The sequence below is a fragment of the Lethenteron reissneri genome, chromosome 42 (genome assembly GCF_015708825.2).
Source record: "Lethenteron reissneri isolate LAM-NWPU_2019-01 chromosome 42, ASM1570882v1, whole genome shotgun sequence".
In the NCBI taxonomy this organism is placed as follows: Eukaryota; Metazoa; Chordata; class Hyperoartia; order Petromyzontiformes; family Petromyzontidae; genus Lethenteron; species Lethenteron reissneri.
Window position 1 is genome coordinate 2,034,006 of NC_083820.1, and position 144,179 is coordinate 2,178,184.

The window sequence follows — 144,179 nt, forward strand, 5'->3', positions numbered from 1 at the left end:
TCACATCATTTTTATGGTATCGGCATACCCCATTTTCATTGATTTTACCCGAAATTAACTCCGTCACTTATGATTGCAAGTTGTTGCGAGTCAGTGACTGCTTTCGTGTTAAAATATGGTGCTGTATTTTTAGGATAGTGTGTTTATAATATCATTGTATGTAGATATCCACATTTATTTAATATTTTTCTTCTGCAGTTTTTATTGAAAATGCAATATTTGATATCTCAAAAACCTGATGTGATAGACAAAAACTGATGCCATATTTGGAATCAGCACCCCAAAATTACCTTAAAACCGTTGGAATACCTTATGCCAGAAAAAGTGTGTTGACCAGTGTTATCATTTCTCGAGTCACGCTCTTCTCAAACGCACTTGTCCGAGTGGCCTCTTCCTCGTCGTTCCAGCAGCTCAGATGTCTATAGGTAGGTCTCCAAAGCCATAAACGTGTCGCCGCTTTCGCAACATCCTTTCTTGAGTCCTGCCTTCTTCATCAGAGGTCGAAACAAATGGATGTCCGAAGGGGATAGGTCTAGGCTGTATGCTAGATGTTTCAGAATATTCCATCAAAGCTCTCCCCAATTCTGTCATTGCATGTGCATGTTTTGGCTGTGTTATTGTGCCGAAACACCACTTTTCCTTTCTTAAGTCGGGATCCCTCCAGAATCACACGTGTGAAATTGACTGTAGCTGATCGATCACCTGGTCTACCGCTTTGCTATCATAAACATGTTCACATCCTGATGTTCTTGTTTGTGAATGTTTCCGCAATCTATTGTTTCCACCATATTACAACTTTCGTCTTCAATGGATTCCACTTGGCTCTACACCATCGGAGTAAATAACACAACTGCTTGCCACTCGTCGAATGTGCAGTTGTGTAAGGGTGCTGCCATCTTTGATCATGTGATGCGTCTGTCATCGAGTGGCAAAATATGCAAAAAAATTGTAACAATACCATGCCCCATTCACATCCCAAATTTGACCAAAATTGCAGATAGATTATAGTTATTCAAATCCCATAATTGACACAGCCGTGTAGAAGGTAAACATGGAAATGCATTTTACGTAATCTGAAACTTGTTAGGGTAAAGGGCATATATTAATATTATATCCTATTTGTTTTTATATATTTTTTAGCACAATTTTATTTTCTCACAATCTGTCACCTGCATCACGTGGTGCTTTCAGATGCGCTTCTGCGGCCGTCTGGAACGCTCTTCCTTTCGATATTAGGAAGCCATTGGAGTTACGCACTTTTAAATCATCTAGACTGAAACTCATTTCAATATAAGTTTTTGCGTTTAGTTTGTTGTCCTTCCCCCACGCCTCCAATAAGCACGGATGGCTACGTATGGTGCGAAAGAAGTTCAACATACATACGTACATGCATGAGATGGCCTAATTGTGCTCTTTATGGAAAGAATGGAGTTTTGTAAAGAGCAACCCACATCTCAGGGGGTACACCCCAATCCTGAATGACCCCAGAACCGCGAGGAGTGGCCCGGCTCACCTCGTACGAATGTGGGAGGCCGATAGCAGTTCGGTACCAGGCCTCCCTCCTTTGTCGTGTGCGTTTTTTTTTTAACAAAACAACAGAGTGAAATGTGTGGGCACATTTTAAGGATTTCAATTGTTTATTTATTTTTCAATGTAAAAACCAAGGAAAACACAAAAAGCACCTTGTGCTGTCAACAGTTAACGTGTTACATACCGCGTAAGAATGAAAAACATCCACATAACTAAATGGCCATTATGGTATTATAAACTGCAATTAAAATAACTAAACCTAACATTACATAAAAAAACTAAGGGAGAAAAAAAAGGAAAATCAAAATACAAAATGGAATGTTCGCGAAGTGTTTTACGTTCCCAAAATGTAACCCCATTCCTTACAGTCAAGCCGAGCTGAATGGCAACCCCCAACGACCACGGTCTTAACTGTGACCAGATATCGCCGTGCACGTTAGGAAACGTGTTCAACTCAGCCATGTGCATAGGTTTAAGGCAATGGTATATTACGCCGATGGTTGTAATCGTTGCGACACTTTCGCCACGGCCCTGCTATGTTTTCCAAATGCGTGGCGCTGCGAAAGACGGACACACGTGAGTTTTTTAGTTTTTTTTTACCCTAGGCATTATTACGCGCGTCACAAATCTCACGACTTGGGCCTGCGGAGTTCCACTGAGATCACACCACGCGTGTCCCCGCGCCCCATCGGCGCGCCACGGAGACCGTGCGATGCGGCGTTCCGCACTTGGGCACCGAGAGAAAAATGTGTGTCGATTTAACAAAATTGTGGACCGACCTGCTGGTGGTGTTAGGCACAACTTTTAAAAAGGAAAAGAGCTTCTCCCGACACAATTCACCCGCCCCCCCCCCCCCCCCCCCCCGAGGCCAAGTCCTGAACGTTTCACAGCGTCTCGTCTAGGTGCGTAAACCATCACGCGCGAACTCCGATCGTCGCCTTCGCAGCAGCAGATTTTGCCGAGCCATCGCAACAGAGACGGGCACACGGCATCGTGCCACCGGAGGTATGCACTTTTAAAATCATCCAGATTGAAAAATAATTTCTTTAGAACTGCTTTTTGGTGTTTAGTTTGTTGTCCTTCCCCTGCACCTCCGATTAGCGCGGTAGGCTACGTTCGGTGCGAAAGAAGTTCAACACACATACACGCACACACATTTGTTGTGTTGCTTCCCTGTAGACTACTCGAATTATATTTACAAAAATGGTGACGCGCATCTGCGGATGTCTACGGGAACGGCCGAGACAACGCCGTGATGCAATCCCAAACATTGGCAGTCACACGTTCACTTCTGATGTTCCGTTTGGGGGGAAGATGACTGCATGGACTCCGTACCATTACGTCAACGTAAAGGATCCCAGGCTCAATGAAGAGGAACTAAAAAAAATGTGACAATGAAGCTTAATGTTAACAATTAAAAACAACGCATTACTCATCACAAACATATTTGCCCAAGGCTTCAAAAAGGCAATACAAAATGCTTCATTTTAATGTACAACTCTCAGCACTAATGTGTACTCTCCCGTCTCTCCTAAGGTTAAGCATAAAAAGACTGATAAATAAATGTATCTCAACAATAAAGAACTTTACATTATACATTAACATGAAAAAAATGCATCGATAAACATGCCAATTGACAGACGTAACAAAAGTACAGCATTCCAACAGTCGCTTCAGTGCAGCAGTAACACGTGGACATTTAGATTCTGAAAATGAGGCTACAGTGGCCATTGTGACTCTGCTATCTAAAGTCTTACACTGACGCCATATGTATGCATAACACGTATACATACATATCCACACGCTTATTTACACACACACACATTCAACTTTTGAAAAGGGGGTCGCGCGAACAGAATTTAACCGGATTGTGTCAGTACTGAAAGTTTTTTTTTCCCCGATGTTTTTTTTATAATTATCATCATTCCGAGTGCACACTTTTGTTTTGTTTGTGTGTTCCTTTTACAAACAAGCCCAGCGCGTCGCGATGAAGCCGATTGTAAACAAGCGAGAGGGGTCTGAAACACACGCGCGCGCGAAGCATCCCATTCATCCCACCCCTCCCGGTCGCAACACTGCGTTTGTGAAGGCGGAAATTAATAAATAAACCCGGGGCCCCGGTTCGCTCCTGCCCATTCCCGTCTCATTCCAGCACAATGATCGCACGCGACACTGCTTAGTTTACCAAAGCTTTTTAGAACGCCCCGCCACCCGTACCCCCCCCCCCACCCCCCATTATATATTTTTTAATAATCAGTGTTATATACTACCAATTTTTTTTATTGTTTGTTGTTGTTCAGCCATATCAGTTCACAATTTGAAATAAAATCCTCTTGGGCCACACACAAGTTCCTCAGGCATGGTCGGTAACCATTATGGCAGCTAGAGAGATGAGGTAAGAGCATGTTATGAAACACAGAAAGGCTATAAAACCAAATTAAATTACAGTGCAAACTGCAAAAAACACCTCGGCTTATGCAGCTGGTTCTTGTCAGCAGAGTCGTTTGTCGTGAGCGTTTTAAACGGTTCTAAAAGCGGCATCGTTCAGCTTGCAGATCGCCCCTCGTCAATACGCACGCCACTGCACTCTCGTTCTCGATCAACTCCGAAGCGGTTTGCGATCTACTTGCCAACTCCGCCTTCTGTTCTCTCTGAAGCTATTGCGGATTATTACAGAGGTGTGGGCACCAACCCCCACCCCGCCGCCCCCCCCCCCTCTCAAATGTTCCCAGCCAGTTGGATTCCTTACAGCAAAATGTATCGGATAACATTTTACAAGTAACAAAAAAAAGTTTGCTTTTGATGGTGTGAGTTTGAGTTTGGTCACGCTGTGCGATGTCACCGTCTCACCGAGTGCCCTCAAGCCAGAAACGAGGTGTGCGCGCGCTGCGCTGGAGCGATGCGTACACGGCTCCGTTCAGGAGTGTAATGTGGCGGCCCTCACTCCTCCAGGTTTCTGCGGACGACTTTCACGCAAGTCGGCGTTCCTGATTCAACTCCAATGTTCTGTTTAAGCGGCTCAATCGGGCTGGGGTTGGGGGTTTGACGGCCACGTTGGCTTCTCTCTCAATGCATCGCACGCGCTGGAGCAGACACACGTGGATGAGTGGCCGACCGAGCGAGTTCAGTTCGGAACGGTCGAAACGCGATCGAGGAGAGGGCGGCCCTACTGCACAAATAACACGTCCCAGTTGCGGAGTACACTCGCACGTGTGAGAGAGCTACACTTCCCGTGGCGGGCACCTCCCGCTATGACGGTAGCTGTGCAGACACCCGCTGGGATTTCCCTGCAAGCTGGAATCGATCTACGCCGGTTTGCAGGGGCTGTGTTTTTGCACTTTAAGAGAGCTTCAAACTGGAAAAGTTTTGCTTAACACTGCCTGTGTAATAATATCTTCCCTCCTTGAATTGTGTTTTTTTATATTGTTTATTAACAGGTTACAGGTGGAAATATTGCAAATGATAAGAGTGCGGCCAGTTAGACATTACTTTATATTATGCCAATGAAAACGAAAATGGGGACAAAAATGCAATAGACTAATAATAATATAGAAATAATTTCCAACGAAAATATCTGCGGCAGTGTGGGCTTGCGTGAGCGCACGTCCATCGGTTTTTCGTGCGTGTGCCATTAAACAGCTGTGAGCACAGAACCCCCACCGACTCTTCCACTCACAAAACAGCGTCTCAAGACTTCGGATAATTGTATAAGGAGAGAATGAGGAGTCTGCGAGATTCAGTGTCAACTCTGCATCGGAGGGGGGTTAGGGGGGGGAAATAATCGATGTTAACGTGAGGCCCCGCGACATGGCATAGGCATCGCCGTTGACTTCTGTCGAGTGGGCACAGGCGCGTGTGTGTGTGTGTGAAGCAAGAACAACTTCTATGGCCTCCCGAACGTCGACAATCGGATATAAAAACTTGACACAACCCTGTAATATACCTGAGAATGCATACTGTTCGCATTTTATATATGTACACACATCATACGCCCAAAAGTTTCCCCAGTCCCCACCCCCCCTCCCCCGGCTTCACTCCACGACAGGCCAATTTTGCAGAAAGGAAACGCATCACAAATTGTTAAAAGTAAATCAAACTTAGCTGGACAGGGAACTGACGGGGACTTGGCAAAGCCTTGAGTTTTGTTGTTATATAAATGCGATTAACTTGCTATTTCCATCGTTAATCAAACAGCAAGCATACAGGGAAAACCTCTAACAGTCTTGCAAGCTGAGTTTTGCTTGAGGTACTGTTTGCTTCGACAGTTTGAATTCAAGTCTTCACTTTTCTTGAAAAGGTGTTACCCCCCCGCCCGCTCCCCCCCCCCCTATAATTACATCACGCAACGCGCGCACGCACGCCCGTGCGTGAACGTGCACTTGCATTGCGCGCATGTGTGTAGAATAGCACGAGCTCGTACGCAAACACACGCGCACACAGAGCAAATGCATGCCATCCCTTTTTTCTTATTTCCATAGGTAAACAACAATTGGCCACGAACTCCCCAACGAGCCCACCCGTCACTCCATTAACGACACAATATACTTATTGAACATAGCAAAAATATCTCGACGGATTGTTTTAACGTGTTTCCGTGAATGCGCAAACTCATCGTTTTGGCCTTGTGCATGTATAAGACTTGGCTGCTGTTCCGCCACCAGCGTTCATCGCTCTAAAATCTAAACCTGGAACTTTGACCACCTCGGAGACTTGACCCGCTCGCATTCAACTGCAGCCTTGACCAGTCGTTCGGCCACACGCCACCCCCACCGATTCCCGTGAGTGCACGGCGAGTACTTTGGTTTACCGCATACCCCATCTCCACGGCGGGCACGGTAAATGGTTAAAAACGACGCGTGCCATTCTGTGCTGGTTTGTGAAAGCGTGCAAAGGCCGCGCCTCCTTCCTCGACCCGATGGATGTTTCACGATGATGGCTCCCGCCCATGCGCAAGTTTGTGAACGCGCCCTTGCACCCATTTCAACCACCGCAAGTCTCGAGATTTTCGCAAGTGACGGTGGGAGGGGGGGGGGGCAACACGAGAACGTGAAGCGCAGGAGGAACGTGCGCCGCATGGTGTGGGAAGAAATAAAAAAAAGAAATAAAAACCCAATCAGAAGAAAAAATATTCTCGGCAAACACCGCCGAGTTACCCCTGCTTGGTTGCACGAAGGATGTCGGTCCGGGTCAATCGATAAAAAAAAGGACACGCGACACCTCGCAGCCATCAGTGAGCACACCTTGGCATTTATCGGCCAACCAACAGGATGGGGAACTCTGATCATCCTCCGAGCCCTCATTGTTTTCATGTTCACTCGGCCTTTCGCAGGCTACCCAAGGGAGAAAACCGAATTTTAAAAGGCCGTCGAGGCGTTTTCCCCTTGCGACTGCCCCCGTGACCTGCTCGCCGTGGGCTGCGAGGGCCCCGACTGCGCACGCGCAAACTTAACTTTAGGAGTTTTGTTTTTTAACAATGGTAGAAAAGCAAAAGCCCAGCGTGCGTGCATGCCCTTCAAAGCTCTAAGCGCGCCTGTGTCAACCCCGCTGACGGTGCTTCTAGGACCCTAGAGAGAGAGAGAGGGCTCGCGCGGTCCCTCTACACCCCCGTGCTCGGACCGCGCGCGAGCGTCGGCAAGCGTCGCTCGCTCGCGCGAGAACGGCGGGCCCCATTCGCTGGTGTCGAGTGTGTGGGCACAGCAGTGCAGCCGGTGCACGAGTTAAAGGCCTGGGGCTGGTGAAGTCAGAAAAAGGGGGTAATGAACTTCAGGGGTTTCAAGAAAGGGATTTAGGAATTGTTGTAAAATGCTATTACTTTTTTAAAATCTCCATAGAAATTTCACCGGAGCAGCTGTCAGCCTAGCCTCGGCGGCTGTTGGGTTAGACTATGGCAGCGACATGAAACGAAGCTGGGATCGATAGATTGCGTGGAGGCCATTGTGTTCTTAAAACGGCCAGGGGGTTTTGGATGCGATTCTGACGAGTGACATTGAGAGGGTGACCAGACTTCATTTCGAGATTTCCAAGTGGCCTCTCCGTTTCCAACACTCTACGTTCCGTGTCCACGTGCCCCCGTGCCCCTTGGTCGAACTAATGCCTCGACGTTGCGTGAAGAAAAACAGGTTTTGAAGACTTTCACTTCTCCGTGTCGTCAATAACTGCACACGGGCAGGGGCGGTCTGCTAACGCTGGTGAATCCTGCAATTGGAAGCGCATTCTATTCAGTATTGACGAATTAATTTTTTCCCTTCATCTTCATCAGTCACAATCTATTGGGGCCCTCGAGAAGGCCACTTGTTTTTTTTAATCGGGGTGCAGGCCGCTCTGTCTTGATAGAGAGTTGAGGATGGGGGGGGGGGGCGCATCACTGGCCAGCTGGTTGTCCCTCCTCACGTTCTTTTTGAAAGTTTGGCATCATGGTCCTCACGTTAAGGGTTCATACAAATCCCTCTGAGATTCAATCATTTTCACAAGTCCACCGTATACAGTCCTCACTTTCATCGGTCTGCCCCGCTCGGCAATCCACAGCCACACACCGTGGTGGTGGTGGTGGTGTCGTAAGGGCCGGTGGCGACGTTGGCGTCGGTGGCGGAGTGAAAGCAGGTGGGCGTGCTCAATACGTGGCTCCGTGCTCCTGCTGGGGAGCTCTCGTGATGCAAATAAAGGCCTTGGCTTACGTGACGCACAGCCAGCCATCTCGGCACCACCACATCGACGTGCGAACAAAACCGACGGTACTAAGGTCCGCGCAATCTTGGCACCGCTCCCGAGAAACCTCCGGCCGCCGCTGGAGGTCGAAGCGCCGCTATTGCGGGGAGGAGGAGGACGTGGGCCCCAGCTCGGGGCCCTCTCCGTCCTCGGGCGAGTCGTCCGCGGTATCGGCGGAGGCGGCGTCCGCCTTGGCGCTGCCGGCCTCCAGCTCGTTCTGCAGGCCGCGCCAGCTGGCCTTGTTTAGTCCCAGGTGGCCCAGCATGGTGCGGGAGAGGTGCGTGAAGCCCATGAAGCGCGCCCACTCCATGAACAGCGGCTCCACCACGAACGTCATGAAGCCTGCGCGCACACGCCAACCGCACACGTCAGATCCCCGACGCTCCAGTGGCTTACGCGTCGCACACACGCCTCGGGGTTTGAGGAGTTTTCCCCATCCGCGATCGTGCACAGGGCCCAAGGATCCTCCAAGTTGCTTCAGGTTTTGCGGGACAGACTTTGTGCATTTCACAATTTCGGTGGCATTTGTAGACGTATCAACAACTGCACGAAGCTACCCAGTGTATACACAACAAGGAATAAAATTAATTCACTTGGATGGCTATCAGCATGAACCCTGGTGGATGCTGTACTATTAAGCTATACATGACTGAATATATATCCTAACCCTCACACCTGTATATTTGGAGTTTGCATTTTCTCTCTCTCCATGTGATTGCGTGGTCCTCCAGTTTTTCCCCTCCAAATTTAGAATCAACATCACGCATTCAGAGTATTTGGCTGCTATAAATGTCCACGTGATATGCCACTCCATTGAGCTTTCCTTTGTGATACGCCATGTCGCTTCTACAAAATAGCTACATAGCTCGGTGGGCCTTACATGGTAATGTAAAAAAATTGTTTAAGGTTTCTTTTCTTTATATATGTTATTATAGTCACAAAAAACCCCCATGATTGTTGCATTTCTTCACAGCTCTGATTATTATTAACACGATCTCCGACCCTTCTTTGCGTCATTATCCTTGTCTTATCGGAGCGAGGTCTATTTACACCCTGGCATGTTCAGGCGACAAGCAGGGCATGTTTTGTGCCCACAGTTACCATGGGAAGATTCTCCCCCCCATCACATCACCGCTAGAAGTGGCCCTAAAGCAGCGACTAGCACGCGCACTAAAACAAAAATCTACTCACCGATCTGAATGTTGGGCACAGTCTGTGTGTAGCGGTCACACAAAGGGCTGATTTCCAGCCTCCACTTGCGCTCCATGTCGCCTGCGCACACACCACACGTGGCCGGGCAAGAAGCGACAACGCAACCCGGGGGGGGGGGGCTCGAGTTAGTGCACGGTTGGTTGCACGCGGAATGGTTCAACCGCCGCGGGTCAGTCCCGTAAGCCCCGCGTTCAACGCTCGTAGAGTTCGCGATTGTTCACAGTCACACCCAGAATCTGGCAGATTTAGTTTGTAGTCACAATGCAGATCTGTTTTTGTCACGTTTTGACCGTTCTGTTTGTATTCTCCTGTTACCGGCTTGTTTGTAAAGGTTTGTTCGTTAGAGTAAGTACAAAATCTGCATGAAATCCTTTTAACTGAATCTTGTGCACAATTGTGGCATTTTACGCACACTCTCGCACCTCCGATTAGCACGGTTGGTTACGTACGGTGCGAACGAAGTTCAACATACATACATGCGAACTTAATGATCGATACTAATCAATATTTTCGCCATTAATGCTAGGTCATCGCGATGGTGGAGACTTTCAGTTGAACGATACCTGAGAGTCCCTTGCTGTTGTAAAAATGTGCCACTCTGTAAACAAAATGTTTGTGGTCCCCCAACTCTTTATCGTGTTCATTCACATTCACAGCCATCCACGCGGATGACCGAGGCGACGGCATCAACTTTGCCACAGGCTCAAGTTAAAAATACTGCAGGCCGCGGTGGCGATATGTTAACTTCCCCGCCTGGTATGCACGAGGTAGTGGGTTCGATCCTGACTCTGACATCTGTAGATTTGGAGTTTGTATGTCTCTTTTCCCTGTGGTCGTGGATTATTCTTCGGGTCCCCCGGTTTTTTCCCTCCACATTTAGAATCAACATGCTTTTCGAGTATTTGGCTGCTATAAATGTCCACGCGACAAGCCGCTTCTATGAGCTATCGTTTGTGGCCAAGTTGCTTCTGAAAAAGAGCTCTATAGCTCAGTGGGCCTTAACTGGTAAAGGAAACAATCTTTTTTAAGTTTAAGAAGCCCGGGGCACCCACTTCGTGCTTGGACACACCATGCAGCAGCCCACAAGGGCTAGGATCACATGTGATCATGCTAACGCCCCGTGCTCGTGATGAAGCCTTCGTACACGTCCCGTGTGCCCACACCCCATCCATGCGGGACGGAGGCTTTGTGCTGCGTGTGCTGCTGCATGTGCTAGTGTGAAACGTGTACCGCCTGTGCGAGTGTGCTGCGTGTGCCGCTTGTGCTGCCCCGTGTGGTGCCCCGTGGTGCCACGTGTGCCGTTGCGTGGTGTGCGCGCCACCCCACCTTGCTTGAAGAACTCCTCGCACACCTTCTCACTCCACCGCTTGCTGGTGTCCCACACGCGGCACGGGTTGCAGATGTCGGCGCACTTCAGAGCGATCTGTTTGAGGGCCGAACGCAAAGCCGAGCGAACGTTTACAAAGTCGTCAAGTTTATCGCGCGGTTTATAAGTTCCGCTGCACCAATTGAATGCCATATTTTACATTGCAATTTAATGTATACAGCTGGCAACTGATCATCCTGAGAGACTAACAGCCACTTGCTTTGGGTGAATGACTTTAAAAGTGATGACTGATTAGCACGGTTGGCTACGTAAAGTGCGAAAGTAGTTCAACGTACATACGTACCAGTCGACCAAGTTTTTTGGCCACTTTTGTGGTTATACATGCCTCTACATTCATGTGCACCACCTCTATGTTGTTCACGTGGTTTAGCCCATGATGTTTAAATGGGGTGCACAACGAGGTTGCAATTATTCCATACGTTTCAGCTACTTGCATGGAGTTAAAACCACTCTTGCAAGTAATTGATAAACCACCGGCTACACATTTCTTACATAACCAGCCAGAATGGGTTTGGAGCAAGGCCACGATGATTAGTAAAACGGTTAATGGAAAATTACCTCACATTTTTATACTGCTTTCGAATGCCGATGTTAGCCAGAACTTTCCATGTAATTAAAACGAACCGTCCTGTTTGTCAATCCATAAGCCGGGTGATGATTATCGGAACATACATGTCATTTCACAAATTCCGTTGGTGGAGCAATAACAATAATGGCTGTTTCCAGCTCGTTATGTTCTGTTCGCCGGATCTGTGCGAGCGGCCTACTCAGGCGATGTAGGTAGGGACACTATTTAAACTATTTTAAAACACTCTGCTGTGTCAGCAATACACGGTCCTCCCAGACTGCCAGTCACACTATTCTATCGTAGAATATTTCTCCTTTTGTTGTGCTTTCCCCACACCTTCAATTAGCACGGTTGACTCTGTAAAACTAAACTGTTTTTATTTTTTTTATTTTACCAGGGAAGACCCACTGAGCTATGTAGCTCTTTTTCAGAAGCGACCTGGCTATCACAAATTATATCTCAATGAAGTGGCTTATTGTGTGGAAATTTATAGCAGCCATATACTCTAACTGCATGTTTCGAAATGTGGAGGGAAAAACTGGAGAACTCAGGGAAAAATCAACACAAACCACTGAGACACAGACATGCAAACTACAAATATACAGGTGGCAGGGTTGGGATCGAACCCACGACTTCCTGCATACCCGGCGAGGTAGTTAACATCTTGAAGATGTTCAACATACATTCATAAAGCTAACTGGAATACACACGCGGTTTATCCGTTAATTACCGTCAGGGGGCTCTGATCTTCCACGCACGTACAACGCACGCTGCTATGCATCCTTAACGATTTTCTTTGCTGTAGTGTGGTCTATCCTGTTGCATCAGGTATCTTTACAGGATCACTTTCTTTTGGCTACTTGAAGTTTTAAGCTCATTTAATGTTTGCACTCGGGCTCAAAATAAGTATTGAGATGTATATAGTTCTGTCACAAAGTTGATATTCCTTCATATATGTTATCATCATACAGTTATTTTTATTGTCTTGATCGGTTTAACGCAAATAACCCTCTTAAAATGATCCACTTTTCATGCCAAGATTCCTGGGGCTTTAGGGGGGTGCGCGAGAGGAGGCCATGGCCTCACGACACTGGAGCTCTGGGGTTTATCACGAATGGGCACCTGGGTTAAACCAGGACCTCAGAAATTCAAGCCCGGCACTCTGACTTTTTTTTTTATTATGAAGCAGCAATTGGCTGAAAAATAAAAGGCTAATGTTAATTTTGTCATCTTTGGGTCTCTGGAAGTACGTGACCGTATACACATCGAGCTGATGCGGCAGGCCGCCTCTGCCTTTGCTAGCAGAGGATTGTGCGATTCCTGAACCCATACCTGCAATATGAAGTGGCGATGAGGAGCTTCCTCAAGACATAAGTCCCCCTTGTCCAGGTGAGATTTGAACTGGGACAGGAACTCATTCTGTCGGCTGATGTCCGTGGCGAGAATCAGAGAACCAAGATCCCTCTCCATCTGCAGTCTGCACACAATAATTACAACACCACCACCAATCTAGGGTAAGACAGCTTCACAACAAACAACCCTTGCATGCATAGCGTATCACACGTGACATTAATGACACTGCACACGGACAACTCATGTGTCACAAGTCACGCGGAGACTCTGGGATGGTGATGAATACATGGCGGCAGAGTGACACTCGCCTCTCGTCCATCGGTAGGTGAGCGAAGAGTCCGGATTCCCGCAGCATCCCCACCGTGGAGCGCCAGTGGTGGTTCTCCAGCACCGAGGAGTTCTGCGGAGGCACGGCGCGCGCTGCTGTTACGCTCATCTCAGTGCGCTACATCGTGAGACCACTTCAAGCGAGACCTTCAAAGTAATTTAATGAACGTATGTTCATTAAATAACTTTTTTTTGTTTGCATTCTGATCACAAGCATTGTGGTTAATGCAGACATGATTCCTTGTGAAAGGTTTCAGTTTGGTGTTTAAACATTTTAACACCTGTTTTGTTGCCAGAAAAAAGGGGGAAAACCTATTATCGTATGTACGCGTGTGTACGTTGAACTTCTTTCGCACTGTACATAGCCAACCGAGCTCATTGGAGGTGCGATGAGACAGCGCGATGAGATGTCAATGTCCTTGAGAGAGACGCTTTAGCGTGATTATGCGTTTTCTTAAATGCCTATTTACATTACGCTAACATTACAATGATTTATAGTGATTGGAAGACTTCCTCCTATCGTGCCAGTGGCAGGTCTTTGGCTCAAACTCCCTCCGTTCTATCTGATCTGGAGCCCTCTTCCTCATGCCACTTATGCACCCCCTTCTTCCTTCCTTCCTTGAAGGCGTCAAGCAGCATTTTTCTTTCTCTGCCTCTTGGCCTCTTTCCCAAGGTCCCTGACCCTTCCACAACGGATTAGCACAGTTGGCTGTGTACGGTGGGGACATTAAAAAAAAACGATAATCTGCAAACATAAATACAACCTTCTCCATCCAACACACACCTGTGAGAATGTACCCAAACTACATCTCTTTCGCTCGATCGTCCTGATTATACTTCTGCAAGTAAGGCAAAGGGTGCCCACCAGTTTAAACAGGAGGCAAATTCCTAACGAGCGCCACTGTGGGAAGCCTCCAGTTGTTTCGCTTAATGAATCGACTCGCCCATGTGAAGGGAATGGGAAATTTTGCCTCTTAATCTAAAACTAAACTAGTTATTATTTTACCAGGCAAGGTGCACTGAACTATTTCTCACTTTTTCAGAAGCGACATAGCCACAAATGACAGCTCAACGAAGTAGCTTATCACGTGGAAATTTACAGCAGCCAAATACTCTGAACGATTCAAGGATTCTAAAGGTGGATGCAAAAACGGGAAGAGCCGGAGAAAAATCCATGCGACCACAGGGAGGGAGAGAACATGCCAACTCCAAATATACAGCAGGCGTCAGGATCGGGATCGAACCCACGACCTCCTGTGTACCAGGCAAGGGAGTTAACATCTCGCTATCGTGGCGCCCACCAGGCTGCCATAGGCAGTTGCAGGGCTGCGCTACGCTGTCGGTAGAAAGGGGCAGTGCAGAACAATCCGTTGTTGTGCTTCTAAGCTCATACGTCTTTGCTCCCTGCCTTCCACCCAGGCTGACCAGTGTGGTGAAGTATGGCCAAATAACTCCCACAACCCGCACGGCATTGTGGAAGGGCTGTCGTCCGGCAGTTGATTGATGTAAGGGATGTAAATTTACAATCGTACTTCTATGTGACTGCTGCTTAAATCGAGGAAATGCCGAATGGAGAGAGAGAGAGAAACTCAAGGTCTGTAGAAACGAGCGGTAGTCCATTTCAGTAGAAATGTACATACACTTATTGCTATATGAACGTAATAATGCGGACCCCGATACAAACGGTGTTTAATTCTTCAGAGTGTCTACGGACTGAGCTTTTAAACCAACGCGAAATGTCCTATCGTTATCAGTCCGATTTATACGATTTCAGAAAAGGCCTTTCAGAAAAAATTAAACTGAACGACGGCGTTCACCCAGGGTGACCCACCCCCCGGCCGCGTGCTTGAACAGCCGGGCAGCCCGGCGGGTCTCCAAACAAACCTGACGCCCCATTTACGACTGTCATGCCACTCGAACGCTGCACGCGCATCTCAAGTTCACGCCACTGAGCAAGGATCCTGGTGCACTCGACAGCTGGCTACGACAAGGACCTCCCATCGAGCCCTCCTGTAATGGATGGTGGCTGTCATCCATGGAGGAGTTTCTTACCACACACTCCCGCGTAAGCACACGGTTGTGTATTTATTTGCCGAGTGTATTTATAGAGGGCAGATTAATTTTGCCGCAGTTAAGTTTTTGTTTTAAACACCCTTCCTGTAAGTGTACGCGAGTTTTGAAGGGCAACTGGTTGTCATTGTAATGTAATATTGTTTATAACCAGCTGAGAGCACACTGGGACTAGAAGTCTCTTTTCTTAAGGTAGGCCCCGTGTTTAAACACATTCAGATGTAAAGGTGACACATTAGTCAGTATTAATGTGCACAATGTACACGTAAACAAATGGTAACACAGAAAAGTACAACGTGAAACTTTGAAATGAATAATAAAATTATGATTAAATACAAATTAAACGATGAATTAGTTAAAGAATCCAAAATTAAAGTGCAACTTCAGTGTCTAATCACACAGTGACTGAGATGAATGGATTGATGACAGCAAGCGTGTGCAGAGAGGCAGTGACGCATTAGCATGTGTGAAACACGGATCCCTATGGGTGAACGTCCAATAAGTGCAATTCCCAAATGCCTACACTCGTAACGTGTGAATAATGAATCTGATAATAATGATAATAATAATCAACATCTCGTGTCCGATGAGGGATGGGCGATTTGTCGTCAGGATGACGCTGCCACAGAGAAGATGCACTGCCTGAACACATGCCAACACGTCATCAATTTGCTCGGGCACGCGCCACTTAGGTCGCCGTTAATGTCGCACGCGACCGTGCGACACAGGCCAGAACCGCACGAGCAAAAAGTGTGTGCACGCGTGCGTGGGCCTTGCAAGGAGTACGTACGCAACCGCGCAAAAGTACCTTTGTTTGCACTTGTTTGTACTTACACACGGTTTATGTTTGCATGCCGAGTTGTTCGCAGTGTGTGTGCGCGTGTGAATGACCTTTAGTCGGCACTGTGCCAAATACGGTGTTTAAAAATCTGTACAAGGTGGGGAAAACCGATCGCAACAGCAAGAGAAGAGATGACCACGATGCAGTTCTTTGGGCACTCGTGTTTTTTTTCTCATAACGCTTATTTCCGGGAGCTTTTTTTTTTTTAAACGCAGTGCACATTTTTACGTGTTGTCCCAGTACAATGTGTAGATGGTGGCAGTGTGTGCTTGAGTGTTGCATGGGGTACGATGCGTGCGCATGTACGCATTTATGCGTATGCAAGTTTCCACTTCTGTGAACCTATTCTTAAAGTTATCATCATCACGACCTCACCTTCCTCTATCCTGAGCTGGCAATTCTTGCATTTCTTTCAGCTATCCGGGTTCAACTTAGGGTCAAGCTGCTCTTACACACCGATGCTTCAAAAAAGGCTGTAGATTTAAACCCCGAGTGGATCCACATTCATATAAACAAGGTTTTATTTACATTCATCCAGCTCTTTTCAGCTGTCAACACACTTATCACCACCGAGCCCTCCAGCAAAGACTGGGACAACCTCAAAGAGCAACATTATTTTCCCACTGTTGCAAATCCACCCGGCGAAATCTCGCGTACCGAAGGGCATAATCTCGTTTTGAAGTGGTGCACCGTTTTACAGTCGTCGACCGCCACAATTCGGGATCACGATTTGACAAAAAAAATATGTGGATGTATGTTTCACCTCGTTTTTAACGGTACTTGTTTGTATTACCGGCCTAAATGCTTTTCAAGTGTCAATGCAATACTGCAGGCTACATACAAGAAAGGAAAAGTATAAGAGTCCTTAAAACGCAGGTTTTTGAAACCAACACAATGATCACTCACTGTATTTGTAAAAGTTTAAAATGCTGTTGGGTGGCAGAGGGCAAATGACAGACAACACAGGGACTTACAAACAAGTTAGGTTCCAGAGGTCTGTCCGTAAGGCGATTTGTTCATACGTCCAACTTTACTCCTATGGATTCCAAACGTGTTGTACGGCGTGTACACTAAACACGGAGCATCGCTTTACAAGTTGTATAATCTCCTGTTGATCTAGATGCCACTGGGTCGTCATTCTGCAGATGTAGATGCCACCGGCGGTTGAATTTACGGCCCCCATGTGGCAGAACCCAAATACAAATATTAATCATTTTAGGCTCGGTGACGTCAATTGCAAAAAAAGCTGCCACCGTTAAAAACAATTTCCCAAATTAGAAACTTCTCCCCAATCAAACGACTAAAGCTACAACATATACACTCTCGTATACTCGCCCGTAGGAATCTTTAATCGTTATTCAGACTATGAACGCTCATTGTGCCACAGTGACATGCTCACAACTGCACCCAAGCCGTGTTGTCGGTATATACAAGAAACCTCTTCCCACTGTGAACCTCAATATTTCCTGCAGGACATTTGCCGAAACACTTAAAAGCTTCTTTCCTCTCGGTGGCAGTAAAAACCCGTGATTATTTTTAATTAGCCTCTTAATATGCGGAAGATGCTGCACTCGGAGCAAGGGAATTACCCGACCTCCCTGGGTCACCCGAGGGTCTGTCTCGCTCTTCTCGTGCCTCGCTTCGTGTTTCTTTGTTTCCCCCTCGTGTCTCTCTATCCTCTCTCCCTCTCCCATCTCCTCGCGTCGCTCACACCGCCGACGCGGGCCCGCGGCGTGCGCAAGAGGTGCCCCTTACGTGGTACAGGCTGGCCAGGTGGTGGTGAGTCTTGATGAGGAAGGGCTGGTTGACCCCGGGGTGATCCACGTCGTGGGCCGATGCGGCCAGCAGGCCCAGCATGATGTCTCTGCGCGTCAGGTGCACGGCCAGCTGCAGGAAACCACACGCCAGGCACGCGTCGGTGAGCCACGGAGAAAGAGAGAGAGTGAGCCCGCACGTGATGACGCACACGACACAGAGCCAGCCGTTACAGCCTCCATCAGACTGTCGAGGAAAGTGCCGTCACAGCCAGCACCCTGGTGGCACGCGAGAGGGTCGGTGGCCAGCACCAATCCTGGCTGCCTTTGTCTTCCCAATTGGTGATGTTTACACACTGCACCAAGTGCAAATTTTACGACCTCTACCTGCTCGGGTATCCATGACTGATGCCAGCAGCGAGCGGGAATTGAACTCGGGTCGCCGCACTAGTCGCGCACTGCGCCAATCGCCACACGACCGTTCTCCAAACATCAACGGACACGTACACGCACCCACGTAACAATATGCTGCACACACTTGGTTATACACAAATACATTAAAAACTTCCAGATCATATATACAGACCAACGTATAGCCTTACAGGAACCAAGTGCTCTCAGTGAGCACCTACTAAAGCCAGCAATACGCAAGATTTGGGGGAGGGGGGTGGGGGAGAAGAGGTAGTTATTCAGAATGCCTGGTCATCTTTGTCTCCCCAGTGCAGATGTTCTCACAGTCGGCATTTATTGATGGCTTGGTCAACTCAGGCCCGAGCGCAGGTTCATGGAGCCCTCGCCACTGATGTGCGTGGGCAGAATTCCAACCCCCGAGTGCCAGGAGGGCACCATCGAAGCGCGCCAACCACCGCACCTCACTGCTGCCGCAGCTGCAGACGTATCTCAGCACGTCTCGTAGTCGTGTACCATCTTGTGGTTAAGTCAACTCGCCCGTAAACGCACAGACGCTAACGCAAGCATCAATGAACACGACAATTCAGGTGGCCACATATGGACGTGCGTTGCGCAAAATATTCAAACCAGCAAACACATTTTGCTTCATTGCTGAACTCCGTTTCGCTTTTGTAATTTTGGGTGGCCCAGGTCACTCTTGGTCCCATGGGTTTCCTATCTGGATAAATAAAATAAAAACCTGAAACTAAATATACGTTGTGTTGTATTGCATTGTATTTCTAAGTTTACTATGTTTGTTTTCTCATTCATTCTTACCTGATGATGGTTGCTTGTGTTGCAATCGAAACGTCGTATTCTATTATCATTTTATTTATTTTCTTTCTACGTGACTTTACCGAAAGAACCAGAGAGTAATTCCTGCAGTCACGAAAGCTTCGAATCTAGTTTAAATCACAATATGTTGACTGTAGCTATACAGACATCCGCGTGACCACGCACGTGTTTACACATGCCTTAGCACACCACAACAGTCATGGGCACTAGCAGCCTCCATTCTTGCACCGTGTGACAATCGTGCCAGATCAGTACTGGCATCAGGATAGTTAAATGATCAGTCACGCTGCATACACAAAGCCAAAGGTCTCCCAGTATAGCCTGAACAGACTGTTGGGGAAAGTGCTTTTAGCGAGCACCTATGTAGGCCAGAATGGCACATGAAGGGAGTGGGTGGCCAGCACTACGCTCGGCCGCCTTTGTCTCCGTCGTGGGCAAGGCTTACACACCGCACCAGGTAATAATTTTAGGCCGAGTCAACCTAGGGGAGGCCCAGGACCAGTTGAGATAATCGTCAATGGTGTCAGCCATGAGCAGGAATCAAACCCAGGTCACCGGGTTCGTAGTGCAGCGCGAAAACCACTACCACTACCGCTCCCCACATACACACATTTGCTGGACTAACTGGTAGCTGATGAGCAAATACGAGCCCCTGTCCTTGATGCCAGAACCGGCTCTGCAGCCGCTTTTCCATGGTTACTGGCTGGTCATCTGCAAGACGTGGCTGTTGTTATTCCACTGCGGGATTAGCCGACTGTCCCAAGTTCCATTCAAGCCTGCATCAGCCTGTCGCCACCATTCACTTGCTGAAGGTTCCAAGCAATACTGTGATCACGAATTGCGAAATCAGGCCCAGTCCCTGCCACCCCCTTGTCAACACGGAGGGCATGGGTGGCATCGTTGAAGAACCGGGGTCCATGCAGCCGCGACGGTGGTATCGAGATGAACACAAAAACACCGTCGTATTTTAGTAACGTCCTGCGCAGAGAATTGCCAGGTGGCGGGGTAACATGAACTGTTGACTTGGCCCCAACTGGCGCAGTGGTAAGCGTTGACGAGCGTCACGCTTTCCCAGCTGCGTGACACTTTGTGGACGAGACAGATGACAGAGAAGGTGGGGGGGTTCAAATGGAACTGTCCGTGTCGATTTGGAAGAACGTGACCGTCATTTTTTTGTGGCACGTGCTGCGTAACCACTAAACTAAGCAACCTCGCGCGCTCGGTATGACACTGACATCACGCTGAAAACAATAGCCTGTGCACGGCCGCACAAAGACAGCGTGCCTATTTTGCAGAAGCATGCACGGACATTCTTTCTAATGCCCTACACGTAATGCGACACCGTATATGCAAACACGAAAATATTCAAACTAACGGTATAACGTATACCGTTCTTTAAATAATAACGATTTAACCAATGGATAAAAAATTACTATTTTTATTTTACCAGGTAAAGCTCCACTAAGCTATATAGCTCTTTTTCAGAAGTAAGAGCACAATGAAGTGGCTTATCATGCGGACATTAAAGCAGCCAAATACTAACCTAAACGCATGTTTCTAAATGTGTAGAGTACAAGCCGTATACAGGATGTGGACAAGATGATATAAAAACAGAGGCTATAATGAACACAGGTACATGCGAAGACAATTAACAATCACCACACCCCCAAGGGGTATCTGAAACGAAATCAAAAAGGAAACTGGAACAGCCAGCGCAATGCTGAGCTGAACACCAACGATTATTTGGACGCGTTAAAGTGGCAAATGAATCTTCGTAGTACTGCGGGAGTGGCAGGTTGAATGGGACACTGTTTGAGCACGCTCTGACAAGTTGACCAACTGCTAGGGGAAAGGCTGTTTCCGTGTTAACGTTCCACGCATGCAAATAGTGGACGTGACGGCTGCTTTCTGCAGGTGTGCGAAAGTGATCAATAGCCACTGCGTGGGCTCACGTAGTACGTGCCGTGCGGCGTGTTGTTCGGCACGACGTCCGACGTTTCAAAACTCTGTAGAACCCCCACCACGCGAGTTAAAACATTTCGTTTATCACGGCCTCACTCTTGCTGGGGAAGCGGGCCCTTCCCCTCCAACCCACTTCCTCCTCCCCCCCCCGCTCTGGTTTATCCAGCTCAGTTGCATCAGGACGGCTTCTAGTGACGGGTGACCCTCAAACTGGATCGCACGAATAGCTGCAATGGGCTCGTGTGTTGTTAAATAAAAGCTTAATGTATATATAAAATAAAACCTCTCTGTAGAATCAGAATATGTATTTATACTGGAGGAACCAGATGAGCTATCAAGCTCTTTTTCACAGATGTCCAGTTGGGGCTGGTAAAAAAACAACGAAACAGTACAAATACACGATAGTAGCGCAAAGTACAAACAAGGTCAACAAATCACCCAAACACATACAAATACAATTAAACCATCCACATCCTACCAGACAAAGCCCAGTATTCACTTATTATTGAGAAGCGACCTTGCCACGAGTAATAGTTCAAAGTGGTCCATCATTTGGACATTTATAGCAGCAAAATAATCTGAATACTCTCAATGCATGTAGGGGCTCTCTCTCTGTTCAGTGGAGGTTCCTTCTGCCAGCAGTGACATGATCAAGCAAAATGCAGGGCTGCCCCTTTAACAATTTACTTAACATGCCGAACTCGCAAAAGGCACGTTGGCTGAAATTTTCGCAATTGGAAACGATAACATTGTTCAAGTAATATATCATCACGACTCGCAGCACTCAGGGAAGTTTGTTCTGCTACGTTCTGCTGGACAGATTAATTTGTAAGAGAAGTGGGAGACCGCAGAGTGAACCCTGCCAAATTCCCTTTGCCGCAACGCAGGCAGGCAGAGGGGACGCGTAATGACATTATCCACATTTTGATTTGGATTCGAACTTGGCTCCCCTGGACTGCCGTGACGAGCATGCCATTTTCCCTGTACCATCGTGGCTTCCAATAACAGCAATAGCTATGCACTGACTGGAAAGATGTAGGGTTAAGAAAAGACCGGGGAGCAGCTACAATTACGACGACTACTGCCGCACGCAGTAATTTCTGTAACTCAAAACCACTGCGCTCCCCTGGATAAGACATCAGAGCAAAAAGAAATGTGTGTGGTGGCTGAAAAAATATATATTGTAAATCTTTACATTTTTTACCGAATAAGAACCAAACGCGCCGTCATCGAGCCCGATGGCTCTGAGACAACGCAATCACTGACCGCAGTCATGTCATTACCAGGGATGCCTTACGAGCAAGGCCAAGATTGCTGGGCTTCAATGCGCCGCGCTCTCCACAATGCACATTCCTGAGAGTAGGATTACGGGGGGCGGGGTGGAGGGCACGAGGTGACCGGGGGCTCTCTGTACAGCATACCCTAGCATTTTTTGTTTCACTATTTGGCCACAGGGATTTAGAGACACTGACGCTATTCGTGGCTCGCTTCAGAACCGACCTTTGGCGATAGTTGGAACGGCGGTGGCTCGACGTACCGCCCCCCCTCCCGCCCCCCCCCGAAGGATGCTCCCGAAAGCGATACGTGTGCATGCGGTTAAGCCTCTTTCCACGCTGTGCGCACAACTCGGCACCGACCGCAGCGGCATCGTGGTGGCAGCCCAGGGTATCACAAGCACGGCGCACGCACGCACACTCTCTAACGAACGTCGCTGCCACCACAGACAGAACCAGCTTCTGCGCGCCACACAAGGCGGTGTGTCTATGTCAGAAGCGGTACAGAAAGTAGGCTTCCTCGCCTATCTGTGCAAAGTCCGAACGGTATCTTCTCAAACACACATGCCCGAGCTTTCTACAGGCATTGCGATTTCCACACTCGCGAGCATAATACTCTATCGGTCGGCCAAATGTCTAAACCCAGTCATAATACTTCGACCAGGATTTTAAGGGTTGTCATGTTATATGAGGCCTATGACCATATTACCAGGATGTGGTTATAGGCCTTGTATAACAGGCCTGTTAAGCTAAGCAGTGGGTTGAGCAGTGTTCTTCACTAATTTTCAGATAAGACATCATCAATGCGAGGGCCACCACACATGATGATGATGGGGGGGGTGTTTTCACATTTGTGTATTGTCGGGGGCCGCACGTCAGCGGCCGTACTAAAGGCCACCAGAGGCCGCCAGTAGCCTGCGGGGCTTTGCAGTGAAGAGCACTGATATTGAGGGTCGATTGTGCTCAGATCGGTGACCGCCATGTACAAAGGAGGCTGTCACAGGGCTGTGGTGGGGGATACATTTTGGGCAGTCACGGGCAGCACAATCCATGACGAAATTATAAAAAAATAAAAAGAATTCACGTCATAGGCAGAATAAATCCAGCACATCGCATACGGTCCATCTGAATTTTCATCCATTAATGGGCATCCACTCGTTCAATTTGACCACAGTGGGGAGGTCAAACACTGTCCAAGTGGCTCCTTGCTCAATCGAGGGTGCAACAACTGCTCATCTACGTCGGGCCAAGCTCGTGGTGGAAATTAAACATTCCCATGGCTGGATTGAGGCTTACCAGCGAAGAACCACTGCTAATAAACCACAACGAAAGATGGGATTGGTGGCCCGAATTGACACTTCAACCGGGAATTTGAACTGGCAGAGTCGTTTGCTTCTCAGGCCAAGTACTCTTCACAGAGTGCCACTCATCGGTGAATCTGAGCATACACCGAATGACACTTGGCTTGAAGTGGGAACGCAGCAGGTCCCATTTAAACAGTTCAGAAATCCACTCGTGTATTATAACGCGAGAGGCCACGAACTAATCATTGCTCTTCATCTACAACTGGCGTAAACTGTGTTACCAACCAAGCTGGACGAACAACATCCTTTGAATTAAATAGCACTTTTCATTGTAATGAAAACGTACAGAATTTGTGCCAAATCAGACATGCCCAATGACGAGATCACAATAGAGTGAGGTGTAAAACTGCGTGTGTAAACGAGCATACTGGATACCCAGCGTGGCAGTCAGTTGAAACAAAAGGGAAAGTTTATTAAATCGTCCCCCCAGTAGAACTTGGCCGCTTGCTACGGGGGGTAATGCGTGGGTAGCTCCCAGCGTGTAAAAGTAGGCCCCAAAACCCTCTCCTCCGTGGAGCTGTCAAGTTCCCGACAGGCCGGGGGCCCTTCTCTGGGCAGCAGAAGCGTGAGATTTTTTTTTTGAAATGTCTTTAAAAAAAAAAACGAAAGAGAAAAAAAAGCGTCCGCCAACGCGCGTCGACGTTTCTCACCTTGGGCTCGCGCAGGTAGCAGTGCATGGCCTGCGTTACGTCCGCCGCGTGCACCGCGTTGTGGTACGGGTTCTGGTTATGGTAGTCTTCCTGCACCATCACTGCACAGAGACAACACCACCACCACACACCCACCGTACAGCCTTAACAGACTGTTGGGAGCAAGTGCTGTTCGCAAGCGGCACCTACAAAAGGACATCACGGTACGCGAGGGGGGTGGGGTGGCCGGCACCATGCCCGGCCGCCTTTGTCTCCCCAGTGGCGATGTTTACACACCGAACTAGGTACTCATTTGAGGCAGAGTCTTCCTACGGGAGGCCAATGACCAGTTCAGGTAATCGTCACTGGTGTTGGCCGTGAACGGGAATCAAACTCGGGTCGCCAGGTTCGTAGCGCAGCGCGCTAACCGCTACACTACCGCTCCGCACCCATCGTGGAGAACACACCCACACACCAGGCACATGCAAACACACACACGTGTATGAAGCCACGGCTCCGTCAACAACGAGCCTCAGAACATGTGCTTTCAGTAGACTTGCCAATTGCCTAAAACGTCCATCGGTTGTGTTGCTCGTCAAAATGGTGCACTGCATAAACACAGGGCTTGGTTCCACAACGTACGCAAACGTTCACTCAATTCCGAGCACCCGCAAAACCAAATTTAGTCAAAATTTTGATGTAAAAGTTTCGTGACTGCAGGGATTCATATTCTTGGTTCTTTCGGTAAAGAAATCCACAGCAAAAAAAAATTCTTGCCGTGGATTTCACACCTGATGACGATTGCTTGTGTTGCAGTCGAAACGTCGTGAACATTTTTATTGTTTTATATTTATATTATTTTACTATTTCCCTTCTACGTGATTTTACCGAAAGAACCAAGAATATCAACTTTAGTCTGTTCTCTTATAACGCTGCATGTTTTCATAAGTCGATGAATGTATTTAGGGAACGCACTTTTTATAACGTGAAAGCAAATTGGATATCACGCGATCGAGCAAACGGAACTACGTTGCACGAGTAGGAATAAGCGGTCGTACGGCTGCCTCGGCGTAGCATCGCACAAGGCAGTGGGACGCTGCTGGATGCTTCTAGATGCTATCTTTGTTCAGCCTGCGTACTCATCTCACGTGTTATTACTGACTGTGCTTTACTCTACATTATATATTATTTATAATAACGCAATTTTTCCAAAACGTGGTTGTCTTCAGGAAGACAGCTACCACGTTACAGGATAACAGGCTGTATTCAATATATGTATTTACTCGCTGTCATTTATTTAGTTTCAAAAATGATCTTGTGTTCTCAGGACTCCTGGTAACATAGAAGTTGCTAATTGACCTGGGTGATGATTAATTTGGGCTTGACAGTCAGCCGGGAAGAACATATTCTCGATACTTCAAGAACAACTGTCGCTCTCCTCTTCAGACGTCACAAACTGCTTTTAACCACCAGATTATCATTCCAGTTCACAAACGGGTTGTGATCCGTGTCAAGAAATGGTGCCGAGAAACTCGATTTGCTGTGGTGTGTGTGGTGCAAAGCAAAGGTGCCAAACATTTCACCTTAAATCAAACCTTCTTAAATATTTGGCAGGTTCAAATTAAGTTCAGAAAAAAAAATGATATTGTACTTAGGTTCATAGATTCTGAATCTGCATACAGAAATGCAGGAACGTGCAAAAACAGTGCGCAACATTCTACATCTACAACAGATTCCTAGAAATGGCTGCAAAGAAACACCTGTCAAGAGGGACTTCACCAACCTCCCTTCTAAATATTAAGTGATAATGTGGTGAACGTTTTTGAAAGCACCTCATAATACCCCTCACACTGCTTCCGAGGTTCCAGGTAAAAAATCAAAGCCATGTCACTTCCATCGTAGCGCCTGTATCTGATTATTTGACACGGAACAACCCAAACGGAACGGGCAGTGGGGAACCAACTCGGTGCAAAATAATAAATGCAAAGCCACGTCAACAGGCTTGCTGGTGCAGACCCACAGCGTTTGATGGCAGTACACCCCTGCCTGTGGTGTGTAGGCGACAGCGGCAGCAGCTTTAGAATCTCACCGAGAAATCCACGGAGCTTGACCATGTCGAGTTGGAAGTGCTGGATTAGTCCGTGGAAATTAAACAAGTGGCATGTGAGGGACACCAGGCTGTTCCCTGTTGAAAAACAAACAATGTACAACATTTTTAAGACCGAAACAGGAGGATTTACTCCGTAAGTTTAATGAGGCTGGTTGTAATTACTGGCGAAACGTCACGGTATTCAAATTGTAAATGTTGTGGATTTAATTCTCCAACACGCCGGTGTGCTGAACTAGTAACTAATTGGAACTTCTTGATTACGTGACAAACCTTACGAATTGGCTGTGTCAGGGGGTGGTGGGTTTAATGACACATTCATATTTACGTGATCCAACCCAAAAAAAAATCTCTATTATGGATATTGCTCGCTTAAGCCTACGTGTTAAACTACAAAACTTGTAACGTAGCAGCGATGCAACTTTCCGATTATGTTTTCGCGTTGCGCTGTTTGACATTCGGCTCCTGAAGAAGCTTCCCAGCATGCGGGGGCGAAACCTTGGACGTCGTGCGCAAAACAACACGCGGCGGTGCAATCGGGAAAACATCGGAGGAGCTGTGCGACACAATGACGATAACCTGATGAAGTTGACGTAGCAATACACTTGGAGAGAGAGGAGGTGCGCTAAATGAACCAAGCGAACCGAGTAAAACTCTAGGCCATGACTAACATCAGCGGAAATTGGCCAGAACTACATTTTTTTAAATATAAAATTAAGAAAAACTTTTTTTTACCAAGTTTAAGATCATCGAAGTATAATATAAATACGCATTCGTGCTCAGCTGGTATTCTCATTTTCAAGGGAATGCTCATAATTGAATTCTGACTTAGGTCGGGGAAACTTATGCCTTTGAGAGGACGCATGAATAATTTAACAACGGCGAAATTAAAAGTCTTACCGTTGGTTAATCGGTCGAACAAAAACATGTCAAAGCTCCAGCTTGCAGCCTTCATCAACATGCACTGCAACGGAAGGCACACAAGTCTCACTTAGCACATACCACGTGTACATCAATACACATGCAATGCTACATCCCTCGTCTACTCAAAGATGGTCCGAGCAATGAGCAGAGAATGATACAAATAAAAAAATTGGGAGAATTAAAAATTCTACAAAGCTACACTTTACAACAAACCAATGGTAAATTATCTACTATATATTCTATGCACAGGTATATACATATGAATTACCATACTATCATATGGCATTATAAATTCCAATGCACCTGAAGACGACGTACAAAAACAGCGTGGCACTAATTTATATAACTGATTGCAGAGAAGAGAGAGTCACAGTCACAACAGATGAGGAAGTTCTTGAGACTGCCACCTGACCAGCGGGGGTTTGGAAGCGAAATTGATAAAAGGGTTTTGCCCAAAACCCGGCAAGAATAAACAAGTGATGATTAATAAACATGATCGGCCAAGGTGATAAGGTCATACACATGCCACCCCTGATGCCATCATCATCGCCGCCATCATCATCGCCGCCATCATCATCGTATGAGAAAGACTGGGAACGAGTGGGGTAGTGATACGGCCCGGCGGAAGAGTGGTCGCCGTTTGTTGGAGAGATGCGTAGGTCGAATCTGAAAGGCGCCCCTGGTTAACACTGTGAATGTATGTATGTTGAACTTCTTTCGTGCCGGGCCAACTGTACTAATCGGAGGTGCGGGGGAAGTATTAACCGCACGTGCCGTCCGCTTCACAGTGGACGTTAAAGATCCCGTGTCGTCATTCATAACGAGTAGGCCACCGTGTGCCGCCGGCGTCATGATCCAAATTTTCCAGATAAAAAAAAAAAAATGTATCGCCAAATGAACTTAAATCGAGATTACACGCAGCAATCATCGTCCCCCCATACTGGCGGACAATGTCCCTCTTGCAAGGCTGGCGCCCAGCTACCTTGTGCGGTGCAGGGACAGCTACCACTGGGGGTGCTCTTCAAATATTTGCGATGAGATGTGGTGTCATGAGCTTTGAGTTTCTGAGGCATTTAAAGAACTGGGTGCCATATGAATGTCATTATGAATTTGAAGAGGATCGTTGTCATGAATGTGAAGATGATCGTTGTTATGAATGTGAAGATGATCGTTATTATGAATGTGAAGACGATCGTTGTTACGAATGTGAAGATCATCGTTCTAGATTTGAAGCTTTCGTGACTGCAAGGATTCATATTCTTAGGTTTTTTCGGTAAAGTCACGTAGGTAAAAAATTAAAATTACTAAAAAGTATTAAAAAAAAATACGGTTTTCTTGGAATTTCTCTCACTTGATACAGCTATCGTGCTGTAACTGTTCCGCCTGAAGACGGAAGCTTGTGTTGCCTCCGAAACGTCGTGATTTTTATTTTATTTTTATTTTACTTTTTATTAATTTAAATGTTTTACCTATGTGACTTTACCGAAAAAACCTAAGCATAAGATGATCGTTGTTATGAATGTGAAGATGATCGTTATTATGAATGTGAAGACGATTGTCGTTACGAATGTGAAGCCGTGCAGGAGCCCACCTTGGCCTGCCCGTCGTAATCGTCGTCCAGCATGTGAAGGGAGAGACGCGAGCAGCCGCCCCGCTGCACCGGCGTGGCCCGCAGGTAGCGCTGGCAGCTCAGCAGGCGCTTCACCTTGCGCCGCGACGCGCTCTCTCCAGAGCCTGCCGCCGCAGCTGCATACGCGACACAGGATCGAGACGGCATGGCTGATGAGCACAGGATCGACAAAGCTCTGGCAACTACGAGGAGCACAGGATCAACACGGCGCCGGCACCACCGATGAGTCCAGGATGGACGATGCGTCGGCACTGCTGGTGGGAGACTCTTTTACTTTTCACCATCGCAAGGCACAAAGACTTCTGCTAAACCAAAAGACCGCTTGGGGTCGGGCTGCTCGGATTTGCTATTCTGCGCCTCTTCGAGGTCACGTCCACTGTCCTCGTTCCGCTGCATCCTCCCATCTCTCACCCTCGGTCTCCCTCCCCTCCTCCCCTGCACCGCTGGTGTCTCTACAGCCCTTCTATCGCTTCTTTACGCGTGCCCAAACACCAAAGTCTCACCGCACCTTAACTTCTCGAGAACATCAGTGACTCCCGCTAAGGCTCAAACTTATTCATTTGCATCTCAGCATTCTCATCTCTGCCCTTGCAAACGGTATTTATTTCTTGTTATTCTGAGCCAGAAATATTTATTTCCCGAATTAAATGCGGTTCCACATGGCTGAGACACTCCACTCCGGCTACCAAGAACCGAGCTCCGTGAAGCGAAGACGCTCCCCGTCGAAGGGAAACCCAAACGCGCATGAGCAAAGATGGCATTTCAATCGCTGGAGGGGGGTAACATGCTGGGTGATCGGGGTACTTTAAAGTTTCGTTGAAAATTCTGTCGCCCCTAAAGGACATGAATTGCATAGATTTGATTTGCTTGTTTACCCAGGAAAGCCTCAACACTTTTTTTCAGGGGTATCCTGCCAAGTTTTTTTATTCTTGCAGAAGGGGGTTACATTATATATATATTTTAGCTATTGGGGGAGACTATCAGGGAACTCGGAGGAATCCCACGTAGCGGTGGGTGAACATACAGAATAAGATTATTTATTTATACTGGAGGAATCCGATGAGCGATATAGCTCTTTTTCACAGATGTCCAGGATTCAAACTTCACGTAGAAAGGCAACCCAGTTGGGAATCGAACCCATGAAAAAAATCGTCGTGATCGGAAAAACCATATTGTTGCTTTAAAACTGTACGAGGTTACCTGTCGCACTGCCATACACGTAGGGCTATTCAATGAAACCCATCGCTTCTCTGAAGACTTAGTGAGGCTTTCCTGGATGAGCAAACAACATCATCATCTTTATATTCTTGGTTCTTTTGGTAAAGTCACGTAGAAGGGAAATAATAAAAATAAAACAATAACATTTTCACGACGTGTCGATTGCAACACAAGCAATCATCATCAGGTGTGAAAACCACAGCAAAAAATTTTTATTGTTTTATTTGTACATTTTTTTCTTATTTAATTATTTCCCTTCTAAGTGACTTTACCGAAAGAACCAAGAATATGAATCCCTGCAGTCACAAAAGCTTTAAATCGAAACATCATCATCATCATCAAGCCACAAACACTCCGGCAAAAAAAAAATCACAATAAAGCTGAGAACGGCGCACGATTCAACAGTATTTTCAGCACATTTACTGTGCGGTGGATGTGGGGGCCCCTAAAAAAAGGCAACATTCTATAGTAATTCTAATGGCATTACACAAATATGAGAGTAGATCAACTGGTGCTTTTTGTAAGTAAGTTGTCAGGAACTCTGGTTTGCCTCCAAAAATGACGTATTATTTGTACGCTTGCCTTTTTAAGCATTACATTGAGCAGCTCAATAGGTGTATCTTTCGTCAGCGAGACGTGTGTTCTATACGATTCTGATCATTTAATGTGACCAGTTGGCGGCTTCGGGAGAATTTCAAATCCGGCGATGTCAACCGTGACGACGCGCTGGGACATTCGTGGGTGCCTTGGTCGTTCACTTCGCCAGCTTTGAGAACTAACACGATTGGCTCAAGTGACGACATCACATTCATCCCTATATTTAAGACCGAAACAGGAGGATTTCTCCGCAACTCTGGCTGTCCGTCTGATGATGCTGGTTGTTGTAATTACTGGTGAAACGTCACGGTACTCGAATTGTAAACGTTGTAGTGGGTTTACTCTCCAGCACACGACCGGCGTGCTGAACTAGTAGCGAATTGGCACGTTTTGTTGCCGTGACAACCCTTACTAATTGGCTGTGTCGGGTGATGGCGGGTTTAACGGCACCTTTATATTTATGCGATCTAACCCAAAAACCTCTACTATGGACAATATTGGTCGTGAAAGCCTGCGTGTTAAATTGAGAACTAACAACACAAATTACCCGGTAAGATTTTGTGCGAGCTCGGTCACCCTAACCCCGACACAACGTGCATCGTCCATCCACTTGAGCGAGGAGGCGTGCGTCTGAGGTGGTGCGAGGGTGCGTGAGGCGTGGGATCGCCATGAGCCCGGGGACTGACTTACAGTGCAAAAGTCTAAAGTCGAGTTGAGGGTAGGAGCCCCTGCGCTGGGTCTGGGCTGAGAATCCTGCCTGGCTTCTTACTCGCACATCGCCTGCAACACACCAAACAAAATCGGCCACTCACAGAGCCTCCTGCAGTAGTAGGCGGAATAATAATTATCGTAAATAAGTACTGTAACGGCAAATAAGCAAATGTTAAGAATTGCTGAAGCTCTTGGCATTAACAAGCTTAAGTCGTATCGCTTAGTTTGCAATGGAACTTAGATTTAAAGAGCGTCTTCATGTTTTCACCTCGACAGTATCACACAAGGTATTGACCGATATACTCTATTGCGTTGGCAAAACCAAATTACCATTTTTGGTTGTAAATTGCCGGGATTGGTGCGGGAAAGCCTTTTCAGAATGAATGAGAGGCCCTGCCATAGGGGTTTTCGCGTGCAATTTACCCCTGGGTATGCTGGATTGCCGAGTGGTCACAACGTGGCTCAACACAGAGCGAGTAAGAGTTAGAAAGTGAGGCTCCCAAGCCACCTTAGAGCCGCGTTGGGGGGGGGGGGGCACTACCAAAGTGAGCCGTTTCAATTGAAAGTTACACGATTTAGAAAGGGAGTAAAAAAAGTGATCGTTCTGTGCCTATGCCATCGCTGAGATAGCAAAATGAGAAAATTACACAAAACTAAATGACTTTAAAAAAACAACTCTGTGCAATTATGGTTATCTTGGCCTCCCTTGCGAAAACTGTAATGACGATTAACAAACAGGCTGTCACAGCCCGCTGAGTAATTCGCGTATATTGTTCACACTGCACAGTAATTGGACAATTGCGCTTTTACGTTAATTGGCCATAGAAAACGTTGTGGATGATTTTCACGTGCCCCCTTGCGGGCGAGCGACCGCGAGCGGACGCTCACCTCCCTTGATCCTCACTCCAGTGGCCAATGTCCCCCCCACCGTCTCCTCCATCTCTGCACCGTTTACCTCCTTGACTATTTCTATTTAACAATTTTTTCGTTTTACCAGGTAAGGTGCACCACTGAGCTGCTATATAGTGCTTTTTAAGAAGCAACCTGACTTTCACAAATGATAGGTCAACATCGTGGCTTATTGTGTAGAGATTTATAGCAGCCAAATACTCTGAACGCCTGTCGAGTCTAAATGTGGAGGGGACAACCACAGCAAAATCCACGTGACCACGGGGGGAACATGGAGAACTACAAACATACAGGAGTCAGGGCCGGGATCGAACCCACGACCTCTTGTATGCCAGGTGAGGTAGTTAACATTTCACCACCATGGCACTCTTATAATATATGTACACAATGGTCTCGAAGAAAGAAGGGCACGTAACCTTAATTTTCAAACAACTGAAATGCATTTTAATGCCCGTAAAATGCACCTTTCCCTGCAGTGATATGTTAGCGATGGATGCCTCGCTACCCACTGGCTACAACATTACGGGCACTCACAACAAAGAGGTTTGGGGAGGGGTCAAGAGGTTGAGGGTCATGCCACGCAGCAACCAAGGGACAGGTCGTACACCAAGTACAGCAAGTACAGAGAGGCAGGCGTCAAGTCAAAGTAAGAGGAGACAGACGACAGTTGTGTAGCTTGGTGTACTGCACTATGACAATACGGACGGCCAGACACACTGGTCCCATATGCTGGCCACGTACTGTATCACCGTGGCTAATTGGTTTATGAACAGAGTGAAGCAGCCCCTTAGGGCCAATGGGGTTCCCAACCTGTCTGGGCCCCTGGAGCACTATGGGCCTGCAAGATTTCCACGGACCACCATGCAGGAAAAGAAATCTGGCATTTCGTGAAAAGAAACTCATCTGCAACAGTTCCAGGAACACTTCCCATGGCCTCGCCAAGAACCAGTCGTCCGCGGACCAAACGCTAAATTATATATATACATCTTTTTTTACCAGGTAAGGCCCACTGAGCCATAGCTCAATGAAGTGGCTTATAATGTGGAAATTTATAGCAGCCAAATAATATAAACGCATGTTTCTAAATGTGGAGGGAAACACTGGAGGACCCGGAGAAAAATCCACGCGACCACGGAGAGACAAGACACGCAAACTCCGAATATACAGCAGGTGTCAGGTGTCAAGGGCCGGGATCGAACCCACGACCTCCTGCATATCAGGCGAGGTAGTTAATACCTTGCCACCGCGGTGCCCCGGTGGGAACAAAAGGCTGGGAACTAATGCCCTAAATAAAATAGTTGTCACAACACGTGGCAAGACAAAGGTGGTTATGTGTGGCTCTAGCTACATCAACTCCTGCCGAGTGTTGTCCACCCAATAAGAGCGTGCCCCAACAGTCCCTCTCGTCAGCGCGTGTGTAAAGTGCAGCAACCTTGCAACAATTTAACCAAAAACACTTAAGCCGGATCTGTGTAAGAAAAAGTTTAATTGTAAATGTATGCCAACAAGCTAAGTAAAATGGACTTGCTCTGAAAGTATGTAGTATTGCTGCTACGACTAGTGTAAAAATGATACGTTCATTCTCTATGTGTGAGCCACGAGACAAAAAAGTAAAATTGACTTGCTCTGAAAGTATGTAGTATTGCTGCTACGACTAGTGTAAAAATGATACGTTCATTCTCTATGTGTGAGCCACGAGACAAAAAAGTAAAATTGACTTGCTCTGAAAGTATGTAGTATTGCTGCTACGACTAGTGTAAAAATGATACGTTCATTCTCTATGTGTGAGCCACGAGACAAAAAAGTAAAATTGACTTGCTCTGAAAGTATGTAGTATTGCTGCTACGACTAGTGTAAAAATGATACGTTCATTCTCTATGTGTGAGCCACGAGACAAAAAAGTAAAATTGACTTGCTCTGAAAGTATGTAGTATTGCTGCTACGACTAGTGTAAAAATGATACGTCCATTCTCTATGTGTGAGCCACGAGACAAAAAAGTAAAATTGACTTGCTCTGAAAGTATGTAGTATTGCTGCTACGACTAGTGTAAAAATGATACGTTCATTCTCTATGTGTGAGCCACGAGACAAAAAAGTAAAATTGACTTGCTCTGAAAGTATGTAGTATTGCTGCTACGACTAGTGTAAAAATGATACGTTCATTCTCTATGTGTGAGCCACGAGACAAAAAAGTAAAATTGACTTGCTCTGAAAGTATGTAGTATTGCTGCTACGACTAGTGTAAAAATGATACGTTCATTCTCTATGTGTGAGCCACGAGACAAAAAAGTAAAATTGACTTGCTCTGAAAGTATGTAGTATTGCTGCTACGACTAGTGTAAAAATGATACGTTCATTCTCTATGTGTGAGCCACGAGACAAAGGGAAGCTAGAATAGATCCAAAAGTGGAAAACATTTGGCATTAAAAAGGAATGCCACCTTTGAGAATTTTGGCCAAAATAATAACAGCAAGGAAGCGATGCTTAACCAACTTTAAAACACCTTGCATACCCGTTCCAGCCTGCCCTGAAGCTGTAAATATTATGGAACTGCACTCATGGTCCATGTGCAAACACAAACGGCACTTACAGCCACGGCTGAAGTGTTTGAGCAATGCGAATGGATGGGAACACACAATACAATACAAGTGCACATGTCTGGCCACAGCTGATGTTGAAATGAAAGTTCATGGAAATGAGTGTACGGAAATTAGAAGAAGTTGTGGGAACGGTTCATTAAAAACAACACGGAGCTAATAATGGGCTGAGGTGACCTCGAACCATCGGCACAATTCTCGTGACGTTAATGGACACCGCTTCACCATGTTTCGGGAGAATGACGGCCGATATTTTGCCGAAATTCTGTCCAGGCAGAGGAGAAAATGTCTTGAGTCAAGATTTAAAGGAGCAAGGATTTCAAGGAGGAGGAGATAGCAGCTCACTTGTCGATGTTGATGGAAATCCAGAATTTATGGGCAGCCCAGGAGAGTAAAGAACTTCTAGATTGGAGGCTGACTGAGTTTTCCCAATAAGCCTCAACTGCTACCGTGGCAGTAGCGTGGGGGGCAGTGGTAACACTCGTGTCTCACTGCAAGAACTGCTTGTAGTTTTAATACAGTTGTGGGATTTGGTAGAAAGATTAAAAGGGGCGGTGGTGGTGGCAGAGGGTGTTGGTGCAAAGGGGATTGGCTGCGATGACCTTTTGACCACGACATACGATCCTAACCCTGACGCTTGTTGTATATTTGTCGTTTGCATATCTCTCTCCCCCCGTGGTCGCATGGTTTTTTTTTCCGGGTCCTTAGTTTTTTCCCTCCATATTTAGAATCAACATGCATTTAGAGTATTTGGCTGCTATAAATGTCCACGTGATAAGCCACTTCGTGGACCTATCAATTGTGGCCAGGTAACTTCTGAAAAATAACTATATAGCTCAGTGGGCCTTACCTGGTAGAAAAAAAATGGTTTCGTTTGTAATTTAGTTTATAGTCAAATAACAATGAGATTAGCCATGTAATTCCAGATATCGCCGCAAGACATATTTGAATCCACTCAATCTTTCAAAGGGTTAATCGCGTGACCCTTGATGAGAATATTGATCAATGAGTCTGTCTACACTTCAGGGTTATTCAAACAGCACACAATTCTCAGTGCCTATGGTCATGGAAAGCAAAGGCCATTGCATGTTAAACATCAAAAAATATGCACTACGGCAAAATAACTCCTCATTACACATTGTTATTGTGTTTTTGAGCATGAAAAAAAATGCTTGCGCATGATAACGAATGTGATAATTACCTTCAAAACAGAAACTTAAATAGACATTAAGTTTTTACTACAAGCATGCGAGTCAGTGGAGAAGAAAGCTGCAGCCTACGAAAGTCTGAAAAAATGTCCGAACGGCACTGAATACAACACTGCACACGACGGCACGGCCACAGTGCGTGCATCAGAGAGCGGCGCGTACCTCTGCAGAAGACGTGCATAAAGCCTCCGGTGCTCCCTGCCTGCCTGCCTGACGACGATTGAGACGCTCCCGCGCGTTTGCGAAATTGCACAGGGCTCTCCGCGAGCAGGCCACAGCGTGGACCGGGTGTCACATGGTCAAATTAGCCACCTGCTTTCAGTTACGTGTCACCCATTACTAAAGGGCACTCCTAAAAAACGAGTGGCACGCGACGCGGCCGAGTATTTATACGCGCACGCACACGGCAAGGCAGGGGGGGGGGGGCAAAATAAATTAATAAATAATACGTCCGTACGCCCCACAGGCCAGGGTGCCCTTGCTTCACAAGGCCAAGCCTTACGATGGGCTATACGGGGCGGGGGGGGGGGACGTGATATGGGCCAGCGGTGGCGCGTTCACAGGCTCGTTCTAGTGGGTCGCGGTTCGACTCTGGTGGCCGCCCTGGTTACTGTGGGGGGGGAGGAGGTAGCATTGACCGGACAACTTCATGGCGAGCATTGCAGATACCGTGATGTCAAGAGTAGGATATTGTGTGCCGGTGTGACAGTCCAAATTTGAAACATTACCCGCATAATGCACAGTTGGAATGTGGAATTTCGCCTCAAACTAAACAATTTGTACGTTACCAGTTAAGGTCCCACTGAGCAATATAGCTTGTTTTCAGAAGCGACCTGGCCATAAATGATGGCTCAACGAAGTGTCTTATGGTGTGTAAATGTATAGAAGCCAATTAATCTGATCGATTAAATGATTCTAAAATGTACAGGGAATAGCCAGAGGACTCGGAGAAAAATCCACGCGACCACGGAGAGACATGCAAACTCCAAATATAAAAGCATCGTCGGGATGCCACCCACAACCTCTTGCATACTAGGCGAGGTAGTTAACATCTCGCCACCGTGGCGCCCATAGCAGTCAAACTCCCCTACTGGATAAATACTTTGCAGGATCCTCCTTAAACAGAGCCATGAGACTCAGCGAGGCTTTCCTGGGTAAACACGTGTACCAAGTGTAACACGTATACATACGTTCATACAAGTACACACACGCATCTTCAGCATGTGCTCACACAAACACAATTGTGTAATTTTCCATAGGGTACGCCAATTTATAAAGATCTTGGAACACCGACTTGCTATTTAAATTCCCATGACTTCAAATACACTCGAAGGAAAAGGTTCAGTGTTATGGACAGATGTGGATGAGAGTGCATTTATTTTTATTGACGTCACAACGAGACGTCTGAAGTTTTGCCAGTGGAATTCCAGGATGAGAATACAGGGCTGGTCAAAAGCAAGATTCATAGAATGCTAAAAATTACTTATTCGGCAAGTTAGAGCAGTGGTGAGTTAGAGGGGTGGTGGGTTTTAGCGGTGGTGAGTTAAGAGTGGTGGTTAGTGCATCACTGCACCCTTTATTCCTCCATCGCTGAAGAAATGACTACCACTCTGCGGGAAATTAACGTGTTCGTACTATGAATGCACTCATCCCGGTCACTGGAATGTGGAATTTCCATGGCTGGGTCACGGCAAAAAACAAGATGATGGAATTTACCTGTGATAGTTTGAGTGCAATGCTTTCATCCAATTGTATCATCCAATTTCCATTAAATATTTGAGAGCAGTGCTTCTGCATGACCTCGTACTTTATTCAGTAGCATTGTGTACACAAATATCTCGGCTGTGGAATATGTACGTGTTCAGATATACTCATATTAATACTGTATATCAATCGTGTATGTGTGTAGAACTTATTTCGCACCGTACGTAGCCAACCGTGCTAATCGGAGGTACGAAAGCATGGACGGCCAACCGCAGGATGAAAAACAGGAAAATAAAAAGTGTGTTGTTGTTGGGAAAAATGGAAGGAACCAGAAAGAGAGGAAGACCTCACAGAGAATGGCTTGATGACGGCATAAGAGATTGGTGTGAAAAAAAGATGTGGCACTTCTTGAACAAATTGGGAACAAGACAGAGGAAAGTGGAAACAAATGACGAAATGATCAGTGGACACCTACAGGCTGTCCTGCCAATGGATCGGGGCTCGCCATCGAACAAAGATGGTCACTGCATCACTTGCTTTTGGATGCTTCTGCGGCTGCCTGGAACGCTCTTCCTTCGAATATTAGGAAGCCACTGGAGCTATCGACTTTCAAATCAAATAGATTGATAACTAATTTCTTTAAAACTGCTTTTTGTGTTTTTATTTTGTTGTCCTTCCCCCCCCACACCTCCGATGGGCACGGTCGGCTACGTACGGAACGGACAGAAGTTCAACGTACGTACATACGTCACTGTGGACGAATGAGACGGTTAGAGCGTTTCGCCCCAGAAACTTGTGCACACGCGAGCGTTGTTAGAAATCCCGTTCTGGCTAGCGATGTGAACAGCCTTGACGAGGGTCACCCTGGCCACCAGCTCCACCCGTCTTGTGCTCACTTGGCAGAAAACTGGAAGACTAATCACGGGATGGTTTTTGTTTCTCTTCATCCCTGGCCTAGAGCCACTTTAAAAAAAAATAATTCCTGCCCCAATGAGCATTGGAGGCAGTGCTCATCTCCTGTTTACAGCCCCTGAGCAAGTCGTTGGAAATTCCACATACCTATGGCGGGGGTGAGTCTATTCACTGTTGATGTCACCACAAAGCGGGACTCAGTTAATCGACCCCCACAGGGACGATGGGTAGAGTCAACCCACAACCGGAAATTTGAAATCGTAACCTTCGGATTTGCAAGCTGCCCGCTCTACCAATGGGCCAACTGGGCGGCTGACCTTAGCCCGACTCAATCGCTCGATGTGGTCTCAGCCAAGCAGAGATCATTAGCCATCGCCAGGTAGCACCCATTTGGTCGCAACGGAACTAAAATAAATGCAGTTTTCACCAACAACAGACCCGAGTGAAGCCTGAGTTCCACTGTGTAACATGTACGGTAAATAGGCACACAGTGATTCACTTCGTTAGCCATCAAAATGGATTATTACGCTCACGATGCAATGCAGTGATTTGTGCGTATAGGAATCAATAGCTTGCTAACGTTACATTTAGGCTACTGCAGAAGGAAGCTATACTTGAGAGGGAGAAGAGACAACAAACAATACAAACGAGGCAATAAATGAGATGAAAAAAGAAAGGATTCTTGAATCGTACACACATTTTAAATGTGATAATATATCAAATTACAGAGGCTGTCAATTGCTATATACCTACGGGCCCAAACACAGAAATAAAACTCTCATTTTACATCGAGTGTAGGGTATTCATTTTACAAAGTATCCAGGGCCCAAATTGATAAAAATGTAAATTACCCATTTAGTTGGTGATGTCACAGCAGGCATTTTATTTCCCCAAGAGTATTTTTTATCGAACAAACGATTTGGAATCGACACCAGTATATACAACAATTCGAAGTGCAATGATTAAACCCAAAGTTGTATAATTAGGAGGTGGATGCTGTGAAGGGGTTACCAAGTGTGGTGCTGTGCTTCCTCCCTGCCCCGAAATCTTTCATTCGGATGTTGTCACGGCAGGTATTTAAATCGGTCAGCTGATGCAGCCCGTACGATTTCCAGAAGCACAGGGCTGAGCAAGTTCAATGCAGTTGGGAATAAAGTGCCGTCGTACGTCTGGTGCCACATTCAATCGTGAAAAGTCTTACAAAGCCACCTTGAATGTGATCTATGCTTTTGGCACGTGTAATTAATCTCTGTAAATGTGACAATAGTGTTGGCTGGTGGAGAGGGGTTAACTACGAGAATTTTGGCATGAAAGAAATATCACTGCACGCGGCATAAACCCAAATCAAATTAGGCATTAAGCGTGGAGAGGGCTTTGGCGGTCAGAGTTGATGATCGCGTTGGCAATGGTGGCGGCGAGGAAGGGGAGACATCGCAGGCGCACTTACCTAGCATGCGAACGTAAATGGCATTCTGGTCCGAGCTTTCAAATGAGATTGCACCACGCCGCTGCAAGGAGGAGAGAGGGAGAGAGAACACAAAGACAGGCTTGAGGTCACGTCGACAGTCGGTCTCAAGTAGTAAGTGTTTTCCATCAGCAGCAGCAGCGGCCGCTTCTGATATAATAAGCATTCTGGCTCAGGGGCGAACAAATCATGTCGCGTGCCCCATAACCAAATCGCGTGGAATGCGCCTAATCTTGTCAGAGCTTGGAAGCTAAGCGGGCTGGGCCTGGAATAGATGCTAAAGGCTGCTGCCGGGCTCCGTTGTCAGCAGAGGGCATTGCAGAAAAAAAAGAAAGCTGTCGCTGTATTGTACCCTGCTCCAAAAGTCTATGCTCCCCCGCCTTCACCGACCGGCATGGCGGGAGTGTGGTCAAAACAAAACTCCATCCAGCAGTGGATTGACTAAAGAGCTGTACGTGTATAATAGTGTGTGGGTGTGCGCACACGGATGGCCACAGCGTACATGTTTGGCAAGAACAGAATGCACGTTTATCCACATTACACACAAAGCCTATTCTAGCCAGAGCATTACATAACAGGCCGTTTTAACATATATTCACTGGATTGTTGATGAGCAACAACAGTGAACAGGTGTGCTTATTTTATATGGCATGAACAAGGAGCTGAGGTAAGTTTAGTTTTTTTAAAAAATCTCATTAAGTGGGGGCAAGATGCACCGCCTGTGCTGTGTGTGTGCGCATGCATTTGCCGGCCTGGGTTCGATTCCCGGTCATGGTTAACAGCAGTGATGATTATCTAAACCGGTTCTGGGCCACCCCTTGGTCGACTCAGCCTCTAATGAATACCTGGTGCAGTGTTTAATCATCGCCACTTGGGAGACAACGGCGGCTGGACGTGGCGCTGGCCACCCACCCCCTCGTGTGCCGTGTCCACCTTTATAGGTGCTGCTCGCTAACAGCACTTGCCCCAACAGTCTGTTAAGGCTATGCAGATTATCCTTTTTTCTTTGTACCGACAGAGCAAGTTTGGCAGTGGGGGGCACAGCCATCACAGTCAGTGAACAACAGTGACGTGCGGCGAGGTCAATGGCTGGGGAGGCACTGGCTCGTGTCAGAGCCAGATTCACACACTGAGGGGCCTGGCCTCACTGAGGGGGCGTGTCCTCACGGAGGGGGGTGTGTCCTCACGGAGAGAGCGTGGCCCCCCTCAGTGAGGCAGATGTGATAGCTGCCTCCCCTGGTGCTTTTTCGTTGCAGTTTCATGACGAGACCAGCGAGCCTAAATATCTTTATACACATACGTGAGTATGGAAGGCGAGGACATGAAATGAAGGGGTCTACAAACATTACATTGGTGACATACTGAGATAGTAACAGGCACGCGCTTATTGCCCGCGCTCCATCCAGTTACTGAGAGGTTGTGCAATCAGAGGGGAGGCTGAGCTCGTCGCTGCCTCACCTCTCGTCTCTTCCTGTATTTGCAGCGGAGCTCCGCAAATTTGGCGATTTTGACTATAAAAATGATTGGAATCGTACAGAAATGACATTTATAACACAGATCAGTGGAAAAATCTTAATATTAATTTTATTTAATTTTTCTTTCTTTTTTACTTTTCGTAACAGCTATTTTCATTGGAGTGTGACAGGTGAGGCTCTGCCTCCCCTGCCTTCCCTGACCACACGCCCCTGGTGAACAAGTAACACCTGGGGGTCTCTGTCCCATGACCTGCCCACGAGCCTTCTACACTTCACACGGCCTCTAAGCGTGCATAACCCTGCGGTGACGTCACCGCCACTTACTGGCGAATGACGGCTGATGCTGCTGTTGTTGTTTATGCTGTTGCTTGAGAAAGTAATGTTCATTATTGGTGGCTGAAGTAGTAGCTACAGCCGTTTATTTACTTGCCTCCCTAGTTACAAAACATTTGAAGCTGGATCAATAATGGACGGAGAAAAGGTGTCCGGTATAAAACATTTACAAAAACATTGAAAATTGATGTATTCAAGTGTGTATGTAAAATGTACATGATTTGCATGAATGACTACTTTTGGTCAAACAAATATGGTCAAACAACCTTCATGGCCAATACATCTTGGGGAGGCCATCATCCAGCAGTGGATTGACAAAAGGGATGAGAATGAGTATGAATAATGATAATCAATAGAAGATGTCCAACAGAGTTTGGTTATATAACACAACTGCTAATATAACGGTGTGAAATATTCTTTCGGTATTTAAACAAAACAATATTCAAATTGAGTAAAAAAAATCCGATGTACTTGTAGCCAAGAGGCAAGGCAATCATGCCCGACTTTGACCGCTTTCCGGAATAATAAGCCTCAGATAATTGCGTGGGCAACCACAATTGGGAGTCATTACAGTCGGCTACTTTGCGGAACGTTACTTCAAAGGATTGGCGTACATAATTATTATGACCTCAATTTTTTTTTTATTACCGCACGGGAAAAAAAAAATCTGTTTTATATCTCGTTGTTCATGAAAATTGTATCCCACAATCGCTGACGCAAGGCAGTGATCCGGTGTCGACAATTTCCCAAGCTCTGCAGTCCTCTACACGTGTCTATTTTTCGTTCTTGCCTTAAAACGCACTTATTTTTCTGTGCTTAACCAAACTTCCCCCTTCCCCCTCCCGTCCCCATCACTAACTCAATCCCTCTTCCCAAATTCTCAACCCCATCCATCATTCACCACTGATTGTCACACTTTCATCGTCCTTTACTTCACGCATTGTCAGACTCATGTCATCACACTTTTACAGTACAAATCGTTAATTATTTCGTTCAGATAATATAAAAAAAGATGTTTAAAAACAATTAGTAAAACCACCAATCTTGAAGCAAGCGATGTAACATTCTGAATGCACATCCCAATCCACCCTTCAATAATCCCAACCTGAGATACTGTCAAAGTTACACCACCACACAGCACAATTTCCAGGGAACAGATACCAGCTGGGCGAAAGGCAGATCTGCATTGCTTGCTGCCATAAGAATAATACGTCATATTTGCATTTATATCGCCATGTGCTTTTGGCTCACATAGTGTGCGTTCGTTGCTCATGCCTTGGCACACTTTATTTGCAAAATCTGCGATATTTTTATTAAACTTGTTTACCCAGGAAAACCACAAACAAAGCCTTACGACTTATTTTCAGGACGGCCTTGCCAAGTTTTTCGCAAGAGGCACAGGGTGATGGCGATGCCTGGAATGTATATCCTCCGCGAGCAATTTCCGGGGCAATCGATTTATTTTTGGCAATGTGGACCGTGATGCCGTCAATGCATTGGGCCGCCTACCTCTTGCGCATGACTTCATGGGAGCTTTCACGCCGCCACTGGGAAGCGGATGGCGCGCATGGCATCACCATGGGAAAGACGCAGACCGCTTCATTAAAATCGGAGGCGGCCGCTGGATTCGAACGGCGAGGCTCTGCACCATTGCCACTGGGGCCGCCGCGTCACCGCAACGCATGCGGGGAATTGGAGAGGAAACATCGCTAGAAGGGACGATGGGCGACTGGACAAGACCTATGTACGTAGCCAACCGTGCTAACCGGAGGTGCAAGGGGGAAAGGACAAACTAAACACCAAAAGTTGTTCTGAAGAAATTAGTTTTCAGTCTAAATGCTTTAAAGTGCATAGCTCTAGCAGCTTCCTAATATCGGAAAGAAGAGCATTCCAGACGGCCACAGAAGCGCATCTGAGAGCGCACGATGCGGTGACCGTCTTTGTCCGATGGGCTAGCAAAGAGCCGCTGCGAGGACGACCAAAGTTTGCACGATGATTTATGCTCCTTGACGAGATCAGCAAGGTATTGTGGTTCACTTGTGGCAAGCACTTTATGTGAAATGAGTGCGACCTTATGAAGAGTAGTGACAGAATGACAGCCAAAATACAGAACATGCCCAAGCGGACAACCACCAGCGTGGAGATGGAGTGATGAGATTGGCTCGTGTGGTGCAAGAGTGAGATGGTTTATGGCAATGACTGTGAGGGGTGGTGACGGTGTAGTAAAGATTATAAAATACATTTCTCGTGTCTATATCTTTGTTAGTGCGTAGGCCAACACACGTCTGTTACGGTAGTGCATTGATAGTGCATCTACTCGTAATTTGCATTGTTTGATGTACTCAACTCTAATTTGTTAAGGGATTCCTATACACAGCGACGTTGATTTTTTATGTTTCAGTTTGATTTACGGAAATGTTTTTTTGAAGTAGCAATCAAACTTCATCTTGTTTTCACATCGAAGTAAATATTTAAGCTACTTCGAGAACTTTGCAATATTAAGAGCTCGGTGACATGGAGTGCTGGCAACATCTATTAGCAGGTTTACATGGAAAAACAAGTGTCGGATAGGCTTCACAAGCACATACACAAGTGGGGAAGCTTATCAAGAGATGTTGAAGCAATGCTTTTGTACAATGGACTCTTAAGACATTTTCTGAATGAATATTTAGATTTTTTTCTTCATTAAATATTACTTCAAATACTAACTCATTTAGCTCAATAAGTCAACTTTAACAGCTTTTAATCCACCGAGCCACATACAATATTAGTAAAGTGTGATGCATATCCTTCATTGATCATTGCCTTTATGAAAAATAAACTAAACATATTTTACTTACTAGGTAAAGCCCAGAGCTATTAGCTCTTTTTCAGAATCGACCTGGCCACAAATAATAGCTCAAAGTGGCTTATCGTGTGGAAATTTAGAGTAGCCTTCTAAACGTATTGTTTCTTAATGTGGAGGGAAAAACCCGAGGACCCGGATAAAAATCCACGCGACCACGGGGAGGACATGCATACTCCAAATAAACAGGCGTCAGAGTCAAGATCGAACCCACGACCTCCTGCATACCAGGAGAGGGAGCTAACATAATCTTGCCACCATAGCACCGCAAACCCAGAGCAATGGAGAAAGGAAATATGTAGCACATGGCACCTTGCATTATAATTCACCGGCTGATTTCTGGACTGTTTAAATGAACTAACCTCAAGCCAAGTGTGTTCAGTGTCTGCTCAGATTCACAAACATTATCTTTGCCCCACATTCCCCGCCATCCACACGAGTGGCGCTCTGTGAAGAGCACTTGGCTTGAGAAGCAAAAGACTGCCAGTTCAAATTCCGGTGAAGGGTCAAATCAGGCCACCATCCCATCTTTCGTTCTGGATCATGAGCAGTGGTTGTCCTGTGGTCACCCTAAACCATGCCACAAGAATGTGGAATTTCCACCACGAGCTTAGCCCGATGGAGATGAGCAGTGGTGCACCCTTGGTTGAGCAAGGAGCCACTTGGCCAGCGTTTCACCTCCCCGCCGCTGTCAAATTGAACGCGTGGACGCCATTAATAGATGAAAATACAGATCGGCCGCATACGATGTGGCGGCCTTATTCTGCAATTGACGTAAGTTATTTGTTTACAGTGAAGTGACCATCTGTGTCATGAGATGAAGCGTCCACTTGGAACACCCACAAAGTAGCCTCTTGTTAGAGAACAGCCCGGGGAAGCAGATTTCACAGAACTAATTCTGAGAACCCTTCAAGTTATTTATTAAAAAAATGCATTGAGGGATACCACAGTCTCCCATACACCTGCTACAAACAAATGTTCATTTCAAGGATGAAAAATCGATATTCTTATTTTCAGAGGTGGAATTTCGCAAGGTTAAGTGAAGCAACTAAAATTAATGCAATGGGTTTTTGTGTGTTCGTTTGATGGCCAGGTTAAAATCACGGCTCATGACTGCCAATGGTGGAGAGCACTGTCCCATCCTCGTCTAACCAGAAATTCTGTAAGATCATTGACTTAAGAAGAACACATACACTCGATACTGCAGAGCGTTACAAACGACATTACACAACCCACTCGAGATTGTATCCTGTGTTTTCACGTAAGAAAACATCTGCCTGCCAAGAATATTGTGGCACACACAAACCTCCATCACAATGTGGTGAGAAACTGAACCTGCAGAGCTAAGCAGAATGCTATATTTTATCCTTAAAGACATTGAGATTACTTAGATTATTTCACTGCTATAAATGTCCTCATGATAAGCCACTTCGTTGAGCTATCATTTGTGGCCAGGTCGCTTCTGAAAAATAAGTTAACACCTCAGTGGGGTTTGCCTGGTCGGATGAGGATGGTTACATTGCATTTACATATGTTTGGGCGATTTGTTTACCTTTCTTGTACTTTAAACTACTATGATGTTTATTTTTATTGTTTGTTGTTGTATCTAATGTGCTTAACCGCCCCCTCCTGGTCATCTCTGAACAAGAGCTTTATAGCTCATCAGATTCCTCCAGTAAAAATAAATATTCTGATTCTTAGTGCGACTCCCTCAGGGGTGAAGGTTCTCTGGGAACTTTGGTTTCCTCCCTGTGGTTTTGGCCTCGTGGTGCATGTCGTGAACAGGTCCGTGTGTTTGCGTTGTCGAGTTTCCACCGTTTTTCCTTGCTATCAGGCCTCAAGCCCCAACACCTCCTCCTCTGTGCTGCGTCCATCTGATAGCAGCTGAACCCACAGTGTTGGTTTTTTTCTTTCCATTGTCAGCCCATGCGCTGCAGCGTGTTACTGCACGTTAAGCGTACCGCACACAGGCAGGCACGCGTAAGAAAAGCCAAGGGGGGGGGTGTCACGTCCCCCCCCCCATGTGCGTGCCATGCCGCGATTGCGCATCGCAAGACCTTCCCCCGTCCGACTCGTCCTCTGAGTGCCTTGGCGTCAGAAAGAAATGCTGCAGTTTCCCCCCACCACCCCCATCGGGCATTAAAGAAATTCTGCGTTTTTACGTGGCGACTCCCGAAGCATTCATCACGAGCCGCCTCAGGTGGTTGTGGCCGACCGAGGATAAAGTGAACGTATACAAGGAACGTCTTGTGTTTTAAACCTGGGTTTTAGCAGATCGTGCAAAAAAAATATTAAGCTTTTGATTCCCCCTATAAAGCAGAGGATAAGTGGCCACAGAGTTGTATAGATGTAGTGACATCGCAGATATCACTGTGTAATGCCAGCCCTAGAGAGGCACGGCGTGCGATGTATTAACATCGCCGACACCACGTGTATGTGGGTGCAGCACCGGCCCGAGAGGGGCTCTGTGAACGCTGACTGACAGTGCTGAGTGGCACCGCGCTCTGCGTGCAGTGCCGACCCCTACAGGATAGGGTGTGAGAGTGCCGGCCATGGAAATGGGTTACTAAGGGCCATGACACACTGGCTGACCCCGAAGGACACGTAACGGGTAAAGTCTACACAGGGCCCCCAAATGGGGGCTAGGGGTGGTCACGTGTCAGGGTCGAGATCCTGCTCGAGGATTCTAGAAGGTGGTCGTGGCTAAGGGCGGAGCCAGCCACGCCACAGAGGATAGAAGCCGGGTCCCCCAGAAGGACCGGCGGCTGTTGTTCATCCTGAAGAATCTTCGTTCCACATCCTATAGAGTCACCAACACGTGGACCTGGACCCAAGCTGTGGTCCGGTCCGTTGTAGCCAGTTGCGTCGTAACTAGTGCAGTTATCCTGGCGGTCCACCACCACAGGTTGTTATCTTGTTAAGGGATAGTTACCCGGTGTGTTGGTATTAATAAATGTGTTGCCTACGAAAAGTGCGTCTGCGACTCAGTTGAACTCACTACATATATATATAAAGAGAAAACTCTTTGAACGTAAGATAAAAGGATTGCAGTGGTATTGAGCAGATACTGCCGAGTATCCAGGAATTTCTAGAAAAGCAACGTTCAAAATCCTGCTTTATGGTCAAGGCCACCTGGGGCAGTGTGACAATGTGAAAAATACACGACTACATTATTGTTATTGTTTTGCATTCCACAACCAAAGCCATTCCTGGTGTTCACTGCCTGCCACACCTTGACCCTGTCCTTGACGCACCGCTCCCCCAGCTGTCTGACTCCCGTTCTCTGCGTTGTTCCCCTCTTGCCTGTGAACGACTGAGATGAGGTTGCCACAGTGGCGAGATGTTGACTATCTCGCCTGGTATACAGGAGGTTGTGGGTTTGATCCCGATCCTGATGTCTGCTGTATATTTGGAGTTTGCACGTTCTCCCCGTGGTCATTTGGATTTTTCTCCACGAGCTCCGTTTTTTCCCCTCCACATTTTGAAATATGCATTTAGTTTGTTTGGCTGGCATAAATTTCCACATAAGCCACTTCATTGGGCGATCATTTGTGGCCAGGTCGCTTCTGAAAAAGAGCTATAAAGTAGCTTAGTGGTGCTTTAACTGTCAAAATAAAATAAAAAGTTTATTCTTAGACTGCCTCTTTCTCTCGATGAAATAAACACGCACTCCCAGTCCAGCATCTTGAGATGCGATCACATTCAGATGCTGCACTTTGTATAAATCCAAATTGTATTGTGTTACAAACGGTGCAAGTCAGAGGTTTCTACAATGCATGAAGGCACAATCTTGACAATTGGTTTCACATCCGGTCATCTGCAAGTGAAATTTTCCTCCATTTCCCCATATTTTGATGGATTTGCAAATACATAGTACAATCATAAAATTATATATCAGACAAAAAAACCACTTTGGCCAAACTTGTCCGTGGCAAGTAGCATCGGGATAATGTTGACCTTTCGTTCACCCAAAGCCGAGACACACGCAAGGACAAATTATAACTCTTTGGCTTTTTCGGTAAAGTCACGTAGGTTAAAAGAAAACAAATAAATTCTTTTTTTTTGTTTTCTTTTAACCTACGTGACTTTACCGAAATAACCAAAGAGTATGAATCCTTGCAGTCACGAAAGCTTCAAATCTAGGACGAATTATAACCCAGCTTCGGTGTGGCATAGATAGATCTCTAAATCGGATGGGTTTTAAAACTCAGGCATGTTGAGACTCGATGTAAAAACAGCTGAAAATTGTGCCCTGTAATAACGTCTATATTCCCTGGTAGAAGCACCCTTCAGCTTCCACCAAGGCCTTTCAGCCGCCACTCAATTTTCTCTTCCGTGCGAGTGACGACGACGTGTCGTGGTCAGATTATTTGTTGGCAAATTTTTCGAGAAAACGCAAATACGCGTGTAACTCCAAACACACAACACCAAGATAGCCGTTCCAGTGACGTGTATGCACACACACCTTGAATCAAATGTTATTTACACAACATCTTTCATAATAACACGCCCGTGACCTTGAACGCCACGTAATGCATTTCGATGTGGGTGCACATACCCACTGGACCATTCCAGTCTGTCCAAGTCAGGTCTGGTCACGCTCGTTGTCTGCTATTATATTTATTGTTGCCATGGCATGAAACGTGGGTTGCCCCTGAGAGCAATCGTGTGATCCAGGATTGCTCTTGAGCAAGGTTGAAAAAAAAACTGGATTGAGCATAACATGTGCGGTAACAGTTGATTTAATTTAAAATGCGGACAGTCTTGACTGGTCCGAGCGTGACTGGGGTGGACGACTCATTAATGTGACAGCGTTGTCAGAACCCCACAACAAAGCGACGGTGAAATGTTCGGTTGGGCCTCGACACACGGCTCGGCCAATGCTGCAACGTCTTCGCTGCGTTCGAGCAAAGGAAGCTCTCGAATTGTAAAATCTAGAAATTCTGCCGGTCCCTAATTAGTGCATGTTTGTTTGTCTTCAACTTAGCACTGCCGCTAAGAACACAAACTGGACCGCAGCCAGTTCAAAAGATGGCAACGCCAGACATCACAAAGCACTGCAAGGAATTTTTCAAAGGAAAGACAAAACTCAATTCCAAAACGTTTACACAACGCCCATCTCAAAGTAAACCAACGGGGTAATTTTTCTGCGATTTCGTTTCCTTTTTTGGTCTCGCAAATGGAAAGCAATTCTTCTTGTCTGGTCAGCAGACCCGCGCACGTGCGCACACTTGGAATCAATGAAGCGCAACAATATCTATGATGTCACGGGCCATCGGGGGGGCCATTGGGTCACCACCCGCACCTCCGATTACCACGGTTAGCCTACGTACAGCGTAAAAGAAGTTCAACATACGTGCATACATTACATACATCGGGCCGCACAAGCGAGAAGGGAGGGGGTGTTCCCCCTCCAAAGCGGGACCGCCACAAGGGAGCAGAGGTCGCCGTGGTTGATTTCACAGAAGCACGTTCGCCTGCAGCGTGACGCTAAGCATTCAGCAGCAAAAATAAAACCCCGCACGTGTTTATCAGGTGTGTCCGAGAGCTAAACTACCATTGGCGACGGTGTATAATGTATTGTTTTATTTAAAAATTCTGCAGACGGGTTGTCTGCATAAAGACAGACACTGTTTATTTGCAAGAAAAAAAGTTCTGCTTTGTTTCAGCGACCAAAACGTATCGACGTATCATCGGGTGGTTAGTTGAGGCATGAGGTATTCAAGTGAAACATACATTGCAGAGATTTATGGGCTCTTTGATGCCTCTAATGAGCACGTGATATGCTTTCCTATGGCGTGCCGATCACAACGATGTCACGGGTTAGCCAAGGGGCATGAATTGTCAAAAAAATGTTGGACTGCCAGACTCGTCACTCGCCGCGTTAAACGAGACCACGTCTCCCTCCGCTGGCTCCCAAGCCAACCCCCGGGACAAGAAATGGATGGCACTCACCACCTTCAATATCCTCTCCATGGACACTCCCCGGCCTACATCTCCCCTCTCATCTCCCTCTACCCCCCTCTACGCACTCTCCTACCTCTCCCCTCTCGCCTCACTCTACTACTCCCCTATGCCCGCTGTCTGCTCCATCAACGCAAAGCTCTTTGTCTAAACTCCCAGTCACCCAATGCTCAGTGTGAGATCACGCACTGCCTCCGTTTGCTGGAACGCCATTCCCATCGCTAGCCAATCAGTAAATTTAGTAAATCCTTTTAAAAACATTTATAGTTAATTACCTTATGGTTCTCCTCGGTGTGCTGTTGTTTCTAATAAGGTAACTAAACGATCTCAGTCTTTGTCTTTATTTGGGCTCGTTAGCCTCCTCTCGCTATAGTCCGTCACGGTTGGGCCTGATCATTTTCCTCCACTCAGTCATCGTTGACTTAAATAAAAAAAAATAACACTTCTTTGCTTGTGTATATTTACGTAATGTTTTCATCAACAATTTCATTAACGGCATGCAAGCAAATCTGCTTCCTGCCTCGCAGTTATCCCACGTGTCTCCCGACAGCCGACGTCGTCACAAAACTGGAAAGTATTTGTGTGGCAGATGATAAGAACATCACATCAGTAATAATGCGTGCGCTCCGAGGGCCGGCCAGACGAATTATTATGTTGAACCGAACTCTCAAGCGGAGTGGCACACTAGGCACGGTGATCATCTCCGGCCGTATTTTGCGAGAGAGAGGAAGCAAAAACAGGCATCGTTTGCCATGAACCGCTTGTGCGGTTATACCAAATGGACTAATACACATTATCAGTACCCACTTCCACATCACATTCGTTTTTTTAATGAAATAAAATTGGAAAACCTACAGTATATTGCATCGGCGGTCGTCTTAGTAAAACGTAAGTGGGTTGTAAATTGGCATTCAGACAAGCCGGCCGAAGAGAATGCAAAGCTCAAACAATTTACGTCAATTGTGCTGCACGTACCGCGGGCAAATGCACATGCTTTTTTGCAAGCTCACTTTCCTGTATGAATTTCCTGTGAGATACGAACGGGCACAGAGCGGTGGCTCGCCACAAATTGTGAGAGAGAGAAAATCACGGTGAATGACGTTCGGCATATGTGGTCCCAACAAACTTTGCTGGCAAGGGATGACTTGTTACAATAAAAGTGTAATGGCCAGCCTAAACATGTGCCCAGGAAAAAAAAAGCAACGGCATAACTAGCCAATGCCAAGAACACATGTTCAAAGGTTTTTGGGAACAATGTCATTCTTTCAAGATCAGATGGTTTGAAACTTGGTTCCAAGAGACCTTGCAAAATGGATTTTGAGCCACTTTTTGGATCAAAATGAGCTTGAATTCCAGCTGTTGCCCATGGGAACTGCGTGGATTTGCCAAATGGCATTCCATTATTAAAATGAGATTCATGAAACACAATTTACAAGATGTGTGGTCGGACCATGGTGGACAAGCATCCTCGTAAGAACTTCACCAACGACAGGGATGACGTAACCCAAGTGCCAGGTGAGGAATGTTTATTTATTTATTTTATATTTCACGACAATGCTGGAAGACAGACGAGTAATACATTTGCAAAAAGCACTTCAAACACGCTTCACTTCGCTCCGAGCTGTCCACGCGAGCCTCGACAATTCTTATGGCCGGATCAAACGTACATTTGCTGGTCTTTAACACAACACAATTCAAAAAAATGTGTGTCACTGAGCCAGGCGATGAACAGATTACGCTCCTGTACCGGTGACGTAAATGGGAAAGCAGGCTTAGCGAGGACAATCAATGATCACAGCTAGAAGGGCTACCGGCAAAGTTCCTATGTTCGTCGTAATAACACAGACATTACTGGATGACAGGTTGTTCTGTAGATGGAAAGCCATGTTACTTTACATTCGGGAAAACGTTTGGGGGCACTGGTTCACCCACGATGCATTGCTATAACGGAATACATGGCAGTGTAAGCGACGGTGGCGATCGATTTAACACGTCGTGTTCGCTGCAGCCAATGCAGCCGGGGTCGGACGTGAATGAAGAAACGTTGCTCTAAAGCAGTGGTTCATGTTAGCCTGGGGTGCGAGATGTCCTTTCTGGGAGTGCGAGACATGGGCAGATTTTTTTTTAAGGTAAATAATCGAAATACAAATTAAGCACGGGCACATAAGTACAACCACTGTGTTTAATCAAACCTACGTATTTATTAACATTATAAAACATTTTTACGATAGAGAACCAAACGGGTGCAAGGCTGCAGTAAAGGTTAAGACCACGGCTCTGAAACAAGCGGGACCTCTTTGACGAACCACACTGTAATTTTATTTCCACTACCTTTTAACCGATTTGGCTAAGGTGGCAAAGACGAAGCCGCACCTGCTCCCGGTGCAGAGGTGCACGTATGTGTGTAAACTACTTATGTACGTTGAACTTCTTTTCACACTTTACGTAGCCGACCGTGCTAATCGGACGTGCGGGAGAAGGACAACAAACTAAACACAAAAATCAGTTCTAAAGAAATGAGTTGTCAATCAAGATCAAAAAGTGCATAGCTCCAGTGGCTTCCTAATTTCGAAAAGGAAGAGGGTTCCAGACAGCCGCAGAAGCGCATCTGAAAGCGCGAGATGCGGTGACAGTCTTTGGTCGATGGTTAGGCGAGGAATTGTGGGAAGAGCGGGTGGGGTGAGTCATGTGGCCGGACCAGGCACTTGGTAGCTGATTTGTGGATGGTGGCATTGGCATATAAAAATCGTACTTGATTGCTATAAAGTCGGTACGAAATAATTAACAAAGATATTACAAATCTGATTGACACATAAAATTAATAAATAAATAGCTGTTAGCATGCTGTGCTGTCATTTCCAGGAACAGAGTTCACTTCCTGGCCAAGGCTAACGTAAGTTGCGGGCGATATATGAACTGGTACTGGGCACCAAATTGCACTCACCAGGGTGGAAGTATGGTCAAACAACCCCCAAGATGGACACCGCATGGGGAGACCATCTAGCAGGGGGGTGACAGATATCTGCAAACTATTGCATCGTTAGGTGAGCGGCAAACACGGTGCGTTAGCAATTACACAACCTCCAGCCTCCACAGGTGGCCTCCGACACACTCCGACTCCGTGCTCATGAACACCATTCTGTGCCGCAAAACTTGATCAATCATTATTCACTTAATGATTTGGGTAGGCGCTGACCCCCACCACCACCCCCCACAGGTCCCCGTAACCCCTCCGCCACCATTCCAGTGGGTGTCTAAGTTTTCGAGGTCCGTCTGGGTGCGAGATTTTTTTGTACTGCGCCGTTATAGACGTCCCGGGTTTAGATCGCCAATGTCCGCAAGATTAAATTATATTTTGTCAAAAAAGTAAAAAGAGGACTTGTATAGGCGGCCTGTTCGCGCCAAACATGCGTCTCTCGCCCAGGGATCGGCTGATGCCCGCTGCTGATGCCCGCTGCTGATGCTGTTACTGCTGCTGCTGCTACGCCGAACGTGGTGGCAGGGGGGGGGGCGGTGAAGCTGCGCGTGAGAGCGCACGCTATCGGGCAGCCTGCCAGCCGCGCTGTCATAGCCAAGCCTGAGCCATCGGAGCCAGCCAGAGCGGCTCCAGCCATCCCTCGTGTTCACCACACAAGGCCCCCCCCCCCGCCCCCTTTCTCTTTACTCACGGCTTCGGTCAGAGCGGGTCTCGCACGTTCGCGCCGAGCGTTTTGAACGCATACCTCGAATAACCAACGGGGGGAGACGTGCCCAGTCGGGCGTTCTATTTGGCATGCCAAGGGGACTATTTCACGATGATTAAAGCACAACGGAGACGTTTCAATGTGTGCCTTTGTAATGAATTGTAAACGTTGAACAACGGTGCGGTTTTAATGGAATCCGTATGGATTTGCCACACAGGCATGTAAGTCAGACAACAATTTTGGAATGTATTACATTTCAGCAAGTGCAGCGCCATCTCTTGTGTCACGATTAAGGCGAGCACATTTTTCTGGGAAGCTCAACCAGGAAACATGGCGAGTTGGCAGCACCACCCACTGTCACAAAGCCACACCCACTCTGACATAGCCCCACCCACTCAACAGATAGTCCGCCAGGCACAGCGAATTGCCTCTTCTCATCAGCCCCGCCGAGGGCTTTGCCGATCCTGCCCACTACTCCTGGTAGCGCCAGTGGACAGCGGATAAAGGATTAAGAGGGATTAATATCATGTCGATGCATTTTATTACGAAAGTTATTTCACTCTACTATTTTTTAATTGCAGAAAGAAACTCAAGTTATAGCCAGATGTTTAACAGCTACCAACTTTCAATCGCATATGGGTCAGAATCCGCACACGTGTGTATGTTTGCAAACACGTCCTTCAGAAAAAGGTGTTTGTTTTTGTATGCGGTGAGACCATCAACTCACTATACTTGAGAATCAACATGAATCATGGGCACCACTAACAGGATCTGAATATAGGATCTCAGAAGTACTATAAACTAGAAAAGTATTTTGTATTTTACCAGGTGAGGCCCACTGAGATATATAGCTTTTTCAAAAGCGACCTGGCTATCACACACGATGATAGCTCAACGAAGTGGCTTGTCATCGCGTGGAAATGTAGAGCGGCCAAATACTCGAAACGCACGTGGATTCTAAATGTGGAGGAAACAACTGGAGGACCCGAAGAAAAATCCACACGACCACGGGGAGAACATGCAAACTCCAAATAGACTGGTGTCAGGGTTGGGATGGAACACACAACCTCCTGTATACGAGGCGAGGTAGTTAACATCTCGCCATCATGGCAACCTAATTCAATATCATATTCTTAGGTTTTTTTCGGTAAAGTCACGTAGGTAAAACATCAAAATTAATAAAAAATAAAATAAAATAAAGATCACGACGTTTCGGAGGCTACACAAGTCTCCGGAGACTTATTTTATTTTTATTAATTTTGATGTTTTACCTACGTGACTTTACCGAAAAAACCTAAGAATATGAATCCTTGCAGTCACGAAAGCTTCAAATCTAGAATTAATTCAATATCAGCCATCTGGACCACGCAGCCACCTGCAGACTCCATGCATTTTCAAACGCCGTTGTGTACAAAAAAAGACAAAGATCCCTGTATAGCATTAACAGACTATAGGGGCAAGTGCTGTTTGCAAGCAGCACCTATGAAGGCCCATTGCGCACACACACAAAGCCAGTCTTTTTTTCAACGACCAAACGTGAAGCGATAATTCCTGCACAGACCCAATGTCCACCCACGACTTTCCCCACCCAAACACTTTGCTTGAGTTGAGAAACCAAAAAAGCCGTGATCTTTATATCGAGGCAAAATCCGCTCTGGAAATAATTCATGACATACCACAGCGGTGAGTTCGCCTCACCACGTAGGCTGTGGGTAACGCCGTGCCATCAGGCTGGGCCGCCGCTGATGTAAAAACCACCGCGTGTCACGTGACGTTGTGTTGTGGTAAACGCATGCAAACTTCCACGATACGTACTTGCAACATTTTCCGAGGGATTGTTATGTAATCGTTTTCTGAAGAAAAGGAGTAAAAAAAAAGACGCACGCACACAACGTAGGAGAAACATTTGGATCTTCGTGCCCTTTTTAAACACATGCCCAGGAGAGAACCCCAAGGCTAGGAATCCCATCATCAAAGCCAAGGCTGAAGAGATGCGCAATGATGCCAGGCCCAAGGTTGACGACAGACTACAAAGGTCAGACATGGTTATGATTCTGCAACTTTTCTCTTGTTGTTGTTGTTGTAGAACCATAGGTTGCAGCATACACAATCAATTGTATCTCAACAGGCGGCTCCCAGCCAGTTCATACATGACAGTTAAAGGCACGGTATGTAACTGCTCGCAGATAGTATCTGGGGAGGTAACAGACAACAACAACACCAAAGTCCCAAACAATTCAGCAAGCAAGTCTGGAAGTAATGCAGAACTTGCCCCTAGAAACCAAACCGTGTCAAACTGCAGACTTCTAAGTCTGAGCAGCGGTATCGTAAAAACAATGGTTATTATCGAGGCCAGTGCTGCAGTAAACCGAATTAGCGAGGCACTTTAACTGCGCCTCGTTAGACATTTGCTGAAGGAATATATTAGAAGGGATGGAGGATGAATCGGTTAAGCATTATTTAGCAAGTATATGCACGAAGCACGAATAAACTTGAAATGAATGGTGGATGTGTGTATAGCTCAGCATATGCACTTTTAAATCTAGATTTAAAACCAACTTTTTTATAGGACAGTTTTGCGTTACTTGTGTTGTCCTTCTCCCACACCTGCGATTAGCATGGTTGGCTACGTACCATGCGAAAGAAGTTGAACGACATACATACAGAGCTTAGCCAACCATGTCAACTTGGACCAAACTGCTGCTAGGCAAGGCCGGTGTGCTCTTGACACTTTAATTAAATTTCAGTCACATACACCTTGTAACCAGAGAGCATGTTGTCATGTATTTGAAACTCCGGCTGTATTCCTGCAGGTGCCTCGAGGCTCCGACGCACGAGGTGGTGTCACGGAGACATGACGACGAAATGCTCCAAGCAGCAGCGGCCTCAAAAGCCGATTGTTTCCATCAATAAACGGCATCGAGCACTCTCGTGTCGTTCAAAACTGCGGCGCCACGCTGACGTCTCAACCCGTGTACGACAATGCACGCTTCAACGATCAAATGTCTACTTTTTTTTATTATTGTACAAACCCGCACTTTTCTGGGCAGCGGCGACAACGCATTGAGCGTCACACAGAAGCTTTATCCGCAAGCAAGGCTCGCCTAAGCCGAGGGATTGTGTCCTCGGCGCCTTTATTCGTTACGTGGCAGCACAATCGTCGTGCGTTCCACGCGCGCACAAACGATCAACCAGCCAGTCACTTAACAGCCCACGGGGGTCAGGCGATAATTTCATAACCTCCCCTGTGACGTAACAAAAAAATCCCTACAGCAAGGTCACCCGTCAGCACTAAATCCACCTCTTCCACAACATGTGCAGCGGAAAGGCGAGCGCTGTGATGTCGTAGCTTGCTTGCACGCGCTGACCGAACCTTGCATTTGGTGGTTCAAATATATTGTGCTGCAGTATTCAAGCCGCTGTTTTTAATCCTGACATGTACAAAAAATGCACGCGAGTTCATGAATTGGGCCATCCTAATGGCAAATTTGGCTACATACGGTGCGAAAAAATTTCAACATACGTGCATACATAATAGATTTATACCGAAGGAGACCTGAAAGGCATAGAAAATGATAACATCCAAAGGCTCAGGAGCAGCACTGTGAGAGTAATCCAAGAGGATACCTACCCCCTTTCAAAGTACACAACGATTAAGTGGGCCAGAATTTGTCCACAGTTTTCTTCCCAAAATCAGTTGAGGATAACTTTCAAGGTCTTTGATCCCTCGTGAACACAATGGCTTATTCTGGCAAATGACGTCATTGGATTTTTCACCTCTACTTTGCAGCTGACAGCTCAATCTGGTATTTACTCCCCTGCAGAAATTACCAAGTATTTTCAGACGACGAAATTTGTTGAGCACCCATTGCAGTCGCCCTTGGCTCGGTGGCGTTGCGGTGTTTCCCCACTGACTCACAATTGGAGGATCAGAACGTCCAATCGTTATCAAGGGGTCGACAAGGCCATCATCCTTCCACGGTTGATAAAACTAAATTATCCCAAAACAAAACTTTTTTTTTTACAAGGTAAGACAAGCTGAGCTATATCGCTCTTCTTCAGAAGCAACCTGGCAATCACAAATGATAGCTCAACGAAGTGGCTTATCATGTGGAAATGTACAGCAGCCAAATACTCTGAACGCACGTTGATTCTAAACATGGAGGAAAATACTGGAGGACCTGGAAAGAAAGATCCACGCGACCACGGGCAGAGAGACATGCAAACTCCCAAATATACAGGCGCCAGGGTCGGGATCAAACCCACGACCTCTTGGAAACAAGGCAAGGTAGTTAACATTTCACCACCGTAACACCCCAAAAAAATGTGACTACTCGCACAGCTTTTCGCGGTTGTGCTCCCATGCGTTTCAGGTCGTACCGTGTGATGTTTGCCACGATGAACGTTTCGTTCCCATGTACCAGGAGAGTGAATCCAGTTTTAAAAGACGCTCCCACCAGCACGTACAGCAAATTCATCACCGGTTGTCCGGAGGAAGGAGACTGGCCTCAACCAGGGGAATGTGGAATTTCCATGAGTTCAGGGCTTGCTGCAGAGACGAGTGCCCATCCCATTTATCATCATTAGAGCAAGTGAACACGTTGTTCTGATCTTCTGACAAGAGTATTCACCCACTTCCTAATTCATGCATTATTAAGTTCGAAGAGCAAGACGTGTCAAACTTTAATATGCTGACCTCTCTACACGCACCGGCGGAATGTCACAAATCAATGCATGAATTTAGTACTTTTGTCTCGTCCGTACCTCTCTCGTTTTTACCAAGTTAAGTTTCACATTCTTCTCCCTCGTTTTGTGTAAATTGTACCGCCTCGTCCATTGTGGTCATCAACTAAATACCGCGTATATTTTGCAGATATAAAAAAAAGTCAACAAGTATTTAGCTTAACATCTGCTAAATGGATAATGAACCTGAGATTATTCATAATGGAATCAATGCAGCCACACGAGGATCATAAACCATCACGTGAACTCTGGTCATCCTCGCAGCGGCTTTTGAACTGACCATTGAACAAAGACGGTCACCGTATGACGCGCTTTCAAATGCGCTTCTGCGGCCGTCTGGAACCCTCTTTGGAAGTCACTGGAGCTATGCACTTTTACATCTAGATTGAAAACTCATTTATTTTGAACTGCATTTTGTGTTTAGTTTGTCATCCTTCCCTCGCAACCTCCAATTATCACGGTTTGCTACGTACGGTATGAAAGAAGGTCAACATACATACATGTGCTCCTACTTGTAGAAGCAGTTCTTTCAATATCTCTCCACTTTTAAAACCAGGTCACATCTCCGAGTTATGAATTTCATCAATAATGCACTTCTGTGAATATGCCGAGGGGATTTAAATGGCGCTCCTCTGCCAGCTTCAAAACGTAGCGCTTGATTGAGGGCTTTGTGAATAAGCAAATTACATTAATATTGTAGGCATGAGAAAATGCCATTGATGAATACCAGTTTTCTTTTGACAATTTAAGAGCCTCCGAATAGACTGTTGGCTACGTACGGTGCGAATGAAGTTCACATTTAAGCCTTAGAGCTGTGAACCTATTATGAAGTCAACTAATTTGTGCTCAAAAGCATCTGTAACGTGCCAACTTTGATCTCCACCCAATTATCACCACGAGCGTATTCAGCCTCAACATTAACCATTACTTCATTTCGCAAACAAGTGCACCTATTCCGTGCACATGTTGTTTAAAACGATGAAGATCATTGCAATTCGCACAGCCTGCAGCTTGTGTTTATTGCACGGCAGCCGATTTGGTTGCAGCTATGCAATGCGCCACAGCATGCTAACCCTTGCCACTAATTGCCCGCAGTGATGCAGAATAGCTACAAGCGAATCAATTGGGCAGCATCGTAAACCGTTAAAGCCTTTGCCAGGTACGTGTCAAAGCTGAATAAGCACCTGGGGTTGATTGCATGACAAAGCTTGAGTGAAAATTGCCCTCAGTTCCCATGAGTCAACATAAACAAATCGAAACGTTCACTTAAAGAGTCATTTGATGTAGCCAGCCACTGGTGCTCAACACACTGCGCATCTGTGAAAAAGAGTTTTACAGCTCATCGGATTTCTTCAGTATAAATAAATAAACATTCTGGGTGGGGCGGTAGTGGCATGCTGGGTGGCACCACGCTGTGAGTGCAGCGAGCCGAGGGGATTCCCAGCCATGGCCAACGTCAAGTGACTGCTACTGTGGCACCCACCACCGTCACCGACTCACACTTGATCAGTGTGGTGAAGTATGGTCAAACAAACCCACATGATCAAGGAGCAGGAGGGCCTTCAAGTTTATGGGTGCCGCAATGCCAAGATGTCATCTCTCTCGCCTGGTATGCAAGGAGGTCGTGGGTTCGATGCTGACCCTGACGCCTGCTGTATGTTTGGAGTTTGCGTGTCTCTCTCCCCATGCTTGCGTGGACTTTTCTCTGGGTCCTCCAGTTTTTGCCTCCACATTTAGAATTAACAAGTGTTTAGAGTATCTGGCTTCTATACATTTCCTCAGGATAAGCGATTTTGGTGAGCTATCACTTGCGATAGCCAGCTCGTTTCTTAAACAGCAACATAGCTCAGTGGGGCCTTACCTAGAAAACTTAAATAGTTTGTGTTTTGTTTAACACAGGTGAGATATCAGAGAGAGAGACCAGGGGCGAGACTCATTTAGAGGAGTGACCTGGGTCACAAAAATAACAAAAGCTAAATAAATAAAATAAAGTACAGCAGTGAGGTGTGAAGTGAACCAAAATCATGGCAAAAACAACTTCATCCAACAGCGGCCTGATCATGGCTGATGATGATGATGATGATTGAGAGCAGGCGGTACATCTGACCCAAAAAGGTCTCGAAGATTATAGACAAGACTACACAGTAATGCCCGAGCGCTCCAGGGCATTACGCCTTGCAATTGTCCAACAAATAACAGCCTCGAGATCCGGTCAGAGGATTTCCACTAAGTAACAAGTGCAAGTTGTGTGAAGTGACGGACAATAATCTGGGACAGTGTCGAGCCAAGGCCACAGAGTCACTAGGCGGGCTGACTACGTGTGCATGGTCTACACAAGGGGTCAGCAACCTGTGGCTCTTGAAGGACTGATACTCTTTGGATTTTTCGGTAAAATCACATAGGTAAAAAACCATAAAGTATGAATCCTTGCAGTCACGAAAGCTTCCAATCTAGAATCTTTAAGGACTGCTTTGTGACGTTATTTTTGAGGATCACCGTCTTGTATTCACATTGCATTGTGGCTCTCGAAATATTTAGATTTTTTTTACAGAATTCGAAAAAAATAGCTCGTTTTTATTTTGGTTGCCGACAAATTCGAAAATGATAAGGAAATGCTGCACGTTAATATGCTCGTCCGGAGAGAGCCAATAGGCCAATGGAATAAAGCACGTGTTGTATTGACTGTATATGTGGCCACAACGGAGGTGTGCTTACGTATGCTGTTACTGTAAAACAATTATTGCGTGACCAGGGATCCAAAAGTTACGCAGTGCATTATCACTCGCACGGACTTGTTCGAGCGCTGTGATGCGCACACAGCTTGTTGAACCAGTGATATTGACATTATCCTTCTCTTTCACCCGGGCCCCCTTGACTGCACAGAAGCAGAGAGACGCAGCCAAAGATATTTCCCGAACACTCGTTCGCAGCTCCATTTCACCCTGCTGCAAAAGCAGACTTCTGTGATCAAATTATCAAATAGTATAGGTGAACATCCCCCAATCAACCTTTGCTCAGTGGGAGGTTTCTTATTCTCCTCTGCTACTCCCAGTCTTGAACTCCGTTTCCCCAGCCATCTGTGCTGTCGACTCCGTGCCCCTGTTCCAACTCCAGGCTCACGGCCATCGTCTTTCTCCTCTGCCCAAGACAGACCGCCTCTTTTTCTCCATCAAATAAATATGAAAAATGTTCACGCACAGCGCCTTGAAACGCTGCTGTCTTTACACGCTATCAAAACAAAACAAAGATTCCGACGTATCGACTGTAACCGACTGTTGGGGCAAGTGCTGTTAGCGAGCACTTATTAAGGCCGGCACGGCCCACAAGGCGGTGGGTGGCCAGCACCACGCCCGGCCGCCTTGGTCTCCCAAGTGGCGATGCTATACACTATATAGACATACACACACGTATTGTATTGCGATTGGACTGGACTGCATGGCCCACGCAGGTGAACCCAATGAAACAATATTTGCACACATCAACGGACAGGTACAATGTTATCGAATGTCCTTGGTTACCACGCCACCTAAAACCAACAGGCAGTTTAGTCACCAACAAACCATCTCTCCACGGTTGCGCTTTACCAGAAAGAAAGGTCCCCCCCATTGAAATGCAGACGCTATAAAAGTCCCGTGTTGTGTTGTACAAACAGCAGGGCTGTGAAGCTGGCGGGGGGGGGGGGCAGGGGGGGTCACCGACAAGTGACATTAACCGGCTGGTGCTGCTAGGGTTACTGGTCGGAAAATACCTCCTCTGAATCGTTATGGGGGTGGGGGGGGGCAGCGCACTTGGTGGAGCATACAGGCGGCAGTGTCCGCGTTGGCAAGTGATCGCAAGAGATTTGTATGTCGGTGCGTGTTTGCACGTGTCCACGGCGCACGAGCACCCGGCGATCCTCTACCCGTTACGAACGGCATCCCTCACATCGCTGGCGCCCAGTGTGGTTTGCCAAGTGCAACGCAAGCCTTGGTAACCTGAGTTTGATTTCCGGTCACAGCCAACATTGGTGGCATGAGATATCCCAAAACCGGTCCAGAGCCTCCCTTCGTCGAACCGTACTGACCTGCGTATGGCAAAACAACCCGAACAGTCGATAAGGCAGGGGGAGATTTTAACCCAGCAGCGGATTGGCAAGGGCTACACACAATACTAGGTGTTTCACTCTTTCCACCATTTTCGTCTGTAGATATTTTGCAGACTCTTTCGGATGTAATCGTCTCGAAGGCGTGGAGGATGCACCGTGATGTGTTATGGACACAGTGCACGTTACGAGAGACGAGCTGCGTGCTTATTGAATTGGTAACAGTTTCGGGGCACGGTGTATGGAAATTATTTTGGCATACATAACTCGTACATGTTTACGAGACGTGCCGTGGCTGTTGCTCCGATTTTGCACCGCTCCCGAGCTCCACAGTGGGACTCCGCTAATGCCACAGGGGGCCCTGTCTTTATTCACAAAGCCTGCTGCTGAATCTGCTATTTCGCCTGCCAACAGCACAAGCAATATATATATAAGCATGAGGTTGAATATGTGAAAATTGTACTACCGTATGTGTTTTACTTTTCAAAACCAAGGTAGCAAATGCACCATTTTAACAATTTCTCTTTTGTGTACTTTCTCAGACAGTGACATCAAAGGCAAAAATGAGAGAACGTTGCCTTCCAAGGTGGTGTGGCCCCAGCTTCAAGCCATTCTTTCAAGACTCCCTGCCTGACATTTCCAGAAATGTTAACGCCTTACCAGCATGCCAAGCAAATAAAAAAAGGCTCTTTCGAGATCATCTGTTGCTGGACAATACCGCCGCAGATTCAAACTCTAGGTTGTACACCTTTTGGCATCCTCTGGTCTAACACCGTTTGAGACGAAGCTCAAAAGAAAGCTGTCTCTGGTGTGGACCAATCAGTTTCAAGGACAAGTATTGTGGTTAATTCAGACATGGTTCCTTGTAAAAAGGTTTCAGTTTTGTTGCCAAAAGGGAAAAAAATCTATTCATATATTTTGGTACTGGCAAAAAGGAGGTCCATGATGAAATATTTCACTCAAGTTCGCTAACTCTGTGAACGTGAACGATATACCGTAAACACACTCGCAGTTAATGTTTACGTCTTTGCAATTGGCAGGAACGGCAAGACGACCCCGACGTGTGCGCCACGCATGGAGAATGCAGCGGAGATAACGCAGCGTGCCGAATGCAGTGTCCACCACTTTCAGCGTCGTGTATTACGGTATAGCAAGGGAAAATGTGGGTCAAAAAGTGTTAAACATACGAGGACGAACCAATTCACTCAAGTTGCTCAAATGTGCTTCAAGACAATTCTTTTATGGAATGACATTTCAAGCTCCCTTTGATATGAATGTACAATATTCCCTCGTTATTCACAAACTTGCTGTCCGCGAATCGCACCTCGAACGCTACACGACTGCAGCAAGAGAGAAAAAAATTGACGAGATAAAGCGATGGAGATAATATATAATATAAGGTTAGTTCATTTATAAACTATAATTTAATACTTTAACATTGATTTGTATTTACTTTATGTTCATTATAACCAATTAAAAATTATTGTGTTGTGATACTTTTCATGTATTTAATATCTTATTTACGTATTTATTTCAGATAATTTATTTTTGTAGGACAATATCATTATTTGATTTTCACGAGGCATCTCCGGAACGTATCCCTCGCAAATGGGAATACTGAAATATGTTCCAGGTTTCGAAAAATAATGAAAATTATTACACGGACAATTAAAACAATATTGCAGACAACCGAAACTATAATTAACTTCCCACAAGAGTAACCTTGATTGTATTTTGTTTCATCATTAAGATCCAGGTTTCCAATGTCAAGACTTCTAAAATGTACATGGCTGCTTCATTGACCAGGGCGAGAAGTTACTGCAGCTGGCATTGAAGCCACAAAACCTTCCCAAATCTTTAGGCACATTGCTATAAAGTGTTGCTTGTAAGTTACGCATTCCTCGTTAACGTTTATTGTACAGCTAGCCGTGGGTTTATGTGCATGCATGCAAGAGATTCTACGGATTCGAGGTTGTTCCAAACATGTGGATTTGGCAAACGCGCAATTACACCAATTACGCTGTAACGGTCGCGGTTAAATATACTCGCCACATTCGACTTCCACATTCAGATATCAGGCCGAGGCTCTCTGCGCAACACTAACTTTCCACTTCTTACACAGAGCTCACTCAATAATACACGTATTTTGTCGAAATAGCAAGCATAACAGATATAATGTATCAAAGAAACTAGGCCAATATCACACGCCGATAAATTATCTGAGAATTTACTTTTTAAATGCGGCTCATGCTGCATTACAGGTGCACGTCTTCTATCCGCACAGAGTTTCAAGTGTCTGTCAAACACTTTTCGAATTATTTCTTATACGTAATAACACATGTATATATGCCCCACAGCGATTCCACGTTACGGTGTCGAGATGTTAACTACCTCGCCTGAAAAACAGGAGATCGTGGGTTTGATCCAGACCCTAACGTCTGTATATATAAAGTTTGTATGTTCTCCCTATGGTCGCAGTTGATTTTTTCTCCGGGGCCTCCGGCTTTCCCTTGCATATTGAGAATCAACATCACGCGTTCAGAGTATTTGGCTGCTGCCTGTTCATTTCTACATGATGATAAGCCACTTCGTTGAGCTATCATTTGTAATCACCAGGTCGCATCTTGCAAAAGAACTACACAGCTCAGTGGGCCTTACCTGATTAAAATAAAATAAAAATGACAACAATTTGGTTACTGGTAATTATGCCCTGCAGATCATTGATCCCAAGGGTGGCGAGTTTTATCCCTTGCATCCTTAAGCCGTCGTTTACCTTTGTCGCGTGTTGATGCGACGCTACTTCCTCTCGGCGTGTGCACGAGCTGGGCGCTGAAACTCGGCCCCTCCGCTGCGCCGCAGCTTGGCTCGGCGCATCGCGGCTGGCGCATCGTGGCGACGGTGGCACCCAGGGGAAAACCGTACATATGCTGCGCGGTGGAAGCGCCGCTTCACTGGCAACACGAGCGCATCGATCCATAAACACACGGCGTGTTCTCTCCCACGGTGAGGCACACGAGCAACGTCGTGTGACGCTCCAGGATGAACGTGCGCAGTGAAGTGTGATCGTATGTCGGCAGGTCACTAGTGAAGAATTGAGATTTATGCTGTGCGACTTTACAGCCGTTACGTTTCACCTTTATTTGGTGTGGCGGCTGATGTAGATGCAGAGCAACAACACAAATTTCACATTTAGGTGGTCAAGCCAGATAACTGCGTAAGGAGCAGCGGAGTGTATATCGCTGTGATGTCTCCTTCGTATTTGTGGATTGGGCATTGTGTCATTATGTTGTATGGTCTGTTCTGGATGACTGGTCGCACACTGGAGAGTTTTTAATTTTTTATTTATGCATCAGGTATCCGCATCTACTGCCATGGAGTGTGCAGTGGATAAGATTTAGCGTGCACCATGAGGTTTTGTGGAAGATCAAACCCAGAGATCTTGTGTGTTGGGTCTTTCACGAGGTGGATGTTTGAGAGTTATTTTCTTTGTGAACTGTTACGTTATATGCTCGAGTAATGGTTCTTCAATTTTAGGCCAACGTAGTTTACAGGACACTGTCTCATGGTACCGTAATTTGCTTGTGAAAAATCATCCTCTATCTCCTGCGGTTCCATCGCTCATATCAAGCTGCTATGAACAAAATAAAAATTCTGGCATTTGACTCTTCCAAACCTCACCATTGCTGCCCCGTGTCCCTGCCTGTTCTGTGGATCCCTTCGCTTGCAGCTACGGGGGCCTGTGACCTACTGAGCAATGGAAAACCCCAACGAAATCTGGATGGAAAATATAAAAAAATCACGTTGAAGTGTAAATCTCTTTTATATATTCCCGCTCCTATTTTAATTATCACAAGCTTTAGGGATAGTGAACGGTAAAGCAATGTCTACATTGTGTCTGCGTTGGTGTTTACATCACTTGAGTCATCAACTGGTTTGTACCGTATTCGCATTAACGTTAAAGTTTCACACAACATACACTTGCCACTTATTTTTATGCTGTCCGCGTTACCTCTGAAAGGGGTGCCCCATACATAAATAACTGTGAGAATAGCCGGGAGTATGTCCACTACGCTTGGGAAGCAAACTCACCATGAACCGGTCATAACCAGCTGAGTTGTGCACTGCTCTGCGTAAGAGGCACACTCATGAGGTGAAAACGTATTTAAACTGGAGGAGGAATCCGATAAGATGTAAAGCTCTTTTTCACAGATGTCTAGTAGAGGCGGGTCACAACGTTACAAAAACAAACAATACTAAAACACAATAGGAGTGCAAAGTATATGAAAGGAAAGAAAATCACAAAAATGTATACAAATTAACATAACCTATTTTTATTTTACCAGGTAAAGCCCACCGAGCTATTAGCTTCTTTTTCAAAAGTGACCTGGCTACAAACGAAGTGGCTTATCATGTGAAGTGCATGTTTGTGAGCCAATATGAAATCAAACCACGCACGAGTGTGTTCTGCGCGTTGAAGACGGCCCATTTAACGCACGTGCGAATATACGCACAACTTCAGCGGTTAGCGGTTAGCTTGCAACTGTCAGAAACCAAAGAGCGGCAGTGCTTATAACACCACTGCCCAGTTCCTTCCATCATTCGCTGGCAGCACTGCAGATATTCATCACGAGGCTACTCCTGGGGCCGTCCATTGACTCACCCCTGGACCTCAACATGAACAGACCAGCGTCGTTCATCTACTTGCCACCAAACCAAACGAAGAGGAGGCGCGTTCGATATCACAAAACACTTTGTCTGCGACGACCATGGCCTTTTAGAACATCTACGACACGCACCCGAGTACAACAGGAAATAAAATAAACTTTCAAAACACAACCTTTGACATGCATCTCAAAAAATTACTTCTAAAAATGTTGTTCATTACAACCAATGACGCTTGATATATTCAGAAGGACAAAGTGTGTGTATGCATCTATACACGCGCAATGAAGATGGTAAATTTGTGTTGTAACGCATCCTTAAATAATGTAGCCTCGTGAGCACCACTATCACCACAGCACACTCACGAGTTTTCCAGAATGCTCTGTCCTTTAGCGCAGAACACACGGAGAGAGACCGGGGCAGGTGTTCCGTGTAAGCACGCTTGCCACAGAGTGAGATGTACCCTACCTCCTCCCGGCACCTCCAGAGCCGGCACAGCTGTGCCACCAGCTTGGAAAGGGCATCCTTAAACATAGTCATCTTCAGCTTCAACTCTGCGCGGCGAGTATAAACATGAATATTTACAGACGCAACGGCATACGGGTACGTGCGTGTGGTTATTACAGTAAATACACGGTGGTTAAAATTGTAATGTGCAATTATCTTCCAAGGGTGGCCAAGGCGTCTCAACCCCTGGCAAAAATTATTCTGAAGACGTCGCTTCGATTTCCGCAGCGTCCTTCAGTGCCAACGCTAAAATGCCCCTCGTTTTATAAAAAAGACAGTCACCATTGTATTGGTTGGGGAGTGGTGGCGGGGGCGTTAGGGAGGGAAGAGAAAATAAATTTTTAAATCTCACTGTGTCCTGCAGACGATGCTGTAAAGTTTAGCTGGGCTTTAATCCGCCTGTCTGAACAGCGTGGGGCTCAAAGAATTCTGATATACTAATTGCTCTCAAGCAAAGCTGCCCCAGCGGGATATCCAGTGAACTTCTTCTAATGAGACCTTCACATGTGGTCCAGTGGAAAGGAAAGGAGGAGGAGGCATTGCCGCTGTCTGATATTTATGCCCCGCAAATCCCAATCCTCCTCAAGCCCCCCCCCCACCCAGATGCAACCCCTTCCCCACACTCCCCCAGCCGGTGCAGCCCAAAGATGGAGCGGTGTTCACGGTGCGATCCTATTTATATTGGGCTGGCCTTTGCCACAGGCCCATGTGGAGAGAAGGGTACAAACGTTTTGCGAAAGGTGCACGCTCTGTGCTGCCAGACTGTTGTTTGTAACGTAATTTTATATATCGCTCTCTCTCTCGTATTCTGCTCTCCTCTGGCAGAAAGCATCCGTTTATGCCAGAACAAGTTGACTCGCAGTGTGATACATGATAGAGGTCCGATGCATTATTTTCGCCATTTAACTGCAACATAAAGTCCAACAATTCCTCGTATATTTACGTTACAAAGAAGAGGATATGTTAATCCTTTATTTAACCAGGAAGAGTCAAATATCCAAAGTGGTTGTTCTATGGATAGAATGGCCACCAGCATGGGAATGTGGAATTTCCATTGCTGCCTCGGCACCATCAATGGAGATGAGCACATCCCTAATGCCCATTTGGGCATGGAAACTATTTGACTTTTGAGAGCCTTTAGAGATGAAGAGTTTGGGTTTCATAGGAGACATGGCTAACCATAGCTTCTGCAAAGTGGAATTCCTAAACATTGAATTAAATTGCAATCATATATAAATGTACTACTATTTACCTGGCCACAAATGATAGCTCAGTGAAGTGGCTTATCACGTGGCAATGTATAGCAGCCAAATACTATAAACGCATGTTTCTAAAAGTGGAAGGAAAAACTAGAGGACCCTGAGAAAAATGAACGCGACCACGGGGAGAGAGTCATGCAAACTCCAAATATACAGGCGTCAGGGTCAGGATTGAACCCACGAGTTCCTGCATACCAGACGAGGTAGTTAACATCTTGCCAGAGCGGCATCCCTAAGCTGTATAGTGGGCAACAATAAATGATGACGTCTACCTGTGGGGCAGGAACAAGAATGTAACGTACTAGCACCCACATCCTACACCTTTGTCTCTCTGTGCTGCTACACGCACGGAGGCCATTTTTAAAATTAATTATTTTTAACATCGAATTCGTACGCAATCGAAAAAAGCATGCTACCTGATACACACGCGCGTGCGCACGCACACCCCCAGGCCGTGTGCGTGCCGTATACATTCCAACAGCACATTTTTGTCGTCGCCCATCTGCCCGCAGACCGTGCGCCGCAGCAGTCCCACCGGCATGGTAAGGTGAGCCCGGCCAGAGCGCCGTGCCGACCAGCTGCGCCCCCCCCACACGCACTCCTCGGGGAGGCGGCCCTCCCCCCACCCGGCTTCTCCCGGCGATGTTTCTCCATCGCACGGGTACCCTCAGTAGCGTCCTTCAGGAGCCTCCTCCATGTCACCACCCCATACATATATATATACAAACATACCAACAGCTTTAACAGACTCGCTGAGGCAAGTGCTGTTAGCAAGCACCGACACACACTAACAGTACCGGCACAAACATCCCCATTCAACTAAAACAGACAAGTGGACAAGCGTGGTTATTGAACACCGATAATAACAGATGTGGTACACAATAGGATAATAAGACTAACAAGATAAATGCTGACATTAATACTAAATGCTATCTTCTCATTGCAAGCCAATTGAATTTTGGGAGGCTCAGTCCAAGTCCCAATAACAAATGTCAACGATGCACATCTCCGAAGCGTACGGCTTTAAATCGCTCATACTTTAATTAGCTAAGCGCACAAGGACACATGCATGCACTCACATACACAAGCACACAGGATGAGATGAATAAGTGTGCTCGCATTACACGCAAAGGCCTCAACTTCACACACTGCTCAATCATCCCCCCGGCTAATGCTTCGTCAGCAGTCAGCTGTAGACACTCAATTCTTGACGGCACTTTGCCACTAGAAGTCAACGCACGAGTATTCGGTGCTGTCATCGTAATCATTTTTCAGACTCTGCATTCCACTGTCGAGCAGGGCTTTCCACACACAGCAATGGCAAACAAAACTGGGCACTGGGCAGAGATGGTTCAATATCTACGCAAAGTTTACCTCCAGTTCAATTGCCGAACGATCCATGTTGGAGCAAAGATGCACGTTTCAATTGTTCGTATTTACGCTTCATGAAGCCATGACGTCTCTCGTACGATAGTTCAGATTGAATAACATACACTGTGGAACCTTTCTCAGGCTCAAAATGCCAAGGAGACTGTAACAATGCCCATCCCTGTTGTCATATTTATTTACCCCTCAGAAATATTTACATATTATGGATAAGGCAACATTCATTGGCTATTGGTGTCAATGAAATAATTTTACAGGAATTGGGAAACTGAGGTTTTCAAACGGAGAAGGAACTACCAATCAAATGTGCAGTCTCTTCACGAGCGAGTGGTGGCCATGGATCTCCATCTTTGTTCTGTCCTCTGCTCTTGTGAGCTATTCAAGTTTGGGTGCGGCAGTGGCGAGATGTTAACTACCTCGTCTGGTATACAAGAGGTAGTGGGTTTAATTCCGACCGTGATTCCTGTATAGTTGGAGTTTGAATGTTCTCCTTGTGGTCATGTGGATTATTCTCCGGTTCCTCCGGTTTTTACGTCCACATATAGAAACATGCGTTTATTTGTCTGCTATAAATTTTAACGTGATAGGCCACTTCGTTGAGCTATCATTTGTGGCCATGTCGCTTCTGAAAAAGAGCTATATGGCTCAGTGGGCCTTACATGGTAAAATTAAAATGGTAGTTTTATAGTTTACATCACTCAGGATTACTCCATTATTTTAAGTTGTCAATCCATTTCTGTCGCTGCCTTGTGCAGCTATATATATATATATACACACATATACAAACGCACAATGCGAGAAGGTCTCCGCACACGTGTACGCTGAACAACAGTGCCCGCCGCGTGTTGCTGCTTGCTCTCTGCAGACGGTGGCTCTGCCATATGGAGAAAACGGTATCGTGGAAGGGGTGCCGGCAGTGACAAATTAAAGGTGCTCTAAACATGTACAGGTTCCACTCCTTTTTTTAAAGTATTTTATCATCATTTCTCCCCCGCCATTCTATTCCGAGTTAGCCATCGGCGTCACGTCATAAGACAGTTTCCATTTCTCGTAGAGCAGTGCGACCCTTCTTGTTCAAAGAACGGCCCACGGAAGTGGATATCACGGAGCTACCTCTGAGACCCCTGCAAGTGACTTGGTCCATACACGTTAGTGGGCAGCACTTCCCACTTGCATCTGAGAATTAAGTTTACTTTAGTTAACCAGGTGATAACCTCAAGAAACAAGGCTAGTCTCATTTGCACGAGTGACCTGGAGTAATATTTGCAGCATGATAAACCAACATTACATTCTCAGAGATGAAATTTAGCCACATTAAGAGCAGAAGCGGATTTAACGATGATTTATTTGTGCAGTCATTGGTCACTGGACTGAAACCATAACTGCACTACACTTGAGAACCCAGCCAGTCTTTGCCAGCAAGGGCAGCGGTGACGCGGCGGTTCACGCGCCGCCTACGAACCTGGCAACCAGAGTTCAATTCCTGACCATGGCAAACACTAGTAGAGTGAGCGATATATGAACCGATCCTGGGGCTCTCCTTTCACCAAACCACAAAGACCAGCGCGGTGAAGTATGTTGAAAAACCAGGGTGACCAAAGAGCATGGGGAGGCTTTCACCCAGAAGTTGATTGACAATGGCCTGAGTCGTACATACACAGGGTGTTGCCTATTCATAGAACCCAATGCATTCTGTTTTTTACATCTGATCACGCTGTATTGAGCCACAATATATGGACTTTCCCCACTGAAATAATACAACCACCCAAGAGAGAATGTGTCCAGGCACGAGCTTCTTGACCACGACTCCCACGGCCTACGAGCCACACAAGGCCGCGGGGATCGTGCTGACACCCTCTCTCCTGTCGCCGCGTCATTCCGCTTCGGCAAATGTTTACTTTTAGCCACAGCGCGTGCGTGATTTGCAGCTTCGGTATACGCACAGGCACGCACTTAGTGATGCTGTCACACGGTTGCGTGTAAGATAACATTACTAAACAACCACAGACTTCGTCGGGAATTCAGATACTCCGCAAAATACTCTTGAAAATAATGAAGCGAAGGTGCCGAACTTGTGACAAAAGGGGTCATACATCTACACGCACGGCAACGTACACAACGGTGGCATTCACAGTGCCGCACTCAACATGGCCCGTGACCCGGTGGTGGGATAAGAGGCCAATCCTCTCCACATGGGGTGGGCAAGGCATGGGGGAGAGAAGTCGCCAGGGGCGAGACGCGGTGTGAGAGGCGTTGTGTCTACATTTTATAGGTTTGCTCACGTCAGCACACGGCGGTTCGCTGATTTTAAAAGGTTAAACAATTTTGTATTTTAACAGGTAGGGCTCACCGAGTTGTATAGCTCTTTCTCAGAAGGGGCCTGGCCCCAAATGATAGCTCAACGAAGTGGCTCATCATGTGGAAATGTACAGCAGCAAAATACTCTAAAACACATGTTTCTAAACGTGGAAGGTAAAAACCGGAGGACCAGGGGAAAAATCCACACGAGCACGGGGAGAGACAGACATGCAAACTTTAAATATACAGCCGTCAGGGTCAGGATCGGACCTACGACCTCCTGTATACCAGACGAGGTTGTTAACATCTCACCACCGTGGTGTCCCATTTTAAAAGTCGTTGTGGTCATAGTTGTGACGTATTACGTGCACGGCCCTATTTGTCAATGCACTGCTGGATGAGGACCTCTCCCCTCATGCCGTGTGGGTTCGTAGGGGTTATACCACCACCCTTTACCACGCTGGTCAGTGCCAGTCGGTTAAGAAGGGGAGTATGGACATTAGAGCAGATGCGAGATATTAGGTCACCCACGTCGCCCCGGCTAACGGAAAGTTCTCCACACGCCTCAGAATTATGGTCATTTATATCTGTGGGAGATTGTCCGCGTAAAATAATTATTGCAATTATCGTGATATATTTTGTACCTGTGTAGATTGCTACATGCAACACATCAGAATTAATAAAAAAAAATTAGCCACAGTCGTGCACCTGTTTTTACATTTATAAAATTGTATGCTGCCCTGGATCGCTTCAACATGGACTGCATTTCAATCCACTCTGAAGCACGACAGGAAAACCCGAGATTGCTTATTATTAAAAGTCAAATTGCAACATTTGTTTGTTCCAGTTCCGTCCCATTGCTTTATTTTATTTTGAAAAGTGCACGTAGTATAAATACGTAGACTTTTAAAACATATCAGGTTATACAGGTACATTTTACTCTCTGCCTTTCGCCACGGTGGCAATATGTTAACTACGTCACCTGGTATAGAGGAGGTCGTGGGTTCGATTCCGACCCTGACGCCTGCTGTATATTTTGAGTTTGTATGTCTCGCTCTACCCATGGTCTTTTCCCTCCACATTTAGAATCAACATGAACATGCATTTAAATTCCCACGTGATAAGCCAACTTTCTCCTAGCTATCATTTGTGATAGCCAGGTCGCTTCTGAAAAAAATAAAGCTACACAGCTCAGTGGGCCTTACCTGGTAAAATAAAAATGTCTAAATAGTTTTCAATCTACGTAAGGAAACTTGCCCGAGTTTCAAAATTGCACAGGTGTTTCCTGACCACTTCACGCATGGCTGCCGTGTATGAGGAACCCAGGGTGGGGGGGGGGGGGGTCTTCACTCTAACGGCTTCACAAATGCAAAATGTTGTAGTTCAATCATTCGGCCTTTTTTCAAACTCCGAGACAAACGTTGGCCGCTGACGTGTCGGGACTTTTGTAAAACGAGCGAACGGCAATGGGAAATAATCGTACAGTTTTCTGTGAAGTGTGTTTACACGCGACATGCATACACACAGTAGTGTCATGTGTGCATGTAAGATACAGTAAAGTTCATAAAATACCGTGGGTGATGAGGAAGTCCTACTTCCGAGGACATATGCGTACTGGAAATCATTTCAGAATCTCTGTATATGGATGATTTTTGTTCCTCATGACCATGTCAGTCATGGGGTTGCTTGACCAGACTTCACCACACTGGGTCAGTGCAGGCTGATGTTAGCCATAATGAAAAGCAATAGAGCAATGGGGCCTCGGGAAGAACATCTTCAACCATTGCAATTTAATGACCATGATGTACAGATCGAAAACATGGATTCTGTCAATGAACATGGAACAAAATCTGAAAAGTACACAAAAATAACAAAATCTGCACGTTGGGAATTACCCTCAAATACAGAAAGAGGAATACATGGATGAAGAAAACAAGTGCAAGAAGGTCCTTTTGCAAGAATGACAGTTGCTGGGTGGGAATGGTGGTGGAGTGGCAGTCAAAGGTGGGATCAAGCCCGGGAGTTTTACCACCACGAAAACGGAGCGACGAAATCAGCTGGAGCGAGATGGACCGTGGCATCGCAAGCCCCTTGAGCAATGGCAACAGCATCCAGCAGCGGGTGGATAATTGCTGACACTGACAAGAAACCACAGGACACGAACGGCTTAAAAACCTGGTGGCGAGTGAGGTCCGTAACTGGGCTCTCTGGGGTGGAAACCAACCTCACCCCCACATTAACCTGCCAGGGGAACATTCTCACATAAGTGCTGGCTGATAAATCGTTCACACGTCACAGATCCCGTTCCATTGTACCTAAGACCCAGGCCATTGTGTGTCCCTGCCTTGCCCAAATTTGACAAATTACCTGCAATTATCGAATTGTCTGAATGTTTGCTACGACTGAACACCTTGGTGGCAGGCTGTGATAGATCCATTGGGGCCCAACTGTCGCAAAAGCAATTCCTAGGTGTAGATGAAGGGACAAAACGATACTGCACAGGTTATCTTGAAGCGCACACATTGCCATGGTTTAAAAATGTAAGTAAGGCTTTTCGCAGGTAAACCACTAAATGCCGAAATTAAAGCGTTGTGCAGTCCTAGAAGTTAGCGCGCGTGCGAAGGCACTCGGTTAATGATTAAATTGGCAGGTCACAACGAGAGGTGGTGGTGAGGTTTGGGAAAGCATTTCATCGAGCTGTGGATTGAACGTGGCTGATAATGATGACAATCATGAGGGCCCTGAATAATACGCATTTCATTTCGTTCATATATTTTTAGTTGTTGTTGTATTGCTTGTTGGACATTAACATAAAACGAGAGATGCCCTTCATGGAGGCGAAGCAATAACCCAGTGGTTTTTAACCTTTACGTCAAAGTAGTTGTAATCTGTGTTTAGATGATTTACACGTCCAAAAAAAAAAAAATCTGGCCACGTCTCGCACCCCCAGGTGAAGAACCACTGCAATAACCGGTGATGGCTCCCTCTGGTGGTGGAGCGATGTAGCCATCCGGGTGCGGGACGTGTGCGTGGTGGCGCCGCAACGTGGAAGAAGCGTGTGTGACGAGCGATCACTTGCAGGCGACTATTTGCAGGACGAGCAAATGCCAACTCGAGCTGGCTCCATTTGTGTACCATTCGATTACAATCGTAATCGACTACTTTGCTGCGATCGATTAGTCCAGAGTTCGGCAATCCTGCGGCTCTTTAAGGAACCGCTCCGTGGCGTTATTTATTAAGGACCGACGGTCTCGTATATTCACCAAATTGCGTTGCGGGCTCTTGAAAATAGATGGGATTTTTTCCGAATTCGAACAAAATGTGGCTCTTCTCGTCATATTTGGTTGCCGACCCCATGGATTAGTCGAACCCCTTTGAAAAACTGACGGTCACCCCGACACCTTGGTTCTCCCCCCAAGTCAGGAACCGACCCCCAAACTCACCAAGGCTGTTTCGCAACACACGAGGAGGCTATAGTGGGGATCTTTGTCTTGTCTGAACATTGGACTTGGGGGGAGCGGCGGCGTAGCGGTCAGCAAACTGCGCTATAAAAGCCGGCGACTCGAGTTCGATTCCCGCTCGCGACCAACAGCTGTGACGATTATCTGAACCGGTCCTGGGTCTCCTCTAGGTCGACTCGGCCTCAAATGAGTACCTGGTGTGGTGTGTAAACATCGCCACTGGGGAAACAAAGACGGCCCGGCATGGTGCTGGCCACCCCGCCCCTTGTGTGACGTTGCTGGCCTTCATAGGTGCTCGCTAACAGCACTTGCCCAAACGATATGTTAAGGCTATATGGGGGATCCTTGTCTTGTCTGAACATTGGAATGAAGAAATCAAGTTATAAACATGAATGTTGAAACGTTTGGAGATCTTAGATTTGCTGATGACACAATCATGATAACAACTGAATGGAAATTAACTCGAGGAAATAATTTTAGAATGTAACAGTGAGGACTGACAATATTTCGTGAGATACGCGAGAGAAAAACTACCGTAAGTCATTATGAAAAAGTTTTCCGAGCAAAAAAAATAACCGTTGGGGGACACAAAACCGAAAAACGCAAAAGAGAATGTATAACGTTGTATTGTGTAAATACGGTAAGTTATTTGTGAGTAATCTTTGAACATCGTGTGCAGTTTGAGTGTATTACACGATGATTTTGGTTGGACAGTTGCATGAAGGCACTTGTTTACCAGGCAAGGACATGATGATAGCAGGAAAGAATTAGTCCGCATTGAGCCATGCTTACGCAATGAGCATGCGTGCAAAAAAAACTGTGCAATGGTTCATTTAAACGTGGCCATGTAGGGTTAATTAAGTAAGATTACGCACAAATGAAACACACTTGTGAGCAAAAACTAAATACAAGACAATGACAACGCTGCTTTAGTCGACTCAAATGGAAAAAAAATGTGATAGAGGTATTTTACACACCCACTATTACAGAACATCCACACCTATCATTACATGCCATCTCTTCTCGATCTCATCTCAATTCACCATACGGTATTTACATTGGCATAAGTCAAAGTTATTTCCTATTCAAATGAACACCGAGGCAGTTCTCATCTGTTTGAAGCCCTGAAGTGAAGGATGGAAATTCCACATTCATATGGCAGAGGCCAGTCGACCCACTGGACAAGCATTGTTGACTTCCCCACACAAAGTGGTACTTCTTCTTGGTTCTTTCGGTAAAGTCACGTAGAAGGGAAGTAATAAAATAATAAAAATAAAACATAATAAAACAATGTTATGTTTTATTTTTATTATTTTATTACTTCCCTTCTACGTGACTTTACCGAAAGAACCAAAAAGATGAATCCCTGCAGTCACGAAAGCTTTAAATCGAAAAGTGGTACTTATTTTGTTGACACACGAGGAAATGATGGGCCAAGTCAACCCACAACCAGGAATCAAACTTGCAACATTGCGAGCCATTCGTGCTACAGTGCCGTAATTCATGAAGTACAGTGTGTAGCCAATGTGCTCCTTAGGCCAATGTTCACAGAACCACATCAACAAACCTCTGGACCCACGGAGACCAAGCCCAGGTGCTTAAATGTCACGGGCTGGGGTTTCCAGCCCCTCTTGACCTTTAGATAAATTTTCCTACTTGCTCGTCAGGTGGACATTGGTGCTGTTGTCGGGAGTGCACGCGCTATCTAGAGTTGTATAACTATTGCAGGTTAGTTCAAGAGTTTAAGCAAATACATTCCACAAGCCGAAACATTCAGGATTTTGAAACCGAAGGCAATCCCAGTTTTTTGGCGACCGTTATTCACAATGCGCCCCGGGTTATGTTGGTGAAAATTCCTCATCTCATTTTGGGAGGGGGGGGGGGGCAGAAATAAATAAATGAGCCCATTTTACCATCTGTAACCAAGGGGGCAAACTTGCCAAGGTGGTGGCAGTGTTACCGACATTTTGCCAACACGCGCACGGGAATCTGGGATGTGAATCCATACAATCGGGGTGTCGTCAAGACAGCGTGACGAGACCGAATGCCGTTCGATTGGTGAAGTAAAATCTAAGATGAAACTTACGTTGGAGAAGCCATTCGCAGAAGTAAAAAAACGCCGCGCAAACCCAGCTTCAAAATAGATTTTTGTTACAGAATGTTTCGTACTGCTACCATTTACAATTAAGTTTGCACAGTCAAAGAAATCCTATAAGCTGCCTTTGATAGAACAAGTGCATTGTGGGAATACCAACGCGAGCTTATGCGTAAGACTAACTTCAGACATGACATGCAAACTAAAAACAACGGGTGGGCTTTACCAGCATGATCTATGGAAACATAACATACACGAGCATACATTAAATCACAAAAACACATGCTTCCAAACCTCTGCGATATCTTTTGCACGGTGTAATGTTAAAACAAAGAAGAGGGCATTCACAAAAACGCCATCTCTCATTGTCAAACGCGACGGGTCGTACGAAAAAAACTGTGTTCTATATGGCCTTTGGCAAGGAACAAAACACACACCACATGATGTGTTTTGACGGGTGTGATTTTGACCCACCTGCGAGTTCAAAACCTTTCCAGAGTCCCATTGCCTATGGTCATGCGGGTGGACCAGCATGATATATGATATTTACAACACTGTAATGCCCATACGTTCTTGAATATTACCACCATTTACAATCCAAATGCGTCCACAGTGTCAAAAGACCCGTATTTTGGCAAAACCTTTCACCGCTAAATCTAACGAGGTACACAGTTAAATAACCGTCGAGTATGTACGACAGAATGACGGTACAGCCACACATTGTATTTCCAGTTCCTCTTGAAGACGCCCATTTTGCTAGCAACCCCAAAACAGCAATCTGCCGTTGTGTGAAGTGTGGACCTCACGCCACAAGCTCACGAACGAGTCTCCCTCTGGAGGAAGGGGCGGAAGGACCCACACTTTACCCCACCACACGTGACCTGCCGATTGACTCTGTATCCATTTATACTGCTGGATGGAGACAAATGAAGGTGGATTGAAAAAACGTGGCCACCGTTTGACCTGCCACACTGGGAGATTGAACCAGCGCCAACTGGACTGCGTGTCCAGTGTGCTAAGCACCACCCCACGTAAGTGGTTTTAATTCAACAAAATCTTACTTGGCCTTCATAGCCCGATCACACTATTTTCTGGCACATAATATACACTTAACAGATATAAAATCTGAGACATTCCAGATTACATAGCAATGCATAATTTTCTAGAGATATCAAAAAATGTTTGCCGCATTGTATAGTGCAGTAGGTTTTTTTTTTATCTACAAACTTAAATTGTAAAAATATAAAACCATGATATCTTTCCTGTAAGGCACAGAGCTAGTGCTGGTTTTTCACAATTGTGCACTTTCACTACCACTTCAGGAACACGTTATGAATGAAAAACTGAGGTAAGGAAAAGAACGCTAACGCTGGCGTGTGTACAGTACATCACAAAGTTTCTATGGGACGCGGTCAACAGCTTAAGAAACACTCCCTAATTATACTGCGGTTCCGCTTTTGCAATACGTTTTGGGTTATCAATTTTTTCACCCATCAGATAATGCGCTACGTGCGTCATTGGGGTTAACTTGTAACCCTATCTGTACCCCCAAAGGCGAGATCAAACGGCATCAGTGGCATGACCAAGAGCGGCCCACGGGACTCGAGATGGCAGGAGGCCAGCGGCGCAGCAGCGCCATAAACAAGCAACGCCACCACGACCGACCGCCCGCCACGGACTTTCGGGAGACCTTGCACCCCCCCCCCTCCGCAGGCCAAGGCGCAGGGGGGTGCCTGCCGTGGTGCAGCCCTGCGCTGGGAGTTGTAAGACGGCGCTTGTTTTAGCGGAGGAGGAGGCAGGGGGGGGAAGGGAAGAATAATCCTGTAATGAAAAAAATCCAGGGTTTTTGTTGCACATATCGTTAATGCTCCCAGACCTGTGGAATGTGATTGCGTGGCTTTTTAAAAAATATTATTTTTACAAATTGCACGCTGGTCGTGTTACCGATGTCTGGGCACCAAGAAAAGCAGTTTTTTTTACCCCCATTTTGAAACCTGTACAACTGTACAGCGGCATGTCCTGTAGAACGGGCCCGTGAGTGACATCATACATATTCGTTTTTATCCGTAAGAAAAATCTAGCTCTTGCAAGCTCTGGGCAGATTGCTTCAACTCAGAGGAATTAATTCTCATCAAGTCACCATCAACATCATCATCCAGGATCTATCCACGACTGGATGAAGGCCTCCGAAGATGTCATCATCTCTCATGGTCTTGCAATGGAACAGTCCGTCGAGCTCCTAGCACACGAGCCGATACCAATGACTTCCTCCTCCTCCTCCACAATGAGCGTCCATTTGGGCACGTTTTCTCATTTGGCTGCCAATCTGTCATTAGCTTCAACCACCAGCCATTATCTATTCTATGGATGTCTCCCTGCCCAAACAGCACTCACATTTCTTATCAGTCTACCCTCCCGAGGGAGGAATTAATTATCCGTGGTCACCATCATCATCATTATCATCCAGTTCCCTCACCTCTTCTCTTTACCGTTGTGCTCCCATTCTTTTCTCTCTCATTGCATGCCATTTCACTCTCTCCTCCTTCATCTCCCTCCCCCCACCTTCCCCTCCATTGTTGTAATGTAGGCACAGATATTTGATTCATAGACTGCTATTATAATACTGGCAAACCCTGTGATTAGCGAGCATTAAAAGAAGCATATTTTCTCTTTCGCTTTGTTATAGTCCAACCCGAGTGCCACACGCTAACAAACACTTGTATCCGACCAAAAAAGTTTACATGTCTTCTACTCCTAAGTGGTTTATGCAGTCCTTCAAAACTACACGTTGCTACCGAAACACATTTCTTGACTTCCTTTTCGTATGCAATTGTGCACGGCCGCCGCAAAACACACTACGACGATGCAAAATAACAGTATCAGTTCCTTCGCCTCTTTGAAGCCAGCGGCATTATCCTCACCGTTACCACCATTACGTCGTCGTCGTCTCTACTGGGCAATTGAAATGACCGCCGCGTGGCAAGGCTGCCGCTGGTTTCCGAGCGAAGAGCGTCGGCGTATCGCACACTTTATGTCACAAGATTAAGAAACTCCGCTGAGACATTAAGCCTCCTTTGCCAGGGAGACATTTGGCTCACACAACTGCCAGTAGGTGCAGACACAACGGGCCTAACACATACAAGGTGAGGCCCGAACATCGAAAAGAAATTCGAATAAACAAATAAACAGACTGGTTCCCATCGTCGTAGCAAGGCGAGCGTGCGTCACTGCCGTATCGCTCCGTTACAAAGACGAGCACCACCCAAAACCTCTGAGCATCCGCAACGCCAATGGCTGCTTGAGCGTAGGGGAACACGACAAGGGAGTTGAGTTGTTCTGCTTACTGGCAGGAGACATTTAGGTTCCCACAAGGGATGAACGTAAATTCTGGTGCGTGAATGATTATGATGATGATGATGAGACTTCACTTAACTGCAGCCAAATTGCTGCCAAGACTTGCAAGTTGGCGCACAGTGATGATTTCCTCATAATTATCTTACCGCCAGTTAAAACTTTACCTTTCGGCAATCTCGCACCGCCGTTGTTAACGTATCGCTGCGTTCGCTACAAATGTACCTCTCGCATTTCTAATGGGTTGTTTAAACTTGAGCCGGAGCCGTGCCGGTGGCGAAACTCTACGGGAACAGTCGAGTAGAGCTCCCTTGAGCGGCACAGCCTTTGCGCTGCCACGTCGGACTCCCCTCCAGCCGTCGCTCCGCACACAGCTACCCCCCCCCCCCCAAACTTCTTCCTCCCCCAACACGCCACGGCTGAGTGTCCAACCCTGCGATAAAAAAAAAACACCATCTCTGCCTAGCTGATTGTGATGTTGCCTACAACTAAACTACATAGCTCATTTTCCGAAGCGAACCTAGCCACAAATGATAGCTCAACAAAGTGGGTTATCACGTGGAAATTTACATCAGCCAAATAAAGTGAATGCCTAATATGTGGATATGTCCACAATCACGTGTGTTTGGAAATTCTACCCAACATTCCTTCCCGTCCATCTTACAAGAACTACGCCAGCATTAGCGAAACAGCCATTTATTTTGCACTCTGATAGATCTGGTTCAGTCACCAATTTCAAATAATAATTTGCACTTATGAGGTGCCTTTAACAATGAATATAGGCACCAACCACTTCACTTTGTCATTAAAAAAAGAATTTCAATTGGAGACATGTTACCTAGCAACAATCATTAACCAGTCTGATGGGACAGGCATGGGAGTAAATCCATGAATATTACCAAAAGCACACCAATATTATCTGGGAAACTTCACCAAAAGTCGCTTTTGTAAAACTCGTAGCGTATAAAAACCTTGCCACTCCCGCGTTTCACTCCCATTTAATAATCGTCGCCAAACGGCAACCAGGAAAAAAAACCTCGCTCTCAACTTCATGGAATGGTTACAAAACCACTTTCTAAAAGAGTGCCATAGGCTGTGTTTACAGGAGGGAATTAGTTAAACACTGAACTCGGTGTGAACCCCAACTAACCCATCTGATCCTTGTCCAAATTGATCCCCCCCCCCCCCCCCCATATTAGCTATAGCAGCGGTTCTTAACCTAGGGTGCATCTCGCACTCCCTGGGGGTGTGAGATGCCCTTTCTGTGGGTGTGAGACATGCAAAATTTTTTTTAGAAGGTAAATCAGCTAAACACAAGTTAAGCACGGGCACGTAAGTACAACTACTTTGTTTAATCAAACCTGTGTATTTATTAACATTATACAGTTTGTTTTGTATACAGCTGAGAACCCAAGGGGTGCAAGGCTGCAGTAAAGGTTAAGAATCGCTGACCTAGAGAGAAAGGCTTGCACCACGCACTTCGCACACCAGTGCTCTCGTCCAGCGGAACCACCCCCACCTTTCGACGTGTCTCCACTCGTGTTGTCAAGCAAAAATTACAACCGCGGTGTGTCCCCGTGTATCTGTTTATATAACCTCCACTTCCCCCGTGTGTTCTCTCCCAAACAAGAGGTGTTTTTGTCCAGAACAGACTCTCCCCCTACTCCCCCCCCCGTGTAACGGTTGCGCTCTCGTGCTCCGAGCATTTCGGGAACGCGTCGGAACAGAGAGAAGAGGTTATCGAGATGAAGGCCAGCACTGGTGTTTTGAGTGAGAGGAAGGGAGGAGAAAAAACACATGGCAGAGTGACCCAAACCTAATCCTATGATGCGGCATCAAGCAAGTCTCTCTTTAAATCAAAAATGATCTCAAATCCACTCTGAACTATTTCGAGCAGGAAGGACTTTCTTTTCCTTTGACAAAATCCTCCATCTGCTGGTTTTTGTTCATTACACCCATAAAAAAGCACGACCTGGGTGAGATTGCAGGGGACATTTTTTTTTCTCCAAAGCATTCACTGAACGCCTGTGGGCGCTGTGCCAATTTGCGAGCAGAAGGTCGCGGCCGGCAGCGGCGGCAGCGATCGTGTTTCTGCCTCATTTGTGTCCCGCCAGCGGAAGACCAGAAACCGGTGAGCAGAGAGACGCTTGCGTAACCCCAAGCGCTAAGGTTGTCTTTTAATTCAGAGGAGAAAAAAGAGGGCATGGTCAAGGTACTTGTTTTTTTTCCCCCCACTTAATGGACATATGTATTAACTAAAAAGAGAGATGCCCACTTCCAAACACAGAATTGTTGCAAACTTTGTAGTAAAAAAAACTGGCTTATTTACTAATTTTTCCTCCGACCACCGGGATTTGCATAAATGATTCCACTTACGGAAAGACAGAGCACAACTATGAGCGCTGCGGAGTCGCGCAAGAAACACTCCAGTCTGATCCCACGTGTGACAGTTTATTTTAAAAAGCTAAAGTCGAATTGGAGAATCCATATTTGTGTTGTAAAAAGGTGATAAAATGTTGAAGCTACACAAAATGGCATTTACAGCGATTAAAACTTCCAGGATTTTTATTAAGACGTTTCAACCTGACTTTATATATGGATGAAGCGTAGCATAAACATGGGGCTTCAAAAATAAAACTTTACATACAGCAATGTATATGAATGGTGCTTTGTGACTACACACAGCGTAGACCTATGTCGCCAATGCACAGGAGGTCATGTTACACGTGTCTCAATTGGCCTGTATTTTCATCTCAAGGTAAAATAAAGTTAACTACTACGTGCGCCGTATGTATGCGCGTGGGCTATACGGGACGAAGAAGCAGGAGCGGGGTGGTTTGCGCACGTGCGTTGCGAACCAGGCAACCCAAGTTCGATTCCCGGGCCCGGCTAACATCAGTGGCGAGTGGTGTCTGTAAAATGGTACTAAAATTAACGAGTTAAAACCAAGTTCAGCCACCGGGGCAACGACACGGATGCCGCTTTTACAAAAGGGGTGGGGGTATATTGCGTTGACAAAAACAGGTTAGGTGACTGATCGACATTCTGATCTCATGAAGCCGTATCCGACATTCGGTTGTATACAACTGTGGCAAATATGACTGCAATGAAAGTACATTTAAAGTATTTGCAAATACATTTGTTCGCTTTAAAACATATGAATATTACCGATTCACAGTTTTTAAATGGCAATAGACAATTGTGAGTAAATTATGCAATTTAATTAAATTACTTATTGTACATACTTTACTACTGCACGTGAAATTAACTGCAGGAAAAAATGCGCTAAGTTCATAATATAAGTTTTTGTCTTCATATATTTGAATTAAAGAAGAAAAAAATACATGCAAAGTATATATAAAAAAAGTATATATACCCAGTACATATTCGGATGTTTCTCTCCTATCAGATGAACACAAAGGGTACGTTGTGAACCATCATCAGCGGACCCCAATCCACACCGTCTCCAATCCAGGCGATCTGCTACTCCAGTCTCACCGGGGTCTGCGGCCCGGAAACCTGGACCCAGTCACCAGCAGCAGAGATCAAACCTCGAGTCCAGGCCAGTTTAGCAACAGACTTACAACAGCGTCCTTCCTAAGAGCCTACTCTGCGTGATCGGCGCACGCTTGTGATGAACTGGACTCATAAGGGTGTGCGATAGCGCCGTGTTTTCAGTCTTACTTGCAGCCTTCGCATTTAGTTTTCCTTAAAATGTAAGTGACCGAACTTTACACGTAATGGTTACCCTGAAATAATAATTTGTTTTCCACACCAAAAAATGTCCCAACAACATTTTGCACTCACCGTGTTTACCCGGGAATTGTCAACATGCTGCTCCATGCAGGCTGTGGATTAACAATAACAGGCTACCCACAAACCACAGGCGGTACAATGAAACTGCAAACATGAGTGCCCAGACACCCGGCATTAAACATCGGAGTTCTAACGCATTTTATTGCTCGCGCATCTTTGCCAGCACGGGCATTTTATGGGTTTTTTGTTTATGCTTAACCGCAAGCGCATTAAAACACGCTTTTACCTATACCAACGCACTGGCAGAAGCAATAATCCATCGCAGTGGTCGTGATGAATGCGCCAGCCCAAAACGCGTGAGGTGGAGGGGGGGCGCAACGTGACGCGCGCTCGCACGCGCCGCCGGTCGGTCGGTGACTGCCATTGGGAATTTTTCTCGTTGAACAGAAAAAAAACCCCGTCAGCGTTATCAAAACTCATGTAAAAATGCATTTTTCCCTTTAAGGCAGGCAAACAATTTCCTTTACAAATCTATCAACCGTTCAAGCGAATGCCAACACAAACTCCGACGCCGCAGAATTCCATGCGAAGAAACACGACCGCCACACACGTACGCACTGTATGCTGGCGATGAACGTATTGAACGTCCGCTATAATTACATCGCGTAACAACACGCACACGCGCAACCGTAATACCCAATGTGCAACCTACGGACGACGCAGAAATTCCGCTGCTAGGCTAACCGCGTCAGCTCCTGGAAGGGTCCGCGTGATAACGTCTCAGCTGCGCGTCATTCAAGATCGCTGTGAGCATGCTCCAGGCAGCCGCAGGACAACCACACGTCTCCCTGGATTGGATTCTCCTTCTATAAAACTAAAAACCTCTTTTTAATTTGACCAGGTAAGGACCGCTGAGCTGTGTAGCTCTTTTTCAAAAGCGACCCAGCCACAAATGATAGCCAAAAGTAGAGGTCTTATCGTGTGGAAATGTATAGCAGCCAAACGCGTGTTTCTAAATGTGGAGAGAAAAACTGGACCTGGAGAAAATTCCACGCGACCACTCTGGGAGAGAGAGAGAGACACGCAAACTCCAAATATACAGCAGGCGTCAGGGTCGGGGTCGAACCTACAACCTCCTGCATACCAGGTGAGGGAGTCAACATCTCGCCCTACCACGGCACCCATTCAACTCGGCATCGCTGACAAATGAGGTCCCGCTGCCTTTCTGAACCTTCGCCATCTTCCTGACCCGTTCCTTAATAATCGCATCGCCAAGATCGCGCACGCGCTCTCGCACGCGTTTCTCGCACTCCAAAGACAGCAAACGCATTCTCCGTCACCCTCCTGTCAACCTCCTCGCCACACTAGCAATACGGTGCGCAAAAGAAGTTTAACTTCCACACATACATACGGCTACATGTCACCCGAGTCTGAAACAGCCTAGGAGAAGGAAAGAAAAAAAATCACTCCTTTTGTTAAATTCAAAACCAAAAGGTCTACGCTTTTAAGAGTTTGGTTAACAAGCCACATCAACCTCCTCTCACGTTGCATAACTCTGTTGTCATAACTCCACCGCGTCTTGGATTGCCCTCGTGTACGGAGCTCTTTACAACAACAAGGTGAAGAGTGTCAAGTCAATCAGCTATTTAGCTCCTCCAGCTAGTCCACGACCAAAGACGCAACGACGTGGAAACATAAATTACCGAGGTTATTTCCTCCAGACGTGCCCATGATGCAGATGCACGGTGGATATTGCTTTTGCAAAAAATGGCATCGCAGACTCTACAGTTTAACACGGAGACTTTCACGACCAATATCATCCATAATAGAGGTTGCGTTTGATCGCGTGAAAATAAAGGTGTCGTTAAACTTACCACACACCAGTGTGCTGTACCAGTAACAAATTGGCACGTTCTGTTTACGCGACAAACCTGACTCATTGGCTGTGTCAGGTGGTGGCCGGTTTCACGACACATTTATATTTACGCGACCTCACCCAAAAAAACCTCTCTTATGGAATGTTTACAGTGCCGACACCTTTTTACAGCTGACGGTGCACGTCCGTGCAACCGCGAGTGGCAAGAGAAACTGGCCATCGGGTTATCCAGTGGCTCGCACCGCGTGTGTGAATATCCAACTAATATACGTGTGCAGACAATGAAACGTATCACCAAGTTACATTCCGCGATGCATTCATCTAAGCACTTTAATACTGTCCTGCTTGGCCTAAGCACCATGTTGAATGATGGGCTTACTCGCTACGAGTTTACACTGGACAGCATCAACATACGAAGCAAAATCTAACGTTTATTAGACTACTGTACGTGTTATTTATACGAACGTCGGACCAGGTATTGTGTAAATCCCATTGAACAAATCTCTCGTAAGCTGTTCAAATGATCCTTGAAGTTAAATACTTTATAACTTTTTAGGGAAAACATAACAACACGGGACGTCTTGCTAGCTTGCTTCGAGCATGGTGTTTTGTTTACAGGGCTTATGTGAGCTGCAACGTTTTGGCATCGAACCCATAATTTTATATCTTTGCACAGATCTTCTTCGGATGAATCCTGAGAGCATCACCGAGTATTTTTTTATTGTTATATAATACTCAATGCCTTCGCTTGAACGTTTTCCTTTCTCCGAGTAAAATATCTTAACTTTTGTTGAAGAATTTCTTTGAGATTGTTTTAATGTTACATCAATTACTGTACTGTACACTCCCGTTGATATTTGGAAGCCACTGGAGCTATGCACTTTTAAATCTCCTTTGAAAACTAATTTCATTAATACTACATTTTGTGTTTAGTCGATTGGCATGGTTGGCTACGTTAGGTGCGAGAAAGGAAGTTCAACATACATATGTACCTAGTTTACATAGATTATAAAATACGATTCTGTGTTAATATCATTACACGTCTGCCACCTAAAAGCAAACAAAGAGGACCCCCCCACCCAAAGTAAAGCAAGCACAAGTACATAAACAGTGATAAAAAAATTAAAACATACAGTGCGAGATATAAACTTTAAAACGATGGCAATATATTGTCGACGTTCAAACCCTCAAAAACGTGCCGTCAGTTTGTGATAACCCCGAGAATCATCTGAATGGCCACTGTGAAGACAAACAAGCGGGCGGGAGTCACCTTCCTCCTCTATCGCTCTGCTGGGGCAGTGGTTCTTCTCCTTCACCTGTGGTGCACGCTAAACCCCGTGGGGGTGCGGGATGACCTTTATGGGGGGGTGCGGGACGTGGCCAGATTTTTTTTCTAAGGTAAGCCATCGAAAACACAAATTCAGCACAGTCGCCTAAGTACGACGACTTTGTTTCATCAAAACCAATGTATTTGTTAACATTGTACATTTTATTTGTTTACGATTAAGAATCAAAGGGATGTAATGCTGCAGCCACGGTTAAGAACCACTGGGCGAGGGTGGCGGCGTAAGTTTGCTGGCGCAATACACACAACTCCCGTGCCGTCGCAGTCACTGCCACCGACTGGACCGACTTCCAATCCTGCCAGTGGGGGCCACAGGCATTGCCAAAGTGCTCCGCTGGAACACGGACAAATGTTGCATCTCCCCCCCTCGCAGCCGAATTTGTAAAGTTAAATAATAATAATAATAGACAAAAACAGTGCTAGCTTCCATCCTCACCTTGTAGGTGACCCGCATATTTTCCCAGCCAATAGATAATTAACCTCAAAAGTGCCTTAACTCGTGTTCGTTATAAATTGACAATAAGCTGAGATTGTTTTTTATCCCTTCGGAGTGTAAAGTACCAAAAAAAATCGAAACAAAAAACTTAAAAGTACATTTTTTTTTTTAAATTGCTTTTGACTAACCATTTTGGCGCCATGTGCTGAATCATGCTCTGGAGTATAATCCGGTTCATTTGGCAGCTCCTGGCAAGGAAAACAGGCGTTTCGAAGGAAGAGACACCAGCAAGCACGCGCTATCTCACAGCTCTCACACACACGCACGGCGAGGCAGCCCAAAACGTCAGTCCGCGTATCGCGCGACAGAATATTACAAAAACGACGCGAGTGTGCAAAAAGGTACGCGAAACTTAAAAAGCCGAAATTTAAACATAAAAAGATTACACAGTCCTCAGAACGAATTTAGCGCGTTAAAATTAAGATGAAAAATGAGACTTCAAGAACAGTGTATTATTAGCATACAGTACATTAGTATTACTGCAGAAGTGCCGATGGCTGTTATTGAACAAGAGAAAGGTGGAGATGGGTACCTCAATGGTAAGGAAAGGTCACACACCGCCTTTCCTCCGCAAACGATCAACAACGTTCAGTCAATTTTCTGCTGATGCTGCTGCTGCTGCTGCTGTTGTTACAAACCACTCGAGGCAATGCAGATGTGTGATCCAGAAACTCGGAGCACTTCCACACCCTACAGCCAACAAGCCGCCCCCCCCCTCCCGCTGAAGGCTTTTAGAGGTGGCCCCTGGTTTATCGCCCATAAGGGGCAACTCGTTCGCTCCTGCCGAGCCAGAGATAACCAGCTGCAGTTCAGCGACCGGCCAACGTGCAAACGTCACTTCAGCACAGAATGCGCAAGCATTACACACACGTGCGCACATGCACACGCGCACACTCGCTAAACAAAGATCCCCCGTGTAGCCTTAACAGACTGTCGGGACAAGTACTAGTTAGCGAGCACCTATGAAAGCCGGCACGGCACACGAGCAGGTGGGAGGTCAGTGCCACGCCCGACAGCCTTCGTCTCCCCAGTGACGACGTTCTAGCACGCTGCGCCAGGTACTCATTTTAGGCTGAGTCAACCTAGGGGATGCACAGGACAGGATCAGATAATTGTCACCGGTGTTGGACGTGAGCGGGAAATCTAACTGGGGTGGCCGAGTTCGTAGCGCAGAGTGCTAACCGCGACACGACCGCTCCCCACACGCGCGCACACACAAAAACCCACACACACGCGCGCATACAGAGGGGTGCAAAAGTCCACGCGAGAACGATGGCTGTAATGAGAGACAATTCGGGGAGTGGAGCCGAGATACAAACCGTCACATTCTCCAGCAAAGTGCAGAGAATATATAACAGTAAGTACATGCCAATAAAGTAGAAAAGTCCCCATCTTACCACATACAAGCAGCGGTGATGAAAGCCAGCCAAACTAGGTTTTTCCAGAGTGACCGGATAATGTGTACTAAAATGCATTAACTTAGTGGCATACAATTATAAAACTGTATACTGTAACTCCTCGTTTGTTTCGCAAGACTCGGTAACATGCTGTGTCTTCAAATACACCTCAAAGTATGTAAGTACTGGACATTTAATGTTTGTACTCTACTTCTGGTTTAGTTATGACACACAATGCATTTGAAATCGACTCGTGCAAAACATGGTCAGGTCGTGACACCAAGATGTGAGCGGAGATGGCAAATGCTCAAAAGCGGGAGGACGGTCGAGCGGTGAAAAAATTCAACCTCAAATGTTCAACGCGTTGACAAACGTCTGTGAAATCAGCGTTGGATTTTCCTTGTAAAACCACAACTAGCTTCGGTGTCACCTGTGGCAGCTTCGACATGCAGCGCAATGGGACACAATTGGATATCATAAAAAGAGATAAACACCTGAATGCAATAGGTTAAACATGCAGGCTCTCGCGACCAATAATATCCAAAAGAGGTTTTTTGGATTAGATCGTGCAAATATGTGTCGTTAAACCCACCACCAAAAAACATGTCAATTCGTTATTAGTTCAGCACACCAGTGTGTTGGGCAATTGTAATTTATGTGAGTTTTCTATCCAACAAACCGTTGTGCTGAAATAGTAACGAATTGGCATGTATTGTTTATGTGGCAAACCTTACTAATTGGCTGTGTAGGGTATAACAACACATTTATATTTCTGTGATCAAACCCAAGGAAACCTCTGAATGTAATATTTTGGCAGAATTTTCAACTAGAATTTAATGTTAAATAAACAAATAAATGTTTATGTACCCTCCCCATAGTGGTGTTCAATAGTGCCCCACATATTATGGTCCGATGTTTGGGGGTTTTTTTCTTCTTCTTGCTTACGTCAATCGCCTAATCAGTAACTGGTGCAATTTGTGGGGGGGGGGCGGGGGTGGAGAAGTTCACACTGTCATGCGTGCACATGCGTGTGCACTTTTACAACGCCATAGCTCTCAGTCGCACATCTAGGTTTCTACGTTTGACAAAAATATTGAGATGTCGATTTGTCTTCGGCGGCGTAGAAATATAAAACTTTATTTGTTTCTTTACTCAGCCTCTGAATTTCTTTTATGGGTTTTATAATAATTATAAGCCATGTCCACCCATCAAGCATTGTATTCGCGATGGACGGTTGAAGCACAAACGCCATCCTAAAAGACACATGGTGCTGGTGATCCACGCAAGCACCGGAGTCTACACAAAACCTCAAGATAATGGGGTCTAATCGTGTGTTCGGCCAAGCCGTTTCTTCGTAATTTTCTGCACAAAATGGGCAGGAACTCATCAAAAGTTCCTATGCCATTCAACCAAAGCAGTTTCCGCTATGCAAAAAAAACTGCCTCGCGCCATGATTGGTACTCATTAAAAATGGCGGAGGGACTGGGGTTAGGCCAAACCCCAGTGGCCACACTTCCACGCAACTCACGAGGCAGGTTTTGCCACTTGACAAGGACCTTGCCGTGCTTCCAAGCATCGAGAAACTAAAACTATTTTTTTTATTTTACCAAGTAAGGCCCACTGAGCTATATTGATATTTTTTCAGCAGCAACCTGGCTATCAAAAATAAGAGCTCAACAAAGTGGCTTCTCAAGTGGAAATGTATACCAAGCAAATACCCTCAACGCACATTGATTCTAAATGCGGAGGGAAAAACCGGAGGAGCCAAAGAAGAAATCCACGCGACCAAGGGGAGAGAGACATGCAAACTCCAAATATACAGGCATCAGGGTCGGAATGGAACCCACGACCTCCTGTATTCCAGGCGAGGTAGTTAACATCTCGCCAACTGCTCTTCCAGCACGATAGCTCCTCATGGTTATCATGAAAAACATGGACCCATACCGACGTGTAACACACACGGACGGTCGGACGGATGGCTAGGCCTACGTAAGAAAGCGTTTCATTACCGTGTACCGCCTGCTCTGACATATGGTTCAGAAACACCGTCATTAATAAGAAGATAGAATGAAAACCGATAAGTGCACACCTGATGCGTGGAACGAAAGATGCATATGCTTGGAATTAAATTCGCAGCGTTCAATCTCTACACCGACTTAAGGGACACCGTTGGGCTGCAACCCCTTTCTCTCACCTGGCTATTGAGTGATACGGGAGCTTGGCTCCGACCCCCCCCCCCCCCCCCCAAATAGTGGTCATTTATACCCGTGAAATATTGCGCGTGGTAATAGACATTGCCTTGTTACTACTACTATTACGATGATATTGAGAGAAGGTAAAAATGTAGGTTAGAGATCATACATAGGAGAAGCGAGAGTTTGAAGGCATTCAAACTATGGGAGTCGAGGAATGGCAGGCATCCGAGTGGACGTCCATTACGGAGATGTAGGGATGAAAATGAGTTCTGGTGCAGCTGCTGGATGTTGTATTATTGCACCGCACGATCACGAGAAGCAGCGGCATCGTTCGGTCATGGTTTGTCAATGGCTCACGATAACGAGGCGGATTGAGAAATTAGCGTTCTTCCTTACCTGCCAAAGTAAATAAGATGGTGTAGTATGCATACACAGATAATGCATATTGACTTGATCTCACAAAACGTTGCCCGTCTGTGCACACTCCCTGTGCGGACACCCAGTTGAGTTTGTTGGCCTTCGGCCAACACCTCCAATTAGCACGGTTGGCTACATATGGTGCAAAAGAAGTTTAACATACATACGTTTGAAGCTTTCGTGACTGCAGGAATCCATACTCTTTGGTTCTTTCGGTAAATTCACGTAGGTAGAAATAAAATGATTTGTTTAATTTTATTTTATTTCTACCTACGTGACTTTACCGAAAGAACCAAAGAGTATACATACATGAGTGTTAGGTATTAGGGCAGTGATTTTGCAGCATTTCATGAATGGCGCATTAATACTATTTTCTGTGACTAGATTCAGAGACACACGATTGTAAGAGCAGACATTAGGGGCACGGATAAGAGGAGTTTCACTGCGAATGAGCCGCCTTTTAAATGACGATACATTACGTGTTTGTGGGTACATTACACGCACATTTATAAACTCCCATAATTAGCCGACACCTCGCACGCATCCACGTGGATGCGTATGGCCGGGTGTGCAGTACATGTGTGGGTAGTGTGTGGGTAGCACTCGTCGGTCTGGGGAATCTCCATCTGTGCGTGAGAGAGTGTGTGTGTTTTCACGGTGGATGGGGAGCTGTCGTGTAGCGGTTAGCGCACCGCGCTACAAAGCTGGCGACCCGAGTTCGATGCCCGCTCACGGCCAACACCAGTGACGATTCTCTGAACCGGTCCTGGACCTCTCCGAGGTTGACTCAGCCTCAAATGAGCACCTGGTGCGGTGTGTAAACATTGCCACTGGGGAGACAAAGGTGGCTTGTACGTGGTGCTGGCCACCCACCCCCTCATGCGCCTTGTCAACCTTCATTGGTGCCTGTTCGCTAACAGCACTTGCCAACAGTCTGTTAAGGCTACATGGGGGATCTTTGTCTCTTGTTTTTGTGTGTGCCGGGATGCAGGGAGCCTCATCGCCCAGCCTCATCTGGGGACAGTTTGTTAGGTGGCATCGTGGATGCTCCAACGGAAATTCCACACTCTGGCCCCGGATTTGGATACCGATACGACGGGGTGGGGAGGGCAAGGGCGGGAGGGCAAGGGCGGGGGGGAAACACGGGCAACTCCCATTCTACCCAGTGGGAGGCCACGCAATTTCCTGAATGAATGCAGAAACGTGTACTTGCTGGAAACCTTTTCCCACCACTGCTTTCTACCTAAACATTGAATTAGGCGCGATATAATTTGCATCGACAAGCGTGAAATTATGACACAAGTTATCGGCGGTGTGGTCACAGGGCGATTACCATCCGAGAGCACCGAGTCGGCACCGCTAAACTGGATTGGAATTCTCATCAGCGAAATTAGAAAAAATAATACATCTTTATTATCTATCACATGTGTTTTGAAGGTAAACCAAAACAGAAAATACAGTCAACTCTCGATTATCCTATGTGTAAATGTACAAGTACAGATAAATATAAAACATGCATAAACACCTCACATATGTAAACCATGGAATACATTTTTATTTCACAAATCATCAAAGCCCCTAAATTGAGTTCCATTGCCCCAAAGATAAGCTTCAGTGTCCAGCACTCATTACACACAAAGTGCTTGCCACAAATTAACCACAATACTTTGCTGATTTAGTGAAGGAGCATAAACCCATCACGCGAACTCCGGTCATCCTCACAGAGGCTTTGGGCTGACCATCGAACAAAGATGGTCACGACATTGCGCACGTTCAGATGCGCTTCTGCGGCCGTCTGGAATGCTCTTCCTTCCAATATTAGGAAGACACGAGAGCTATGAACTTTTAAATCATTGTCTAGATTAAATACTCGTCTTTACAACTGCTTTGTGTTCAGTTTGTTGTCCTTCACCCGCACCTCCGTTTAGCGCGGTTGGCTACGTAGGGTGATAAAAAAGTTCAACATACACTCATGAGACCTGTGGCTAGAACGACTGCTCTCTATTTACAAAAAGTTATCAACGGTCCACAACACTCGCAATCATTGGTGCATGTCTTGCCAGCTCAGTGCCAACGTCAGACAAGAGGTTACAGCACACCCTGCACAGCACCTATCTAGCAATCAATTATTTTGATTCAAGAAGTGACACTCAAAACATAAATGCCAAAGCAATCTGTAAGCCAAGAAACTACATGATTGCAAGATGTAAATTCCAGAGGTGCATGTGGAACAAGTTGTAAATACATTTATTCTGCTTGCTAATCTGTGGCCTTTCCTTCACCTCCCCCACCATCGTGCGCAATGACAAGATGGATTGTTCAGAAGTTGATCTTATTTGAAGTTCGAACCAGAAGCTGAATGTTTGCACTCTGGGCAAAGGTGGCTTCACTTGAAGGGGCATTCAAATGGGATGATGTTCTTGTGATCAAAGTCCAGCGTTGACTTTGGGGATGCACACAAGCATACATGGCATGATAATGTTGTTATATATATATATTTTTACATTCTAGGACAATACGCACGCCAATTCCATGCACTGGGATAGTGGTGGCACAGTGGTCAAGTGCGCTGCGCCGACCCGAGTTCGATTCCCAGCAGTGGCCGACGTGACTAACGAGTGGCATCTGAACGAGTCCCGGGTGCCCTCTTCACGCACCTGCACACATGAGCGTGGTGAAGTATGGTCAAACAACTCCCACGGTGACCAACCAGGCACGGAGGGGGCTTTTATTCTAGCAGTGGATTTAAAAAGTGCTGCACATTCGTTAATTTACGTTTTTCTTCTGCTGTACTCAATTTAAACTGCAAAATACCCACAGGGTTAACGTAATATTCGGAGAGTGTTTTACGCAAGAATACGCCATCATGAAATGAAATTTTGCCAAAAAATAATATGGCATTAAAGAAATGTTCTGCTGTAGTGGTAACAATGAAATAAACAATTAATCAACATCAATATATACCAGATCGAGACCGCCCTATGTAGTATTAATGGGCAACACTCCTCCAGTTCTACGAATCAGCACAAGCCCGTCACCAAAATAAGCGCAAAAATCCAAAAAGTTGAATCGCTTATATTTTTCTTTCCCAGCATCTGTTTAAAACTCCCTTGTGTTCGAGTTGGGCAGGGAGGAAATGCTGACGCAGCAACTAAAATTACTGTTTATGCAACCGTGTTGCCTTAACTGAATCTAATGTCAACTCTGCTTATTGTCATGCATTTTTGCGCCCCCACCCCCCGCCCCCAAAAAATCCGCCATGCCAAAGTGAATTGCAGTGTTATTTTCCCTCCACGTTTTAAGTCTTTAACGTCATGCGTGCCACTGTAGTTCAAGGATGGTTATGAACAAACTATCTTTGCAAGCCTGCCCCACCTTATTGAGAACATCTTTGCATTTCCATCCTCACCATCAGGAGCCATGGGGACTATCCTCACTGCTCGGTTAAGCCCTCCCCACCAGGCCGTCACCAGCTTCTCCCGATGCGATAATCTATTTAGCTCCGGCAAACACGCCAGTTTCGTCGCTCCATCTCCATGACGGACGAATTTTTTCGGGCGTGTTCATTCCCCTGTCATTAGTCTCGACACAGCGTCGGCTATCGTACCCGGTTGCAGTGTGTTCTCAAACCAATACAATGTCTCTAACCTCACGTGGATGTTATCTAATCCGTGTGTTCTTTTTGTCTCTCATTGCAATTCCAAGCATGCACATCTCCATGCTTCTTCGTGCACTGTTCAGTCGTTGCTCAAATTACATCGTCAATGTCCATGTTTCTAATCCGTATCTATAGCAGGTCATGTACATGGGTTAAAAACTTCCTTCTTTAGGAAAATCAGTACACGTTGGCTTTTTATTTTTAGGTTCAGTTTCTATAAAATCAAATTGATTTATTTTACTTTATAATATTTAAGGTGAATGTGGCATATAACATACATAAGCATGTATATTATGCACGATTGAATGTATGCTACTGCAATGGTTGCAGTGGATAGATGACATATTTGGCAGGGCGAATAAAAAAAATGCAGCACCCACTATGGGCAGTGAATAGCATTGCGTTAGAGAAGTCGTTTATTTGGTGGATACACCACCATTCCAAAAATCGCTCCACATCCAACTGTGACCAAAGTGTCATCAGTTCTGCATGCGTTCAGCTCGTCAGTTGTGCACATTGACAAGCGTACACAGGTCCAACCCAATCAGGAATCATTTAAATCCCCGATTATTAAGCCATGTACCCTACTGTACAAACGACCTGAGACATTGAAGTACATTTTTGCAAATGGCATGAGACTCAAAGAAAAGAACTCTTCGTCGTGGCTTTGCCCGCTCGAGCCTGTGACATAAAGCCAAACGTGTTGATGAATGCAAGGGTGGAGCATAAATCAGGATTGGAATTCAAACATTGACGTCATAGGCAACACTTTGCGGCAACTCCAGTCCCTGCATTCCACGTCTGATTTATGGTTCACTGCAACATTCATTTACATTTTGGCGTTGATACTAAAGGCAGGTTTACTCCGCCAAGCTGGTTTCACTCACACGGGGCTTGCCGCAAACTGGTTTGGAGCAGCGTGTGTTTACACCGCATTTGTGAGCCAGTCTCGTGACGTCACATGCAAAACTATCAGTTCCTTTCTTTATTTACAGCAACGGGCAAGACACCCTGTTGAAATAAACCTTTATTCTTTTGCAACAGCGATCCGTGCCGGCACTGGAACACAATGGCCCGTGAATGTAAATGACGCCACGGTCTCTGGGGGGCCTCCGCAGAGCACACAGCAGTCGGCTTCGACGATGCGCCCCCATATATGGTACCTTAAATCACCGACATTTGTTAACCCGCCTGCGTCAAAGCACGCTAGGCAAATTACCGTCCGTGATGTCAAGCTCATAGGTGTGGTCACGGCTGTATTGTTGCTCTGGCCGGCCCGTGTCATGATGGAACAGTGATGTCACCGGCTAATTTGCCTCCCAAATCAGATTGGGTTCAACCACTTGCAGCAAGCAGAGGGGTGGGAGAACAAGCCGGGCGGGCGAGTGCAGGGCAGGAAGATGCCTGTGGACGCAAGAGTAAACTGAATTGACTGCAGACCACAGTGAAGAGAGTGCAGTGAATGAAGCCTTCGTTGAATTGCATCGGAAAAAATTATATCCTTTGCCACGTATACTTGCGTACCAGCAGACCTACACGCATTGCCCCCTCTGTAATACTGCACACTTACCAAAGTTATACCATTCGCTTGTAAACATTGCCCCTTTATTCATTCCAGAAAACCTAATTTGTCCGTATTCTTTGCAAAAACTGAATCTAATAGGAATTCAAGGGATTACTGTTCAATTACCATCTACAAAATGTATTTAAGGGAATAGAGTACTCTGTTCAAAATAAATCAACTAGAAATTAAGTTTCGTACATTAATGTCATGAAGAATTAACAATGTCCAGCCTTTTGACAATGCACTGCTATATGAAGGCCTCTCCACGTTGTTTCGGTCATGCAAATTGTTTGAGCAAACTTCACGGGGCTGGTGAATAAATCGTGAAAGGATCCCTGAGAACCGGTTTACAATACCACTCGCCACAATCGAGAGCCATGGACGGGGGAGCCAGGTTCATCGCAGAGCGTGGAAACCTGCACCAGCTCTCCAGTCGCGGCGATTTATCTAAAGATCATATATCCTCACTCTATCCAGCAGTGAGATTCATAATATCGCGCCTTGTAACCTATTGTGAATATTCTAACCATCAGATGATGTTCCCATATCCAGGCTTTGCACATATCCTTCTGTAGTCCAGTCCTCCCTAGGCGAGTAGAGTGCGACATTGCACTGTAACCACATTCAAGTAAAAATGAAGGTGCATTTGCTAAAATGGAGCAACCAACATTTCGGCTGAAATTGCACCGGGGTCAATAATTTCCACTTACAAACTGCACAACACGTCAGACATGGACTGCATTGAACACTTCACACTTATCCACGGGCCAAAGTTCATTGCACAATTTCCAAAGCTTATGCCTAGACAGTGCAAGCTGTGGCCAACACACACTCCACATTTCACCCATGTATATGCAGGAGGATGTTATAATATATGGCCAAAAAAGTAAGTGTCCCTCTTTTATCAAAACAGCGATGGAATAATGCAGGTGGTCCCTTGGCGCGTGGCGAGAATTCCACATGCCTATGGTTGGGAAAGTGTTTCCGTGAGATAGCCGCTGAATGATGCAAATCTCAAGCTTATAAACGTGGCTGACAAGAGTAAAGTTTGGGAATGCGATCATGCAGGAACACTTTCACGAAACGTTTGAGAAAATAAGTGAATAGATATTATCTCTAGCATAGCGAATGAAAAATGTGTGTGAGGTTACCTCTTAAAAATCAGATTCTGGAATGGTTTGATCATTTCTCATACATACATGCCCATGCTCCAACCAACATGTGGACTGGCAGTCCCGTGCCAACAGTTGAAATTCCACATTCCTATGACGGGGACGAGTGTTTTGCAAGACAACAACTACGCATACAGTACCGTCTGCTGAATAACCCATCGGAGTCAAGATAAAAAAAAATAGATTTACACACTACGAATCCCACGACTTGAGATTGATTCTCGGTCACAGCTAACATCAGTGGCGAGCGATATTGTCGACCAGCATGCTGAAGTATGGCCAAACAACCGCTACGACCAAGACAGAATTATAAGGCAGACAGAGCAGTGGATTGACTTAAGTGGCGTAAATTATGATCACTGAAATATTCTAAAATATTAAACTATTAAAAGTAAAAACTATTTTTCCAGGTTAAGGCCCACTGAGCTGTATAGCTCATTTTCAGAAGCGATCTGGCCATAAATTATAGCTCAACGAAGGGTATATCACGTGGAAATTTATTGCAGCCAAATACTCTAAACGCATGTTGATTCCAAACATGGAGGAAAATACTGGAGGACCTGGAAAGAAAGATCCACGCGACCACAGGAAGAGAGACACGCAAACTCCAAATTTACCATCGTCAGTCAGGATCGAACCCACGACCTCCTGTATACCAGGCGAGGAAATGAACATGTCGCCACCGTGTTGCCCAGGCTCAACATAGGTAACACATCTTCATTTTGTGAAACGTACTTATTTTATTTGTTACATTGGAGCCGAGCGATGCAACGGAGAGCGAACGTCCTGATTTTTTGGGCAGCACTGTCCCATTCGCAGCCATGCTCAGACAGCACAGCACTGCACAGTGAACACACACGAGCGGACGGACGGTGCGCACCGAGCTTCAATGTAGACGAGTGCGCGCCGAGCAGGGGGTGGCGGCAGGGCCCTGCAACCCGAGCCTATCCCCTTATTCCCTGCACGCAGGCACGGCTGTGCAAACAGGCATGCGCGCCGCCGCCCGTGGTAATTGGCATGCAAGGGGTGGTGCGTGCACACAACCGGGAGGGAAAGCCACCCGATCGGACATTCGGGCAGCGAGCGTCGCCACGCAGCTTAACCTGCCTTGCAAATAACCCCCCCGTTTCAAAATTACAGTACATTATAAAAGCGCGCTAATGTAAATACTATGGTAGATGCATGTACGAACGCGCGCATGTTTCAATGCGGCGCATTATATACCGCAACCATTTAAACCTTTAAGATGGGCAAAATCTCTTCCTGCGAGTTCCTGCACAAATATTCACAGATATTCAGGGTCGTAACATAGTCACGTAAATAGGCGAATAATAACGTCAAAATCACTCAAAAATAATTTACGTGTTACCTTTATAATGAGATCATAATGATAAATAACCACAATTCACGTAAATAATTTATATCAACCACCATAAACACACTCAACCTTATGTGTTGATCCTGCTTAGTAATTGGACGGGTGACCACCGCCGGAGGGGCTTGCCAGTTGCCGTAGGAGTGGGGGCTGCAAGGCAGCCAGGAGACCGCCGTGCTGAGTGTCACTGCCTCGCGTGTGGGCTTTCTCGCGGGTTCCAGACAGCTCCCCACACACTCATTCGTGGAACGGGCAAAAACATCCCAATTGCAGGACCCTCCTAAAAAACGAGTCGTGAAACTCAATGAGGGCTTCGTGGATGAAAGGGCCAGGTCGCAGGAATAAAACCAACAACTGCTGAGAGAGTGGAGGCCAAGTCCACGGGGGACTGCTCCGGCAAACAAGTGCTCGTTGCTACTCTTTGGGTTTTTTCGGTAAAGTCACGTAGGTAAAAAATAAAATAACGGTTCCACCTGAAGACGGAAGCTTGCGTTGCCTCTGAAACGTCGTGATTTAATTTAGTTGTTTTCATTTCTTTTATTTTTTACCTACGTGACTTTACTGAAAAAACCAAAGAGTATGAATCCTTGCAGTCACGAGAGCTGAAAATCTAGAATTAAGTGCTCGTTGCTCCGAAAGTTCGGTAGAACTCTTTGCCGTGCTGCAAAAGCCTACTTTACGAAATAACACATCCAAAACATTTGTTTTGAAAATACTATTTTCCTTTAAAGTACAATTTTCCTTTCGCTCCGATAATTTTCATATCCTACGTAACGGAATAGACAAAAGAGTGAACGAACCAAGTGCGTACGAGGCCTTATGAAGAGACTAATATAATTTCGTCCTTTATTTAACCCAGCAATAGATGATGCAGTGGGACTGATCATCTTTATTGCTGGAAAGGTCCAAGTGTTGACACAAGTAGGCTAAACCATTACTTTAAAAGTTTAATTGTAACATTACATTCATATTGTAACACCGTACTGCCCTCATATTTTGAGATTTGGATTAAGACGGCAACGTAATGGGTTTCGCAAGCAATTTAATTTATCTGGGAGTTTAATTAACATTGACTTTAAAGCACGTGGCAGCTTGGTAATTCACTGTTCAAATTATTAGGAGCAGAGCAATGCCTTGCCGTACACAAGTTTCATGACAAACGTGTAATTCCATGTGCCTTGAGACCAGTCAAACATCTTGAATATAGTTCGTGCCCTTAATGAAAATAAATTTTGGGTTGTTTTGTGCACTCTTGTAAGTATACTTGCATATTTTGAGACCGCTTTAAAAAATTCGTTTTAATAGCAGTTTTCCGTGACAATTTTGCCTCAGATGAGTATTAAATCACTTTATTTGTCTTCGGAAATCTAATGAGGTGGTTGCCTTTAGCAATCATAAACTCAGGGAGATGCACAAACACAGGTACGGATACACGAATAAAGCAATGCTACACGAACAAGGACAGCAACAGAAGAAACCGGTAGCCCGTGAAAAAAATCTAAACAGGGGGAGCACGTGTGAAGCCTTCGAAGACGCCAGGAGTGTGCAAGGTACACATATGAGATATACTATACTTACAAATGTGGGCATGCTGAGGAAGGTGCAACGTTCTGGCATTTGTCAGCTTGTGATTAGCATACTCGCAATGGGAACATCAGTTTTACTACATTCAAAACAAGAAGCCATGAGTCCAAGGATAAAGTGTGAGGTCGAACGCCAAAAATCTGAGCCGAGTCTAAGGCTGGGAAGCCTTGCAGATCGAGATCAGTGTCAAGGCCATTCAGGGCTGAATCCTCGAGGCTGAGGCCAGCGTCAAGGCCAGTCAAGGCCAGGTCCTCCAGGCTGAGGCCAGTGTCAAGGCCATTCAAGGCCAGGTCCTCCAGGCTGAGGCCGTAGTCAAGGCCAGTCAAGGCCAGGTCCCCTAGGCTGAGGCCAGTGTCAAGGGGAGTCAAGGCCAGGTCCTCCAGGCTGAGGCCAGTGTCAAGACCAGTCAAGGCCAGTGTCAAGATCAGTCAAGGCCAGGTCCTCCAGGCTGAGGCCTGTGTCAAGGGGAGTCAAGGCCAGGTACTCTAGGCTGAGGCCGTAGTCAAGGCCAGTCAAGGCCAGGTCCCCTAGGCTGAGGCCAGTGTCAAGGCCGTTGGGGCTCTAGGCCAAGTTCTCGGACGATGCCACACACCCGAGGCCAAGGCGAAGAATCAGAGTTGAGGAAATGTTCCGAGCCAACCTCGTAGCCCAGGAACAGTTGCCAGTATTCAAGTCTTCCAGTTTGCATAAAATCAGTTCCATGCTGCTGCCTGGAAGTTCCTGCATGACATTACAAAAGGGAGCCCCCCCCCCCGCCTCATGCAAAGATGGCATTAATTCCTCTTCCAATTTATTAAAAAAATTGCACCATTTATGTGGTCAGGTCAACATATGAATTCTCAAACTGAATATAGAAGAGGAATGTCAGATAATTTCAGTTAGCAAATTATAATGGGTTCCTCACTTTGTTAAATGTAGGACAATGAGCTGAAATTACCCTGACTTCATTACTGTGTTAATCACTCAAAAGTCTGCAAATAAGGCTGAACATCTACCAATGCTTAACGAGTATAACCATTGAATATCTGTGCTCTAGTAATCAGACACTATACAGTCCCATAATGCAAAGTAATTGTCAACATAGAAAGTATTTTCGAACAAAATAAAAAAAATACTCTTTGCCTCCTTCCCATATCGGTCTCTTCACTTCATTTTATTTCTAAAATAAAAATATTGTTAACACGTGCCTTTCGCCACAGAAGCATTGGTTTAACACAAACTCTGAAACAGAGTTGAAATGATGCACTCGAGAGAGCCATGTGGCTGATGTGATATAAAAACTATGTTTTTGTTGAGGGAGAATGCGATGTGAATGAGACGTATTTTCTGCTTATTTATTTTGTTATTTATATCCTTCAAATTGATATTTTGTCATGCATTGCAGCAAGCAAACATCCAGATAGTGTTGAAACACTCGCTAAATTGCACAATCACCATATGTGGCGATACATCCTCAAGCTACACTGGCTGCAAACAATGCACAAGGTTCACTTTCAGACAAAAGCAGACGCTGGCAACGATCTCAGCTCCGATCACGGCAGACGCCAAAAGCTCCACACGAATGTCAGCAAAAAATGTGATGCTGTTACTCTCACTATATCACAAAAAAACATACCGCGCATTCACCAACAACACGGGTCTCAACAGGAATCATATATAGAAAGTTTCAGGCAATCGTCCTTCTAAACATAAACACGTTTAATTATTTTACGTGCGATGAAAACGTACCATTGCTCAAATCGTCGCCAACTATATCTTTTTCCTTTTAAGGCCGCAATGTTGTTATTGACGGTCGTGGTGAGAATTTTTGTTAATTGTGCACCACTGCCAACGCTGCTTCACATATATTTTTAATCCCATCAAATACATCTGTCACCAATGACACAGTTTTACGGAGGAACGAGCGACCCACAATACAAACGGCACTTTTTTTTAACACGCGTAACTCGGCTGAGTGTCGTCCACTCACAATCGTTTGAAGCATCACTATCAATAACAAAAAAAAACTTTAATCTCACAACTGAGCAATCGAATACAATCACTGCATTGGTGTTGTATTCAAACATATGCCAGTATTGTCACTTGAGTTCTATAATAAAGCATTCGAATGTAGGTCTTACACAATATTTTCTGTCATTAAATAAAAAAAACTCTTCCACAAGGAGTCAGTCAATCCAGGGCGCAGAGCCTATGTGTTTGTGTGTGTACCTGCAAAATGTATTCATTTGTTGGGTTGCATCTTCCTTGAGGGTGTGCTAAATGATGACTGTGCTCTTCGCGAGTCGTGAAACATCCCCCCCTACCCTGTATGATTAAGGCCAGATCGTGAAGGTGTATGCAATGTATGTTGAACTTGTTTCGCATCTTACGTAGCCAACCGTGCAAATCGGAGGCACTGCCGAAATGAGTTTTCAATCTATATGATTTAAAATTGCATAGCTCCAGTCGCTTACTGATATCGGAAGGAGAACAGTTCCAGGCGGCCACAGAAGCGCATCTGAAAGCGGGCGATGCGGTGACAGTCTTTATTCGATGGTTGAGCCAAAAACTGCTGCCGTCATGCTCGCAGGAACACCCCTGCGGCAGATGGAGATCCAAACTCCACACACAAAAGGCTGCAACAATATAGTAGGACATCCAGCGATGCACTATACGGCTACTTACCTCATCAAAAGGAGAAGGGCCATGTCGACATTTGTCAAACGCAAATTAGTTATGAAAAACAAGCGTTGCATTCATGAAGCTCACAACACGTCTTGTTTAGCACTTGTCATTTGCTCATAACAACGCACCCAATACTCGCGGGTGCGCTGTAAGAATGTTGTACTTCCATTGTTGAAGTCCAATTATGGACATTAGAATGATATCCAGTAGCATTAACACGTTTGGTATGAGGTTGACCAGTGACAATTCATTGTTGGCAGGGGAAAGGAGGTAGCTGGAGAGTGGGGTGAAACTTTCGGCCGTGGCACAGGCTTGGGGTGTGGAGCAAAACCAGGGTAAAGTGCTCGCCACATCTCTCTCCGAGTCTCAAGGCTCTGAATATTTACGTTCTGCGTGATCCAGTTGCCCTGACAACTGGGAAGGGGGGTGGTGGGCAGTAAAAACTGCTCATCCTGCAAAATGTTCTGGGTTTGCCAAGACCGAATGATGAGGATGAAGGCAAAAACTGTGCTCGCTCACAGACACGCAACCTCATGCCTGTGGCTGCGCGCGGGATGTGAACGTGAACGAATGCAAGCTGAACATCCTGCACGAACGTTCGTTATGACAACGATGATATTATTAACCACTTTTGAGAAAAATTAACTCAACCATTTTTTTTTTTTACCAGGTTAGGCCCACTGAGCTATATATAGTTCGTTTTCAGAAACGACCTGGTCACAAATTATAGCTCAACGAAGTGGCTTATCACGTGTAAATGTACAGCAGACAAATACTCTAAACACATATTTCTAAATGTGGTGGCAGAAATCAGAGGAAAAATCTACACAGCCGCGGGGAGAACATGCAAACTCCAAATATAGGAGGCGAGGTAATTAAAATCTCGCTACCTTGGTGCCCCTACTGAATATTAACACAAGTAATGTACATAAAATAAAACTACTATAGTTGTTGTAATCCCTATCTTCAGATGATTAACTAATGTTCTTATTCTACAACTTTACAAGTCATTCGGGTTCCCAATGAGAGCATATTTGTCACTGTATGATAAGATCTGTACAGAAACACTTCTATAAACGTATAACATATTAAAAAGGTATGGACTAATGTCAAGTTGTGTGTCTGCTCCAATGAGCAGTATTCATGTTATTTGGTGACCCTTAGGCATTTATGGAAAGTCCACATTCCCATGCAGGGGACCAATCTGTCCACGGCATGACCATTGTTAACATATCACAAAGTGGAACTCATTTTTTTGACCTAGGACAAATGATGGCCGAGTCCAGCCCAGACCAGGATTTGAGATTACATCACTTCCATTGGGAGCCATGTGCTCTTTAACCAGTGCCTACCCAACTGGTTATGTAATCATAAAAGAGAAAACTAATATGCAAAATTGTTTAAAATAATGAAATGGAGATGATCATAATACATTCTAGTTTATGAACCAAGTGAACTCTTATAATTATGGGGGGAAAAAATGTTTATTACGAGTAAAGATATACTTTAGCTTTTGTTCTGGTTTATTCCGCAGAGGGATCGAGTGAATTCCACATTTCGCTTTATTGACTATTGCCGTCACACAAGCTCGGGAAATTGCAGTAAACCCAGAGTTTAACGGCAACTGCTCTGCTGTTGTCCAACATTCCAGTAACATAACACATTTTAATTCTGCCACGATAATGTGGCTCTGCCCCAGCCGTGGCAAAGGGTCACTGGCTGGAATTCCTAGCTCCACTGTTGGGGGCCATTTGCCCGGCATGGAATCCTGAAACTTGTAGTCCTTCCAAGCAAGTATTGGCCCACGAGAACACTGCTTGAGCTTACATCGCAGCCATTTAATATGCCCACAATCATGAATACACGGGATCATGCCACAAACTATGATTTATTTATTTTTGCCAGGTAAGGCCCGCTGAGCTACGTAGCTCTAAATTTACGCCATATATATGCGTCACCAGGTTATTGCAATTTTAGACACTACACACAGTATGACGCGTTGTGGCATATCGTGAGTCGACTGTACAAATAACTCGGAGGCCTGAGTTGTATTCCCAAAAATACAAATACAATTCATTCGTGAATTAAATTACGACCGAAAATTGTGGCAAACCATTTAATAATTGAAGGGGTGAAATGTATATCCATCGTACTTTGCATCAACACAGACACATCACAAGTGACAGATGTAAATAAATAACACAGCATGAGGCTGAAGTAACAACACGAGCATATACACTATTTTAACAAAAAACTAATTATATTCGAGCCGAAAACATGCGTACAACATCTGAGCACTTACTAAACTACATATAAACAAAGTAGGAAGGCAGAAGGCAGATAGAACAAAATCAATGGAAATGCTGAACATGCTGATAGAATTAGTAGATAGGTCTTCAGGGTGACATGCTTTGAGTGTAGGAGCAGCAGCAGCAGAAAGAATGAGCAGCAGGTAGATACAGAGCCCCCCCTATTCCCCACCATATTAAGACTGGCCCAAGGTTGAGTTAGCAGGTGGAATAGTGAAGAGAAATGAAAATCGGAACTTCAGTAAACACTGTCGTCTTGCGGGCATTAAGGATTTTACATGTTGTGTGCGTACGTACAAGGGGCAGATGAACAGGCCTTGCAAGAGGGTATTCAATGTAAGACACCTGACGGTATTTGCAGCGCTTCAACACGGCACTCTGCTTGCTAGCCGAGAACAGGTAGTCCCCTCGTTAACATCACTGCACCACGCTGTGAGAAGTCGTCATGGGTTGTCCTGTGGAGGGGATGTCCCCTGCTAGGAGCGGGGGTTGGGGGGATCTTCAGCAGAGGCATTTGGGACTGCCGCTGGAGAAGAGCGACACCTCCCCAGTGCTCGACGGCACATGGAGAGGATGTCCTCGACTCGATCTATGCTCTTCACAAGGCCCTACCGCAAAAAGAGCTTAATAAAATAAGCCTCACACAGAGCATCGCACGCGTGACTTTATAATATACCTCTTGAAACAGTTACAGTAGAATAAGTGAAATATGACAGCTGAGGGACGGCAAAGCACGCACGGTGGCAAACACACACCTCGAGAAACCGGTCACCAAGGCGCGCGCACACACACAAGACGTCGTGCGTTGTGTGCGTGAGTGTCACCGCCCCTGGTGACGTTGCGCGAGCGAGCGGCCGACCGTCGCGCGTGTCGTACGACGATGCCAGCAACATCGGTGAAGGTGAGAGAGATCATCTCGAGCGCGCATTGACGTCACGGGCGGTGTGCGGCGGTTGACGTCGAAAGGTGGCTGTCAGTGCTCAGAGTCGTGGGGAGAAACTCACGCAGGCCAGCTTGCACAGCTGCCTTGTTTTAGTAATTTATTTCAGTCTGAAAACATTTTGGCGGTGTGGATTATTTTTTTTCTTGCTCAAGCCACAGTGTGTTTATATGCTATTATTTTACATTAAGGTGTTCATGAAAAAAAAGGACAGCACTGTTCTTTTTGACGGATGAAGTCACATCGTGACAATGTTTAACTGGTTCATACAAAACCAGCTCCATTGTATTGAAAACAGGCCCGGCAAGTAAGTCAATGGGCCACCATGTCACATGAAAAGTTAAGTTTCACAACAACCAGCACACAAGTGACCCTGCTATTAAGTGCGTAGATATGCATCAGGTATTGGTTGAGTCAAATAATTATTCAATTACATCGTTATTCAGACATACAAATGCTACTACCTCAACATGTAAAAAATATTCAATTGCCTTCACTGCCAATTTAAATATCCCATTTTTATTGTACTCTAATAATGAACACCGAAAGATCTCCCATTCATGCAATTATGCACACAAAAGCAGACTTAACTGCGTACATGCATACATAACCATAACATAATTATACACATGACATTATGCCACACGTACTCAGTTCCAATAAGCATGAGTAATGTTGAGCTACATGAATAAAAATTCATTTTTTTTTCTTTTCATTCTTGGCTCTCAAGAGCATTTGTTCCATAAAAAAAATACTTTTAATAATATCCTGATATTGAGTCCAACAAAAATGTGAAAGTGAATTTTTTTTATCTATCCAATTTCGAAAAACCTTGTAACTAAATAAACAGCACTAATTTGACAGGGGAAAAAAAGCTTCATTTCAAACCGACTGAAGCCGACGAACAAATATTAAAAACAAAAATACAAATATTCTGGCACGAGGGTTATGCATAAATATAGTAATTGAGAACACATTGAACAAAAAAATTGATCATTTATTAAAAACATGGAAATATGGACATTTCCAAATTGGGCAGAACTGGCTCAAATGTAACGTTTTTTTGTAGCAAACAGGAACTAATTACCACTATCGCCATGCAATGCCTCTACGCAGATCATTACAAGGTCAGCAAGTGAAAACATGTAAACTGTCAGCCAGCTAATCCTTCATAGCAGCATGTACTAACACAATCATACAATAGGACAAAACAGCAAGTGCGTCGCCATTATTGGCACCGTACATAACAATAATAATTTTTTTATAAAACCTATAACTGCTGGTTTCTCAATTTAAAATAAAAATCGTGAGTAAGAATGCAGTAAATGAAAATAACTGTATTTATGAAGACCCACTGCTCCTCTATGGGAAGTAAATTAAAACTTCATGCCCCGTTGACGATGATCGTTGCCTCCCGTGAATCGAATGTACAACATTTAGTAAGCGTCAAGGTTCAGTCTTCGCCATCAGCAATCGTCGATCCACTGCTGGATGAAGGCCTCCCCACGCCGTCGCCATCTCTGACGATGTACATCCAGTGGCGGGGCGGACTACACTTCTGCTTCGTGTCATCTCAATGCGGCATTAAGGTTTGCTATTTTATACAAAAACAATTCACAAACTATTTGCCAGAGTAAAAACTTTATAACTGTGCGATGTCATTGTACGGTGTTAGTGGTAATAAAAACACGTTGCAACTAGGTGTCTACAATAAGCATAGCCGCTGTTAGGCAGCTTATATTTGTGCCCACAGTCAACTGCATTGTAACCTGCATACCTCTTCATGGGAAGCCAATAGTGGTCATTCTATGGAGAAAGAGAGGCTGGCCATGCCAAGGGAATTTGGGGTTGCTATCAGTGACTTAGGCTCTCCGACGGACAGAAGCAGCGCATCATTGCTCATTTGTGTAAGGAAACAGACTTTTGCTGGGAAAAATCTATAAAAAAAATAGACAGCAGAGTGAAATAACTAAATTTACCATATCTGTGATTTTGTAGGTTCCCATGAGACGCAAGTAGTGTGTACAATGAAAATCCTAAAATACACGTCGATGCGAGGAACACTTTCGTGGATCTTGAAATCCACAATTAATCTCGATAACAACTCCTCAAATTTGCAGTCAAAATAAACAGATGGACTTTTGCATTGCCAGATTTGTGAGGCCTTTACCCAGCAGTAGCTCATCAAGCCATCCATCTCCGTGTCTGTTTGCGTGCGTCTCATTGTCTGCGAGTTTCCCTCCATATCCCGGTGTCTATCTCCATCTCTCTGTTTTCTCTCAATCTCTCTCTTTGTATTTCTGCGTGTCTCGGGTATTCCCACGTGTCTGTGTACGTCCCAGCTGTGCTTCGAAGATTTACCAAGTGCTTTTAAAAAAATCGTGGGGGGCCAGGCCTCGCAATTTTAGTCGGGAGTTAAATGCGCCGACTCCAAACATTGCCAAAGACTCGTGAATTGTTGGGATTTGCTCTGAACTGCAGGGGCGTCGTGGAAATAAAATGATGCGCAGATTAAATCGGATGGCAGATTTTCGGTTTCACCAGAATGACAATTTGACTGTAAAATAAGACCGGTGGTCATGGGGTAACAAAGCTGGGGAGGGCACGAGGAATTGAGTTTGAGAAAACCCTGATGCAGGCAGCACAGAGGTTTCATCCCATGTTCACCTCGTGTACACACAAGCAACTGCATTCCCAATCAATTGTTCGATGTGCATGGAAAAGCCAGTTGTTTAACTTAAGCTTGAATAAAAAAATACACGACCGTTAATATAAAGGAAATCCTTTGTCTAAACAGAATTATTATATTTTGTAATTTAGATGTGGATTTGTTCCAATTTGGTATCCGATACAACACCACTACAGCGACCGAGTCACGTGCACCGATGTTGCAGTTCCACGTGCCTACGGAGCAGTTGACATGCCAGGAGTGGTAGCAGGATAACAGCTATTGAACCAGTACTAATGTTCTCAGTGGCAGGTAACGATCAGTACCAATTAACCAGCTACCGAAAACAGAGCTGTACAGCATTAGCGCGAAAAGCTACGCATGTAGTAGTAGTAGTAACTAGCTACCTAGTGATGTGTACCACCATTACAAGGTGAAATTATAAAACACATGGGTCACTCTCTGTCATCTGAAAATCCGAAATTATTCACAAGCAAGAAATAAACAAGTCAATGCAGGAGAACGGTAATCAGTAGCCAACGTGTGCCAGCATGCGGTGGGGGTACGTCATACCGGCAATTCTCAGAACACCAAGCACGTGTAGCCGGTTACTCTTTAGACTGGATCTTATTTCTATGCTGCGATGTTTCCGAAGCAGATGAAACGGCAGTGAACATGGGGCTCCAGGACAAGTCGGTTTCACACACTGGCACTTCTACATTTATATTTCCACTATTCGTGGTAATACAGTCGAAGCATCCTGGTTATATACATAGGACTGGCCACAGCCAAAAGAAGCAGAGAGAAAATTAAGTCTTTATTCAGCCTTGGATAAAGAAAATCCGCAATTGACAATTTACATATTATATCCTCATGTAATGAAGATACACAAAAGAACCTGGCAAAGTTAATCCGGAAATTTTCACTCTAAATAGAAGAATTATTTTCTAAAATAGTGTTGCAAGAAAAAATTGCGTTGCATTTACTACTGCACCGCATGTTGCTGCACACTGTATGCAATGCTGCCGAACACATTTTTTCATTGCTATTGCTAATTACTACACATAGCAGAAATTAATTGAGAATTATGTTCACCATGCCATAATGACCACTAGAAGGAGTTGTACAGAAATGTGTTTTGAGTGGTGTAACGGCTTTTACCGAGAGCTGCATGCACATCCCCGACGACAAACCCCACTGTTGTCGGGCAGGCACGTGGCAATGATTTTCAAGTTGGGGTGCAAATAAGCATGGGGTGCCCCAAGTTGAGTAGGATCTCAGGGGATCCATGAATTCAATTGAAAGGACAGAACATAGCAGTTTGCTGGAAAAAAAACCTCATCAAAAAGTTAGGTGCAGCTCTCCACATACATATCCACGATTCCCAATATTCCAATGCTCTTGTTACTTCTATAACAACACATAAAGCAGCTGATATTTGTTAATTGCCACATGCCACAAATATTATGCTTATGACATGTCCAAGCATGACCACAAACAAGAGGGCACATCAATGTGCGTGTTCAAAAATGCACGTCAGTCTAGGAAGTAACCAAACAAAAGCGTCACGAACTTCTCTCCAATATACATTACGGCAGTGTGTGCCAATGCTCGTCCGCAAGCCACACATGTTAAAGCTTTAAGCCTTCGCGATGCACAGGAAAGCTCGCTCTATAACTGCAGCCTTGAGTCACAATCGATTCACCCACATGGACATTGTAAGACAGCTGCTGTGATGGTAGGTTCCAATGTGATACACCTGTATGAGCACGCCTTTGAAACGGTTGTGCAAGCTACCCCGCAGATGTTTTAACACGTGAGAAATGCATCGTCATAGCAGGATACCTTCATCAATTATAAAGCCGTGCTGTTTACAACCCGAAGGCAGTAGCATCAATTCCACATTTCACAAGCGTGATCCGTATGCCAACTTACCTTGAATGGCACTTAAATAGCAGGTATTATATGGGGGCTATCAACAAATCACTCACAATGCACCCATCTCATTACAAAGTAAGCAGGGCTGAGACTGGATAGTACTTGGATGGGCGACCAACATGCACATGCGTTACTACATGCTAGTGTGAGGCCACATTGTAGAAAGGCAATCCGCACTGACCATTCAGGTGAAGTATGGTCAAATAACCACCATGACCTGCACAGAGCGGAGAGGCCCTCATCCAGTCATCGTTTGACATGCACATGAGTAAATATTAACGATGTTACATTAACCATGTTACATTGCGTAAAGAGTGATGAATACAAAATAATGGGTGGTTACTAAATTGACACTGCAGTGTCAAACGACAGTCCCACACTCCGGCAGGAATTCAAAAATGAGCGTCACGAAGGCACTGACGTGGGCACTGCCGTGCCACAGTGTTTGTGGCGATACTGACGTGGGTGCATAGCGGCGTTTGTGAAAACGCATCGGCACCCGTTACATAAAAAGAATGCCAACGTTTGAATGGCTGCCGTACAAAAAAAACACGGAAATATTATAAGGGACACGACACTCGTTGACAATGCATTACACGATAAGAACTGCAGTCCTATGAAATGTGCGTGTGCACAATGCACGCAATTGGTATTTTGCATGCATTGTCAGTAGAGTTGCTTAGCAAGTTCCACACGAGTGAATGCTCCTCTCCATGGTATTACGTGATGCACAGCCCTTTATCAATCTACTGCTGGGTGAAGGCCTCCCCATGACTGGCCATGTGAGTGTGGTGAAGTACAGTCAAATAACCACCATGGTCAAATAACCATATTTCACCACACTAATCAGTGCAGTTTGGTGACAGAGGGACAGCCAATAACGACACTCGAAAAGATAAACCAGAACACCACATTTGGGGTCTCAATCAAAAGGCCGTTTTTGCAAGCCATCATTAAACACAGCCCCAAGCTGATTTTTTTTTAATTTCGCTTTCTTCACATACTCTGTACGTTAACAATTGATGGAAAATTAGGTTAGCCTTCAGCTTTGAACTTAACCTGAAAAATAGAAAAAAAAACGTGGGTGTTGGTGACCTACCGCAACACATTACGTTGAGAAGATTTGTTACCTTTGATGGAGCCATCCATGTAAATCCTAAAACATTGGAAGGAGTAACGGAGTAGTGGCTGGATGGCCCAATAAGCCATCCAGTCACCTCATCACTTCACAAAACTCTTAACAATCTCCAATGTAAATTGGCAGAGAAATCACTCGTTAATTTGGCCACCTTATATAACTTCCTAAAACAACAAGCAAAGGGATACGTGCAAAGAAAGAATTGCGATACGTCTGTGCATTGGCACGACTTCTAAAAGAAGCCATTTCATTAGATAATAAACGTAAACATAAACCGTTTACAATTGTTTACAAGACCTCCACTGAACGTAGAGGAACGCCCTACGCACAACATTCGCACAAGTTTTATGCTCTTCAAACGCAAACAAGTCATTTTGGTTTCTTGTGTGTACTATTACCTTCGGGCTATCATGAGCATACACCCACCACCATGTATTTGTATCGTGGTCGCTGGATGTCCCAGATTGTATTCCATTTGCCAGTGAGTTCAAAGTGTGAGGCCGAACCTCGTGGGCCCCGCTAACACACAGTGCCACCCACCCACTGTGGGAACACGTACACACAACAAGCTCACCCACCACTGCCTGATTATTTGTATGGACCCCCAGTGATGATGTTTACTATAAACGTGGACGACTGCATGCCAGTGCCTGGGCCAAATTTGGAATTATCCGCAATTACTGTACTAAATTGCAAAATTGTCCCTTCCTGAATCTTGAGCATGTGTACAGAAGTTTCCAGGGCTTAAAAAACGGCCGGGTTTAGAGTTTGTTGGGCCGCATACGTTTTAAAAAGTATCACACAACGATGCGTGTCTTGGCACACAAATGACTTATTACACATGTCTCCGATTATATTAGTACGTACAGTAGAATGTATTATATACAGGATATAAAGTGTAAACACACAGCACTTATAAAATAGTGTTTGTGTGTGTGTGTATAGTAGGCACAATGATTCAATTAAAATAATGATATAATCCTTCCACAAGACACGGGGATTTTAAAATACGATAAGTTAAACCATTTTTTTTTACATAACAAAAAACTTCCTTGTGAAAAGACACGAAAAGTGGCTACTGACTCACAAGTGTAGCTTGAAGATCAAGTGGAGGCTGTGATCATTCCACATAGCACACTGGGACAAGGACAGTCCTTTAAAGCAAGTTCCTTACACTACTTAGAACAATGATAAATTGAAAGGAATTCGCAGCACAAAAATGAGCTGTTCGCAAATAGTTTAATTATAGGAGGTAATAATTTTCTATGCGCTCCACAATGCCCTCTTTTCAACTTGAGAGTGACAGACATTCCCTATCTAATACCCACATGTTTGCCTCATCAAAAAGTGAACCACAAATCAATTTTCTACAGTTGCAGCCATTCCCCCGCCCTCCCCACCAGATGGAATTCTGTATATCGCGAATTAACAACTCCAGTGTGACTCGAATGTTGAACTGGCTACCTCTGGATTGCAGGCCGAAATGCCATGCTGTATAAATAATGCTCTACGGGGATCTATCGGCTTGCTAATTAAACCACCATGTGAAATGTCTACTAACGTTCAATGCAAGCCACTCATTCTCTTGTTCAACAGCAACGTCGCCAGGCTTGGACTGATGCTGTTTTTTTACAGTGGAGATAGTGGGAGTTTTGAGGGGGGTTTGCGTGCTACATTTTGGGAGGGGTTTCCTCGTTACATCTTCCTGTTTCTATCCCTTGTCTGTCCCTTTACGAACGCCGTGAAACCAAAGTGATGGAGTTTCATTGCGCCCCACTGCTCAGAGCTATCTCTCAGATTTAAACAGAAAAACAAATGCTGTCCGTATTGATTTCACATTATTCAGAAATATGCCCCGCGCTCGGCTAATACTGTAATATACACAGCATACTGTATTAATTTACACACCGTAGACATATGTCCGGGTACAGTACCTGCACAAGAGTTTGTAAATGTGCAATGCTGCACGAACAATTTGAATTAATGAAAACCGGGACGCACTCAAAACTGCACTTACCACCGTGATATAAATACGCAAACACATTTCACGTCGCCAATATTATAAATGCTCCAATATCTACTGACAAAAGGCAATGAATATCTGCCGCTTGGTGTTGTCGTGCCTCTATAGAATATTCACTCCTTCCAAAGTAGTAGTCGAGGCAGAACACAATACGTACGGCCGAGGAGGAGAGTCCTTTGAACACAATACATGGGTTGATTAGTGTACTGCCCGACCACTGTCACCTGTGTTGTAACTACATTATCGGGCCACTTGAGAGAAGCCACACAAAGAAAGTCACCCTCGTGAAAAATAAGATTTTGAGTTGGCTATAGAAGGCAATGGGGAACGCAATTAAGTATTCTTTAAATACAAAAAAAACAGACCACGATTCATTCAGTGAAACCACGAAATAGCACAACTTTGAAATGATAACAGTTGGAGAAACGTAGAACGATCTCGGTGTTTTGCAACTAACACAAACATTTGTTTTAAAGAAATTAGTTTTCAATCCAGATTTTAAAGTGCATCGCTCCAGTGGCTTCCTAATAAATTGTGACATTGGGATTGAGCAGCATTGCATACAAAACTTCACCAGGTCACTCTTACAAATGAGTCTCTCCTGGTCTCTTGAGTTCTCACCTGGTTAAACAAATCCACTCGACCCCACGCAAGGCTTATATTGTGTATAAAGCGATAAATATTAGCAGCTCCCCACTCACCATGGACACCTCCACCGCAGTGGCACTTATTTAAACAAATTACAAACGTGACTGTCCCAAACAAAATGCAGTACTGCCTAGGGCATCGTGATGCCGTCACACGTACCACCACAATGCAAAGTTGACACACTTGTGGTAAAGAAGGGGCCTCCTACAATGGAGAGACCCCCCTGAGTTACCAGAGAACTCCATCCCAGTTTATTGTCACGCTCAGGCATCCAAGGCATGGAACGCCTCAAATCGCTGTGCATGCGACAGTGCAGATTACCGTACATGTCTGCACGGTCAAAAAGTTTGCATGTTCGCTACTTTCCCTCCTGCACACGTGTAAGATGCACTTATTGTGTGAACGCGCAGACGAAGAGGGGTTTGGCAGACTTCGCTTGCTGTGCCGTCACTATGCACCGTAAAGTACTTGTGGCACAAGTAACAAACTCCGGCAGCTTTTGATGTGTGTCATCGCAGCACCGATGCATCAGCCGCTTTGATTGTTCACAAGATTCAACGGATTCAACTTTGAAATTCCGATAAAAAAACGTTGCAAAGAGGCGGCGTTTACCACTGCACCAATGCCCCCCCACCACCCTAGCACGTTCAGCGACCATCCGAGAGACCAGAAGAAGCATTGTATACCGGAGGAATCCGATAAGCTACTAAGCTCTTTTTCACAGATGTCCAGTTAGGAGGCACGTGATGAGAACGTTACAGCAACAATCAATACAAGCACACGACGGGAGTGCAAAGTACAGCGAAGGCAAACAAATCACCCAAAAAACCTACAAATTCAACTAAACCATCCCCATCAAACCAGGTATTCACCGAGGTATTCACTTAATGTTCAGACAACCACCGAGGTATTCACTTATTGTTCAGGCCACCACGGAGGCCACCACCGAGGTATTAACTTGTTCAGTATTCACTTATTGTTCAGACCACGACCGAGATATTCACTTATTGTTCAGGCCACACCGAGGTATTAACTTGTTCAGTATTCACTTATTGTTCAGACCACGACCGAGATATTCACTTATTGTTCAGGCCACACCGAGGTATTAACTTGTTCAGTATTCACTTATTGTTCAGGCCACCACCGAGGTATTCACTTATTGTTCAGGCCACACCGAGGTATTCACTTATTGTTCAGGCCACCACCGAGGTATTCACTTATTGTTCAGACAACCACCGAGATATTAACTTATTGTTCAGTATTCACTTATTGTTCAAGCCACCACCGAGATATTCACTTATTGTTCAGACAACCACCGAGATATTAACTTATTGTTCAGTATTCACTTATTGTTCAGTATTCACTTATTGTTCAGGCCACCACCGAGGTATTCACTTATTGTTCAGACAACCACCGAGATATTAACTTATTGTTCAGTATTCACTTATTGTTCAGGCCACCACCGAGGTATTCACTTATTGTTCAGGCCAACACCACCACCACCATCACCACCACCATCACCACCACCACCGAGGTATTCACTTATTGTTCAGGCCACCACCACCATCACCACCACCACCATCACCACCATCACCACCATCACCACCACCACCATCACCACCATCACCACCACCACCATCACCACCATCACCATCACCACCACCATCACCACCACCACCATCACCACCATCACCACCATCATCACCACCACCACCAGCAGCAGCAGCGTGTGGCAGCTAGCAGCGGCTCGCCCTCCCCAGCCTACCTGTGACAGAAGCCTGGGCTGAGGTCCACTGAAGAGGGCCGTGCAGGAGCTGAAGCTTATGGCGCCTCGTCGCAAGAGGACATGCTTGGGGATGGGTCGGTCGAGGGGCAGCACGGGCAGCTGGTGACATGTCTCCATCGACTTGGCCGCCTCAAGCTCCTGCTCCAGCTGATGATGCTGATGATGCTGCTGCTGCTGATGATGCTGTCCGGGCCGCAAGCTGTGATCTGCAGCCGGATCCCGGCCATGGGCCGCGGCGTCCTGGAGCAGACCGGACCCCGGGAACAGATCGGCTCGCATAGGAAAACACAACCGAGCCCCAGAAAAGCTGCGGGGAAATGAGAGCCCTGGGGTCGTCTCCTACTCCTCTTCCTCCTCCTCCTGCTCCTCCTCCTCGGGTCGGGGGTGTCTCTCTCAGTCCACACTCTCCTCTTCACTATCGATCTCGCTGTGAGGTTTGAAAGGAACGATGTAATAATACTGCAACGTCAGCTACAATGACGGACGCTAACGAAAAAAAAAACCACCCCACCGCTAACCAATTAAAAACACGAATGTCAACTTAAAAACGAACAGACTCGAAGCGAAGGAAACACGAGGCTCGCGTTCTCGCCGGCTATGATATTCCTTGGAGAAACAACCACCACCACCATCACCGCTACTACTCAAGTCCCGTCGTCTTCTCACGCCGTGTGACCATCCGTGCCGGAGGGGCTTGGCAGCCACGAAGAGAAGACGAGACGAGCGAGAGATGAGGGACGACCTCCACCGAGGCTGCCACGAAGCGACGACGGCGGTGGAGAGATCTCTCTCGTCGGTGTTTGCAATGGGAATCCGAGCGAGAAGACCCTTTCTTCTTATTCGCGTGTCTCACAATAACAACAACAACAACAACGACGAGACGAGAGCCTGTAAACAAGCTGGCGTTGTGGCTGGCCACGAAACAAGGGGGGGCCCTCTCTCGCCGCCTGCTTTCCGCCGTCGACAACGATGGACAACCACACGGCAAGACGCCGGAGACCGTGGTGGTGGTGGTGGATCGATGATGATGATCGATGAGAGCAGGAGGAGATGTGGAGGCTGCGGCGGAGGCTGCCCACTCCTTTTAAGTCAGCGGCAGAACGACGAAGCGACGCCGGCGTGAGAGCTCGGGGACATCCGCATCGTCCCCCGCGTTTATTTCATTGTTTCTCCCTCGCACCAACCCCGCCTTTCGCTTCTCTCTCTCTTTCTCTCTCTTTCTCTCCCCCTCTCTCTCTCTGTTGTGTGTGTGTGCTGAGTGTGCCGAGTGTTGCAACACGGTGGGTGACACGGCGAGCGGGAGATAGATGATGATGATGGTGGTGGGCGGGGTGGAGAACACACAATCTCCTCCCGTCCTTATCCTCCTTCTCTCTTGTCCTCGTTTATTCGCTGCTGCTGCTGTTGTTGTTGTTGTCGTCGTCGTTGTTGTTGTCCTCGTTGTTGTTTTCCCCTCGGTCTTCCTTCGTCATTGCCCGTAGCCGCCACCGCTGCTATTATCGCTGTTATTGTTATCGCGGATGGGGGGGGGGAGGCGGCAAGGGAGGATTTTCCCTCCCTTTAGAATGGGGAGGGGAGGGAGAAGGAAGAGGAGGAGGAGGAGGCGATAGAAGAGGAGGAAGAGGGAGGAGGGAATGAGAAGAAGAAATAAATAAAAATGTGCTTTAAATAAATAAAAATCCTACCAGCCAGCCAGCCAACCATGGGCGAGGAGGAGGAGAAAGAAAGAAAGAACGGGCGGGCGGTCGGGCAGACATGCGGCATTATCATTCCCATCGCGTGGCGCCTCCTCCTTCTCCTCCTCCTCCCCCCCACACACCGCCAGGCCACACAGCTCACGCATGTCGGCCCAGAGGATTTCCCTCCACACGTTGAATGTGGGGGGGGGGGTGGTGGGCGGTGTGGTTGTGTCAGAGGGCTTTTTCAATTGCGTGCCAAGAAATGTCCAAGCAAGCAACGTGTTCCCCCGTCCTCCCCAGGAGCAGTGTTGGTGTGCTCCGTCCCCCCTCACATCACGCACGTCCTAGCTCATCATGAGATTGCGAGGGCTTAAAGTCATTCGTCAGATGGAAGGAAGATGCGTAGACGAGAGACGAGCGAGATGAGAGAAATGTGGAGAGAAAGATGTGAGATTAGAGGTGGGGTGAAAGATGTAGTTTTAATTGAGATTTGTAGACAAAGAGATAAGAGATGTGGTCAATGTAGGCAAAAATAGAGATGAGAGAGATCAAGTGAAATGGCGTGTTTATATTAATTAGCCTGTTAGCTTATATTAAGATCTGAAATGGAGCTGATATCTGCTTCATTTCTTTCACAAATCTGGAGCTGCTCTGGCTGCGGTACTAACTCATGCCGGGAGCCACCGCTGGGGGGCCTGCGGGGGACTGAGCCCTCGTCCCTCTGGCCCTGCTGAATGCCCCCCCCTCCCTTTCCAAATCCTCATATCAATTATAATTGACTTATTATCTAGAAAAGCCACACTGAAATCGTGGGAGCATATTTTTTTTTCTTTCAGGAAAGTCCTGCCTTGGGATTTTATTTTTGAGATGCTTTCAGCCAACTGGTTTTTTTTTCTAGTTGTCCTTGGTCCACGTACGGTGCGAAAGAAATTCAACATACATGACAGAGGCTACAGGAATCACAATGAATTGTGTATTGTTTTACAAGTGGGAGGAAACCGGAGGACCCGGATACAACCCACGCGCGTGAGAGGGCAACACTCTATCCCCTTATAGATGGGAACACATGGCGATTAGTCAACTTGCTGTACTGAATTATAGTCAAGGAAGCAGTTTGTTTAACATTTTAGTTTTACCAGGTAAGGCCCACTGAACTATATTGCTCTTTTTCAGAAGCGACCTGGCCACAAATGATATCTGAACGAAGTGGCTTATCGCGTGGAAATATTTAATCTGGATAAATCAGTTTAAACGCCTGTTTTAAGTGTGGAGAGGACATCTGGAGGACCCTCATATAAATCCACGCAACCACCTGGAGAACATGCAACCTTCAAATATACAGGCATCGCCAGGGTCGGGATCGAACCCAAGACTCTGTATACCAGGCGAAGTAGCTAAGATCTCACCACCCGTGGCAAGGTGAGGGGGCATTTAAGAAACGTGTCCACTGTTTCAGCTACCGCGCTGGGACTATCGAACTGGCGAACTCTGGATCGCAGTTCCAGCGAGCCACCCATTGCACTCTGGCAGCAGCATCCTGTAGTTTATTTAAGAGATGCTTATGCCTGCCCTCGACAGAGGGCATTAAAGAGCACACGTCAAACCTGAAGTCCTCTCAGATAAGTTATTGACCAGAGAATAACTCTCCCTTTTGTTAGTGCAGTTTCTAGAGTTAGTCCTTAATCCATAAACTCAATAGGTTTTTGCCTACCTGTACGTTTTAAGATGGAATGTTTGGTGTGATATATATGAATGCAATCCTCTAATTGTGTTGAAAGTGTAAATGTATATTCTTGGTTCTTTAGGTAAAGTCACGTAGAAGGGAAATAAAATAATAATAAAAATATAAAATTCCTCACGAAAATGTTCTTGCTGTGGTTTTCACACCTGATGATGATTGCTTGTGTTGCATATTTTAATAGCACGTTGACAACAAATGTAAAACTCATGTTATATCCACAACTCATAGAATTAATGTAATGCAGCCACTCCACAATGCACCCTTTTATGTGCATATCATTGTTTTTAGTTACTGGCGCAGATCACACGAGGATTAACGGATGCATTTGACGACAGATAAGAAGAAAAGAACACCTTTTTAAACCGTGACATTGTTTGACCATTGAACAAGACATCCTCATTGTCATGTGGATTTACATATCGATGAATATGAGAATCTACGGTTAAGCAAACAAGGTGTTAAAACCAAAGCAGATGGCATCATGGACTCGCTGAGGTTGCTTGTGCAGTGCTGAAAGCTCCATTCCTTTTGAATACACAAAACTAGTATGATCATCGTGAAGAATGTAAGTAACAAAATAAACAATCAGACAATCAGTCTTCTTCCCATATATGTCCCTCTAATGATGCTGAAATAATGTGCTGCCAGAAGATCGTGTGGCTGATGGAATGTGTAAAATATACTTAAATTTGTATGTTGACAGGCATGGAACGGAGGTGTATTTTTCTGATTATTTATTGTAATTTTTAAGTCAGTTTATACAGTCAACATAATTTTAACGTTCAACATGGTCCCCCATATCTGTGAAATGTCGGCATTTTCATTGGTCAACACATTTCCCCTGGATCTGGTTACTGCTGATGTCATATTTCCTCATCGACAGCAGCAGCTGAGATGTCTGCAACAGTTTTAGATTCTGCATGCAGCAGCAGATGTGTTGAGGAGTAGAGTGACGACGGGATGAGTGATGACGGGATGTCACACTCGCCTCAGCAGGAGTGACGTCATGTCCCCTCGGGGTATTTGAGGGGGGACCGGTGAAATAGAGGGGCTCTTCGCCAGGAGCCAGGGTAGTGAGTGGCAGGGGAGTAGGGACCCCGGGTCAAAGGGGAATTAGCGCCAGGCTAGAGGGATATTTTACCTGGCTGGCCGAGTTGGCTGAACCCTCGGCCAGTGCTGAGGGTTAACCTGGTAGGGTGTAGGGAACTCCCAAGTACCCTTCCCTTGGGGAGATTAGTTCGTACCAAATTGTGTTAACCCCTTCCAACGAGTTCGGCGTAAGCCCCTAATAAACTATTCGGCGTTAGCCCCTATACAACTCGCTTCCACGTCGTTCTTCTACACAACAGATGCATAAACAGCAATTATTACTTATGTAGAAGGCAGCCACGGCAAAATTCAATAGCAAAATCACAATATAATTTTGATTTATAAAGCTGTGTAAACAGGACAACAAAAATCATGGGCATCAAGCGGTAACTTTCAATGCTTGACTCAATGATAACGGCACGTCTACTCATCTATATTTAGGACAGAAGCAATAGAGAATGTTCACAACAGGAGCAAGTCATGAGCGTATGGCAGAGATGTGCTGGCATATTACGTGATGTCTCCTTGATATTGAAATACTGTAAAACAATACTTAAGGTGCCCTACAAGGGGGAGAGGGGGCTAAAGAGTGGTCACGGAGTATTTTCTTGTTTGGGATTTTTTTGTTATTTTCTTAGAACCTATCTACGTGACTTTACCGAAAGATCCAAAGAATATGAGTATTTTCTGTTTAAATGAGAAAAAGATAACACACTTAGCAAATAAAATACAATTATAGTGCATTCGAAATAGGAATGGGATTTGGGAAGAGTAAGACCGTTTTGAGCTATGATTTACACGGGAGTGCAGATGTAAGGACGAGGTTACATCGAGTGGACACGGGGTTGTGACAAAGGGCCTTGCTTTCTATAGTGGAGTGCAACAGGTGGCGTTCAGAGATGAAATTGAGAATCTATGGAGGCTCTTCAAGATTAACGAAGACAATATTTTATTTGATTGGAGACCAGTGGAGGGATCTTTGCACTACGTTCTCATTGCAAGTAATACAAAGGACAAAGTCACGTAAGCTGCTTTATGCAACGACTGACAATTTGGGTAATGCGGTGCCTTTTATGGGAAGTCTGGAAGCAGCAATGTTGTAGTTACGGTTACCGTGTATATGTCCCAGGCATCTCTTTAAGGAATGTTTTAATCTAGTACAGATTGTGAAAACAGTGGTGACAGTACTGTAATGCATAAGGGTTAACAGCAGCATTCGCTAATTAATTGATATAGAAGCAGTGAGTGACGTAAGCTGTAGCAATGAAACGCATAACAATAGCAGAAGTAATAGCAATGATATTACTTGACAATCATCATTAGCCATGGGCAATCTTCTACTGAAAGCCTGCCCAAGTCACCACCATCTCTCAGCATGCTGCGATAGACTAATCCACATGGCATCTTCACACACGAGCTTATTTCATCACTTCATCTCCTCAGTGGCCAAACTCATGAACCCATTCCGTACCTTGGCTGTCACACTCCCCCCCCCCTCCCAAGATTTGAACTCGCAACCTTTCGATTGCGAAGCACTCAACCCTACCACTCGACTACCTGGCCGGACATGCGCGTGTCAATCCACTGCTGGATGAGCGCCTCGCAGCGCGGATGGGTGAAACATCGAAGTACAAAACTTCGGATTTTTCTTCCCACCAGCCCCATGACTACCCTGATTGTGCAATGTGACCACCGATCTAAGCATCTGTCCATGCAGGCTAAAATCCTGCTTGGCTTCTGAAATCTGAAAAAAAAACTATTTAAGAAATATGAAACTATTTAAATTTTACCAGGTAAGCTATATCCTGTAGCTTTTTTCAGAAGCGACATGGCCACCAAGTGACAGCTCAACAAAGTGGTTTATATCAAATAACTATAAACGAATGTTTCTAAATGTGGAGGGAAAAACCGGAGGACCCGGAGAAAAAAAAGACACGAGACCAGGCAGCGAGAGAGAGACGCAAACTTTAAATATACAGCAGACGTCAGGGTCGCATCCCTGGCGTATTACAGACCAATTCAGATCTTATTTGTCACCCCGTGCCATTATAAATCTCAAGGTTCAACCTCCAAAGTCCCATCACAAAGGAGAAACTCAAATAGACACAAAATGCCCGTATGGACCTGAAAACTAAATTTACCCGTACAAGAATTCGGGGTTAAACCGTATGGGTTGACAGCTATAGGGTCGGGATCGAACCCACGACCTCCTGTGTACCAGGCGAGGTAGTTAACATCTCGTGTGTACTGAGGCAATATGGTCACAGGCCAGACGACAGAAATGTGAGTGGGGCCAATGGCAACAAATCCACTGCAGGATTATTCCTTTTCCACCTTAGGACGACCGCTTGTGTTGCGGTCGAAACGTCGTGATCGATTATTTTTTCTACCTACGTGACTTAACGAGAGTAGAGAATGCAATGGAACGTGATTTTTGCATGTTCCCTACAGTACAGACACTTGATGTGCATAGGACGTCAAGGCTTTGTGCATTCAAGATGGGAAAGGCAACGCATAGATTGGCTGAAGAAAAACATTAAAACACCCAATGCAGGATATACCCCCATGAAAAAACTCGTCCTGTGACTCAGCGTGGCGGGATATAAATATACACGTCGAAGTGAAGATTGTGTGGTGTGGGCCGTGACGGAGCAGCGAATATCGCACTCGCTTCTCGCGGATTCAACGACGATCGTCGCGCAGGAGACATCGATCCGTCATCGATTGCCGCGCAGCTCCACGGACCGAATCGTGCGCACGTGCTTGGGGAATCGAATTAATGCCCATTTGTTCGAATAGCAGTACATGCAATCGAACACAACAAAGTCAGGTTGACAAAGTACAAAGGAAACAGACAATGAAAAGGAGACGTTTTATTGTGTTTTTTTATATCGATTCTCGAAATTGAATTGTAGAAATTATTTCCAGCCGTGGGCGCTGGGAGAGGGTGGATTGTCACGCGCTTATAAATACCCAGCGCCGATGTAACGAGCCACCCCATTGGATAGCGCCGAGGTCGTCACGGCGAGACGCGCGTTTTAATTGGCCACCACTGGGTTGTGGGCGTGTCCCATTCCCACCCCCTTCTCCGCCCCCCCACCTCCTCCCCTTGGGTGACGTCACGCGGAACCCTCATTGAGAATCGCGGCGCGTGCTGGGGGTTTCCCGCCGCCTGCTTCGCGCGCCACTGCGCATGCGCGAGCTGAGTGAACGGCGGGGGGGGGGGGACAAGTAACCCCCCCCCTCCATCCCTCGTAGGTGTTGCCACTTCTCAGGTTTAAAAACCGGGACGTTCGTTCAGATTCTTTTGTTGATTGAATCAGCTGCGAACAAGGGGCCCAAGAGACGAGTCTCATTTGCATCAGAACTGCCCGCAACTGGTTTGCAGACACGCCCGCGTATAGGTTGCATGCAACTAAGCTGTGTGCAGATCACTCTCACAGGAGACATATTTACTAACTCTTATTCTCTCGTATTCTCTCTTATTCTTTATTCGCGGATGGTAGCTCTAGGACGCCCTGTAAAGCTTCACATCATTTGGGGAGTCTGTGGATTGAATTGCCTTGCCTGTAACTAACGTTGGTTTCTGAAGCCAATACAATGAACCACTGAAAAATAAGAGGTTTTACACGTTGGGGTCGTCCATAAATGACGTCACGCACCTGGGGGGGGGGTGAGAAATGTGACGTCACATCAAAATGCGCAACTTTAAATAAATATAGACAACACGTTCTACTTAATTAAATAGACTTTTTAATAAATGTTTTCTCCTACAACATCAGAGTGCAGCGCCACATTAAATACGCACTACAATGACAATAGTTTAAAGCGATTTGAAGCATGTTTTATTTTTTCTGAGGGGGGGGGGGGCAGAGCTTTGTGACGTCATATTTGAGGGGGGTCTGACTTTTTGTGACGCCGTGTGACGAAGGGGGGGGGGGTCAAAAATCGTTCAAAATCGCGTGACGTCATTTATGGACGGCCCCTTTCTGGCCATAAAACTAGGTGTTAATATGTTCAAACACCTTTTGCAAGGAATCAAGTCTGCATCAACCACACACATTTCTGGTGAACATGCAAACAAACATGGTCTGAAAATATATGAATGGTCTTTGCAACTGATTGGCCTACTCCAGAGATGGCTTTCTTTATGGCCTCGTCTCAAGAGTGTCAGACCAGAGACGAACAGTGATACTGGCAAAAAGGTCTCATGATACAATGGACTGCTGCTTTTCGGTTAGTTTTACGCAGGATTTCTTGCCACGAACCCTCCACCATCCGTCAAAATTGCCACATCGACACGTACAGTATCATTTACACGTGGCAATGTGTTCATCAATTTCTGACCAGTAAAGCTCCTCACCGGTTGCTCAAGACATTTTCATGACGTAATTAAACTTCAAGATCTGTCGCTTACTAATTTGAAATTTTCTTATGACGTGTCCTTGTCATAACAAATGAAACTGCTCAGTTCAGTTTTTGCGCGCAAACAACTAGCCTTGCCCCGAGGCAATTTGGCTGAACTGCATTGGGAAACCACATTTATTTTCCCTTCATACCCTGCAAATCTCTCATTCGCTTGAGGATTATACTTCAGATGTATGTCATAGCATAACTCTATAGTTGAACATTAAACAACACTTTTATTACTATACAAAGTATTTTATACTGGAGGAATCCGATGAGATATAAAGCTCTTTTTCACAGATCTCCAGTAGTTTTTAATTGTTACTGATAAATGTGTACGTATAAAATCCAATACTGGGAGTGGAGTGGTGGCCCAGTGGTTAGCACACTGCGCTATGGACTCGGGACGACCTTAGTTCGATTCCTGGAAATCGCCAACGGTGGTCGGGGAGTAATATCTGACGCCTATCACATTTCTCATTGAATACAGAACGTCCAAGGACGAACGCATGTTGGAATGCATTCCAGCAATTGTCCCAACCTCTGTTCGCGTACCCCCTCTCAGCCCTATCAACTGTCAGCATATCCCCTACCAGCAGGGCTTTAATTTCTCGTGGAATATTTTATGGAGACCATCCACCCACCCATGACCCCACAAATGGCAGATAATGTGTGTGATATTATTATTGTTAGTTGCATCATTGGGTTGTTTACAGCGTGCGCGGCATCATGAATACACACACTTCCTCTTCCGTACGACTGATGTAGATGCAGAGCGACAACTACAAACTCACATTTAGGTGGTCAAGCCAGATAGCCGCATCAGGAGCAGTGGAGTGGATCGCTGCGATGTCTCCTTCGTATTTGTGAATCAGGCATTGCGTCGTCATATGGTGTACGGTCTGTTCTGGATGACCATGGATACCTGCATCAGGTATCTGCATCTGCCATGCTTTGTGTAGATGCGGTTTAGGGTGCACCATGAACTTTGTGGAAGATCAAACCCAGGAATCTTCTTGCGTTGAGTCTTTCACAACAAGGTGTTTGTGAATTTTGAACTCTATATAGTTTTCCAAGCTTCATCGGGGGTCGAAATCGCATTGTTTAAGGTTAAGCGGATGGTGTCCAAAAGGCCTTGCTGTGACTTCAAGCGATAACGAGGGATGTTATGGAATGGCGACTGTATCCTTCGACAATGCATATGTAGTGACTGTGGCTGTCACTGTATGGTGCCGGGGCTTACGAAGCCACGGCGGATAATGTGTTATCATTATGGGGAGCCCGGGTTACGAGGTGTAGTACCAGCCCTGGCGGGGCTGGGTGAGTGCTGGTTAGCGTGGAGGCACCACGAGCAGTGTGCGGTGCGGGCTCCCGGTGAGGGAGCGAGAGGGAGCATCAGCCAGCCAGGGTTACATTGGGGCATGATACGCTGGTTGACCTGCTGACACGTGACCGGATAATACTGGAGGGGGGCCACCTGTGGACGGGGGCCGCGGGGTGGTCACGTGGTCCAAAAGAGCTCTCGGGAACCTTCGAGAAGGAGCTCGAGAGACCTGGAAGGTGGGCGGGGCGAAGGGCGGAGCCAGCCCCAGCCCGAGGGGATATAACGAGGGCCCCATGAAGAGCTCTAGGTTCTTCGTGTGCTGGTGTTACGAAGATCCACGTCAGGGAAAAGACGCATCTAGCCACGCGGTCCGGGACCCAGCTTGTGGTCCGGACCGGGATAGCGAATCGTGTCTAGTTCTGCCGTAGCGTGGTTATATGGGCATTCGAGACCCGAGTGTAGATTGTGTTATGTTACGTACCGTTGTGTAAATAATTAGTGTTGCTCCTAAGATAACGTTTGCGACTCATTTGGATTCACTACACATACACTCGTAACGAAGGCATTCAGCCGGGCCCTCAGTGCCTTCTTTAGTGACCATCGTTATTCTTGTCCCCTGACCCATGTGGACTGATGCCCATCTCATAAGCAATCCTGTCTGTATGTATGTTGAACGTCTTTCGCACCGTAAGTAGCCAAACGTGCTCATCGGAGGTGCCAGTTTTCGCACTAAAGTCTCCGCGGACAACCAAGGGCATCTCGAGTGGGACACGTGTTCACCACTGAGTCTGAGTGGTGAAGCATAGCATAGGTTTGCTTGTCCTCAAGATCACTCACCTCGGTGGGAGCATAGACAGTGGTAGCAGGCAACCAAAAGAGCGCCTCAGCTTCATCGTCGTCGTCATTGTCCGCTCACTGACCGCAGTGACCCATAACCACCAGGGGAACAAGAGCACCCTCAACCACAGTGGCCAACCAATGCCGGTGTTCACCCTCCCGGGCAGCCCGAGCAGCAGTGGTCTAGCCACCATGACTGACCTAGACCTCCCCAGGGTGACAACACCTCAAACAGGGCGGCCACTTTGACCTTTAGTCTGCGCAGTTCCTTTGATAGGAGGGCCAAGGTATCATCATCTCCCAGAGTTAGGACGTTCCAGGAGATGAACCTTACAACTCGCTGAAGGTTCACCCAGGCTGGCGCCTTCGGGGGCAGAGGGGGGGTATGACCCCCTCAGCTCTCCTCCACTGGTGCCCTTTGACTGCTGGAACAGCTGGGCTCGGGCACGAGCAAGAAGCCACTGTCCCCCTGGTCGCTGGTCCTGCAGATCTTTGTGGGGGCATCAGTGGAGGGACTTTACACATGGCTTAGTCCCAACTCGTATTCAGTGACTGGGACAAAAAAATCGGTCCAGGCATTTATAAACACAGCGGTCCAAATTTGGGCTATGGGTATTTATTTTTTAAACGAGTTGTGCGATGACCTTTCATACTTGTAGCTTGATGTGCGCTGTGACGTCTTAGCGCAATTTTGCTGTGCGATCTCATTGGTCCATTTGGACTGGACCAAAAAACAAATGGGCCGATGAAGAAGAATCTTTGGGGCTGCTGAATATGGGACTTAATGCCAACTGATAGTGTAAATAACCAATGAGGCGTACACACAAGTAATACAATATTTGTATTAATTTTTACTGTTATCACATTTGCAATCTTCCCACACGGACCGGCCCACAGTACGGACTGCTGCCCCGATGGCCAGTCCAGGCCTGGTGGTATTCGACCGTGGATTCGTGTAATATTTGGGTTTATTGTAATAAAAACACATCTCTTATCCGTGACTTCATGTCGTCGTGGAGAGGGAGAGTTTCACTTTTATGAAATTATGTATGCATGCTTAATCTATTTCACACCGTACACAGCCAACCGTGCTAATCGGAGGTGCGATAACTACGTATCATATAAATCATTTAAATATGGAGCATGTATAACATACAAGATTAGCGTGAGCTGTATTACCCTCAGTTTTTGCCTCCCGAATTCCCCATTTCAAATCCAACATGAGTCCCTTGAAAATGCAAATGATCCTTGTTGACACTAGCAATTGGCACGTCATTGTGTGCCGAAGTGAACAGGTGCATTTGAAGCATTACTATCAACAACTTAATTACCACATTGTACCTTCCTTTGTGTGTGCCAGGGCAAGATGCCCCTGAACCGAGCTGTGACGAAGCATCAGTGAGTAAAAAACCCGTATAATGCAAGCCACAATAAGTTAACTCCCACTGCTTTATATTTGGAGTTAGCATGTTCTCCCCGTGGTCGCATGGATTTTCCCCGGGTCCTCTGGTTTCTCCCTCCACACCTAGAATCAACACGCGTTTAGAGTATTTGGCTGCTATAAATGTCCACGTGAAAAGCCACTTCATTGAGCGATTGTTTGTGATAGCCGGGTCACTTCTGAAAAAGAGCTGTATCGCTCAGTCTGCCTTACCTGGTAAAATAAAGAAATGAATCTTTGAAGAGTTCTAACAAGTATACTGTACTCCCAACCTGCATCTGTTGGCCACCACGAAAAAAATAAGTGCCGTAAAGAAGAGCCCACTCAGGGCATTCAAAGACTTACATTCGACATCGGTCAGAATCACAAAATGGCCCATAATATTGCCTTGGTACAGCTCTCGTTAAAAAAGGGGCATGTAAAAAAACTCACGCGTGACAAGGCACAGCCAATGTTAAACAAGCTTTAAACACGTGCTAAACACTTTACAGAATGAGCATAACTAAATGTAATCTGATTTGTTTTCTGTTGTTCATTCTGCTAGAGCACTCCTCATGCCCAATGTCTATAACGTACAGTCTGTTCTCCGATAACGCGGCGGTAGTTGTGTTCCTGAAGAACACCGTGTTATGGACAAATCGTGTTATCATATATTAATTATAATAAAGAGTAAAACACAGTCCGCGATAACGCGTGAGATGCGTATGCAGGCTGAATGAAGACTGAGGCGCAGGGATGCATCTAGAAGCATCCAGCAGCATCCCGCATTGTGTGATGCTACGTAATTCTGTTCACTCAATCACGTTTTGTCCAATTCGCATGTGGGTTAATATGTTCATCGGGTTACATCCAATTCGCGTTAGGAAAACACGCGCCGTTATAGAGGAGCAGACGATTTAACACGCGGTAGGCTTTCACCACCAATATTATCCACAATCGAGGTTTTTTGGCATATATCGCATAAATATAAATGCGACGCTAAACCCTCCACTACCAGACACAGCTAAATTAGTAAGGTTCTAGATTTGAAGCTTTCGTGACTGCAAGGATTCATACTCTTAGGTTTTTTTGGTAAAGTCACGTAGGTGTAGAGGTGATACGCGCTGGGATTAAGGATCGTATGCACAGTGTGTGATGATTGGCTGTGTAGGTGGTGACGCGCGCTGACGGTGGAGGATCAGGGGTCAGCGCGGGGTCGTGGGTTACGGGGTACCGATTGGCTGTGGGCGGTGACGCGCTGAGAGGGAGTGATTAGGTGGCAGCGCAGTGTGATTGGTGGAGTAATGTTAACACGCGCTGGGGAGAGCGGATCGTAGAGAGAGTGCGTCGTGATTGGGTCATTAAGGAACGACGCACACGTCGACGCCGCATCAGCTCCGTCCCTCGTGAGCAGGGGCTATAAAAGGGGATGCACACAGGCGTAAGGGCAGTGTGTAACCAGCGAAGAATGAAGACGGAGACGAAGACCTAGAGCCCTGCGGTACCTAGCCCCGCTGTCCTAAGGGGACCGGGACTCTGTGTAACCCAGAGGCGAGTGTAGTGGGTGTAGCCATAGGGCTTACACGAGTCGAGTGTATTGTGTAGCCAGAGGCATAGGGCTTACACGAGTCGAGTGTATTGTGTAGCCAGAGGCATAGGGCTTACACGAGTCGAGTGTATTGTGTAGCCAGAGGCCTAGAGCTTACACGAGATTAGTGGAGTGTGTCGGAGGAAGAAGGAAGACCACACGTTGTATTGTGATACCTAAAGGATTTAATAAAAGTGTGTTACCCGTCAAGAAGTTCCTGCCGTCAATTCCCATACTTCAACTGGCGTCAGAAGTGAAACGGTCCTCCAAGCATGGATACAAGGAGGAACCGTCGGACCCACGGGATTGACCACGAGGACAACCTCGACGACGCGGGCCAGCGGGCATCAGGGGGTGAGGAAGAGGAGCTGCCCACGGGGCAGGATCCACCGACGGCGCCGGACGAGCGACGGGGGACTGACACCGTGCTTCGCGAGGCACACTCCCGTCTGGCGGACCTGCTGCTCGCCGCCGCGTCCATCTTGGCGGAGATCAGCTCGTCGGGAGGAGCGGGGACGGCGGCCGACGTGCTACATGGTCGCCCTGCAGATTCCCGCCAAAACGATTTGGCGATTCCCGCCATTTCATCCGCTCCAACTTTTGGCGGGAACGGCCATCACCACGTGGCAGGGGTTCTCCATGCGCGGCCGCTGACGTCACCAACGCGCGCGGCGGACCGCCATCACACACCCGCGACTGGGGCCGCCATCTTACACACCGACGGGGGTGCAGAGAGGAAGCACGAGGAGGAGGACGACTTTATCTTTCAGCAGCGCCTTCCCACGTTGTCAGCATTCAAGGCGGAAGGCGGGGATTGGAGCCTATTTCAGCGCAGATTTTTGGCGCATCAAGAGATGTCCGCCTGGTCCGACGCTACGGCACTGCGGGCACTGCCTGCCATGCTGGACGACAACGCGCTCGCGGCCTTCACGTCCGCACGCAGGTCGGACCGCTCCACGCTCAAGGATGCGCTGGCTCTCATGGCAAAAGTCTACGGTCCTCCCTCGGCGTGCCGCCATCATTTCTACGCAAGACGGAAGGCGGACACGGAGACCGTGCTCGCCTACCGCACGGCGTTGCTCGCTCTCGCTGACGCCGCGTTCCCTCGTATGGACGAGGAGGGCCAAGATGCGATGGTTTTGGAGCAGCTGCTCAAGTTGGCGCAGGACCTGGGGGTCCCCATCAACACGGCCGACGACACCGATATTTCTTCATTACGGGTCGCCACGAGCATGCAAGCGCACGAGGTCCTTCAACGAAAGCAGGGGGTCGTCTGCAACGCTGCTGTGGCCTCAACTCCGGGTCCGGTTGACACCGTGCCCCAAGTCGTCAGCCCACGAGAGGACGCGTTCATCGCGGGACGAGCGGGGGACTGGAGGTCGGGGGGTCGTTCGCCTCTGCGAGCGGCCCGCAAGCTGGAGCAACCGAGATCTCCGACTACGGTCATCACCTGCTATAACTGCGGCCTTCGTGGCCACGTGGCCTCCGGTTGCCGTGCCCCACGTCAGCGCGCCATGGGACCTCGGCTGGACGACGACCAAGGCCCCAAGTCATCACTGCAAACCCCGGCAAGTCGCGGCACCTCACATGCTTGGCCCGCATACTCGACACGTATGGGTCGTCGCGTTGCGACGAGGGAGAGCCGAGTAGAGTTCGGAGATTCGGTTCGGAGAGGGGGGTTCGGCCGGGACCGGGGAGACATTAAATGGTCGGAATTGGGGCACAGAATTGTGGCTGCCTCAGCGGGTTCATCCGTCGTTACCGGATCGATTGATGGGGTCGAGGTCAGGGTGTTAGTGGACACGGGGGCATCGGCGACTATTATTTCGGATCTCATTTATAATATTCTCCCGGTACAATGTCGTCCGCTTCTTCCGGTGGATGTGCCATTTTACGCCGCTAACGGGGGATCGTTGGGCATTATCGGTCAGATTAGGGCGTCCATTTGCATTGGTGATATCAAATTGTCGGGACCCGTTTTCGTTTCATCTTCCCTGGCGGTTCCTTGCCTATTGGGCACTGATTTTTTGGCGAAAATGCCCATCAAAATTCTCATTGATCAGCGTTGCATTGAACTACCATCGGGTCGCCGTATTTCATTTTTGACGAGCCCTAATGTAATTCGGACGGCGTGCGCTACCATTCAGGCGTTAGCAACACAGACCGTGCACGTGCCCCCGGGTTCACAAATGTTGATTCCCCTCCGGTTACGGAAGCCATGGGGGAAGGAGGCCTCGGAACAGGCCATGCTTTTGGGTCCTTCTAATAGGGCTGTTGGAGGTCTCGATTTATCGGTGGCTCACACTTTGGTTGGGGCAGACAGGGATCCGTTTGTCATGGTTTTAAACGCTGGGGCGCGGCCGGCCGTCATTCAGCAGGGCACCGTGCTGGCTCACGCGGCACGGGTCCCTGCGGAGGAGAGGCTGGTTGCGCAGGTTGATCCGAGCCCCACGAATAGCGTACCATCGAAGGAGGACCTAGATTGGATTGATATGCTGTGCGCGGACTCTGACGATTTGTCAGCGGTACAGTTGGGCGCGTTGCGCGGGTTGCTGATTGAATTTTCGGATGTCTTCAGTAAACATAAGTATGATATCGGATGCACGGACCTGCTACGCCACCACATTGAAACGGGCGATGCGGCACCGGTCAGGCAAAATCCCTTCCGACTGAGTCCTGCTGAGAAGGAACATGTTCAGTCGGCAGTTAACGATATGCTGGAAGCCGACATTATTTCGCCTTCTTCCAGTCCTTGGGGAGCACCTATTGTGCTCGTTAAAAAGCAGGACGGGTCCCTGCGATTTTGCGTCGATTTCCGCCGCCTGAATAAGATCTCGGTGGCCGACGCGTATCCGCTCCCCAGGATGGACGAGTCACTCGACGCATTGTCCGGTGCGCGATACTTTTCGACTCTTGATTTATTGTCCGGATTTTGGCAGTTGCCACTCGACGAGGAGTCTAAGCCTAAGACTGCATTCCGGACTCCAGGGGGCCTGTTTCAGTTTAACCGGTTACCCATGGGACTTCACTCCTCTCCTGCGACGTTTCAGCGTCTTATGGAATTGGTTTTGTCGGGCTTGCAGTGGGAAACGTGCCTCATTTACCTTGACGATGTCATTGTTTTCGGTAAAACGTTCGAGGAACACCTCCAGCGATTGAGAGGGGTGTTCTCGCGAATGCGATCGGCTAAATTAAAGTTTAAACCGGCCAAATGCCATCTTTTTCGTAAATCCGTGAGGTACTTGGGTCACATTGTCGACTCTTCGGGGATTTCTACCGATCCTGCGAAGACGGACTGTGTCAGTTCGTGGCCGACGCCCACGTCAGTGTCAGACGTGCGCAGTTTCATCGGTTTTGCTTCGTATTATCGCCGATTCGTTGAGCACTTCGCCACCATTGCAAAGCCCTTGCACGCTTTAACGGCAAAAGGAGTGAAGTTCCGGTGGGGACCGGAGGAGGAGGCTGCATTCTGCTCCCTCCGGGACGCCTTGGTAAGGGCCCCACCCTTGCGCTATCCGGACTTTGAGAGTCCCTTCTTGCTAGACACGGATGCTAGCAACACGGGCATTGGGGGGGTGCTGTCCCAAGTCATTGGAGGGGTCGAACGGGTGGTCGCCTATGGTAGCAGGGTGTTGTCGCCGGCAGAGCAGCGCTACTGCGTCACCCGTCGTGAACTACTTGCCATTGTTTTTTTTGTACAACAATTCAGGCCATATCTCTATGGTCGTCATTTCACGGTCCGGACGGACCATGCGGCGCTCCAGTATTCATTACGGGTTGCCCAGCCCTCGGGCCAATTGTCGCGGTGGTTGGAAGTCCTCCAGGACTATCAGTTCACGACTACGTACCGTAAAGGGTTGCGACACACGAATGCCGATGCCCTGTCGCGGTTGTTGCCTTGTCACAAATGTGCGTGCTTATCGGGATCGGCGCGCTGTAAACCTCCGGTTACGGAAGGTAGGGAGGCGTTGGTTGCGACCGCGACCACACCAATTGGGGATGGTCCCGCTACCCCAGGGGGTCAGGACTCGCTGCTCTCACTGTCGTTGATTGAGTGGGGCCGTCTCCAAATGGCGGACAGCTCCCTGCTGGCATTGCGCCGAAAGACGGAGGGTTCCGAAGGTAGCCACGACCGAACTGGCTCCTACGAGCTTAAGCAGGGCCTGTTGATGAGATGGGACAGTTTGTCCCGGCGGCATTCGATTGTGGTGCCTTCTGCTGTGAGGGGGAAGGTTGTCTTGGCCGCACACGAACGCCTCTTGCATTTGGGAGTTAACAAAACGCTTGCCCTGCTTCAGCGTGACTATTATTGGCCGGGAATGGGGGGCGACGTGGTGAATATTCTGAAGGGTTGTGTTGAGTGCGCCAGACGGAAACCACCGCCCGTGGCAGCTAATCCACCGCTGCAATCTATTCAGGTCTCGCGCATTAACGAGCTCGTTGCACTCGATATTCTGGGGCCCTTTCCGGTCACGCCTAGGGGTAATAAGTACCTGTTGGTGGGGGTCGAATATTTTACCCGGTGGCCTATGGCGTGGCCACTCGCCAACCAGTCGGCGGCGGCTGTGACGGACGCCTTTGTCCAGGGCTACGTCCTGGACAAGGGGGCTCCCGAACGCTTGCTGACTGACCAAGGGAAAAATTTTTCGAGTAAATTACTGCAGGAGGTGTGCGACCTGTTGGGTACCAAAAAGGTGCGTACCTCCCCGTACCACCCGCAGACAGACGGGATGGTGGAGAGGCTTAACAGGACATTGACCTCTATGCTGTGCCAGCAGGTGTGTGAGTCGCATGTTGATTGGGACCTGCAGGTCCCTGGGGTCCTTGCCGCGTATAGAATGGCCCCCCATGCAGCTACGGGGTTTTCCCCGTTTTTTCTAATGTACGGCCGGGAAGCCGACCCGCCCATGGAAACGCAGCTGGGTCTGCCCGCACCACGAACTAATTCTAAATTGGCAGAGCATATTAAATTTAATATTCATAAACTGACAGAGGCAAGGGAGGCCGCACGGCTTAATTCGCGGGCTCGCCAAATTGCGAACGAGCGGTTGCGGGCACGGAAGGTATCCGTGCACAATTGGGAACCAGGTGACAAGGCCTGGCTGCATTGCCCTCAGGCACCTTTGGCCACGTCGCCTAAATTGTTGAAGCCGTGGCGGGGACCCGTGGAGGTCGTGCGGGTTGCGCGCCCCCAGTGCGTTCAGATAAAATGGGGGAAACGCCGTTGGTACGTCCACCCCTCCCGACTGAAACCGTTCTCGCCTCCGTATGGCCTCCCCTTGTGTCGTGAGGGCCGAGCATGTGACGTGACCGACGACCCTGAGGGGGAATTGTCCTTGCCTGCTCCTCACATGTCTCCGCCTGACCCGCTCCCAGGTGTCTCGGAACTGACTGCTGCCGACCACCGGCGGCCGGATCTCCACGGCGGGGCCGGTCCTTCCAGGCCCGATCCGTGCCGTCTAGAGCTGCCGGAGACACCGGACGGTCGCCAACGTCCCGTTCCGTACGACGGACCGGCCAGACGGACTCGCGCTAGGTCGCGCTACTTTGTATAATCTACCACGCGCGGAGTCGAGGCAGCCGGAGCGCCTCGGCACTGCGTGGGTCACGGTGACACTTGGCGCGTTCGTTTTACGGTGTTCGCTTTTATTGTGTTGTTCGTCGGGCTGTATATTGCTTCGTATTTAAGGTTCTGTTATGTTGTTGTTGTTGTTGTGTTACGGGGCACACTGGGATGTGGAGTTCTTTATTACTGCGTTGCGTTATGTTGTGTTGTAGGTTAACAGCCGGGCCGGCTGCAAGCTATGTGGGAGGGGGTGATGTAGAGGTGATACGCGCTGGGATTAAGGATCGTATGCACAGTGTGTGATGATTGGCTGTGTAGGTGGTGACGCGCGCTGACGGTGGAGGATCAGGGGTCAGCGCGGGGTCGTGGGTTACGGGGTACCGATTGGCTGTGGGCGGTGACGCGCTGAGAGGGAGTGATTAGGTGGCAGCGCAGTGTGATTGGTGGAGTAATGTTAACACGCGCTGGGGAGAGCGGATCGTAGAGAGAGTGCGTCGTGATTGGGTCATTAAGGAACGACGCACACGTCGACGCCGCATCAGCTCCGTCCCTCGTGAGCAGGGGCTATAAAAGGGGATGCACACAGGCGTAAGGGCAGTGTGTAACCAGCGAAGAATGAAGACGGAGACGAAGACCTAGAGCCCTGCGGTACCTAGCCCCGCTGTCCTAAGGGGACCGGGACTCTGTGTAACCCAGAGGCGAGTGTAGTGGGTGTAGCCATAGGGCTTACACGAGTCGAGTGTATTGTGTAGCCAGAGGCATAGGGCTTACACGAGTCGAGTGTATTGTGTAGCCAGAGGCATAGGGCTTACACGAGTCGAGTGTATTGTGTAGCCAGAGGCATAGGGCTTACACGAGTCGAGTATATGGTGTGTAGCCAGAGGCCTAGAGCTTACACGAGATTAGTGGAGTGTGTCGGAGGAAGAAGGAAGACCACACGTTGTATTGTGATACCTAAAGGATTTAATAAAAGTGTGTTACCCGTCAAGAAGTTCCTGCCGTCAATTCCCATACTTCATAGGTAATAAAAATAAATAATAAAATAATAGAATAAATCACGACGTTTTGGGCGCAACACAAGCGTCCGTCATCAGGTGGGACAACCACAGCCAGAAACAAATGCTGAAGTGGGCAAAAGAGCTGCTGTAACAAGGGGGGGGGGCTATATAGGTGAGAGACGGGGGAGGAGCCAGGGAGGAGAGATGGAGGAGGGGGGGGGGAAGTGGGCGGGGCTGGGAGTGGGAGGAGGAAGACACTGGAGAGTTTAGGGGGGTTTTGGCTGAGTTTAGGGGGGTTTTGGCTGAGTTTAGGGAGGTTTTGGCTGAGTTTAGGGGGGTTTTGGCTGAGTTTAGGGGGGTTTTGGCTGAGTTTAGGGGGGTTTTTGGCTGAATTTAAGGGGGGTGTTGGCTTAGTTTAGGGGGGTTTTGGCTGAGTTTAGGGGGGTTTTGGATGAGTTTAGGGAGGTTTTGGCTGAGTTTAGGGGGGTTTTTGGCTGAATTTAAGGGGGGTGTTGGCTTAGTTTAGAGGGGTTTTGGCTGAGTTTAGTAAGGCTTGCACACAGCAGCGCACACACAGAGACTCGCACACAGTAGCGCTCACACAGAGACTCGCACACAGTAGCGCTCACACAGAGGCTTGCACACAGCAGCACACACACAGAGACTCGCACACAGTAGCGCTCACACAGAGGCTTGCACACAGCAGCGCTTACACAGAGCTTGCAACCCAGCTGCTCTCCCTCTGCGCCACTGCCCTCGCCTATGTTCCCTCAGACCCACTCACTCGTCCGATCCGGGCGGGGAGGATCAACCATCATCCGCGCGGCGACTCGTGAGGGTTGAGGTCCGTCCTTGGCTTGAGCGGCAGTGGCGAGATGTCTTCACCTTGGTCCCAGCAACCCGAACTCCTGCTCCGCTCTCACGCACCGCCTTATATCCTCCTCCCAATTATCCAGCTCCTCCCTTGTGTCTCTTTAGGGCCCGATAGGCCGGCGCCTGTCAGGCCATCAATCACCCCTTATAGCACGTCTCCCTGGCAACACCTCCGGTGCCAGCGTACGACCCCGGACCGACCCATCTGCAACCGAATCTCCCGTTAAAGAGGTTGCGGTTTGCACGTGGAACCTGACATTGCACACAATCAACCTGCCTGCCCTCGGCAGCAGTGGCACCGCGTATTTTACCACACTACACTTGTCTGAAAACTTAGAAGGGGGGGGGGGGGGGGTGGGAATGAGCCCTTGGCAGGGGAGCTTGCCCCCTCCCCATGGACACCTTCATTAATTTATTTTCAGTAGTTTCCAATTAAGATTAAAATAAATCAATTACATGCACCCGGCTATTTCGAATGTGAGGGACAAAGCCGACCTCTGCCCCCCCACCCCCAAATATAGAAGTCAAACTCTGCCTGTGCTACGGCGGGGGGCTGCATGAGCAAATACCGGGTTCATTGCCATTCTCACAGTCGTCAATGCTCTCTTCCTGACACCCTGAAATTGCTCATGATCCTCGTGGGCCGACCGTGGCAATAGCCTGGTGCGTGCATCGGCCCGCCTCGGGTGACTTTGCTTCGGGTTTATCTGGAGGCAGAGCGGTGTACGTGTCGTATGCATCGTTTGAACAAGAAGAAAAAAACCGGTTTTCAGGGTTTTGTTGTTGTTGCGGAAATCAAATGCTGCAACTGCACACACGTAAGTTGGAACAAACGCTGCGGGCCGTGTTTAAATTTGCAAATTGACAGTGATGAAGGTGGGGTGGACACCTAATTTGGTTGCGTGTTTGTATATTTGTCTCGAGTTTCGCAACAAATAAGACTGGAGGATACAGTACATTAAACAAGTCACATTTAGAACACACATTTCCGGAACGCGCCGTTTACATCATAAAGTACGTACAAATTGTTTTTATAAACAATTGTATTACTCGGATGAGAGTAAATATTGGCAGGTATAGATTTGGCATTAATGAAGTGTTTTTATTTCACGCGGACAACTTCTGATTTCTCTCCTGTGTCACTTTTTATTGAACAGAACTCCTCGCGTTCGACAGCACGTGACTCCGTCGTGATTTTCCCACTTGCGCTGCTCGCTCTGCTCCGCCCCCCCTCTCTCTTTTTTTACGATCAATGGAAACAAGAAGATGCTCGGTGTAGTCAGCACTTTGCTTCGTTCATCATTTCGTAATTTATTTGTTTATAACTTTGCTTTATGTAACCCCCCACCTCTCGCTCACTCTCTCGCTCACTCTCTCAGTCACTCTCTCGCTCACTCTCTCGCTCTCTCTCGTTCTGCATTCAGCCCTTCTCGCAGTCCAACGGCCTCCGACGGGTAGTTCATATCTGCATGCAGAGCTCTCCGTCATCTGCCACCGAGCACACGGCCTCCTTCAGCGCCCACTGCTCCTTGAAGGCCGGCACGGCATGGGTCCTGCCGCGCCACATGGCAGAACTCGAGCCACACCCTGGCTCCGACGAGAGCACGGAAGATGCCCAGGCTGCTGGCCGGACATTTCCCCTCCAGGGCCACTTTCCTCGCCCTGTATATGGCGAGCTTGGCGTAGCCGACAAGCACGTTGACCAGCCCCTGAAGATGTTGGGGTCCGTCTCCCTTCGGGTATCCAAAGATGAGGACCGTCGGGGAGAAGTGGAGGCTGAACGTTAGGAGGATGTTTCTTAGGACCTTGAACAACATGTCCAGGCTCTTGCACTCCACGTATTGGTGCGCCACTGTTTCCACTTTACCGCAGAACCAGCACTCCGGGGACGTGTTGGTGAAGTGCGCCAGGGAGGCATTGGTGGTGACGGTGCCGTGGACAATGCTCCAGCTGAGGTCACCGATGCGGTTGTACGTCGGGCTGGTGTAGAGTTTCCTCCAGCGAGGCCTCTCCGGAAAGATGCAGGGCAGGGCTTTCCTCCAGGCATGGTCCTTGTGGCTCCTCAGGGTGTCCTGTTGGTAAAACCGGACCATGTAGGAGTAGAGCACCTTCCTCTTTACATTTGTGAAGGCCACCTCCGGGTAGGTCTTCCAGCACAGGTTGTGATCCGCCTTCGCTTGTCGGCATTGTCGATGCAGTGGCACGACGGAGAGCTCCGGTGCAGGGGGGCCGAGAGGGGCCTCGCCATTCCCAACGCCGATGGGGGGCGTTCTCCCCGCTGCCGCTGAGAAGGCCCCCTTGGCTTTGGCTAGGATCTGGGCAGCCACCCGGAGCGACTGCAGCACTGTCTTTGCGGCCATGTCTGCTGGTCCGAGCCACCGGCCCCGTGTTCCAGGCTCCACCAGATCTCCCATCCTGGTGAGCCGCGCATTGGCGAGGCACCTCTCCATGCCGGGGGTGGCGGTGGTGGATGTCAGCTTTGTCTGCGGGTTCCTGAGGATCGGTTCGAAGACCAGATCCTCGGCCGATCGCGGCTGGTTCAACCTCCTGACGGCGAGGAAACTCCATGTCTCCAGGACACTCCTGTAGGAAGGTGTCAGCTGTCCCAGTGGGAGGCCCTGCAGGTCACTCTCACTCTCCTAGCCTTTCTACTGCTAGACTGTGCTCTCTCTGTCACTCTCCTAGCCTCTCTACTGCTAGCCTGTTCTTTCACTCTCTTAGCCTCTCCACTGCTAGCCTGCTCTCTCTCACTCTCCTAACCTCTCTTCTGTGAGTGGTGGGTGGTAGGGGTGGGGGCTGGGTGGTGGGTGGTGGGTGGTTGGGGGGTGCTAGGTAGGCCACTGAACGGCACGGAGTTCATCTGCTCCAGTGAAGTTCTTCAAATCGCCTGATGAAGCTGGTTGTAATGACCAGAAAAACGTCGTATTCAAATTGTACATGTTGTGGTTTAAGTCTCCAATGCACCGGTTGTGCTGAAGTAGTGTTGTTAAACCCTCCATCACCCGACATTCCCCATAGAGGTTAGTCAGTTTAACACGTAGGAGGCTTTCACGACCAATATCATCCATAATACAGTTTTTGGGGTTAGATCGCGTAGATATATAAATGTATCGTTAAACCCTCCACCTCCCGACACAGCCAACTACTAAGGGTTGTCACGTAAACAGAACATGCCAATTCGTTACTAGTACAGCACGCCGGTGTGTTGGAGAGCATAGCCACGACATTATTTCCTCTAATTCCTAAGATACCGAGAAGTACACCTGGGATGTTTGTGCCGAAATTGAATTCCAGCTGGGAATCCTTGTTGTAAAGTGATAACACACCATTACATTAACAATCCAAAATCATAAACAATGGTC

General features: G+C 46.6%; 1 protein-coding gene across 5 annotated transcripts; it reads right to left on the minus strand.

Annotated features, from left to right (window-relative positions):
- Positions 1-1,620: 1,620 nt before the first annotated feature.
- LOC133353041 (high affinity cAMP-specific 3',5'-cyclic phosphodiesterase 7A-like) lies at positions 1,621-121,161 on the minus strand. 5 transcript variants are annotated; one of them, XM_061569131.1, is made up of 14 exons: positions 90,352-90,583; positions 89,948-90,007; positions 40,186-40,246; positions 31,388-31,477; positions 28,844-28,998; positions 27,229-27,292; positions 26,311-26,406; positions 24,243-24,343; positions 17,749-17,880; positions 13,064-13,155; positions 12,735-12,879; positions 10,774-10,870; positions 9,427-9,507; positions 1,621-8,577 (listed from the first exon to the last, which is right to left on the minus strand). In XM_061569131.1, the coding sequence occupies exons 2-14, from the start codon at positions 89,948-89,950 to the stop codon at positions 8,333-8,335; spliced, it is 1,362 nt and encodes a 453-aa protein (XP_061425115.1). In that variant the 5' UTR covers positions 89,951-90,007; positions 90,352-90,583; the 3' UTR covers positions 1,621-8,332. The 5 variants fall into 5 exon arrangements, with proteins under 5 accessions (XP_061425115.1, XP_061425112.1, XP_061425114.1 ...); XM_061569128.1 differs by lacking the exons at positions 89,948-90,007; positions 90,352-90,583 and adding an exon at positions 119,275-121,160; XM_061569130.1 differs by lacking the exons at positions 89,948-90,007; positions 90,352-90,583 and adding an exon at positions 86,154-86,204.
- Between the last annotated feature and the right edge of the window lie 23,018 nt (positions 121,162-144,179).

Bases quoted from the DNA above. Each gene is read 5' to 3' on its own strand.
- LOC133353041 (XM_061569128.1), bottom strand. From the start codon at position 119,574: ATGCGAGCCGATCTGTTCCCGGGGTCCGGTCTGCTCCAGGACGCCGCG. The intron at 40,247-119,274 runs GTAGGCTGGGGA...TCCTCCTTGCAG, and splicing joins AGCCCAGGCTTCTGTCACAG to CGGCGTGGTGCAATCTCATT. The intron at 26,407-27,228 runs GTAAGACTTTTA...GTTTTTCAACAG, and splicing joins GTTCGACCGATTAACCAACG to GGAACAGCCTGGTGTCCCTC.